Raw genomic sequence first — 125,813 nt, 5'->3', positions numbered from 1 at the left:
AGTCCTCTAATCTCCTATTGATTTCCTCGACTTGATGTCACAAGTCTTGGTTTTCATACCTAAGATCGTGATTTTTATTTTCGGGGTTATATTCATCCTGACCTATACCTCCCATTCGCCTAGCCATGGCGAAAGACTCCTAACAATTTTTTTTATGACAGCTAAAAATCCTTGAACAGTGTCAGACTATGAAATCCCACAATGAGCGCTGATATCAAATGACGCGAAGTCGACGATGAAGTCGATCCACAGTCTGAGATCCAAATGGATCTCCACGCGCATAACCTAAGAGTTGTAACAGGAGAGTCTGAATAGGACTCAAATGTTCTATGATTTGAGATAGAGGAAATTTGTTTCAACAGTTGGCGTAAACATAGAAAATATGCATGACAGACACACGTTTATAACAGATCTAAGAACATAGAAATTGGATCTATGTTGTCTGATTTATGTGAAGTTCTCTGGACCAGACAGACTAGTCACTAAGGGCAAGCCGATATTCAGTCAACCGACTTAGGAGGGATTTTCGGACCCTCAGACGATAGAGTTTGGGAAAACTCCAAACAGGTAAGTTATGCCAAATTCTGTTATCTTTCCGACAAACTCATATTTGTAATTTTTGAATTAATATATTAAAAATTATGTCTAAAATACATTATATTTTTTGTTCTAAGCTAAACGAGATGATGAACAGGATTTCAAGCATATAGAAAAAATAAGCAACTTTTTGAACAACAATCGATCAATTCACCAAAAACTTAAAACATAAAGATTCTTAATCAAGATGTTATCTTTTCAGAACATCATTCAGTTTGACAAAAATAGCAGGGATGACAGAGATATGCTTCAAATACAGAACACTATTAGAAATGTAACAGTCAGTCCAGAACAAAAATATTATTCGAGTAACAGAGATTAACAACTATTTTAGACCAACAACAAAACAGATTCAAGAAAAGTGATAAACATGAAAGTTGGAGTTCCGGGTGTTAGCTTTTCAACAAGCTATGATTCAGAATTTTTTGATCAACCGTTTATGAGAACAAAGAAAAATCCCAAACTTTATCAGGAAATGTAAATAATAGACAAACATGCAATTTTCAATCAAGCCACTAAATTTACCAGAAATTTTAGACACTTCACGATATCGATTTTGACAAAATAATAAACATGAAAGATTTAGAGCTGGACGTTAGCTTTCCAACAAGCTAAGATTCATAATTTTTTCGTTTAGCCGTTTGGGGGAAATGAAAAATTACCAAACACTGTTAGAAAGCTTGTCCACACGAATTTGACTAGACAATAATACCCGAATCTCAGAAACGAAATCTTAGACTTACTAAATATCAATGGCAGCAGGCAACTTAACAAGTCAAAAACTTTGTTTCAAACACAATCACAGAGCAATAGTTTATCTGACAAGTTTCTACAGTCCAACACCACAAGATTCCACAAACCATAAACTCACTTTCATAAAATCACATGAAATGCTAAAACAAAGGTAATAGAAATTTGTATATGATTGCAGCCAACTAAAACTCAATCTTCAGTAGAAACACCGACCCCCCTCGATGAGATTGAGCTGAAGAAACCAAAGGTACCAATTTATTCCAGATCAAATCACAAAAAACAACTAAGGCTCATGCATATGTCCACGCACAACAGCACCAAAGCACAAGGGCTTCTCCCTTATTGAACCAGCAGACATACGTCTAGCATATACTTTATCTTTTCTAGAATTTTTCCTCTTTCTCAAAACAAAAGCAAGTTTCTGGTCGATCTCCCTTCTTAGACTCTTAAACCTCAAAAAATTGTCTTCATAATGGAGGGGAGACCTCCCCAATGTTGCCGCCCACTAAGGCCAATGAAATGGCCTATTTTGAATCATAGCATTAAAACACTTCCAACAACCACTTTGACTTCTGAGTCAAACCAAGGAATTCAAATGATGTCAAAAATGGTCCTCCAAAAGTGGTGCTACATGAGTTTCTATATGGGTTTGGATCTTGTTTAAGATCCAAACAACTCTATGAACTAGACCCATATCAAAAAGCCTAAATTTTTTATTAAGGCAAAAAAAGAAAAACTACCTGGCAACCCTGTACACCCTCTAGTGCCACAAAAAGATCCTATAGGTCACTAGAACTATTCTAATTCATAGAATTTGGCACCTATAAAAAAAGTCTAATATTATTCTAGGCTAGATAAAATGGAATCAACACATCAAATAGAAATATTGATGGACAATGGTTGCTCCGAGGATCCACTTGGACCAGAAAAGTCCTTAAAGGGATTGAATCGTCTCGGGTAACGTTGCCCTGATCTCATCTTTGGAGTTGGATTTGGATCCAACTCGTCTTTAATGCTTGGATCTTCTAGGTGCTCTGCATCACATACTTTATAAGATGTCATGTGGCTCAACCATATAAGATCACTTTATATGGGCCTTCACCTTAGACAATTTATAATGTGTGATTAATTATATATGTAGGCCCACATGAAATGTCTAACAATCTTTCAGTTTGCCAAATATGTTACTATACCATACAATCATGCATTATAAAATATCCTTATGAGCTAAGAAACATTGTCTTACCGATGACATCTCCAACAATCTGGTCCATCGATCATGTTAAAATATAACGAATGCAATCTTTATTACAATCATTGTAATTAGATCCATCAATGATCACATATATCGACATAACCAACGACATAGATCAAGTATGGATGTGAATCATGAAAATTACATGTAATATGATCTGAACATGCCTATTTCCAACTAGTCTTGCCTGATTCTTTAGTGAGATCACAATATATGAGTACATAATGAAACTGAAACCAGAACCTTATACTGAAGTAATAAAATAAAACTTTATTTTATCTCAGAACAATCGAATACAAACTCCCACTAAATCAACATATCATTAAATAATATAACACCCATTTGAGCAGTATGCTCGTCTAAGACCTTGGGTGGTAAACCTTTGATAAGCGGATCTGCAATCATGGAGTTTGTGCCAATATGTTCACTAGATATCTGACCATTCTGCACTCTTTCTTTAACAACAAAGAACTTAATATCTATATGTTTTGACTTTAACATGCTCATGTTGTTGGAATATAGTATTGTCGAATTATCGTCGCAAAACAATTTTAATGGTCTTTTAATGTTATTAAAATATGCAACCTAATAACAAAATTGTATAACCATATTTCATGATTGGATGTCTCATAACAAGCAACGAACTCTGCCACCATAGTGAAAGATGCAATAAGTGTCTGCTTAACACTCCTCCAAGAGATAGCTCACCTATCCAACAGATAAACATAACGTGGATTTGCGACTTTCTTGGCATCTAGTAAAGTCAGAATCAGAATACTCTATGGGTTCTAACTGATTTGACTTCCTGTATGTGAGCATGTAATCTTTTATTCTTTGTAAGTACCTAATAACCTGTTTTGTTGCTTTCTTATGATCAAATTTTGAGTTACTCAGATATTTGCCTGACATCCCAACAATGTATGCTATATTAGGACGTATACATACTTGAGCATACATAAGACTCCCTACAGCAGATGCATAGGAAATCTTTTCTATATCCTTAACTTCAAACTGGTGTTTAGGGCATTGTGCGTGACTAAACTTGTCTCCCTTAGCAACAGAGGTATCACATGGTTTACAATCCTTCATGTCAAATCTGACAAGAATCCTTTCAATATAGCTCTTTTGCGATAATTCAAAAATACCTCGAGAATGATATCGATGTATCTGAATTTCTAATAAAAAAAAAGTGTCACTAAGATCTTTCATTTCAAATTTTTTTGTTAGAAATTTCTTGGTTTCATGTAATAAGCCTATATCATTATTGGCAAGTAATATGTTATCGACATATAAACCAAGAAAATATATTTACCCCTATTGAATTTATGGTATATACATTCATCAACCACATTTATCTCAAAACCAAATAAGAGGACAATTTGATAAAATTTATGATACCATTAACAGGAAGCCTACTTAAGTCCGTAGATGAATTTCTTTCATTTTTAAACTATTTTCTTTGCATCACCTAAGGCAAAGTATCTGGTTGCACCCTATATATTGTCTCGTCAATGTCACCATTACGGAATATTGTCTTTACATCCATCTGATTTAGCTTTAAATCAAAATGAGTCACAAGTGCTATCATTATTTTGAAAGAGTCTTTCGTAGAAACTGAAAAAAAAGTCTCTTTATAGTCATTGCCTATCTTTTGAGTAAACCCTTTTGTAACAAGATGTCCTTGTATCTTTTCACATCACCCTTCGAATCCCTCTTGGTTTTAAATATTCATTTGCAACCAATGGGTTTCACACATTATGGTAATGGAACAAGATCCTATACATCATTGCCTTTCATAGATTTAAACTCTTCATACAAGATATCTATCCACTTTTGAGAGTTAGAATTCTGTATAGCTTGTTGGAAGTTGATTGAATCATCTTTCTTTAAGCCAGTATCACCCTCATGTTCTTGGAGAAAAATAATATAATCATTTGGAATTGCCCTTCTTCTCTCTTTAGTGAATTTCCTTAATGGCACTTGTTCTTGAGTTTCTTGAGGTTATTGAGTTTGTACTCTAGAAGTAAAAACTTGATTTTGGATAGAGAGAGCTTGAACATTATCTTTTTCTGAATTTATTTGAACAATGTCAGAAATTGAAATCTGATTATTGTCAACAACAACTATAGAAGTGTAAAGCCCGTGAAAAAAAAAATCTGTGTCGGACACGTGTCAGACACCTGCCCTGCACGTGTCAGACACGTGTCATGGTCAGTCCGCCGTTTCGGACCCGGATCCGAGCTGGACTCGAGCCCGAACTCGGACCCGACTTCTCGATCGTTCGAGAAGCCTGTGACTTTAATAAGTCACAGGCGTCTCGGGCGAGGGGCAGAACCCCTCGCCCCTTCTCTCTCATCTGCTCTGCCTCCCCCCTCACGCTGCCGCCGGCGATCTGAGACGCCGATGAGTGATTATGTCCGGCCGCCTCCCCTCTCAGTCCGGCGACCTTTGAGCCGACCCTCCACCTTTGTTGCTGCCGGCGATCGAAGTCCTCGGCAACCCTTCAGCCTTCGGCGATCTTCGGTTGTCGGCGATCGACGCAGGCGACCACCTTTCCTCGATCTGGCAGGTTTCCCGACGCCGCAAGCACCAGCGATCCCCCTTGTCCTGCTCCCGTGAGGCACCCTCCCCTTCTGTAGCCGGCATCCTCAGCCGACGACGACCTGCGTTCCTCCCTGCAGTCGCCGAGCGCCGGCGATTCGCCACTCGTTTCCACTCAGCTCCTCCCCGGTCGCTGCGGTCTTCGGAGGTATGACCCTCCCCTCTTTTCTTCTGTGTGCAGGGTGGATCGACAGAGGGGCTGAGCCCCCTGTCTTCACCGCTTGCTGGCAGGGGGTCCCCCCTGCTTCCCTTTGTTTTTGGTCGACGGGGGGCTGAGCCCTTGTTGTTGGCTCTTCTTGGCAGGGGGTTCCGCCCCCTGTCACTTTTCCCTTTTTGTTGTTAGTCGACAGAGGGTTGAGCCCCCTGTCGCCTCTTGCTTGGCAGAGGGTTACCCCCCCCTTGCCTTTTTGCGGTTGGTTGACAGGGGGGCTGAGCCCCTGTCGCCTCTTGTTTTGGCAGGGGGTTAACCCCCCTGCCTTTTTGCTGTTGGTCGACAGGGGGGCTGAGCCCCCTGTCGCCTCTTGTCGGCAGGGGGTTACTCCCCCTGCCTTTTTGCAGTGGGTCAGCAAGGGGACTGAGCCCCCCTGCTCTTTTGTTGGTTCTCGGTAGGGGGAGGGGTCCCCCTGCCTTGGTGTTGCCTCTCGGCAGGGGGCTTTGCCCCCTGTCTTCTTTTGTTTGCCGGCAGGGGCGAGGGCTCCCCTGCCTTCTGTTGTTTCCCCTGCAGGGGGCGGAGCCCCCCCTGCACCATCTGTTGCTCCTCGGCAGGGGGTTCTGTACCCCTGCCTCTTGCATTGTGTCGGCAGAGGGCGAGGCCCCCCTGCCTTCTGCGTTGTGTCAGCAGGGAGCGAAGCCCCGCTGCTTTTCTGTTTTCGAGCAGAAGCTTGCCCCGTGCATCTCTGTGTTTGTTCTCTGGCAAGGGGCTTTGCCCCCTTGCCTTGTTCTTGCTGCCGGCAGGGGGCTGCGCCCCTATCTTGTGTTCTGACAGGGGGTGTTTCCCCCCTGCCTTGTTGTGGCAGGGAGCTTCTGCTCCCTCCCCTGCCTTTCTTGGTGCTGGCAGACAGGGAGCTTCTGCTCCCTGCCTCTGCTGTTGTTTCCAAGCAGGGCTAAGGCCCCTGCCTCTGGCACCCTTGTCTGCAGGATGCAGAAGCTCCTGCCTCTGCCTCCTGCAGGCAAGAGACCTTGCTGCCTTGTTGCTTGTTTATATTCGGCATATGCTAACGTTCTAAGATCTCCAGGTTGAACGGTGGATCCAGCTCGCCCTGTGTGGCTCGAGCTCTTGTTTGCCTACGCTGCATGCGTACGAGGACCCGCAACCCCTTAAGGTAGGGGATTCTTGCGTGAAAGGACAATGAACTGATAAATGCTAAAATAAGAAAGATAACTAAAAGAGGACAATATATGTATACGTATAATGTATATACGTATGTCTTTACCTTCAAGGACGCGGTTTCGCGATCCTTGTCCTTTTTACTTTCTTGCACTTTCCTTTCTGTCGCCGTCGCGCTATATGTGCGTAGGCTTTTCATTCCTGTCTTTATATTTCCTGTCTTTTAACTCAAGGACGCGGTTTCGCGATCCTTGTCCTCTTTACTTTCCCGCACTTTACTTTTCTGCTGCCCCGCGCTTTGCGCCCTGACATTTACTTGTACATGTCTGTCTTTACTCCAGGACATCCTGGTCCTCCTTTACGTTCTTACACTTTACTTCCTGCATTTACTTGTTGCCCCGCGCTTTATGCGCCATGGTCTTGCTTATGCTTTACTTCTCGTGCTTTACCTTCCTCTACTGTCGTGCTTGCTTTTACCTTGTTGCCGCACTTCGTGCATATGCCTTGCTCATTCATGTATTCTATCTCTGTCGTATGCTTTCCTTCTTGCTTACGCTTGTCGATATATCGAGGTGCAACCCCATACCTTGTGAGTCATCCTTTACACTTGCATAGTCAGTATAGGATCTCTTACCTCACGAGTTGCTTACATAGTTGTCTGCTTGTGCGTCACGATGATCGAGTTATGATCATCATACCTCGTGAGTAGCCCTAGCGTTCTACCCTCACGATGCAGCTCCGCCCAACGAGTCTTGCCCCTCGATTTGCCATTGTATTGGTTTGTGCACGAGTTTGTCCCTTGTCAGCTTGCACTCCTTGAGTGCAGCTTCGAGTGTATAGTATATATCATTTCACTTGTCTTACAGGTCACAACACACACTTATGCACTTCGGTTCTCCAAAGACATCGTCTTAGGTGCAAACCTATTTTTAAGATGTATAGCTTGTAAAGCAGAGGTAGCGGCCGGACCTCCCAAATCGATGTATTTGGGATAGATGTGTTACAACCCCAGTTCGCCTATTCGATACGACTTAGATAACCTTGTTTAGGATCCTGTGCACGAATAGGGCGGGATCCTAGCGAGGTACTTGCGGCATCGCTAGATCGGCGTTACCTCACTTCTGATGCGAGACCTAGTTTTCTTGGCTTTCTGGTTCAACCAAGATTGTAGCGCCTTCCTTTGTGAAAGCATTGTTGGATCTCTTACAAGAGATCCATGTTCCTCCTCTTGTAGTTGTACCCTTAGTCACGTACGATATGTTTGGACTACGAAGAGCAGGACGAGAGGTCTATAGTAACCTCTAAGCGTGTATCGACACATTAAGCTAATCTTGTTATGTTGATTTCGCCTAATAGGCAGATTGCTTGAGATTGTCTAAAGGACCCGAGCACGATCAGTTGGAACTGAAATGAGTTCATTGCGGGCTTCTATAAAGCAGAAGCATTGGGATTTCTTGCGAGAGATCCAAACCTCTCTCATTGTGGTTGTACTTTTGGACAGGTACGTTGTGTACTACGATGAGTAGGATGAGAGGCCTATGTCTGCCTCGAACATGCAATGGCATGTATTTGAAATCACAAGAGTGATGTTGCTACCCTCACTATAGATTGACCCCCTTTTCATCGTGGTTGTGCATTTGAATAGGTACGATGCGTACTGCGGTGACTAGGATGAGAATTGTGTGCTTGCCTCGAACGCGCAACGGCGCGTATAACTCACTTAAATAATAATCATGCGCCTTCACAGGCAAGATGCTCGATTGGGTTGAAAGACCAAAGCATGAGAATGGGACGGTGGTTAAGAAACCCTCTGTCGTGCTCATTCGAGACGGTTCATCAAGAAAGAGGATGGATGGTACAAAACTCCGATGGACAGTCATAAATAGCAATCTCGGGCAAAGATCCGACCTTCCCCAGTCATCGGAGGTTAGGGGAAATCCTTTGGGCCACTTCTGCAGAAGTACGGATGCGCATCCATTGGGCCTTTCTTTGCCTTTGGGGATTTACTCTCTTGGTCACAGACTGTCCCCTTAGGAAGCGGACTCAGTCAGTCATTCGGGGTATAATAAAATACATAGCGTAATGGACCCCCGAATCGATCTCGGTTGTTTCTACATTTTGCCTTGTGCGTACCCACAACGGTCTGCTCAGTAATGAGACAAGATATAACTTATACACATGATCGTGAGATACGCATGTTGTGACATGCATTGCTTGCTTGCTTGTTAGCTAGGTAGTTAGGTATGCTACTCGTTGAGTTAGGGACGCCTGTCGAGGCATTACTCTTGTTGGTTAAACTGCTTACTTAGTAATAACTAGCTTCTCATACTAGTTGATTGCTTATCCTGTGTAGCTTATGTATTGCTTGTGATGCAATAGCATGGGCCTAACGATGGACTGAGTCATCCAATGGTACTTGTATATGTATTACGAGTGTTGTTATTAATACTTGTCTTCTGCAATTGCTTTGCTTGACTGGTGAATGGAGTTAGTTACTCTTCACCTATTATATCTGTGGGATTGCTATAGTTGTTTGTTTAGCACCATAATCCTTCTTGCTCTTGTACGTAGTTGTTTGCCTTACTAGAGCTTTGCTTACTCCACAGCACATTTGGTTAGATCTGCTAGTCTTGCTTGTTTCGGCTTGAGCTAGCGTTTATCTTGCTCATTGCAGCCTTTGCTCTTTCTTGTCCTTTGCACCCCTACTAGTCTGTTGTGAGACTGACCTATTTCATGGGCAGGTGGTGAACAGGTTGAGACAGCTTGCGATGGCACGATGACGCGATGCATTCAAGGCAATGCCCTTTCCTGACGTTGCGCTTCTGGGGATACTTTTGATGGATGTGGTATAAGGTTTCTTTGAAAGCATCTCTTTTGATTATAACTCTGCATTTCTAAAACTGTATTACCAAAATGTGGTTCTTCTTTTCATTTCAATAAAATATATATTTGAATTGCAAATCGGTTTGTAAGAGAAAATCTGCTTTTGGTTGTAATGTGCCCAAGGTATAGGGACTTGTTGTTTTCAACCTGATCTTCCGCTGAACTTCTGTTTTAAACTCTGATAAATGATTGATTTCAAAGCTTTCAACCTTTTTCATAAAAGGTTTCAAGTCCACGATTTTGGGACGTTACAACTTTTGGTATCAGAGCAACATGGAAAGTGGTAATCCTTGATCATCCGGCATCTGCATCGCACTGTGAGTATTATTTCTCTTAGATTGTTTTATAGTTATTTTAATTAAAGAATGTGTTTTTGCTTAGATGTCGTTTAATAAACTGATCAACTCTATAGACGCATTAACCAGAGCAGTTGAGCAGCTCCAAGCGATGGTCCAGAACCTGGATCATAAGGTTGATAGGTTGGTTTGCACGAACACCAACCTAGGGCAGAGTGTCAGCCCTCATGTTTTGTCTGATCTGATGTGCCTTCAAAACCCTGTTGATTGTCACTTTTGCAGAAAGGTGGGGCATTCTGCTCAAGAATGCCACTTTAAGCAACGTCGCGATATAAAGTCTGCCGAAGATAGTGCTGACAACAAGCGTCGACCTGCTAAAAGACAGAAACTAAGTGAAGGAAATGAGCCTCAACGACCGTTAAACCCAAAATGTCTGTGATGCGATCGTGTTCACCGTGGACAAGGCATGTCCCCGAGCCTCTGGTGGTTGCTTTTACTGTGGCAGAGTGGGCCACTTTATCCGTGATTGTCGCATAAAGAAGGTCGATGACCTCCAACAAGTGGGCAGTACGCCCCAACTTCCTCAGCAATAGCAACAGAACACATAGTAAACATCGAATAAACACCTTTGATAGTCTTAGTTTAAGGCTTTTTGTGTGTTTTGTTACGTTTTTTTGTCAAGTCAAAGCTTATCAATGGAATTACGTGTGACTTTGGTGTCTTTGTGATCATAATGATTGTGATGCTTTTTAGGTGAATGACGTGTCACGCCTATAACTGATTAGTTTTGGGGTAGTTGACTTGTTACGCCTACAGATGATTAACTTTTAGGTGGTTGACTTGTACGCCTACAAATCATTAGTTTAGATCATTTAGATGTATGACACCTCACGACTACTAATGATTAGTTGTTGATGTTATATCACGCCTACGTAACTATGTTGCAAGGATTCACATTATGATTGATTGTGTGATTACATTATCTTTGTATAGCATGATTGGCGAATATCATGAGTATTGGACTAAGATGTCTTGTAGATATGTGCGTGTGTTTCACGCTGAAATGGTCGAATGCGATGTGTTTCGAGGTGAGAATTGTGAATGCATATGATGGTGCAAAGATTGGAATTGTCTTGATTGCACATGTAACTTAAATCCTGTGAATTTATTGAATTACGTAGAAGTTACGTAAGTTGAAGTTAAGTTGATTCATAATATATTATCTGCGTGTTTCTGTGTATAAAATTCATGCATTGATTGTGCATGCTTTGAGGTCCTATTTGAGGATATTATGTTTCTTGTGGCATTGATGAGTTGCGTAGTGTAAATCTTCTATGTGATGTGATTGATATGCCACGTGATAGGAATTGTTGGAAGAATTTGTGATTCTGTGTTTTGTTCTGCCATGTGAAGTGATACGATGCATATTGTTGGTATATATGCTTATGCCCATATTTGTGGTTGTTGACCCCGAGTACGGTCAATTGTTTTGATCAGTCGATTATATTGATGCATGTATCACTGTGTATGGCGCCTGTTGAGGATCTGGTCTCCAATGGATTATCTGCGAGGGAGGTGTATGACCAAGATCAGGTAACCCACTAGAGTGGTAGATTTCTGTGAGGACGTGCACTGTCCAAGACCGGGTAGCCGCGAAGACGGTGAACTCTGAGAAAGTGTATGGTCCAAGACCAAGTATACCATCTAGGGTGGTAATTCCTTGTGAGGTCGTACATTTTCCCAGACCAGGTGATTCGCCGTGGATCTTGTTGATTATTAGTGACTATCGACCATGTGAGCGGTCATTTGTGTTGATGCGTGTATTGCAGTGATTTTTCTTTGATTATGGCTTTTGTTGAGGTTTGGGTTCCCAAGGGTTTTTTGTGAGGGTTCGTATGACCAAGATCTGGTAACCCGGCTAGAGTGGTAGAATCTCTGTGAGGATATACACTGTCCAAGAGCGGGTAGCCGCGGAGACGGTGAACTGTGAGGAAGTGTACTGTCCAAAACCAGGTATACCATCTAGAGCGGTAATCCCTTGTGAGGTTGTACGTTTCCCAGATCAGGAGATCCGACGAGGAACCTGTGTGACTTTGATTTCCATGAAAGGCTATGGTGAGCTGTATTGATCTTCTGATATTGATGAGTATAGCCTGTTATGAATCTATAGATTTGGCTTTCTGTTTTAGTATGATTATATGCCCAGCTCAGATGTGAGAATTAGATCTTTATTGATTTTTAGATCTTGATCATGTTTTCGACCTTCTATTGGAAGGGCGAGCTTTTATGAGAAAGTATGACACCTTAAGTGAGTCATGATAGGAATGGATTGTGATTACTCATGACACAGAATTTGTTAGAAGTTGCGAGTGTGACACACGACGTCTTGATGATGATTGAGAGACCCCATTCAAGGAACGTAAGCTAGAGCAATGTCTCGTTTTGTCTCTTCATCCCTTATTGCATCAAGTAGAAGTTAATGATTAAACCTTTCCTATGGTCTTCTACTAGATTCTTTTTCTTTGATGGCTCGTTGTGTTTCTTCATCCTTGAAGATAGCGAATAAGCATTCTTATAGTCTTCTGTTAAACTCCTCCTTTTATGGCTCTTGTGAACTCTTGCGAAAACAAGCTATTAATGAATTCACACATACATTTTGTTCGATCAAGTTGTTGGCTTTGAACCTCTCTTTGAGACGCATTATGTGTTGTCCTGATCTCTTCAGAAGCTTATGTGTTTGGGGGTTCGTGTGCGCACGTGCATCCTAATCTACCTAGTTCCCTTAGGCTGCGGTCTAGGCAGATCACCTTCCTATGAAATTTCGAGGACGAAATTCTTTTAAGGGGGGTAGGATGTAAAGCCCGTGAAAAAAATCCGTGTTGGACACGTGTCAGACACCTGCCCTGCACGTGTCAGACATGTGTCACGATCAGTCCCCCGTTTCGGACCCGGATCTGAGCTGGACCCGAGCCTGAACTCGGACCCGGCTTCTCGATTATTCGAGAAGCCTGTGACTTTAATAAGTCATAGGCGTCTCGGGCGAGGGGCAGAACCCCTCGCCCCTTTCTCTCTCATCTGCTCTACCTCCCCCCCTCACGCTTTCCTTCTTGCTTACGCTTGTCGATATATCGAGGTGCAACCCCATACCTTGTGAGTCATCCTTTACACTTGCGTAGTCAGTATAGGATCTCTTACCTCACGAGTTGCTTACATAGTTGCCTGCTTGTGCGTCACGAAGATCGAGTTATGATAATCATACCTCTTGAGTATCCCTAGCGTTCTACCCTCACGATGCAGCTCCGCCCAACGAGTCTTGCCCCTCGATTTGCCATTGTATTGGTTTGTGCACGAGTTTGTCCCTTGTCAGCTTGCACTCCTTGAGTGCAGCTTCGAGTGTATAGTATATATCATTTCACTTGTCTTACAGGTCACGACACACACTTATGCACTTCGGTTCTCCAAAGACATCGTCTTAGGTGCAAACCTATTTTTAAGATGTATAGCTTGTAAAGCAGAGGTAGCGGCCGGATCTCCCAAATCGATGTATTTGGGATAGATGTGTTACAACCCCAGTTCGCCTATTCGATACGACTTAGATAACCTTGTTTAGGATCCTGTGCACGAATAGGGCGGGGATCCTAGCGAGGTACTTGCGGCATCGCTAGATCGGCGTTACCTCACTTCTGATGCGAGACCTAGTTTTCTTGGCTTTCTGGTTCAACCAAGATTGTAGCGCCTTCCTTTGTGAAGGCATTGTTGGATCTCTTACAAGAGATCCATGTTCCTCCTCTTGTAGTTGTACCCTTAGTCACGTACGATATGTTTGGACTACAAAGAGCAGGACGAGAGGTCTATATTAACCTCTAAGCGTGTATCGACACATTAAGCTAATCTTGTTATGTTGATTTCGCCTAATAGGCAGATTGCTTGAGATTGTCTAAAGGACCCGAGCACGATCAGTTGGAACTGAAATGAGTTCATTGCGGGCTTCTATAAAGCAGAAGCATTGGGATTTCTTGCGAGAGATCCATACCCCTCTCATCGTGGTTGTACTTTTGGACAGGTACGTTGCGTACTACGATGAGTAGGATGAGAGGCCTATGTCTGCCTCAAACATGCAATGGCATGTATTTGAAATCACAAGAGTGATGTTGCTACCCTCACTATAGATTGACCCCCCTTTCATCGTGGTTGTGCATTTGAATAGGTAAGATGCGTACTGCGGTGAATAGGATGAGAATTGTGTGCTTGCCTCGAACGCGCAATGGCGCTTATAACTCACTTAAATAATAATCATACGCCTTCACAGGCAAGATGCTCGACAAGATATAACTTAGGAAGCGGACTCAGTCAGTCATTCGGGGTATAATAAAATACATAGCTTAATGGACCCCCGAATCGATCTCGGTTGTTTCTACGTTTTGCCTTGTGCGTACCCACAACGGCCTGCTCAGTAATGAGACAAGATATAACTTATACACATGATCGTGAGATACACATGTTGTGACATGCATTGCTTGCTTGCTTGTTAGCTAGGTAGTTAGGTATGCTACTCGTTGAGTTAGGGACGCCTGTCGAGGCATTACTCTTGTTGGTTAAACTGCTTACTTAGTAATAACTAGCTTCTCATACTAGTTGATTGCTTATCCTGTGTAGCTTATGTATTGCTTGTGATGCAATAGCATGGGCCTTTCGATGGACTGAGTCATCCAATGGTACTTGTATATGTATTACGAGTGTTGTTATTAATACTTGTCTTCTGCAATTGCTTTGCTTGACTGGTGAATAGAGTTAGTTACTCTTCACCTATTATATCTGTGGGATTGCTATAGTTGTTTGTTTAGCACCATAATCCTTCTTGCTCTTGTACGTAGTTGTTTGCCTTACTAGAGCTTTGCTTACTCCACAGCACATTTGGTTAGATCTGCTAGTCTTGCTTGTTTCGGCTTGAGCTAGCGTTTATCTTGCTCATTGCAGCCTTTGCTCTTTCTTGTCCTTTGCACCCCTACTAGTCTGTTGTGAGACTGACCTATTTCATGGGCAGGTGGTGAACAGGTTGAGACAGCTTGCGATGGCACGATGACGCGATGCATTCAAGGCAATGCCCTTTCCTGACGTTGCGCTCCTGGGGATACTTTTGATGGATGTGGTATAAGGTTTCTTTGAAAGCATCTCTTTTGATTATAACTCTGTATTTCTAAAACTGTATTACCAAAATGTGGTTCTTCTTTTCATTTCAATAAAATATATATTTGAATTGCAAATCGGTTTGTAAGAGGAAATCTGCTTTTGGTTGTAATGTGCCCAAGGTCTACGGACTTGTTGTTTTGAACCTGATCTTCCGCTGAACTTCTGTTTTAAACTCTGATAAATGATTGATTTCAAAGCTTTCAACCTTTTTCATAAAAGGTTTCCAAGTCCACGATTTTGGGACGTTACAAGAAGAGTAACGCATTTTTCTTTAAAAGCAATGTCTTTTACCTTATCACCTCCCCTAAACTTGATTTTAGATAAGGAGATCTTGAACATTGCCTTATTCTGAATTTGTTTGAACAATGTTAGAAATTAAAATTTGATCATTGTCAACAACAATTGCTGGAAAAAAACAAATTTTTCTTCAAAAGCAATGTCTTTCACCTTATCACCTCCCCCAAAATCAACATCCTTAAAAAAATAAGCATTTTTTGTCAAAAAAAGAACTTATTCACAGAATCATAAAATTTATAACCCCTAGATCTTTCAAAATATCCAACAAAATAGCAGCTAACTGTTCTTGAGTCCAGTTTCTTTTTATATGACCTATATGGCCTTGCCTCAGCAGGACATCCCAAAATATGAAAATGTTTCATTCTAGGTTTTTTGCCTATTCATATTTCATATGGGGTTTTGGTTACTGCTTTAGTTGGTACTCTGTGCAGTACATAAGCTACAGTCTTTAGAGTCTCTCCCTAGAGAGATTTTGGTAAAGTAGAATGACAAATCATACTCCTTATCATATCCTTTACAATCTCATTTCATCTCTCAACAACATCATTCATGCTAGAAGTGCCTAGCATGGTGTACTGAGGGACAATACCGCATTTCTCTAAGAATTTAGCAAACGGCCCTAGACATTGTTCACATGATCCATCATATCTACCATAGTATTCACCACCACGGTCAGATCTGGCGACTTTAATCATTTTGTCAAGTTGGAATTCAACTTCAGCCTTAAATGATTTGAACATATCCAGTAATTGAGACTTTTTATGAATCAAATACAGGTACCCATAACGAGAATATTTGTCTATGAATGTAATAAAATATTGTTGATCATTCCAAGAAGCCGTAGGGAATGACCTACAAATATTCATATGAATAAGTTCTAAGACATTTGTTCTTCTGTCGCTACCTATTTTCCTTATGTTTGTTTGTTTCTCTTTTGTGCACTCACCATAAACCTGAAAGTCGGTGAAATCAAGGGAATCAAGAATTTTACTTGTCACAAGTCTTTCAATTCATTGTTTAGAAATGTGATATAAGCGCTTGTGCCATAATAAAACAAAATTCTCATTGGTTAATTTTTGTTTTATACCATGTGAACTTGAATGCAAGGTTTCATAATATGAAGCAACAGTATTAAGTAAATATGGGTTATCAATCACAGATAAAGAACAAGTTCCAATAAAATTTGAATTAAGAAAAAACTTCAAGTTCTAATAAAATTTGAATTAAGAAACAACTTAAACTGATTTTTTCTAAATAAACAAGAATAACCAAATTTGTCTAATGCAGAAATAGAAACCAAATTCTGTCTAAATGATGGTACAATGTATATTTTTTTTAAATATAAATAACAACCAGTCTTTAATAATAACCTAAAAGTCCCTATTGCCTCAACTTGAACTGATTTGCCATCGCTCATATAGATTAATCTTTCATTATCAATTGGCATTTGACAACTTAGACAACTCTGCATAGACACACTTATGTGAGTGGTATCACCAAAAATCCATCCATCAAGTGTGCTTGGGTACAAAAGTTAAATTAACCTCAAAATAAACCAAAGTAAGGTGAGTACGTTTCTTTTCACGCCAAACATGATATTTAGTACAATCCTTCTTCAAGTGATCCTCGTTATTGCAAAATAAACAACTTAACTTTGGATTCTGATATTTCTTATGTTTCTTCTACGATGGAGGGTCCACTGCAGCTTCCTTATCATTTTTTCTTTTGTTAAATTTGTCTTTAGAGTTAACTGTCAAGTAAGCACTTTCTATCTTTTCTTATTTTATTCTTTCTTCTTCTTGCACACAATATGAAATGAGCTCATTTAGAGTTCATTTATTCTTTTGGCAGTTATAACTGACCTTAAATTGAATGTATTATGCAAGAAGAGATATAAGAACTAAATGCACAAGTAACTCTCCAGACAACTCTAACCTTAGTGCCTTTAGTTTGAAGCAAGATGAGACATTTTCATAGTGCACTCCCTTATATTTCATTTACCTTTATACATCATCGAAACATGACTCGAAAGGAGAGTGTTTGTCTCAGCCTTTTCATTTTTAACAAAACGATTTTCAATTTTCTCAAGAAACTTTTTAGCATTAACCTCTTTAGACATATCGCTGTTGAAGGTTTCAAAAAATGCACGTTTCATGATCACAAGACTCATAAGATTGGATCGATTCCACTTCTCATAGTTCCTTTTATCCTTAGTGGAACTTCTATCTGCGAGAGCAGTGGGTTGATCCTCTCAAACTGCAAGGTCCAAATCCATACACCCAAGAACAATCATAAGGTTTTCTTTTCAGTTTTTAAAGTTTGAGCCATTCAAAACAGGGATTGAATTGATATTTGCATATATTGTATAAGCAGAAGAATTAACTGAATCAAGAACAAAACAAACCACATTATACTCACTATTAATATACATATTACATGCATTAACATTAATTAACATATTTAAAGTGTGGTAAATCCCATCACAAGATACCCAGCACAACATTGACATTTAGTATTTGAACAAAAACATCAATTTATAAGTGGTACTCTTATTACAGTAATCAAATATGGATAATTAATCTTTTTAAACAACAAGCATTTCTTCAAACTGACTCATTGTTCACATGAAAAACTTGATAAGCATCCCATATTCATTACGGACAATATATTTAAGTTCGACCAAATAGTAATCTTTCTTTGGGTTGATCACTATTTATATGAACCTCAAATATATAAACATCTTAATATTTCAAACAAGTCAATCTTCACAAGAGAGGTTACTTTGGTAGCATGTTGTTTTAATCAACTCATTTTAGAATATTAGACCCTTATTTTGAAAAGAATACCATAGTTCAAATTTAATATATGATTACATGCATATGAACAAAAAGAAAACAAAGCCTTAATCCAAATTAGGTCAAAAATATCTAAAATCAACCCTTTAAAGGGACCCAAAATACATACTTAATGACCTAAACCCAATATTTTTTTTTGTAATATATATTTTTTTTCATCCATAACCGTGCAAAGGGTCGGGGCCATCAGGTTAGGCCAGACCCGACCTGCGGATGAGGCTAGACCTGACATGGCATGAGTTCGGCCACAACCGACCTGGATTGGTTCCTGCAAACTGAATGGGGACCAAGCCTGATCGGCCACCCACCGGACCCTGGTCATGTAAACACCCCAAATTTTCCTCACTCATTCTCAAATAACCCTCGTGCAGTGCCAACCCTGTTAGGTCAGTTTAGGAGTCAAACCCCGAGTCAGTTTCAGAAAATCACCATTTTACCAACTTTTATTTGGAAAATTACCATTTTACCCCTAAGTCATCCCGGACCCCAGTCAGTCGGAGTCAACTAAGCTCATTGGTCAGTTCAGGACAGTTAGAATATCAGTCATCTCAAGCTCATCTGAGCTCACAATGAACATACCATTTTCATTTCTGACCATTCCTGCTAAAATGGGATCATTTCTTCAAAAATGAGCTCATTTCTCACTTAAATCCAAACCAATTGTCTCCGAGTCAGTCATTCATAGTCAGTCATATTCCCCAGAGTCTAACTTGAGCTCACCAAGAGTTCGAGTGCTCAAGTTTCAGTTCAAAACCATTTCTCAGTGTCCAAGAGCCCATTTTAGTCCATTTTAGCTCTTTCAGCTGAAATTGAGTTGAGTTCAGCCAATTGAGCAAATGTTCGAGCTTCGATTTTAGTTCATGTTAGTATTATTGACCATTTTTTTAGCTCAAAGTCAGCTCAAGTTCGTAATTCACTTCACCCCAGTGACCATTCCGTACCATTTCTCTAAAAATGGCAGTTTTTCTTGAAAATTCAGTCGGAAAGGTCAGTTGAGTCAGTGCCTGGTCAGTTTATTTGAGTTCTGAAACTCTAAAACCCAGCTCAATCCAACTCATTTCAGTTCATTTAAGCTCAAACCCTAATTTTCGGTGTCACTCTAGCTTGGCAGAGCTCGAAAATCATTTCTTCAACCATTTTTGTAAATTTTGTCAATTTTAACACTTTTTGAACTGGTACGAGTGTCAATCGGGGTCTAACATCCAAAAGTCTTCATTCAGGATTAGCATTTCGCATAGTATTTCATGTCATTTCTCATCATTTCATATCATTTCTCAGCATTTCATAACATTTCATCACATTTCATTCCATTTTCGAAGTCCAGAACTCCATTTTTATAAATTTCAATCCAGATTGAGTTTTAAAAATTTTCAGAAATCAATTTCAAACCCCGGGTTTCCAAAATTGACATTTTTACCCCCGGGAGTCTAAATTTGGAAATATTTTCTCAATAAAAATAATCTGGATTTATTTCAAATACAAATTTTTGAATTCTACAATGGATTTGCTTCGCAACGGGGTATTGAACTTCGAAATCCGAGCTCGTTTCAAAAACTGCCAAAAATAGCTCGTTTCGTTTTAAAAATATTTTCTCGAGAAAAACAATCTGGATTTCTTTCAAAATTAAATTTTCAAATTCTACACTGGATTTGCTTCGCAACGAGGTATTGAACTTCAAAATTCGAGCTCATTTCAAGAACTGCCAAAAATAGCTCATTTCGTTTTGAAAATATTTTCTCGAGAAAAACAATCTGGATTTCTTTCAAAATTAAATTTTCAAATTCTACACTGGATTTGCTTCGCAACGAGGTATTGAACTTCAAAATTCGAGCTCATTTCAAAAACTGCCAAAAATAGCTCGTTTCGTCTGAAATTTTTTTGAAAAGACTATTTTACCCCTCCAATCGTCAAAATGAGTTTCAAAAGTGGAATCTGGACCCGCTTTGAGATGGCCCATCCATTTGCATTTTCTTGTTTTAATTTATAAGAAAAAAATATATCTTTTTCTTTATTTTTTTTGTTTGTTTTATTTTATTTATTTTAATTTTTTTTTAATTATTTTATTCTTCCTAAGGTGGGACCCAAAAGGGGGTCACCCAAACCTCCAGCCCATTTCCTTTCTTTCTTCCTCCATTTTCTTTTTTTATATTTTTTTTTATTTTATTTTCTTTTCTTCTTTATTTCTTTTCTTTCTTTTTTCTTCTTTTTTCTTCTTTTTTCTTCCTTTTTCTTTCTTTTTCTTTCTTTCTTTCTTTCCTCCTTTCTTTCCTCTACCTCCATTCACGTATAGTCTTTCCAGCCCCTCCTTCTTCTCCTTTCCCTCCTTTCCTTTCCTTTTCCTTCTTCCCCTCTTCTTTCCTTTTCCTTCCCTTTCCCCTTTCTTCCTTACTCCCTTGCCATTTTCCCTACACAGCCGTATGGCTGCAGCCATTCACGTAAACAGTTTATTCCCCCCTCTCATTCTTAGCTAATTAAACCTAGAATACTTAGGTAAAGGGATTATTAAGCCCTAAGTCTAAGAAAACAAGAGGGAGAAGACACAACGGGTGCCCTATTCTCTCTCTCTCTCTCTCTCTCTCTCTCTCTCTCTCTCTCTCTCTCTCTCTCTCCACCTCTTCTACACAGCAGCCATCCTTCAGCAGCCACTCACCTTCAAAGACCTCCATTACAACCTTGCAGCATCTTCACCACTGGTGTCCACCACCTCCTCTTCATTGCAGCTACCATCACCTCCAGCCACACCAAGGTGTCGGTATAGCAACAGCACCACCTCCAGTTGGAGCCATCTCCAACACCTTCAAGCACAAGACTGCAGCCATCTGCATCAGCCGGCGCCTACTTCCAACTGCAGCCTCCACAGTTGCAGTCATCATCCACCAAAGCTCCAGCCGCCTCAAGCAAAGTTGTAGTACCTCCAAAGCTCCAGCTCCATTGAAACAACAACAAGCAAGTCCAGGCCCTTCATCAGTCCAGCCTTCTCACCCACCGATTCAAGCAAGTCCCCGGGTAAGAATCCTTCCTCTTTGATTCTTTTATAAGCCTAGCATGGATCCAGTTCAGAACTGGATTCATTTGGCTAGGAGAGCTGTTTCGTGAATGGATAACGGTGGTGTCTTGTTGCTAAGGCCATGTAAAAGAAGGGATCCATCCAACGGATGGATCGGATCCCTCCTTTTGACTGCCAACATCAAAAGAAAGAGTTCATGTCTCCCTAATGATTTCCATGTTTTATTATTATTATCATGAAGATTGCATGTTTCTTTTTTTTATTTAATTTAGTTTTATTTCTTAGTTTAATAATCGTTTTACTCATTTAGTTCAGTTTTATTATTATTTGATGATTAGTTTATAGGTTTTAGATTCATATGCTCGGTCCAGTTATTATTTCATGTTTAGTTTCCTATCAACAAATCCAAAAAAATTTATTTTTAAGTGCCTTCATTTGTCTGTAACCTCCTGCCAAAAACCCATATTAGTTTGGTCTCTTGAGTTTTACTAGATAAATCAAATCTCAAACTGAGATTTCCCATTTCCAGAACTTCTAATTTCTGCTTTAGTAGACAAGAACCTCCGGCACCACCCTCATGAGAAATCCAAATCGTCCTCCAAAAATCACAGTGGATTCATAATGGAATCTACTAGTGATCTGAAAATTTTGCGGTTTTTCTAATTAGTTTTGATCTCTATAAAAAATCGGATTTCTCAGACCCTTGGGAAAATCTCGATTTTCTTTCGTCAGGGTATAGACAGAACCTAATGCATCAAGTTCATCCAATCTGTAACCTGTCTGCAAAAATGTTCAACATAAAAGTTGTTCCTAACATAATTGCATGTCATTTCCCAAAATTTAGGAATTTTTGAATCTGTTTAATTATTTTTCCCGGATTTTCCCTTTCTGTCTAACAGATTCCAATGTCCAGAAATCTCAGAGATTTAGGTCTCTGATAACAGTATGGTCTTTTCCAAACCATAATCAGAATCCCAATGATGTCAAAAGATCAAATCTTTCTCTGTTTGTCAGGGACATTTTCCCACAAATTCAGCCTTTTTCCCATTTGTCTTCCATTTTTTTCATGTTTTCTACCGAAACCTGTCTGTTTCCCTTAAATCCTAGAGTCGCCGGATTCCGATCCGACTTGCCGGAGTGGCACAGCTCCGACCATAGGTCAAAACCAGAAAGTGTAAAAATCCAAAATCCTTTACCTACTATCCTCTGTCACCCCATAAAATTTGGGAAAATTTTATGGAAGTTTGATATCCTAAATCCCCTTTAGAATCAACATTTTAGGCAAAAATCATAAAATTTCGGGTTTTTATTTGAATTTCCATATTTAAAAATACAAGATTTTCGAGCTCCATTATGTTTCTAGGGATATTCTAGGTGTCCATGTCAAATTTGGCTTAATTCAAGTTCATTTGCTTCATGTGTTAGTTTATCTTTAAATTAAAAAGCGAAAAGCAAGCGAAAATCAAGTTAAATTCGATGTTTTATGATATTTTTGCCATTTTAGGGTTTTTATCATGTACATAAGCACGTATAATCATATTTGGGTTAATTTTAATCTCATTTGCATTTCATATTTTTCCATTTTGCAAAATTTATTTCAGAAAACCCTGGTTTCAAGGCCATAGTCTTGTTATCGGGGGTATTTTGGTCATTTTGACCTAAATTTCGAAATTTCAATTTCTAATTATTCAAAATTTCATGCATATCATCATATTTCATCATATTATGTTTGATTTATTTTATTTGATTTTCAAATTTCCAAAATTTACAAAAATTCTTTCAGAAAACCCTGATTTGAAGGTCATCAGGGGTATTTTGGTCATTGTGACCCCAATTTCGAATTTTCAAGTTTATTTTTGAAATTTATTCATTATTTATCATGTTTATATCAAAGGGGGTATGAATTTGGGTTTATATCTAAATAATATCCGATAATTTCCCATATTTTCGGATAAATTCAGAAAAAACCTACATTTTTGTGCTAACATTGTTTTCTAGTTTTGCAGGAACATTCAAGAAGAAGATTTAGCTTTTATTTTTTTTATTTCAATTCAATGTAACCTCAAATGTAATAATTTGGAATAAGAGTTACTTTTCTGCTTAGAATAGGGTTGCATTGCATATAGTTTAATTTCTGCAAATTTCAATATGTGATGTATCATTCATGCGCATTATTTCAAATTCACTATGGTTTACACAAATGGCACATGCACAAGCTCTTATGGAGTTTATAAACTCGGTGGGATTCGTATTTATGGCCATAGTCAGAATACGAAGAAAACCAAGATTTATGATCTTTATATCAGCCACATTCAGCCTACACACTTAGGCTAACTTCAAAATGCACTCATTTTTCAAAGTTTTAAAAGGATTTCCCAATTCCTCAATGAAATTCTCTTTTCAAATTCATATTCATTCATTCATTCATATCATTCAAATTGCATTATTTCCAAACTCATTTTCCAATTTTAATTTCAGAAAATTCAACTTTCTCAAGAATTTCCAAGTCTTTCTCAGGATCTGGTTTTCTCAAAATTCTAAGTTTTCAAATGACATTTAAAAGCATTTACCAAGTTCAAATCGAGATTTTCCTATGCTTTAAAATTCTCAAATTTCAAAATCCCAAGTTTTCAGAAATCCATCTTCTTAGAATTCCCATTTTCCTGAGAATCCAGTTTCCTAAGGATCCATTTTCCATTTCAAAATCCTTTTCCAATGATTTTCTGATTTTCTCAAGATTCTCAAATCCATTTTCTCAGAAAAGAGATTCCAAATCTCAAAATCGATTTTCCAAAGTTCAAGTTTTCCTGAGTATTCATTTTCCAATGAAATTCAATGATTTTCTCAAGAATTCAATTTTCAAGTACTTTTCCAATCAATTTGCAAGCATATTTCAATTTTCCAAAGCAAACATCATATTTTCTCAAACATTGCATTATTTTCAAAATTTCAAAGCACAAGCTTGATTCTCTGTGCATTCTAGGAAAAATAGAGCATAATTTAGATATTTGAGTCAAGTTAAAGCACGTAATTGATCATTGGTTCAATCACCCCTGGTAAAGGCGCCAGGAACGGTTGAACCTCGTACCGACAGGCGGATCCCATTCCACGGAATTTTCCCCCAAATTTTCAAAACGGAGGCGAGTTAATTTTCAAAACCATTTTAAAACTTTGGTCGAGTTTGACTCGCGAAATTCGTTTTCTCTCGCAAGGGAGGGAAAAAAATTTGCGATGATAACAGGTTTGGCGACCGAGATGGGACCTGTCTTCGTCTGATCAATTATGTGCTTTACTTAGTTCAATTATCAAAATTGTGTTCTATGGAATGTCAGCTTTAATTCTGGATATCATGTGAACCTAGGATCCTAGACTTGAACCCAGCTGACATGGATTGCATATAGACTAGGCATGGTTTGGTAGGACCATATTGAGGAGAATTATGCATGCTCACATAGACTTAGGTCTGAAATACAACACTCCTCAATCTAGGACTTGTATGAAAAACAATGTTTGCTTCTTCAAAAAAAAAATCAAAATTCTCTTTCTTTAGGATTTAGAGCCCTCTGTTTGCCTGCATGTGATCATATTTCAAAAACCACCCCACCTATGTCTACCCGTTGTTCACGTTGCTGGGCTCTCTTCCAGAACCATAGTTCGGGACAGAGCCTCACAACTGGGCCACTTATTTGGGCTAACGCCCCCCTGCCACGTACCAAGGGCCATAGTCCAACGTATATCGGCAGGTGCTCAAGGATGTTGGGAAAACACAAGCCTATAACCGGAGATGAATTTTTATGCCACGTACATCGAGCCTCGGTTCGAGTATATCGGCATAGCATGGTTGGACACAGATGATCTGAGCCTAGAGTCAGGATTAGGGTCCTACAGATCTTTCAAAATTGATGCATTTAGAGTTAGCTTCTTAGGGAATGTTGTATGTGCATAATTGTTTGTGTAGGATGTGATTGAATGCATTCTTCTTTTATTTCTCAATTCTCTTTTATTTTTCTTTTACAAATTTCATCTATTTTTCTTCAACAATTTTATCAAAAACCCTGGACGATTTTTCAAAACTTCATATTTTTTCTCAAAAATCCAGGCGATTTTCCTTTTCCTACCTTTCCTCTGGACTTCGAATTTCTAACCTTATTTTGATCCTGCCTGCAATTTTTCAAATGTTCAAATCTTGTGAAACTTCTCTTCTTCATATATGTCTTCCAAATTCTATTCAGAATTTTTGTCTCTTTCCAAGTCCTTAGACATCTCCTTCATCATCTCTATTTTTCCCAAAAATCCTTCAGTCTAAACTATTCCTTTATTCTGCAGAAAGTATTGGCATTTCACTACAGTTCAAACAAGATCGGGAAAGAGAACAACGCCAAGCAGTATCGAAGAGATGAGTTCTTCGAGGTCAGTCAAGAAGCAGGACAAGACAAGTGAAGATGAGATTGATCCAGTCTTGTACAGAATGTTTCAAAAAATGATAACAAAGATGCTATTAGAGCTACCTGAGTCAAGCACCAGAAAGGAACCAGCCAAGCGGAATGATCAACCTCTCCAGTCCAGTACCCAGCATAAAGGGAAAGAGAAACAAAAACCAAAACACAAAAACTGGAGCGCTGATCGAAAGTTCACCCCTCTGGATCAGAAGCTCGAGACTATTTTAGAAAATTTGCTTGCAAAAGGCATGGTCCATTTACCAAAAGTCGTTGATCCTCCGTCAATCATGGGCAGATTCAAAGAGCAATTTTGCAAGTTTCACCGTGCAATAGGACACGATACAGAAAATTGTTTTGTCCTCAAGAATATCGTTCAGGATCATGTTGATAAGAATATTTTAGGGGAAAGCAAAATAGCAGACCAGCCGGCTGTCCTAGCCAAACCCCTTCAATCCCGCTCCCAACAGAAAGCAAGCAGTCAAAAGAGGCCAAAACATGACGGTTGGGGTTGCGATCGCGAATTTACCCCTCTAGATCAGCCCCTCGAAGAGGTCCTTGAATACATGTTGAGCAAAGGAATGGTTAAACTTCCAAGAATTGCTAATCCTCCGGTCGCCCTAGGGAAATGGAAAGATCGCTTCTGCAAATTCCACCGAGCTACAGGGCATGATACTGAGCGATGCTTCGTCTTCAAAAATATCGTTCAAGACTGCGTTGACAAGAATCTCCCTATTAAAGAGGAAGACCAGTCGGTCGTTCTGACCGAGCCTTTCCTTGATCATTCATGAAGACGACAAATGCCAATGCTTTCTCATTTCCATCATTTCTGCTTTTTGCTTCTCTGAATAAATGTAGTCTCCAGTTGCTTTCTTTAAATTTGTCATCCTTCCTCCAAGACATCAATAAAATCATCAGTTTTCCTTATATTTGGAGGTCATTTTCTTCATAATGTTATTTTCTGAACTCTCATGCAATATGCCCTTTGTGATGAATGCTTTTCCCTGAAAAAAAAAAATTCTTCCTGCCTTTCTTCTCAGATAACCTCCCAAGTTCGTAGAGAAGCTCATTACCAATTATGCATTACTTTGTTATATTCCTTCAAAAATATTTTTTTTCTTCATGGTTGACGGCCTCGCCTAGGTAACAAGACATATCTCAGTTGTTTATTTCCTCTCATGGAATAACAATGCAATTGTCGCAATCCCATCAATAATCTCATCCCCTGGTAAAGGGATATCCTTTAAACTGTCAACCCAATTTCAGATCTTCATCCATTATTTTCATTCTATTCTCCAAGTCATTGCCTTCAAGAATTTTCTCTCATTCTAATCATCCTATTTGTCTTACAAAGAGTTTCGGCATCGTGAAATGGTTCAGACCAGATCCAAGAAGAAAATAATGTCACTTCAGTACCCTAACAGTAGCAGCGAGCAAGAGATGGATTCTCCGCGATCTGCTAGGAACCAAAGTCAACAAGCTAATGATGATATCGATCCTTAAATGTATGCCATGTTTCGAAAGATGTTGAATAAGATGATGGCAGAGCAAACAGGGGACAATTCCGACAAGATTCCTACCAAGAAAAAGATCAAGGGCCGAACATTGAAGAAACAACTGAAAATATCCAAGAAGTGTATCCAACATGAGGATACATCTGATGAAGCAGAATCAGGAGGTGGCACCGATGAAGAGTGTGAGGCTGAGCAAGCTTTTCAGAAGATGACACAGGGGCAGGGGTCAGACAATAAGCTAAAAGATCATTCTGCTAATAACTCTGACCAGTCACAACTCAGAGATGTGGTCAAAATGGTTAAGGATCTGCAAGCCCGCGACAAGGGCAAAAAGATTTTCACAAGCGAAGATTTCTATGATGGTTTAGATGGTGATGACAGCCTAGAAGATCTCCCCCGTAAATTTGTCAAATTTGATGGGACTGGCAATCCCAAGGCTCACCTGGCTATGTTCTTTGCGGAGTGCAATCGATTCAAGAGAGATAATCGTGCTTTGTTTAGATGTTTTCCTCACAGTCTGGAGGGCACCGCCGCCAAGTGGTACTCAGAGCATATCAATCCCATCGAATTGAAGGAATTCGATAAAGTGGTCAATCTGTTCATTAAACGATTCCTTTTAAACACCAAAGCGCCGTCAACGCTAAACCATCTCTATAATACAAAGCAAAGAGATAATGAGAAAGCCAGAAACTTCATCCGCAGATGGAGGGGCACTTGCAATAAAATGAGAAATCCCATCTTAGAGGAGCACGCACTCCAGATTATTCTAAACAATTTCTCACAACCTTTGAGAGGTCTTATCTCCACCTCACCTTCCAAATCTTTCATTGAGCTTACTGAACGGGCCGAGTGGCTCGAGATGGGAATACAGAATGGGGTCTATGATGGCATCACCCATGTCAAGAATAATCAAGATTCAAAAAAGAAGGAAAATTTCATCTTCTCTGCCAATGTCGGCCGCAGTGGCCACAAAAATAGCAAGAGCAATCATGCAGGTGAGAAAGAAAAGTCTTCAAAGAAGAATGAAAAATTGAGTCAGCAGAAAGAAAAGATAAAACGGGATGTGTAAACACCCGAAATTTTCACCCTCACCCAGTGTTTGTCCATTTCATAAGTCATTACATATCATTGCATATCATTGCATATCATTGCATGTATTCTGCATAGCATTGCATGTCATTGCATAGCATTGCATGTCATTACATCTCATTTTCGAGATCCAGCACTCCTATTTCAAAACATTCAATCCAGATTTGAATTTTAAAGCTTTATTTCAAAATCAATTTCAAAACCTGGGTTTTTATTCAATACTCTGTCATTTTCCAACCCCAGGACTTTATATTTCGAAATATTTTCTCAGAAAACAATCTGGATTCCTTTCAAATTCAAACTTTAATCGATTTTAATTCACAGATGAGACCCATTTAGATGGTGTCGCTTCTGAATGCCTCTATTAATCAAATTTCTCAAATTTTTGAAAGTTTCAGTCCGATCAGGACTCTGTCTCAGAGTCCTAATCCGGTCAGAAGTCTGGTTTTTAAGTCTGTTTTACTTCCATTCTCAATCTTTTTCGTTTGTTTTCAAAATTTAGGTCATTTCACAGAGTCCAGTTAGTTCAGGACTCTATTTTAGAGTTCGGTCAAGTTGGGAGTCTAACCCTGACTGTGTTTTTTGACTTATTTCATCATTTCTTGATAAAATCTTTTGAAAATTCTTTCATTTGGCTTTTAAAATCTAAAATCTCAGAGTCCTAAGAGTTCAGGACTCTAACCCGGAGTTCCAGTTCGCTTGAGACCCTATTTTCAAAGATCTTGAATTTCAAATACTGATTTTAACCCCTTTTCAAAGCCATTTTCAGTGTTTATTTAAAAAATGTTCAAAATTCGATGTGGGGCTACTCAGTTGGCACCATATCCAGAGGAATTCTAACTCAGTTAGGACCTTATGCCATTTCAAAAATCCTAATTTTAAGTTTACTTTTGAAAATCTTTTGAAAACTCCTTCAATTTCAAGTTTTAAAATCGCTTTTTGAAAAACTCAAGTAGGGCCCACTCGGGGTGGCGCCATATTCGAGTAAGTCAGGGCTAAACTAGGGTTAGTTGATGTCTTGGTTAGTGTTAGAGGTTTAGAAGAGTCAAAACCATTTTGAAAAACTCATTTTTGAAAGTTAGTTTTTAAAACTAGTGTTTTTAAAGGTTTTTAAAAGTGTTTTAAAAACCCAATGTGAGAGAATGCCAAGTGGCACCACATTTGGGGGATTCTTAGGTTTAGCTAGGGGTTAATTAGGAACTATTTAGGATAATTTAGACTAGGGGTAGTTAGGTAACTCCACCCCAACCCCCCCCCCCCCTTTAGAGTCCAAAATTTCCAAAATTGTCAATTTTTAAACCTAATTTTTTTATTATAAATAGAGCCATAAGGGGGGTCGATTTTCCCATCTCTCTCTTATTGGATTCTTGGAGCTTCTCTCTCCTCTCCAGCCCTTCCTCCATTGCTGCAACTCCAAGGTATGAACTTCTTCACTTTTCTTATTTTATTTAATGCTTTTTAATGCTTTAAACCTAGATTTAGGCTTGGACACCCCTCCTTATGGAAGATCAACCATGGTTTCACCTCAAGAACCAGCAAGAACAATCCAAGAAGGTGATTTAACCCTGTTTTGGATAATTTACAAAGATTTTAATCCATTAGAATTGATTTTAACATGATTCTTTGCATCATTAACCAATAAAATATATGATTTACCCTTTTTAATGGGTTAAATCTCTGTTTTAAAGGTGATATCAAATTCCAACCATTGATTCCCTGTTTTTAATTTATTTTCATGATTTATTCATGTTTGTTTTACGTTCTATAGCATAGAAATAAGTTTTATTTACTGTTTTATGGTTTATTTTATTTATTTACATTAGTTAATGCATGGTTTTTCAAGTTTCTTAAATTTCTGTGTGTTCTAGGTTTAGAACAGTAAAGATGATGTTATTTCGGATTGAAGCACTCATTGTTTATTTCTGATTTTTTTATATGTGATGCATGCATGAGTTATTGAGTTACTGTAGAAAAATCAGAGGTTTTGGATCTCGGAAACTCTGTCAAAAAAAAATCAGACATCAAATCGGGTTTTTAAAGCTTTAAAATCGTGGTTAAAATCAAGAAGGTAACTTGCTGTTATGATATTTCTCTCATCCTATATCTGATTTTAGATCTGTAAAGTGATATGGATTCACATTGAGTAGATCTGTCTGCTGTGAAATTTTCAGATTTTTGATCGCTGTTTAGTATTTTTCCCTTTTTAGAGAATCTGTTTTTAAATTTAAAACTCGTTAGGGTTTATCAAAACCCTAATCAGACTTGTGTTAGTCATAAATCCCAAACCACAGATCCGATTTTAGATCTGTAAAAAGTGAGTATTGTTATTTTTCTGTCTACTGTTCACCACTAAAATTTCAGAGATTTTTGTTTAGAATTGCTATTTATGGCTGTATTTTCAATCTGGAATAGTTGTTTTAATCCCTGTTAAGAGTGATATATTTTAGCTCAGATTGCCGGAAGGGTTTCTCCCTAACCGGAGATGATTTTTCCGATATGTAAATTGGGAAATCTCTGTTTTTTTTTCTATTTAGTCTCTGTAAAATTTCATAAATTTCCATGGAGATTTGACCCCTGGTTCAGGTCTTGGATTGAGACTGGTTGGTGAATTAGGTCAAAAATAGCATATTTTAGGGTTTAATGCAATTTTCGGATTAATTTAATGTCAAAAAATTATTTTTATAATTCCAATTCGACATTAGGGTGATAACAAGTGCAGGTACCAATTTTTATGGATTTTGGAATCCATTTGATGGCTGAATTGAGCAAATTGCAAAACCGGGTTCCTGAAAGATCCAAAAACACTGCTAAAATCACAGTTTTTGTGATATTGTAGGATTTTCGTGCACATGCATATATTTTTAGGGTTTAATCATGTTCATAATCATATTAGGATGCTTTAGGTTTAATTTTGTGCTCATTTGATTTCATTTAGTGCATAAAACCTAAATTTTTACCAAAATCTCTTTCTAAAAACCCTGATTTCAAGGCATAGTCTTGCTATCGGGGGCAATTTGGTCATTTGACCTAAATTTCGAAATCTCTAACCCTAATTTTATATTTTTAATCATGTCATAGCATATTTGGTTTGAGTTTATTCCATTCAAATTTCAAAACTTGCATTTTATCAAAATATCTTTCTAAAAACCCTAATTTCAAGGCCATAGTCTTGTTATTAGGGGTATTTTGGTCATTTTGACCCCAATTTCGAAATTTCATATTTTATCTTCCTTATTTATTCAATTTTATTTCATACTTTATCATTTTGATTTAAGGGAATCATGGCAAAAAGGCTTATATCTAGCAAAATCCCACAATTTCCTGATATTGTTGGATAAATCTAGAAAAGCCAACATATTTTCATTAACCAAGTTTTCTAATTTTGCAGGTACATTGAAGACTTTATTTTTCATGTATTTAAATTTCAATAGTGATGTAATTTGTAATTAAACTTTGGAATAAGAATTTACATTTCCTGCTTAGCTTAGGCAGCATTGCATATAGTTTATTTTTTTTATAATGTTAATGTGTGATGGATGATGATTCATGCATATTTTTACAAATTCACCATGGTCTACACGAATGGCACATGCACTAGCTTCTATGAAGTTTATAAACTTGGTGAAATTTGTATTTATGGCCATAGTCAGAATATGAATGATACTTAGATTTATGATCTTCACATTAGCCACATTCAGCCTACACTCTTAGGCTAACTTCAAAATGCACTGCATTTCTCAAAAATACAAAAAGTATTTCTCAATTCCTCAAAATCATATTCATTCATTTCACGCATTTGCCAATTCCAATTCAAATTCCAATTCAAAGAAATTCATTTTCTCAAAATATCCCAAGTCTTATAGCAAAATCGATTTTCCCAAAGACATTGAATTTCAAAGTATATTTCAAGTGTTTCTCAAGTTCAAAATTTGAAATTTCAAGTTAAATTTTCAAGTTCAAAGTTGGAATTCAGAAAAACCAAGTTTTCTCAGAATTGATTTTCATAAAATCTCAAGATTTCCCCAGAAATCGATTTTTGCTTTCCTCAGAAATATCTTTCAAGTCCTAATTCACGATTTTCCATGTGATATCATTTCCAAGATTTACATTTTTTAAATATTTCAAAGCAAACATCATGTTTTCAAATGTGCATTTTCTGAAAATTCATAGCACATGCCTGATTCTATGTGCATTTAGAAATTAGAATATGATTTAGACAATTTGAATAGAGTAGAACATAAGATTGATCCTTGGTTTAATTACCCCTGTTAAAGGTGGCAGGAACGGTAAAACCTCGTACCGACAGGCGAGTCCCATTCTACAGAATTTTCCCGCATTTTAAAACGGAGGCGAGTTATTTTCAAAAACTTTTCAAAGGTCAGTTTGATTTGCAAAAAGTTAAAATTTTTGTGATGATAACAGGATGGTTGGGGTGACGATCGTCAGTTTACTCCTCTTGAGCAACCTCTCGATGAAATCTTGAATATATGTTGACTAAAGAAATGGTAAAGCTCCCAAGAGCCACAGATCCTCCCACGATCATGGGAAGGTTCATGGACCAATTCTGCAAATTCCATCGGGCAGTAGGACACGATACTGACCACTGTTTTGTCTTCAAGAACATTATTCAAGATTGCATTGATAAGAATATCCTCGTTGAAGATAAAAAGAAGGACTAACCATCTTTCCTCGATTACTCAAAAAGCTGACAATGCTAGCATTTTCCCATTTCTCATTTTGCCTTCAAAGGATGATGTAATTCTGTCTATCTTTCCTTGATTTGTCATTTTCCTTCAATGCATCAATAAAATTATCAATTTCTCCTTCTCTGCACCATGTCCTTCTGCGAGAAGTGATATTTTTCAGAGTCTCTCCTGAATCAATAAAAAATCAGAAAGTATTCTTCAAATATCAATTACTTATCCTTTCATCTAACTTCTCACTCCCCAGTTATACTGGGGCATTATTTTGAAAATTGTCTTCAAAACGTCCTGTATGCAGGCAGGGTCAAATAAATCTCTCATTTTGCATGCATTTGCATTCATTCACATACATTTGCATTTATTTGCATTTGCATGCATTCATACGCATTCATTTGCATCCATATGTATCGAATCCATTTCCCCTTCAGGTTAAGGGATAAACCTGAGTTTCCTCTTCAGGTTAAGGGATAAACCTGAACTACCCATTCAGGATAAGGGACAAATCTTGAGACCCCGACAGTTGTCTAAGTCATCGTGAAGATGAAGATTGAAAATCTCTCATCAGAATCAGTTGGGTAAATTTTCAAAATCCAGTGTTCGTGCTGGTAAGATTTTCAAAAACCAGTGTTCGTGCTGGTAAATTTTCCAAAACCCAGTGTTTATGCTGGTAAATTTTTAAAAATCCAATGTTCGTACTGGTAAGACTTTCAAAAATTCAGTGTTCGTGCTGGTAAGATTTTCAAAATCTAGTGTTCATGCTAGTAAAATTTTCTAAATCCAGTGTTTGTGCTGGTAAATCTTCAAAATTCAGTGTTCGTGCTGGTAATTCTTCCAAAAACAGTATTCATACTGATCCCTTTTCAAAATCCAGTACTTATACTGGTTCATTTCTAAAATTCGGTATTCACACTGGTACATCTTTCAAAATCCAATTGTTATTGGTCAGACTTTCAAAATCCAATTTTTATTGGTCAAACTTTCTGAATCTGGTTTACTGGTTAATGTTTTCAAACCTAATCCATGCTAGTATAGTTTTCCTTCGGGATTCGAGTTCCGACTCGAATTTTCTTTCCTTCTAATTAGTCTAGTTTTCCTTTGGGATTCGAGTTCCGACTCGAATTTTCTTTCCTTCTGACCGGTCTAGTTTTCCTTCAGGATTCGAGTTCCGACTCGAATTTTCTTTCCTTCCAATTGATCTAGTTTTCCTTCGAAGATTCGAGTTCTGACCCGAGTTTTCTTTTCCTAAAATTGGTCTAGAAGATTAGAGTTCCGACTCGAATTTTTCTTCTAAATTCCAATTTCAAATATCAAATTTCAAATTTCAAAATTTCAAAATTTCAATTTCTAATTTCGGCCCTTGGGCCACCCAATTACCAATTTCAGACCTCCGGGTCAACCAATTTCTAAATTTCTAATTTCGACCTTCGGGTCAATCAATTTCCAAATTCCAATTTCGACCATCGGGTCAATTAATTTTCAATTTCCAAATTCCAAATTCCAAATTTCAAATTTTAAAATTTTAAAATTTCAATTTCCAATTTTGACCCTTTTGGTCACCCAATACCAATTTCAGTCATTTCCTCTTGCGAGAGACCCTTTTACAGGGAGAGTTCAAGGGAGCTCGTTCTTTTCGCATGCTATCCTTTGTTCACCTAACCCCTTTTCAGGGAGAGTTTGAAGGGACTCGTGTCTATGTGAACCGTTTGCAAAACAAAATTCCAATTTCATACAAGGAACCCTTAGTTCAGGGAGAGCTTCGACGGAAGTTCGCTTTCCTTGTGATCACAATTTCATACTAGGCCATTTCATCGTGAAGGACCCGCTTTTCAGGGAGAGTGTGATGGACTCGCTCCTTCATGACCAATTCACCGACCTCACCATTACCGCCCCCCTTTCCATAAGAGAAGCCTAATGTTAGGAAGTTTTGACGAAAGCTTAATTTCTCTTCGAAAGTTCGTTTTGCAAACACCTCCTCTTCAGGGAAGAGAGGAGTAATTCCTATTTTCAATTTTTGAATCTCCTTCTTTGGGGAAAGGAGAAGAAAATTTCTGTCATGGATGCGTTGCGTAGTGCTTCAGATGCTCGCTCTCACCAAGGATTTCAAGAAAATTTTGCCAATTTGTCATTAAATATTTGTTGATTTCAAAATCTTTATTGCACAAAAACATTACCTCAGAATACCTTCAGTATTATTTCCGAAAGGTCAAAGCTTTTGTGAAAAAGGATTCAAAATTCAAATGCTTTCTATTGGCCAACCAAAAGGATGACGAATAAATCCTCGATATGGCCAGCAAAAGGAAATTCAATGTTGTTGCAAAGCCATAAGTGATCGGTATTGATCGCAGTCAATGGCACATTTTTAAAGATCATTCTTGGAAAATAAAGCAGTCGAAATATCCTGGGTGATACAGAAAAATCCATTCAATCCCTATATCTCCTCAATCACCTGAAGCTGTAATTAAATATCTGCAAAAGGGATCTCTCAACTGTCGCCAAGATGAAGGCGAATTAGGCGAGTAGACCCCCGGGGCCAAAGAAGATTTGGATCATCTCCAAGATGAAGGAGTTTGTGACGGATCCTTCTAGGGAAAGTTCAGAGCACCGTCAAGATGAAGACGACTGCGATGAGCCTCCCGACAAACCCTAAAGGATATTTAATTTCTGCTATCATCAAGAGATTTCCAACCAAAGAGCCAATAACCGTCAATATAATCCCTGAGAGAAAAGAAGAATCGGAGCATCTCTGAGATGAAGGAGTTTGTGACGTACCCTTCCAAAAAAAAAAGAGAGAAAAGTCAGGACATCTCCAAAATGAAGGATGATGTAATAAAATCCCCAAAAACCTAAGAGAGCTCTAATTCTGCCAAAAAAGAAAAAAAAGTGGGCAGAAAGATCATCATGAGGAAAGAATCCCAGGATATCAGATTGCCAAATTTGCCAAAGAATCTTCTTTAATTTTGTGAAATTCTATTATCAATATTCTTTCACCAATTGCTCTCACAATATCAAGAATACTCTCTTTTCTGCTCATATCAAGGAAATTGATAGCTTCCTTAAAAGAAATCCAATTGCAAGCAATTTGAATTCGAATCTTGATTCTACGGAGTTAAGCCCAGTCGGAGGTAATACTTCAGGTAGAAAAGAGGAAAGATTTTCATACCAATATACATCAATTTCAAGCATTTTGAATCAACAAACAATTTTTAACATTTTGGCAATATTTTCTTACTATCTTGACATGAAGTGAAGAGCTCGATGTCCATCTTGACACATCCTGATATCACCTTTTACCTCCTTGAGAGAGTAACCTTTATCATCTTTTGCGTTGTTGAAAGATTAGCCTTTTCTGTGAAAGGATCGCCTTTGTCATCTTTCGCGTTGTTGAAAGAATCGTCTTGTTCCTTTGGATCGCCTTTTTCCATCTTTCGTGTTGTTGAAAGAATTCATCTTTTGCGTTGTCAAAAGAATCGCCTTACTCCTTTGGATCGCCTTGTCATCTTTCGCGTTGTTGAAAGAATCGCCTTGTTTCTTTGGATCGCTTTTACCATCTTTCGCGTTGTCGAAAGAATTCATCTTTTGCGTTGTCAAAAGAATCGTCTTACTCCTTTGGATCGCCTTGTCATCTTTCGCGTTGTTGAAAGAATCGCCTTGTTCCTTTGGATCGCCTTTACCATCTTTCGCGTTGTCGAAAGAATTCATCTTTTGCGTTGTCAAAAGAATCGCCTTGCTCCTTTGGATTGCCTTATCATCTTTCGCGTTGTTGAAAGAATCGCCTTGTTCCTTTGGATCGCCTTTCCCATCTTTCGCGTTGTCGAAAGAATTCAGCTTTTGCGTTGTCAAAAGAATCGCCTTGCTCCTTTGGATCGCCATGTCATCTTTCGCGTTGTTGAAAGAATCGCCTTGTTCCTTTGGATCGCCTTTATTATCTTTCGTGTTGACGAAAGAATTCATCTTTCGCGTTGTCGAAAGAATTCATCTTTTGCGTTGTCAAAAGAATCGCCTTGATCCTTTGGATCGCCATGTCATCTTTCGCGTTGTTGAAAGAATCGCCTTGTTCCTTTGGATCGCCTTTATTATCTTTCGTGTTGACAAAAGAATTCATCTTTCGCGTTGTCGAAAGAATTCATCTTTCGCGTTGTCAAAAGAATCGCCTTGCTCCTTTGGATCGCCTTGTCATCTTTCGTGTTGTTGAAAGAGTCACCTTATTCCTCTTCAAGAAAATTGTCTTATTCACCATCCAACTTACCATTTTCATCGCCCAATCAGGATAAGGGTACAAACCTGAGCCTCCTTTGATGAGGTATTTCATTTTTCACCCAATCAGGATAATGGTACAAACCTGAGCCTCCTTTGATGAGGTATTTCATTTTCCGCCCAATCAGGATAAGGGTACAAACCTGAGCCTCCTTTGATAAGATATTTCATTCCCCGGTCAGGTTAAGGGTCAAACCTGAGCTTCGTTTCTACACGAGTATTTTCTGTCCCATCCAGGTTAAGGACAAAACCTGAATCTCACTTCCTTTTGAAGTAAAATTTTCTTCTTTATTCTTCACTTCATATCTACCATTTTCATCAGGGCTAATTTCTTCATACCCAGTCAGATCCTTCTAACTGGGGCATTTTTATAGCCAAAATTTGGTGTGTTTTTCTTTGCCACTAAGCTCGTCTTTAAGCCGGCTTAGTAGCAAAGAGGGGCATCTGTAAACACCCCAAATTTTCCTCACTCATTCTCAAATAACCCTCCTCGTGCAGTGCCAACCCTGTTAGGTCAGTTTAGGAGTCAAACCCCGAGTCAGTTTCAGAAAATCACCATTTTACCAACTTTTATTAGGAAAATTACCATTTTACCCCTAGGTCATCCCGGACCCCAGTCAGTCGGAGTCAACTAAGCTCAATGGTCAGTTCAGGACAGTTAGAATATCAGTCATCTCAAGCTCATCAGAGCTCACAATGAACATACCATTTTCATTTCTGACCATTCCTGCCAAAATGAGATCATTTCTTCAAAAATGAGCTCATTTCTCACTTAAATCCAAACCAATTGTCTCCGAGTCAGTCATTCATAGTCAGTCATATTCCCCAGAGTCTAACTTGAGCTCACCAAGAGTTCGAGTGCTCAAGTTTCAGTTCAAAACCATTTCTCAGTGTCCAAGAGCCCATTTTAGTTCATTTTAGCTCTTTCAGCTGAAATTGAGTTGAGTTCAGCCAATTGAGCAAATGTTTGAGCTTCGATTTTAGTTCATGTCAGTATTATTGACCATTTTTTTAGCTCAAGTTCGTAATTCACTTCACCCCAGTGACCATTCCGTACCATTTCTCTAAAAATGACAGCTTTTCTTGAAAATTCAGTCGGAAAGGTCAGTTGAGTCAGTGCCTGGTCAGTTTATTTGAGTTCTGAAACTCTAAAACCCAGCTCAATCCAACTCATTTCAGTTCATTTAAGCTCAAACCCTAATTTTCGGTGTCACTCTAGCTTGGCAGAGCTCGAAAATCATTTCTTCAACCATTTTTGTAAATTTTGTCAATTTTAACACTTTTTGAACTGGTACGAGTGTCAATCGGGGTCTAACATCCAAAATTCTTCATTCAGAGTTAGCATTTCGCATAGTATTTCATGTCATTTCTCATCATTTTATATCATTTCTCAGCATTTCATAACATTTCATCACATTTCATTCCATTTTCGAAGTCCAGAACTCCAGTTTTATAAATTTCAATCCAGATTGAGTTTTAAAAATTTTCAAAAATCAATTTCAAACACCGGGTTTTCAAAATTGACATTTTTACCCCCGGGTGTCTAAATTTGGAAATATTTTCTCAAGAAAAATAATCTGGATTTATTTCAAATACAAATTTTTGAATTCTACACTGGATTTGCTTCGCAACGGGGTATTGAACTTCGAAATCCGAGCTCATTTCAAAAACTGCCAAAAATAGCTCGTTTCGTTTTGAAAATATTTTCTCGAGAAAAACAATATGGATTTCTTTCAAAATTAAATTTTCAAATTCTACACTGGATTTGCTTCGCAATGAGGTATTGAACTTCAAAATCCGAGCTCATTTCAAAAACTGCCAAAAATAGCTCGTTTCGTTTTGAAAATATTTTCTCGAGAAAAAGAATCTGGATTTCTTTCAAAATTAAATTTTCAAATTCTACACTGGATTTGCTTCGCAACGAGGTATTGAACTTCAAAATCCGAGCTCATTTCAAAAACTGCCAAAAATAGCTCGTTTCGTCTGAAATTTTTTTGAAAAGACTATTTTACCCCTCCAATCGTCAAAATGAGTTTCAAAAGTGGAATTTGGACCCGCTCTGAGATGGCCCATCCATTTGCATTTTCTTGTTTTAATTTATAAGAAAAAAAAATATCTTTTTCTTTATTTTTTTTGGTTTGTTTTATTTTATTTATTTTAATTTTTTTTTAATTATTTTATTCTTCCTAAGGTGGGACCCAAAATGGGGTCACCCAAACCTCCAGCCCATTTCCTTTCTTTCTTCCTCCATTTTCTTTTTTTATATTTTTTTTATTTTATTTTCTTTTCTTCTTTATTTCTTTTCTTTCTTTTTTCTTCCTTTTTCTTTCTTTTTCTTTCTTTTTCTTTCTTTCTTTCTTTCCTCTCCCTCCATTCACGTATAGTCTTTCCAGCCCCTCCTTCTTCTCCTTTCCCTCCTTTCCTTTCCTTTTCCTTCTTCCCCTCTTCTTTCCTTTTCCTTCCCTTTCCCCTTTCTTCCTTACTCCCTTGCCATTTTCCCTACACAGCCGTATGGCTGCAGCCATTCACGTAAACAGTTTATTCCCCCCTCTCATTCTTAGCTAATTAAACCTAGAATACTTAGGTAAAGGGATTATTAAGCCCTAAGTCTAAGAAAACAAGAGGGAGAAGACGCAACGGCTGCCCTATTCTCTCTCTCTCTCTCTCTCTCTCTCTCTCTCTCTCTCTCTCTCTCTCTCTCCACCTCTTCTACACAGCAGCCATCCTTCAACAGCCACTCACCTTCAAAGACCTCCATTACAACCTTGCAGCATCTTCACCACTGGTGTCCACCACCTCCTCTTCATTGCAGCTACCATCACCTCCAGCCACACCAAGGTGTCGGTATGGCAACAGCACCACCTCCAGTTGGAGCCATCTCCAACACCTTCAAGCACAAGACTGTAGCCATCTGCATCAGCCGGCGCCTACTTCCAACTGCAGCCTTCACAGTTGCAGTCATCATCCACCAAAGCTCCAGCCGCCTCAAGCAAAGTTGTAGTACCTCCAAAGCTCCAGCTCCATTGAAACAACAACAAGTAAGTCCAGGCCCTTCATCAGTCCAGCCTTCTCACCCACCGATTCAAGCAAGTCCCCGGGTAAGAATCCTTCCTCTTTGATTCTTTTATAAGCCTAGCATGGATCCAGTTCAGAACTGGATTCATTTGGCTAGGAGAGCTGTTTCGTGAATGGATAACGGTGGTGTCTTGTTGCTAAGGCCATGTAAAAGAAGGGATCCATCCAACGGATGGATCGGATCCCTCCTTTCGACTGCCAACATCAAAAGAAAGAGTTCATGTCTCCCTAATGATTTCCATGTTTTATTATTGTTATCATGAAGATTGCATGTTTCTTTTTTTTATTTAATTTAGTTTTATTTCTTAGTTTAATAATCGTTTTACTCATTTAGTTCAGTTTTATTATTATTTGATGATTAGTTTATAGGTTTCAAATTCATATGCTCGGTCCAGTTATTATTTCATGTTTAGTTTCCTATCAACAAATCCAAAAAATTTTATTTTTAAGTGCCTTCATTTGTCTGTAACCTCCTGCCAAAAACCCATATTAGTTTGGTCTCTTGAGTTTTACTAGATAAATCAAATCTCAAACTGGGATTTCCCATTTCCAGAACTTCTAATTTCTGCTTTAGCAGACAAGAACCTCCGGCACCACCCTCATGAGAAATCCAAATCGTCCTCCAAAAATCACAGTGGATTCATAATGGAATCTACTAGTGATCTGGAAATTTTGAGGTTTTTCCAATTAGTTTTGACCTCTATAAAAAATTGGATTTCTCAGACCCTTGGGAAAATCTCGATTTTCTTTCGTCAGGGTATAGACAGAACCTAATGCATCGAGTCCATCCAATCTGTAACCTGTCTGCAAAAATGTTCAACATGAAAGTTGTTCCTAACATAATTGCATGTCATTTCCCAAAATTTGGGAATTTTTGAATCTGTTTAATTATTTTTCTCGGATTTTCCCTTTCTGTCTAACAGATTCCAATGTCCAGAAATCTCAGAGATTTAGGTCTCTGATAACAGTATGGCCTTTTCCAAACCATAATCAGAATCCCAATGATGTCAAAAGATCAAATCTTCCTCTGTTTGTCAGGGACATTTTCCCACAAATTCAGCCTTTTTCCCATCTGTCTTCCATTTTTTTCATGTTTTCTACCGAAACCTGTCTGTTTCCCCTAAATCCTAGAGTCGCCGGATTCCGATCCGACTTGCCGGAGTGGCACAACTCCGACCATAGGTCAAAACCAGAAAGTGTAAAAATCCAAAATCCTTTACCTACTGTCCTCTGTCACCCCATAAAATTTGGGAAAATTTTATGGAAGTTTGATATCCTAAATCCCCTTTAGAATCAACATTTTAGGCAAAAATCACAAAATTTTGGGTTTTTATTTGAATTTCCATATTTAAAAATACAAGATTTTCGAGCTCCATTATGTTTCTAGGGATATTCTAGGTGTCCATGTCAAATTTGGCTTAATTCCAAGTTCATTTGCTTCATGTGTTAGTTTATCTTTAAATTAAAAAGCGAAAATCAAGTTAAATTCGATGTTTTATGATATTTTCGCCATTTTAGGGTTTTTATCATGTACATAAGCATGTATAATCATATTAGGGTTAATTTTAATCTCATTTGCATTTCATATTTTTCCATTTTGCAAAATTTATTTCAAAAAACCCTGGTTTCAAGGCCAGTCTTGTTATCGGGGGTATTTTGGTCATTTTGACCTAAATTTCGAAATTTCAATTTCTAATTATTCAAAATTTCATGCATATCATCATATTTCATCATATTATGTTTGATTTATTTTATTTGATTTTCAAATTTCCAAAATTTACAAAAATTCTTTCAGAAAACCCTGATTTCAAGGTCATCAGGGGTATTTTGGTCATTGTGACCCCAATTTCGAATTTTCAAGTTTATTTTTGAAATTTATTCATTATTTATCATGTTTATATCAAAGGGGGTATGAATTTGGGTTTATATCAAAATAATATCCGATAATTTCCCATATTTTCGGATAAATTCAGAAAAACCTACATTTTTGTGCTAACATTGTTTTCTAGTTTTGCAGGAACATTCAAGAAGAAGATTTAGCTTTTATTTTTTTTATTTCAATTCAATGTAACCTCAAATGTAATAATTTGGAATAAGAGATACTTTTCTGCTTAGAATAGGGTTGCATTGCATATAGTTTAATTTCTGTAAATTTCAATATGTGATGTATCATTCATGTACATTATTTCAAATTCACTATGGTTTACACAAATGGCACATGCACAAGCTCTTATGGAGTTTATAAATTCGGTGGGATTCGTATTTATGACCATAGTCAAAATACGAAGAAAATCAAGATTTATGATCTTTATATCAGCCACATTCAGCCTACAGACTTAGGCTAACTTCAAAATGCACTGCATTTTTCAAAGTTTTAAAAGGATTTCCCAATTTCTCAATGAAATTCCCTTTTCAAATTCATATTCATTCATTCATTCATATCGTTCAAATTGCATTATTTCCAAACTCATTTTCCAATTTTAATTTTAGAAAATTCAACTTTCTCAAGAATTTCCAAGTCTTTCTCAGGATCTGGTTTTCTCAAAATTCTAAGTTTTCAAATGACATTTAAAAGCATTTACCAAGTTCAAATCGAGATTTTCCTATGCTTTAAAATTCTCAAATTTCAAAATCCCAAGTTTTCAGAAATCCATCTTCTTAGAATTCCCATTTTCCTGAGAATCCAGTTTCCTGAGGATCCATTTTCCATTTCAAAATCCTTTTCCAATGATTTTCTGATTTTCTCAAGATTCTCAAATCCATTTTCTCATAAAAGAGATTCCAAATCTCAAAATCGATTTTCCAAAGTTCAAGTTTTCCTGAGTATTCATTTTCCAATGAAATTCAATGATTTTCTCGAGAATTCAATTTTCAAGTACTTTTCCAATCAATTTGCAAGCATATTTCAATTTTCCAAAGCAAACATCATATTTTCTCAAACATTGCATTATTTTCAAAATTTCAAAGCACAAGCCTGATTCTCTGTGCATTCTAGGAAAAATAGAGCATAATTTAGATATTTGAGTCAAGTTAAAGCACGTAATTGATCCTTGGTTCAATCACCTCTGGTAAAGGCGCCAGAAACGGTTGAACCTCGTACCGACAGGCGGATCCCATTCCACGGAATTTTCCCACAAATTTTCAAAACGGAGGCGAGTTAATTTTCAAAACCATTTTAAAACTTTGGTCAAGTTTGACTCGCGAAATTCGTTTTCTCTCGCAAGGGAGGGAAAAAATTTTGCGATGATAACAGGCCACTCGACGGTGACTAGGACGAACCGAAAGCCCCAGTCGTCAGTCATTGGGCGCCAATCAACGTCCGGCGAGGGTGACCACCCGGGAGGCCTGCCAACCCCAGTTGCCCAAAATCAATGGAAGGGTTGATCGACCCCTCCACTGTCCAAAGCTGAAAGGGGAAGGGTTGATCGATCCCTCCTCCATCTGAAACCTTAGTGGGAGGGTTGACCCTCCCTCCGTCCGGACGCAGCCGAACGGTGCGAGGAGGGTCGTTCAGCTCTCCTTCGCTTGCACCATGATGTCAAACAAGAAAGGAAGGAGAGGGGGGGGGGATCTGACCCCTCACTGAACCCGATGAGACACCAGAGAGGATTGTTCAGTCCTCTCCTCTTCATTATTCATGCAGGCACTTGGCGGTGTCTGCGCCAAAGCTCGAACGACGTTCGACAAGCCACCCAATGTCGTCTAGTGGCCTACACTACCAAAAGGGCGTGCCACCCCACGACTAGTCGTCGATCCCAGCAAAACCCCATCTTACACTGCTGGCTACGACAAAAATAAATTTTTTTATTAACGACCTTTAATGTCGACTGTTAAAAGGAAATAATGGCAAAATCAAATATTTCAATGATTTAACAAGAACAAGAGGCTCTGATACCAATTGTTGGATTCCTGATTAGGAAAATCATATTTCTTGATCCCTAAATTTGTTCATGCTAAATCATTGAAAGATGAGAAATAAATAAATAAAATATAATATGGAAGCATACCCGAATCCATTGTTGCACTGGTAGATCTTAATGATTTAGATCTTTCAAAACCTCTATAGGTGGCATTTTTTTATTCTTTAAACCTAATGAGAGTGGAACAATTTTCTTTCTTGATGAGAAGGCAAAAGAGAACAACCGCTATATATGGTTTTGGGGACCATAACCTAACCCTATAGTCTTCTTTCTAATTTAGCACATCATAAAATAAGAAATTGACATATGAGAGCATATGAGGTATCTACGCATTATTATAACCATACTTTATAAGATGTCATGTGGCCCAACCATATAAGATCACTTTATATGGGCCTTCACCTTAGACAGTTTATAATGGGTGATTAATTACATATGTTGGCACACATGAAATATCTAACAAAGCCGATTTTCAAAAAAATCGGTGAAAGACAGGTGTGTTTAGATTTGGACAACGTTGGATTTCACAAGTATATGTTTGGTTGTTTGATCTCAAAGCATGATCACACTAAAATACTATCCAAGCATTTTTTTTTTGAAAGCCATATTTTTTACTGAATTACTTGGAAAGCCATCATTTGGAAACATGCTAATTTCTATACCTGAAATAGAATCACATGGTTATAAAACATTAGAATAAAAAAACTAAAACTAAAGAGTTGCAAAAAAATCACATTACGCATATTACTCGTAGAGTAGTTATCTTATACACTAGTGTGTCATATATTGAAACTATGGTGACCAGAGGTATGGTGATGATTCCTTTCAATAAGAAAAAAATCTATGTGGCCCTGTTAATAGTGTCTTGTCCCAAGATTCTTGCCAAACCAGTGTTTAGAAAGGTGAAAGGTGTTATTCGGTTTCAAATAAAAACTTGGCACGATTCCACACCCTCAAGGGCTTCGTACATTCGGCTAAGTGATTGGCTTAATGCCTTCCAGTTGAAGGATGTATGAGTTTCATACTCGGAGTGTACTCTTTTGTCACAAGGCCGAAGGGATGAGGAGACTTTCCCAGTGACAGAAGAGGGTTTCCTAGAGGTTTTGCAGTAATGGATGGGTGAAGAGGGGTTGAGAATAGATGAATGAGCAAGCTATGCTAAATTGATAGGGATTGAAAATTTTGAGTTTGAATGTTTTAATCTTGAGGTCTTATAAGTTATACTTACATCTCTCTCTCTCTCCAAAAAAAAAGATCCTCAAATCTTGTCTAAGGGTACATTTGGTTGTTTGTGGGGTGTTGTGCAAATGAGATTCGCTTTTTAAATTTCATAAGAACTACAATCCCATGAAGTCTCATGAGATTAGAGTTCACACACAATTGAGAACATGAATCTCATGAAGTTTCATTTACAAATGCTTGCTTTTAGGGTGTTGTGCACAACTCAGTTTTTAAGTTTGGTTGCTTTTGGGGTGCTGTGCAAATGAGATTTACTTTCTAAATCGCATGAGAACTCGAATCTCATGATATTGAACCAAACATACCCTAAAATTTAAATCATACAAACATGACCTGATTTGTGGTAGTTGCCTAATACTTTTCTGGCCTACCATGCATGAATAGATGTTTTCTTGTTTTTTGCAAATCTAACCTTGCATATGTGTTTTATGACATTGATTTGCTAGGAAGTGACACTTGGATAATGTTTTTTCAATAAAAACAGCCTTGAGTATTTATGAAAGTCGTATATTATTGATTTTTAAACCTTATAAAAACCTACTTGTATGTCAGAATAGGACCATCCAAGAGTCTATTCTTATAAAATCATGTACGTGAACAATCATATTTAATGAAAGCATGGTAAATCCCCTTTAAAAGCTTGTGGGTTCCCTACCATTTGTATAGCCTATTGTCAGCCTACCATGCTTTTAAAGGTTTTTTCATGTTTTCCTCAAATATGATTATACAGATGTGTTCTTGATGCAAATTGAATCTTTGATTTGCAAAAAGATGTTACATTATGCTACTCCTACCAAAATTACCTTACAAAAGCAAGAACAATGAAAAATCAGAAAAAAATGAAAAAATGATCATACTGTGGGGGTAATTTGACATGGTTCCTTATAAACCCTATAATTTTTTATATTCTCTTTATGTTCAAAAACGCAAATATTCAACATTGTTAGCACATTTTTACCTTTCACAACTGAGAATTTAGGCATTTTTGTAATAAAATTGTACCGACCATCAAATATGTCCAACACTCACTTAAATCCAGAATCGTGGGTTTTTTATGTGAATTTATACCTCACGAACTGACATAAATTTATTTGTGAAATCTTGGTGGAACTGAAACCACAAAAATCACAAATATCATATTCTTTCGCATATATTTCATGAAATTGCAAAAAATATATGGGTGAAACGCTAAATTCACAAATATTATACTTTTTTGTATATACTTCCTAAAATCGCATAAATTTATGTGTAAAACTGCCACTTACCACCAAATTTGTAAATATCTTACTTATTCGCATATATGATATGATATTGCATAAATTTAAAACATTGTTCTATTTTGTGAAACCCCACTAAGTTCACAAATATCTTATTTATTCGCATATACTACATGTTCTCACATAACGTAATTTGTAAATCACCTTATATCGCAAATATCATACTTAACTATTTACAAATTAATGACACATATGCGATATTGCTTATTTATTGCGCACTATTTTCTTGAATCATATATAAACCCGTTATGGTCCCCAACCTCATTATTTTTGCACAATCTAGTTTTTTTTTTGTCCTTTGTTCCCAACCTATTTTCCTTCCTACAACTATTTTCGTCAAATATTTCTGGCAACTATTCATTGAAGGCATTTCATTATAGTTGAACCATCGATGACGTGTTTTCTAGTAAGCACATTGTGCCCTTGTGTTTAATGGCTGAATCAAACATTGTTATGTTTTGTTTAACGATTGAATGACACATTGTTTTCATTTTGTTTAATGGTTAAATTAATGAAATAGTGTTCACTTTTGTTTTTTGCAATGCTTGTTCAATATTTCTTATATTTTTGTCATAGGAAAAATTGAACTTGTTTATTGATACAACGTGGCCAATAAAAAGAAGACTGTGTCGAAGAGGACCACACTCACATCATTTGAAATTTCTTAAGCATAACAACAAAATCCAACGAAAAAGTATTAACTGGGTCATCTTGGTAATTTGAAAGCACGGCTTAGTGTGCATAAGTGGGTAGAGAGGGAGCCACATCCGTTGCCAAAAATATGGGTTTTCGATATTTTCCATAAAAAATACACCATCGATAATTACATATAGCAATGTTCAAGCAGTGAGCTATAAATTTCAACGTGGCTCGTATCTAAGGCAAAATATGCATAAAAAGTTAAGCAGTTTGTAGGCAAAATCTTGTCTCTTATCCCAGAAGCATCTAAGGAGGAGCATTGAGGCATTTCATCATTGTTGCCAACCTCAATGCCCAGATAAATGAAGCTGGAGATGTGGTCACTCGTAATGGCAGTGGTGAGAGGGTAGAGAAAGTACATAACCAAGGGGTTGAGGTTAATGTGGACCCTTCTGAGGAAGTAAATGTAAGTGAGGGTCATGTAGCTAGGTCAGATGTGAATACTGCTCAGAAGTCTGATGCTGCTCTTTATGTACAGAAGAAAGTGCATGCTCTGACGAAGAGGTCGTGGTAAGAAAGAAGGTCTAGTGCTTGTGGATAGGTAAAAATTCATTATAATTGACTAATTTCATTGATTAAATTGAGATATATATTGCTACTATACATGAATCCAATTGACTAGTTTGTCATGTATGTGTGCAAAATATAAAAATTCATTGCAAATAACTTATTTCATTGATTCAACTGATATATATATATATTGTTATTGCTATTGCTATTGCTATTGCTACTATACACAAATGCAATTGATTAGTTTGTCATGTATGTATGCAAAATATAAAAATTATTAACTAATTTTATTGATTAAATTGATATATATATATATTGTTATTACTAATATACATGAATTCAATGAAATTGACTGATTTTAGTAAATTAATTTGGATTACAGAATTCTCAGTCAATTGATTTGGAAGAGACAACATCTTGCATGCACCAGTTCTATTGGAACCGAGTACACAAATGGCTTTTAACATTGACGAAGGAAGCAAAACATTTGTTGGATCAAATGCATTTTCATAAATTATTGGAGATCACACCATGAAACATCAGTCACAACCTCTTAGAGGTGATGCAATTTTGGAATCCAGCAACCAACACATTCCAGTTTGAACATTTTGAGATGACCATCACGTTGGAGGACGTGACACGAATAACTGGACTAAAGTGCCCTGAGGAGCCAATTAGTGGGCAACGCTGAAGAAATTTTAAGTAGTTCTGTGATATTTATTTACAAGCAGATGATGATGTGTTCGAAGCTGATAAGATCAAATTTTTTTTGCTTATAAGCAAGTATGACCCCAATAAAGTGAGGAGGATGAAGGTGAAACTACGGTGTGTTGAAAAAATTGATGATAGTAGGGCATACAAGATGGTAAGAGCATTTTTGCTATACTTCTTTGGCTCGTGTTTATTTATCGACACTGATGGAAAGTTGTTCCATGCATCGTACATCAAACTTTTAAAAGACCTGAATCACGTCAATCAATATGCATGGGGAGCAACCACACTTGCACATTTGTATGCAAGTATGAGTAACACGAAGAGTGAAAGAAAAAACCTTGTTGGGATGTTGGTGTTGTTTTAGGTATTTATTCCTTCATTGTACTTAGAATGTTTTTACTTATTCTTATGCTTATATATTATGTTTTGAAACATAATGTGTATTAATCTTTGTTAATCATTGTTATACAACTTTGGATATCAAAGCACATATTCGTTGAACGACCCCAAATGCATAATGTTATTCATGAATTTTTATGTGCCACAATGTGGAGTCGGTCATGCAATAAAGAAGATCGTGATCGAAGATTGATAGGTCCTCTTATGTCACGTGTCGACTACTCTCCATTGCTTTGCAGACTGACTAGGGCAAACATAAGTATTGTTGTTAATATTTTGTTAAAAATACATGTATGTAAGCCCAACCATAAAGGAAATGTAGGTAAATTGGTGCCCTTATGAAGGCACGTTAAAGGAGGAGGAGAATGCTGATGTGGTTGTGGGGGCAAAGGACATCGTCAGGAAGGACATTTGAATACACAACATGAATAAAGTTGACCTTCAAATGGCCACCCAAGTCATTTTATAGTTTGGGTTTATTTAGCAACCAACCAGTAGTCCTCACATAGTTAACAAATTTTTAACGCATGCTAAGAAGGATTGGACAAAGGATTACTTTACGACATTACTCTTTGAACATTAAGACTGACGCGAGGGTGGCGAAGACAGTGACTTTCCATCCATGAAATATACCACCAACGATGATTTTGTAGCCACCTAACATGTTGCATGTTCTTTAATGGCAAGGAGGGTATTTCAGGAGAAGAAAAAAGTTGGGGAGAAGTATAGAAAAAGCGTAAGTGGATTGGAAGAAGAGTTGACTATTGTACTTGAAGAAATTTGCATGCTGAAGAATATGGTACATACACAAAAGGATATGATATGTACTCAAGTTTGCCTTCAGGAGAGCATAAATAAGGTAGAACTACGATTGTAGTAATCACAACATCCTCAACAGTAGAAATTTATTTTATTGTTTTTATTTTTTTCATATATATTCGAAGATCAACATTGTAACTCATTGACTTACTTATTGATTTGTATATAATGTCATTTGAATATTTATATAAATGAAATTTTACATAGAATTATTTGTTTGTCATTCATTTGTATATAATGTCATTGATTGAATGTTTAAATGATTTGAATTATGATCTAAAATAGATTGATAAGTCTTTTTAGGTTTTATATTGATTTATGAGTAATATAATGTATTTTTAATTACCATATCATGCTTGACATCAATTCAGTGTTTTATTGAAGTGAAGGCATGCATTAAACTTATTTTTGAAAACTAGAGACTTGTTTTCAATGTTTTCTTATGCTGACCATTTTTTGAAAAATGTTCGATTCTCTCAAAATTTTCAAGTATTGTACACAAATAAATATATGATGACATAATACATAGCTGAGAGATATACAAAATGGTATTACATGGCTCAAAACTGACATCGTATGAAAGAGTTATGTCTGTGACAATGGGAGGCATGACTACTGCCCTGCAATACGGACTGAACCCACCTATGTTTGTAAATACCTTGTGAAACCTATCCAAAACTCTAACTTTGGAGTTGTCATTTTGTTTAGGGTTTATTTTTGCATAGACGAACACTTGAGAGAAAAACAAGGGCCTGAGACACTGCAGACAAATTTTAAAAATTCATGAAATTCGATAAAAAATCCTGCAACTCATTGAAAACTACATATAGTGTTTTCCAAGAGGAGTATAGTCTATGAGCCCTTCTGATTTTTCTGTAAGCGTGCTGGACTAGGGCCTCTTGAGACTGATTGTTATCATGTATAGGAGTTCAGAAAAAAGAAAAATGAGTCAAAAAACTTGTTGTTATGATTTTTGACAGATTTTACAATGTTTGTCATAAATTTGCCTCTATCGCTTTCTAAAAAGGGCTGCTATATGTAATGTTTTTCTACATACATTAAGCGTTAATTTCTTTGATGATAGATCCATTACACAAAAGATCTAATTTTAGAAAAAATCAAATAAAACCCCCAAACTAAATTTTATAGATTTTTATGGACCTAGGTCTTCTGCTACGCTCTTGCATCAGTTCTACACATTTGATTTAATAGAAATAGAATCTTGGATTATTCGATCCCAACATGCAAGTAGGTTTTTATAAGGTTTACAAATTGACGGTTCAAGATTTTCATAAATATATAAAACTGAAAATTTATATTTTTCTACCTAAAAACATTGATTCATGTGTCATTTCCTTGCAAATCAACCATGTCTAACACATCTGCAAGGTCAGATTTGCAAAAATCAACTCAAAAACACTCATTTGTCATGGTAGGCAGTATATATATATATATATATATATATATATATATATATATATATATATATATATATATATATATATATATATATTAGGTGGTAGCTGCCTGCTACTTTTTACTGACTTACTGGGCTTTTGAATGTTTTTTTTCCATGTTTTTCTTAAATTTGACTATACATATGTGTTCTATATGCTCGTTTTTATAGGTGTGGACTCTTAGATCATCCAGTCCTAGTAAGGGTTCAGATCTATCATAAAACACTTAAAATCTGTGGGGGCAAAACGGGGTACAACAAGAAATGGGGCTTAATAAGTTCAGTTTTCACACACACACACACACACACATATATATATATATATATATATATTGGAGCATCGTTGAACAGTAAAAGTGTCGAACAATGCTCAGACTTGTTTGGGCTACTGATTGCATATGCGATCAGCGGCACAGATGTTTTTGCGCTCAAAACATCTTTAGTGAGGGCTTTTGTGAAAAAAACCCTGCAAGGCATTTAACGGCGGTTGCAACGGTCGCTAAAGGTATTTTGAGCGCAAAAATGTGTTTGTTAATAAAATTAACGAGTCATTGTGTCTTGACACATATATCATTACGACATAGAATGTGGATCTAATGTTGTCAGAATTAGTATCAGCCCTAAATCAATTTTCAAAATGATTAAAGGAAATGGCTGATTCTGGTTTTGAATTAGATTGAATTGACTAGGCCAAATTTCAATCATCAGATAGCACACACCACAAAAATATTAAAATGATGTTAAAATTGTTTTGGTATAATTTTTAAATATTTAAAATAAACCGAATTAGCTTGGTTTCATAACTATTTCTGACCAATACGATACAAAACCAATATTTACAACATTTGTGAGTCATAAATATTTACAGAAACCAGTGGGGTGGTTGTGAGGGTGATAAGATGAAGGTGTCCTATCCAACTCCACTAGCACACCAAGTGTGTCTATAGCTTTAAGAGGTGAGCCACGTCAGCAGGGCGGCCATGGGGCCCACTCGGATTTTTTCTCGCTTCCACGTCATAAAAAACTAAAATAATCTTTTAGTTATTTTTGTGAGTTAGTGAAAATTTAACCAAACCAGTTAGTTGTTCCAACTTCCAACCCTAGTTGAAGGTTGGAGCAGCATAGGATGTAGGTATGTTAATGAAGTGGGTTTTATTTGATATCCGACTAAATTTGATTCCCTCTGGTAAGCCAAAACCATACCTGATGATATGATTTTGATTTTTTTGCTGCCGAATCCTATAAATATTTGAATTTAGTAGATACACATAAAAAATCAGTTTTGGTATGAGCTTTTCACCATTAGAATCCATTTAGCAATTAGTGAATATGGCATTGGCTATCCTGGTCATAAAAAGAAAAAGAAAATGGTATTGGCTATATCCGATCCGAACCTAAACCATTTACAAGTCTAATAGGATGTGAACCTTTCATATTTGGGTTGGATGTGACGAATAACAAATACCAGATTCGACTAATCAAATGTTGGCTAAACAGATTCAGGTTAGGATGATGAAGAGCTTTGTATTAAAATCCATTTATTTACATGTAATCAGATTCATACATCTGTCAGATTCCATAGCAAAAAAATCAAAACCACATATGCATCCTATTATAATTGGTAGTCGGATTTGATCAGATATCGGATAAAATCCGATCCATTGGCATTCCTGCCCGGCTTATGGCGGCACGCATTATTTAGCACCAAAGCTTCTAGTAGTCGTCTGAAAAAAATCCCGTTTTAAAAAAAAGTTCCCTCTCTTTTCCTTTAATATCGTTTGTCCTTCTTTCGCCGGAAAAGGATTCCCGGCGTTTCCATTCCCCCTCCCCATCGGATTGCTCTTCCCCCCCAAAATCCTCAACCTTGCGTTCTTCTTCATCCATTAACTCTCTCCTTTTCTCCTTCACTTCCAATAAATCGAAACACCAGCTAGGGTTAGGGTTTGGACTTTTTTATTTGCTCAGCTTCGCGGATTTTTTTGCCGTCGAAGCCCTGGGTAGGGTTAGGTATTCAACTTTCGGGTCTGTCTTTGGCTTTGGGGAAGCTTCGTCTTTGAAACCCTAACCAGGGTTAGGGTTTCAACTTCGCGCTTCTCATTCCTTTCGTGGCAGTTATGTAAGGTTGAGGTTACGGGGTTACTTCTCCTCCAGAATTATCGAAGATGCAGGCGATGGATCCCGGCGGGAAGATACATCGGCTGGAGCTGGAGAACTTCAAATCTTACAAGGGGCACCAGACGATCGGCCCCTTCTACGACTTCACGGCGGTCATCGGCCCGAACGGTTCCGGGAAGTCGAACCTCATGGACGCCATCAGCTTTGTGCTTGGGGTGCGCTCGTCGAACCTGCGGGGTGCGCAGCTCCGGGATCTTATCTATGCGGCTGACGACCAGGAGAAGGACAGGCCGGGGAGGAGGGCGTACGTGCAGTTGGTCTACGTGACGGGTGCTGGCGAGCAGGTGGAGTTCACGCGGACGATATCTGGCGCAAGCGGGAGCAGTTACAGGATCAACGGGGAACAAGTGAACTGGGGGGAGTATAATGATAAGCTGAAATCGATCGGGATACTCGTCAAGGCTCGGAATTTCCTGGTTTTCCAGGTATTTCCTCCTTTGTATATCGTCACCTTCCTTTATTATCATCTCCATTTCCGCTATCGTTGCCTATTCATCATCAAATTTGGTGAATGGGTTATTGGGTGGCAAATTATTTGTATTTCTGTATGAATTGATGAGCATATGTGGTAAACTTGCTATGTAAACGGTATTTGCACTGCCGTGGACTGAAGATTGAGAAGGAAACAATGCTGATTATCGATTTTTAAAAGCTAGTTTGTGCCCAAGATAAATTGTTGGGTGATGAAGTCGTTTGTATTTTCTCTATGTATTGATAAGTGACATAGCAAAATCCACCTTGAGAGTTGGTCTGATGCTTTGCTGAATACATTGCTTAAATTGATTAGTCCACTTTTCACTGTTTACTTTGGGATCTGGCTTAAGATTCAAGGTCCAGCATAGCAAGCATAGTAGCAAGTGCATTGTTACATTTAAAAACATCACGAATAAAATATCATTTTGGGCCATTTGAAAAATTCTATAAAACTATGATATTGTGAATATGTTTTTCACTTGTTGGAAGCATATTTCATTACAATTTTGAGTGCTTAATTAATTTTCTTGATTTTTTTTTTCAATGAAGGCATGACAAAAAACGGAAGCAGATCAGGTCATGCTGAACATGAGCGTTTTTGCTCATGCCGACATCGTGGCCATCAGATTTGCATTTTAAAAAACTCAAAAGTCAACAAAACCACGTGACATTCATCCAAAATGCAAACAGATGGCCACGATGTCGGCATGAGCAAAAACACTCATGTTCAGCATGACCTGATCTGCTTCCCTAAATTTTTTTTTTTTGAAAAACTTCCAAGAAAACCATGGTAAATGCCATTTTAGCTCATTTCTGTGCTGGCAAACCGATAATTAAATGAGCATTCTGAAAAAACTTGTCAAAATGTGGTGGCCTGGAAAGAAAAACTGCTTGACAGTTATAAAGAGAGTGAAAATCAAATGTAGACTGCATAATATTTCCTTGATATGTTCTCCCGAACTCTTGTAATTCTTCAATTCAATCTTTTGTATTTATCATCTTATGACTGCCATAATCCTTCTTAATCTGAAGCCCAGTTTGTGCCCAACATGCCACCAAGGCGGAAATAACCAGATAACAGGCACCACAAGATCCAACCCACTTTCCTTTGAGGGAAGTTCACGATCTGTAGAAGAAAAATTTCTATGCCGCAATCATTTGCTGCTTAGGATCAAATGATTACTGAATCCCATGGAGGAGATATAGAAATGCCTGTGTGAAAATATGTATTGATTGCCTTAGACTGCTTGAATATTCTTACTCAATGTATAAAATAGCAGGATAAGGCAAATGAAGTGCATAAGACAAAGGGTTTTCCGTAACAGATAAAATGGGAAACTGAATGTGGTTGTGGTACTTTTCAGGTATTCTATCTGTTTCTTTATTAGGCTTTATGCTATTTCCATTGTCCTTGTGGATGCAATGAAAACAATTTTGGCCTACTACACGTGCTGGACTGGCAGAAAGCTTATTTATAATAGAATCCTTTCTACCATATTGGGTTACGTCAGTTTCTGTTATTAAAATTTCAGAATGATATTATAAATTTATGACTATCCTGGTGTAAGATTCATGAGATTTAGTTACGGCTCATAGCATGCTTACTGGTGTAATTTCCCCAATGATTCATCTAATGGAATACCACTAGAGATTTTCTTGGTGGTTAGATACATGGCTTGTTTCTTTCCCTCCCCTAATCTTAGCCTTTATGTAATATAATTTAGCAATTGCATTTGTTAATCCATTTTCTAGGGACAAAGTGATTGGATTCAGTCATGCACCTTAAAGCAAATAATATTGGAAAAATGAATTTACAGAGACAGACCAGCACATGTGCAAATTTTTATGGGGTTTAATTTGGGATTTGGTAGAATACACAATGAATCACAAGTGGAAAATTAAGCTTTCAGAGACCGAGACATGCAATTTTTTCAAGAGGTTAGCCTGTGATTTAGTAGAATGGGAATACATTCGGAATGTTTTTCATTTTCTCATCCTTTGGCTAAACTAGGGCGTGATTTCAGTGCTAGCTGTCCATGATGTTTGGAAGTGCATAGTGACTGCATACTATAATCTAAACCCTCTGTCGTGTAATGATTTATGCCTATGTTTTGCATGCTATGGGTTGCTTATAGATTATGGTCTGTCACATGACCGTCATATATATGGTATGAAGGAAAGAACCATTTATTCATCAATGGCAAAACAAAGAGAGCTGTAGTGAACATGCTCACAAATTTGGGGTTTAATTTTCCAGGCCTGTTGCTTTTTCTACGAAGTCTACTTTCTATGACATCAACTTTCATTTCATTATCCAAGATATGTTTTCCCAGATATTGTTAGTTATTAATTTTGCTTGCTCCAGGGAGATGTTGAATCAATCGCTTCGAAAAATCCCAAAGAACTTATTGCACTAATTGAACAAATATCTGGGGCTGATGAATGCAAGCGAGAATATGATGAACTTGAAGAAAAGAAGGCTATGGCCGAAGAGAAATCGGCATCAGCTTATCAGAACAAAAGGACCATTGTGCTGGAGCGGAAGCAGAAGAAAGAACAAAAAGAAGAAGCTGAGAAGCATCTTCGTTTACAGGATGAGTTGGTATGCGTGATTAACATTTCTTTCATAGTTTGTAATTGGTTTTTTCTTGTTATTTTTAACCAGATACTTTTTAAAAGTGTTTATATTTGGTCTTTTGAATTATTTGTACTTTTTAAAGTAATGTGGTGCAATGAACTGGAGGAGTTTGTGTCATTTGCTTTCTGGGTAGTGATTGTTGCAAATGTTGTCATTCCTGTAATTTTTTTTTTGCAATCACTCCAGAACTGAAGTAGTATAAGTATGAAGTGTGAATATAATCATATAACTAACTTAAAATTTTAAAAACAAATAAAATTCCTCTCCCTCCCTTCCTTCTCTCCACAGAGAGGCATATGTTCCCAAAATGTGATTCAAAATCTCGGACAAAGGACAATGACCAAAGATATTCTTAATCATATATATATATATATATGCTGCCCTTATGGGTAAGGAATCCCATAGTGGAAAACTCCATTTTATTTTATTTTTTTCCACATCTGGCCCTCCAGATGTGATCTACGTGTTTGATTTTATAGAAGCCAACCCTTGGAATGTATGTCAGACATACATTTTCTGGGAAAAATGAACAGCTTACCATGTACCTGTTTATGGAGTTGAAAGGTTATGCCATGGATTCTACAACTTTTTTCTGTCCCGACTCACAGAGGAGCTCGTTCCTCACATGAGGCAATCATATATCATTTTGCTAAATTTATATGAAATATGTTATTTCATTTAATTCACAAACAAAAATCTTGTTTCATTGAATAGGCTTTCAGTTCCATGGATCCAAGATGCATGGTTTGCCTACATATGTACATTGCCAGTTCACTAAGTTATTACATAGTTATTTGCCATCCACATTATCCTAAATAGTTAAATTTGGAATATGTGTTTCGTCTTGTTGCTGGCCTTATATTTCCTTACCTTTAACAAATCTTTGTTTTATTTATCCAAAGAAAATTAAACAGAAAAGAAAGACATGGACCTTCCTATTTTGTTGATACTCGTATCTCTAATTGCTTTCATTAGGTTTTACTAACCAAGGACATGGTAAATGTCTCTGAATGCTGATATTATATGTCATACATTCTTGTTATACAGATTTTGCTTAGCTAGAGGAATTCATTAATAGATTTCTGCATGTAACACTTCGCATATTTAATTGACACTGGATTTGTCATTCATTAATAATGTTTCTAATCTTATTTTGTGATGCAGAAATCTCTGAAAAGGGAACACTTTTTATGGCAAGTATTCAATATTGATAAAGATATTGAGAAGACAAACAAGGAACTTGAAAAAGAAAATAGAGCCCTTGAAGAAAAGTTGAAAGTACAGGAGGAATGTGAACTTGACATTAGTGAGAAGAACAAAGAAAATTCTGGATACCTGAAAGAGATGGCACTAGTTGAAAAGAGAATTGCAAAGAAAAAAGGCGAACTTGATAAAAAGGTTAGTAAATTTTCCCTTGAACATGATCATCTGATGCTTAGAATGCCATTATTTCTCTAAACCTACAGCATCAGTGTGTGTTTGTCTGTGCAATTACTCTAGATTAATGTTATGAATATCAGTCTGACGTACTAGATGCATTTTTGATATAGCTAACGCCATAACTTGTTAAAGGGACTCTAAGTAGGCATCCTTCAAATTCTCTCCAGGATGAACATTGGAAAGTGGCCGATATATTAGCTATATGGGTTCCCAGGGGATATACTTATCATTAGGGTACTTGTCAAGTATAGTAAGTTTTTGCCGTTGAGTTGGAATGGAATTTGGGGGGGGGGGGGGTTCCTAAATGCATTCCTGTTATCAAGATTGTGGCCTTCCAGTAACAAAATCCATTAAACTAGTGGGACTGGAGTTCCTAATGTTAGATTAACCATGTGCAGATGGAGACAAGAATAGTTGTCCATTTGATGTATTGTTTGATGATATGGGTCCGGTGGATTTCTTAGATGGTAATATTTGTAATATTTTCTTTTGTTGCCACTTTTCTTAAATGTTTTCCTTTTCACAGGTTCTATCTATGTCTAACTATATTCAACCTTTATAGTGTGTGTTTCTATACTCTATATACGATTCATAGGAGAAATTACTGTGTATATCTGTACATATTTAATGCTCTTTCTTGAATCTTTTGGTGCTTATAACCTCTTCCTAACCTATGTCACACGGACTCGGCTCCAAGGTCGCCGCACCCGCGTCGACACGCACCGACACGGGTGCGGCTCGGACTCGGTCAACCCGACCCTGGGTGTGGTCAACGCACACAGGGTCATTTTGGTCCATTTTTTGGAAAATTTTTTTTTTTGAATTTTTTTTTAAAATTTTCTGGGCTACAGCTGTAAGGAAAAAAACCCATCACAACTAAAAAACCTGTACACTTTCAAGTTTTAAGTACAGAATGGGCACAACTCAAGTTTTTGTGGTTTTTTCCTGTATGAAGAAAGTGAATTATTACAGTGTATGAAGAAAGTGCCCAAAAGTGAATTATTCCTGTATGAAGAAAGTGTACAGAATGCCTTCACAACTCATCACCTGTCCCCTAATGGGCACAACTTTGACCGAGTCTTATATATATATATACATATATTTTTTTTTATTTTTTTTATTTTTTTTAATATATATATAGCCGAGTCCCCGTGTCCAAAATTTTTGAAATTGCGCCGCACCCGTGTCGCACCCGCACCCGCACCCGCACCCATGTGACATAGTTCCTAACTATAACAAGGTTCTTGTTTTATTACTGCTTCAATATTTGAAACTGAACTTCTATATATTATTTAAAATTTCCCTGCCAGTCTAGTCTGTTGCACTCCCTCTCTCTCCCTTAATCTTTTTGTTGTCAGTCTGGAGATAACTCGATGGGATTTGGACCCAAGACCAAGCATGATGATGAACAACTTCACCACTCGACTGTTTCCTTTGATCTCCTATTGAGTACAAGATAGAGGTTAAAGAAGTCAATATGCTTATTAGCTAGTGTGTTTGAGGTGACATGTAGTGTGTCAACTGCTGCCCTGATGATAAATATTTTCATAGCCATTCAACTGAAGGCTTATTGGGCATATTAGACTGAAGGGCTATCCTAACAGGGTGTTTGGACCAGAGTTGCCAGTCGAGGAAGCGATTCGGGAAGCGGGAGCGGGAAGCGAGACACTTCTAAATTTTTAGAAACTGGGAAGCATGGTATGACTTAGAAGCAAACCAAGAATCGTCTCGGAAGTGAGAGAGGAAGCGAACCAAAAGTGATCTTGGAAGCGAACAAGGATTTGAAGGGAAAACAAAGAGGGAAGCGACCTAGGATTTAAGTGAGAAGCGAAAGGGAAGCGAGTAGGAATCGAAAGGGAAGTGAAAATGTATATTTTTCTAATTTATCAAAATATAATATTTATATTATCATTGACAATAAAACATGACTAGATAACATTAAAGTTGATCTATTAATCTCAAAACCGAATCATGTATGCAAGACAACCATCTAACAAATGCATCCTGTTGCAATCATTTAATAAATAATACATAAAAAATATATAATTCATATTGCAGCAAGTCATTATATTTAGTTCATATAAATAAGATCAGTCACGATATTTACTCATACCATGATCATCACAAGAAACAAGATCCAAAAACAGGGAAAAAAAGAAAAATATATAGTGATCAAGATGCATTCAATACCCAAATAACACTTCTCAAACAAAATCCATCCAAAAACAAACACTAAAAAGAGACAAAGGGGGATCTTCGGCTAGAGAGAGGGAGGCGATGCTAGAAAAGGGGCTAACCGTTTGGCCGCTTTTTAGGGAAAGAGAGAGGGAGTGTTGACCCCCTTTCTAGCAATCGAAAACCCGAGAGAGAGAGAGAGAGAGAGAGAGAGAGAGAGAGAGAGAGAGAGAGAGAGAGAGAGAGAGAGAGAGAGAGCATCAACTTTCTCTTTTATAATGCGCAAAAGTCTATTATACCCTTTAAAAAGGGTATTTCGTTATTATGTTTTTTTTTGAGTAAAAAACATGCTGATTAAGGGCTAAAATGTCCTTTTAATAGGAAACAAACTTCTATTTAGGGGACACAGTTCTCTTTTAAAATAATGCTTCCCCTGACGTTTCAGAAACATTGTATTTTGTGCTTCCAAAATGTGTTTTGGGGAAGCACGCTTCCCCACCTTTGCAGGTGCTTCCGGTAACCTTGGTTTGGACACGCCTACTTATCCTGATAAACAAGATAAGCGGGTAAAATGCATCTTGGTCCGTAATGGAATATCCCACATTATCTTGTTTATCTGGATAAGTGGGTATATCCAACTGTCACCTAATTGTTTTAGAATAATTCTCTTTAAAATGAAATGTTTCCTAATAGCCTAATATATTGTGGATATCCACTAGTATGCAGTGATTTAGAAATCTTCTATGGAAGGTGTCCTTCCTGTCTCATAGCTTTGCTTCATTATCTTCTTTTTTGGAAAAAGCAAAAAAAAATTGCTAAGAGATTAAACGTGTGTGAACTGTGAAGGGATGTCACAAACAGTTATAAGAAGTGAAGCTTTTGGCCAATCCTTGAAGGGCCGATCCAAGTAATGGTTTTGAATCATTATTGATATGTCGATGACCAGTAATGTTAATAGTTCTCCTGAATCTGAGTGCACAGCATGGTATGCATGTTTGTGTTTATTCCTTGCTGAGGTTTTTTTATTTTTAGTTTTTTAATAACCTTGGCTGATCTTATTTCAGGTGATTCTGAATTTACCTTGTATTTCACATTTCAAAATTTGTTTTATTTTGTCTTAAGGTAACAATTAGAAGCAATTTGATTTCTTAATGAAAAATTGAAAATTGTCTCTATTTTTTGGCATATCGACCAGAAATTACATTTCTCCCTTCTTTTGGAAATCACTTATGTTGTACCAACTCTAACTGCAGTACTGGACTATTCCACATTCTTGCAAACACACATGCCACACAAACTTCCTGTGCCCGATTTGAAACTCGTGTTTGTAACAGTGGATGTTTTCTGTTTTGTTCTGTAGGTGTATGTGATTGTTTTAAAAGCTTTGGTTATGTGTTTGGCTATGGTTGAAAACATTTCATATGGATATAGTTATTAGAAAATTTGACATGTAAACACGTTTCCTTAAACCTGGGCGCTAAGATCAATTTAAATACTTTTTGTTCATTTGCATTGGTTCATCATGGTGATCATGAACTGGTGTTGCAGAAACCAGAGCTTTTGAAACTGAAGGAGGGGATCTCTCGCATTAATTCAAAAATTAAAAGCAGCAAGAAAGAACTAGAGAAGAAGAAAGGAGAAAAGAAAATGCATGCTAAGGAAGTAGAAAGACTTCAAAAAGAATTGAATGATGTAATTACAGCCATAAATAACTTAAATTTGGAAGGTCAAGGAGGGGAAAAACTTCTACTGGCTGATGCTCAGATTAAGGAGTACCATAGGATGTAAGTATTTGGTGATTATTTGCTTTACTGAAATTTGTTACTCTGATATGATTTTATATTTGAATTTGAGCTATAGGATCATCACATGAGTATTTTACTTTCATGCTATGCTGTGTTCTTTAATTTTGATTTTTAAGGTGCTAAATTACTAGCCATTTTGGAATTTGGATTATGGAGTTTGGATCTAGTAACTTTGTCACCAAATTATAGAGGAATTGCCGTAGTGGGATGGCATTATTCTCCCTTTTCTAATTTATTTTTTACCTCCTCTTATTGGTGCATAAATTGCCTGCTGTGGATTCTTATGGATGCTGAGTCCATCTCGATGCATTCACCTGCTTAAAGGCATCTAATGCTTTTGAGAACCTACAAGTATAATAGCGAGAAGTTCTATCAAGGCTCTATCATGCACTATCTAGTATGAGAGCTATGTAACATGGGTACATAAGGAAAGGTAGAGTAGCCACGTCAATATGAGTCGACATGGGTATGGGACATGTGTTGGGTTGGGGTAGACTCAATTCACACTAGGGATGTCAATGGTTCGGGTTTGGGTTGGATATCCGACCAACCTGAATCCATTTACTCGGGTTTGGTAAAATATTATAGATTCGAGTTTTTAATCGGGTTGGACTTGGTATTAAATTGATGAATCTTATTGGATTCAGTTTCATACATCAACCCGAACATATGCTTATTGGCAAGGTTGTAAGTGTTGTATCGTTACCCGTATCGGTTGGGCCCAAAGTAACACCATATCGTATCATAACGTTGGAGCGTTGATTTTTTTAACATTCAAATTAAGATATGAAAACTTGAAACTTTATTTCGGGATCTCTTCACCTTTATAATAGCCTCTGATTCCCAGAGCTTGGATTACAAGTGAGGAAAAAGAAAAGAGAATGATAAAGGGATAAGAAGATGAGGGCTTGTGATGTCGACCGGATCTTCGTGTCTTCTTGGGCTTCCTTGAATTTCCTTTTTCCTTTTATCTATCCTTCATTTTTTCTCTTCCTTGAATTTACGTAACTTCTCTCTTTTGTAGAGTTGTTTTCTTAAGTTTAGCTTCTCATGATGGAAGTTATTCCATCATGGATATTGTTTTTGCTGAATGGATGCCATCTGTACTTGTAACCACTCCCATGCTCCTTGCCTTCCTACTTTATGGGTACCATGGGTAGATGTTTGGGAGTTAGGGTGATACGTGATTGATTTAGTACAACCAACACAAGTTACCATCTAAGTCACAGGGACTCGACAAAGCAGGTGCCGCACCCACGTCGACGCGACGCTGGTGCGCGTGCGGCACCCGGTGCGGTCAACACAACCCTGGGTGCGGTCAACACAACCAGGGTCATTTTCGTCCAATTTTTTAACGTAAATTTTTTTGTTGCCCGATCAAAAGGGGCTGCGAAAGAGGATTAGGGCAAATTTTTTTGCCCTAATCCTCTCCTCTCCTCTCCCGCGCAGCTCCGCTCTCTCGCTCGCCTCCTCTCCTCCCGACGTCTCGCAGGGGATACCGACGCCACCTCCTCCTCTCCCTCGTCGCATGTACCCTCTCGCTCTCTTGTTGGGTCGGCAGGGGAGGGGCCGAGCTCCCCTGCTCCCTTCGTCTCCTCTCCAACTCCCTCTACTCTCCGCCGACCTTGACGCTGCCGCCAACCGTTCCGCCACCGACCGTTCCAGGTATGCCGCCGACTCCCTCTGCTCTCCTCCTCTCCTCTCTGTCTTCCCTCTCTCTCTCTTAGAACGTCGGGGTCTTTGTGCGCACAGCTTGTGCTTTTTCGGGTCTTTGTGTTTGCTTTCCCTTTGTCGCAACGGAATCGTGTCCCTACTCGGTGCTAACGGCTCAACTGCAACTGCAAGGTTCCTTGTGCATCTTGCCAAAGGGCTTGGACATGCGGTTTGGCAGGCCACACTGCAACGTTCTGTCGTTGTTGGTTCCCTTGCCGCTATGTGGGCTTTCGGATGTTCGGTATGTGTTGGCTCAGGTGGGGAGTTGAAATAGCTCTCCTTCCTGCACTCATATTTTCAATGTCGGAATTCTGCCAGTAGTTATATGCTTGTCTAAAAGATTAAGCCATGCATGTGTAAGTATGAACTAATTCAGACTGTGAAACTGCGAATGGCTCATTAAAACATTTTTTTAACCGATAATTGATAAAACTTTATATATATATATATATATATATATATATATATATATTGCCGCACCCCCGCACCCATGTGACATAGGTTACCATCATTTACTTTAACCAGCACATGTTACCTTCTTTTACCGTAACTAGCACATATTACTCTCTTTTAAAGTAACCAGTATAGGTTATCCTCTTTTACTGTAACCAACACATGTTACTTTCATTTACCGTAACCAGCATAGATTACCCTCTTTTATCGTAACCAGTATGGATGGTTAAAGAGGTTTACCATAACCTGCTTATTTATCTTATCATATGTAAATGAGTGTAAATTTGATAATTTTGACACACTTGCACATGGATTTAAATTATTATATATATATATATATATATATGTTTTTGTGCAAACAATCGTATCTGAAATTTTTAATAAAGATCTTTCAAAAAATTAAAAAACTCGAGAAAACACAAAAAATTAGCACAAATTCTCAAAAATTCTATCACATGAAACAAGGATGAATTATACAAAATACAACCATAAAATTACATATGAAGCATTTATGTCTCCATGAGCTGCTATGAATGACATACAAATCTCATAAGAAAAATGTAAATTGTGAAATAATAAACAACACTAAGCTAACAAGTCATAAGATCCATAACAGTGCATGTTTACATAAACAAAAACAAAATCCCCAAGTGTTTCTCAATACTTAAAAATCTTACATACCAATTTTTTTTTAAGTTCATACAAAAATGAAGACTTCTTATTCTTCTTGCATGAAATCAAGCCCTAAATCACTCTCAAGTTCTTTAGGTGTAAACACAAACTCACCTTAAGGAGTTTTCTTATATATTAAAAAAAAAACGAATTGAGTGCAACACAAAATGTGTATCATACAATACATCCGATACAGGTACGATACACACTCGTATTTCGATATGGGTGTGTGTCATATCGATTAGGTCCAAAGTAACGATAAGTATCAATACGGTATGACACAACACTGCTTATTGGCACTTTTTATATGTCAATCCAAATGGATGTCGGTATCGAGTCTATTGACAGGCAAACCAATGTATTTAAAACTCAGTTCACGAAGTATAAAGCGTGCCCATTTCATTAAATGCAATAAAAGAAAGCTTCAAATTCATTGTGTACAGCATGTTTCACTATGTAACTCCAATAAATGCAGAAAACCAATTTTCAAAAAACTTGCACTACATGTCTTTACCATAGAAATGTTGTGTGCACAGGTAAACACAAAGACATTAAGTTTGGCTTTCACAAGGAAATCCGAATTCGGGTCAACTGGATTCAGATTTGATTTTGAATATTTTACATCTGTATTTGAATCTGAATCCAAATTCGATTGGTCGGATTTGGTATAGGCTATATCCAAACCGCCGGCCTGTTTACATCCCTAATTCACACTCGATACTAAAATGAAAGTTCTATCACGCAACACTATCAAGGATAAGAACTATGTAACATGGGTACTTAAGGAAAGGTAGAGTACCCATGTCTGCATGTGTGGACATGGGTCAGGTTGGGTTGGACTCAATTCACACCCAGTATTATCTTTATGGTTCAGCAACAATGACCAGATTTCCCTTTACTCATAAATAATTCTCAGTACAACCCATGATACAAACAAAATTACAATACTACCATTGACATGAGCTCTTATTCCCAACAGGTTGGAGGTTGAGAGTTGAGACTAATAAGACTTAAAGATGGTGTGAGGTAACATAGAAGATTGTGGGGTGACTAATGTTTGAAGTCATAAAGAGGACCCTCAAAATCGACTCGTATCTCTTGCTACATGTGCATGCACATACATACAAATATCCACTTGCTAATGGTTTTCAGGCATGATGCCATGTAAGGTGGCACCTTTGCTTGTTTCGCGAGATCTAGCCACTGAAAGCCTTTTGGATGCATTTGGTAGAGTTCAACTATAGGGTAAGAAGTCTAGATTCTAGTTCTACAATTCATGAAGATAATATCAAGTGGAAATAATGGGGAATAATCATGTTGGATTCAACCTTAGTGCATGAAAACATTAAATATAATGTTCCAATCATGTTGCTGGATATTGACATATTGCTGGCTTTAAGTTCCATGGCGGTGAAAATATAGTTGGCTGAGAAGTCTGTTTGAAAAACTAAAACTAGAAATGGGATGTTGGGAGCTGTAAAGCACAAAATGATGTGGCAATATGGGATGTGAATTGGAAGCATGTTAGATGGATGATTGAGAATGGAACAAAAGCGACTAAAGAAGAATGGGATTTGAATATATTTACAAAGAAGTGCAGACTTACTGATTTTATATAAAAAAATTCCAGTAGTTCTCAATGAAGTACATGAGCACAAACAATCAATGATCAAAGTTTTATGTGTATGAAACATTAATAAATTATGTATACTGCAATCTTCTTGTCATTCTTGGAGATCTGTAGGGCATTCTAAAAGTTTTCAGAATGTTCTCTCTTACTTTTGATAAGACAAATCGAACGAAAGAGAATAAGTCATTATCAGTTAGAAACTTAGAACCATGTTCTGTTGATGATGATATTGCCCCTTTCAATAGCCATTTTGAGCACCTTAACAACAATGGAACCATTAGAATGTATTTTTTCAGTACTTTTTAATTCTTATATTAACTGTTTGTGTTCTTTGAATAACTGCTGGTATGCAAAATCAGTCCTTGATCACTGTGCTACTGTATTAGTTATTTCTTCTCCTTCATTTTTCATTGACATGTTCAAGTTTTATTGTGTCAGTAAGGAGGAGGCTGGGCTCAAAACTGCAAAGCTGAGGGATGAGAAGGAAGTTTATGATACACAACAACAAGCTGATGTGGAAGCTCTGAAAAACTTGGAAGAAAATCTTGATCAATTAAGAAACCGCGAGAAGGAGCTGACTTCTCAAGAGAATCAAATGAAATCAAGACTAAGGCAGATTAATGATGCACTCACAGAGAATAAAAAAGAGCTAACGAAATCAAGAAATGAGTTGAATGATATGCAAGATAGGCACAGAAAGTCTAGGTAGGTAGATTGAGTTACCTTAATTTTCACTTCTATATTTTTTATAGATGAAATGGTTATGGAAATTCAATCTTGGTACAGTGCTTGAATCTGTTGATGCGTTTTCAAAGAACTGCAGAATTTATAGTCTGTTTTTGTTTGTGGAGACACTTGATGTCACATTCTTGTGCTCCAGTAATTGGTGTAAGAGATTAAAGTTGTTGGTATACTTGACTTGGATACTTTGGGCTTATTTCTTCTATGTAATGATTCTGGTGGTGATTTTATTTTATAGGGTTGCATGCTATTTCATATTTGTTTTCCTTTTTTTATAATCCTAACAGGGCAAAATATGACAACCTGAAAGCTAAAGTTAATGAAATTGAAGCTCAATTACGAGAATACAAGGCTGATAGACATGAAACTGAAAGGGATAAAAGATCATCTGAAGCAGTTGAGAGTCTCAAACGACTGTTTCCAGGCGTGCATGGGCGCATGACTGATCTTTGTAAGCCAACTCAGAAGAAGTACAATCTTGCAGTCACTGTTGCAATGGGTAAATTCATGGATGCTGTTGTTGTTGATGATGAGCAAACAGGAAAGGAATGTATCAAGGTAAGTACCTACCCAATTGAAAATGTTGTTAATTTCTAGGATGCTATGGAATGAGTACTATGATTGATGTCTTCTCTTTTTGAAACACCATAAATACAAAAACCTTAACAAATTCTGGGTGACATTTGCCCGAATGACTAGAAGTGCATGCCATTGCTATGCAGCCTTTTCACATAAGCATGAAGGAGTTAGAATTACTGGTTTGAAATATTCCTAACTATAACATACATCATGTAATTTCTCTCTGATATCCTAGAATATTAAAATTAGGTTAGCATTTATTCATCTTCTTCATTCTGCTGGTTGCTTGTGTCAAGCAAGGAAGAAAGATGAAGAACAAACAAGAACGAAGCTTCGTTCAATAGTTAGAAAACAAAGTAGTAATACAACACATAGTGGTAGGCCCCCCTTACCTGAGACTATTTTTGACCAAAATGGCCTCTTACATTGACCATTGCACTTTTGAATGCTAAAATACAAAAAACTGCTCCAATGCTTACATAGTAATGCATAAATGGGATTACCCCCAATAATGGTACATCATATTTGATTCCTTAACACTCTTTCTCAAACTTGAGATGATGTAAACACAATCATTTCAAGTTTGAAGAGGAATGTCTGAAATGCCTTAAAAGAAGAAACTCTTCATGAAGCAATCTGTAATCTGGTTAGCCATTCCAATTTAGGATGTAAGATAACCCCCTCCAAGTATGCTCTGCGAGTGAAATGACAATCTATATATACTTTGTTCTCTTATAAAATTATGAGTTTTTAGCTATATGAATAGCACTTTGATTGTCATAATGCAGTGGGGTCCATCCATCTATCCTAACTCTCATATCCTCTAATAACCGTCTCAACCACACAATCCCAGTATTGACCTGTGCCATGGCCATATACTTGTCCTCAACTGTAGACAATGCAATTTGCTGTTTCTTCTTATTTTTTCATGGTATTAGGGAGTCACCCACAAAATCCTTTGGTAGAATGTCTATCCTGTGACACCCTTCCATAATTTGCATCATAGTAGGCTCTCAACTCCAATGTAGAAGAATCAAAGAAAAACAAGGCATAATTCATGGTATCTCTGACATATCTGATAATCTTCAGTACTGTTGCCAAATGTGTGGAACTAGGAGCACTCATAAACTGGCTCACAACATGTACTGCAAAGGTAATGTCAAGTTTAGAAATAATCAAATAAATCAAACTCCCTATCAACTGCATATACACTGTAGGGTCATTGAGAGGCTCTCCATCTTTATGCCTTACTTTGCAATTTGCTTATATAGGAGTGTCTACTCGCTTCTTGTCATCAGCCAATCCTTTTAGAAATGTACTATCTACCATAAGAATTGGAGGACATACTTTCAAAAACTTATCGATGCTTGGCAAAAAGGATAAGAACATGTACTTAAATCAATCTTTTTGATCGGTCTTAATATATCCTAGCGATCCTTAATTAGTATTCATCAGATGATCTAAATCGGCGAAAACCATATTTAAAAACTATTCGAATGAACCATATAATGCAACCTTAGTGTGTTCTCATTCATGTCATGTTTGTTTGTAACCTCGACACCTTCCTCGCGACAGATGTTATTCATGATTTCTCTTAGAGTTATCTTTAGGTTATTGAGCATGTGTTTGTGAATAACACTTGAAATCCAATTGGAATGCACTTTCTCTACTATAAGGTTGCTCAATAATCCACCACATCTATACTCGCTATCATACATTTTTACTTGAAAGAAATATATTTTACGTACTTTTGTGCAATGTATCTTTCAGGTGCAATCAACTGTCATATGAGCATTATTTCTCTTGCATACAATAATCATTATTATTGTAGTTCTTTAAGAATTTTTTTTATAGTTATTCCTGATTACATGATCATCCAAAAACTCGCAGCAGTACTGAAGATCATTAAACATTTTGCCCAAATCAATTTTTCTATCATTTGAGTGTATTGATAACCATTGTAATTGTTCATAATCATTAAGTCGGTCATTACGCAATTGCTCATACAAATCAAATGTATTTGCTTCAATGATTTTCAATTAATCTTTATTGTATAAGAATCCATTGAACGAGAACCAAGGGTTCACATTCTCCAATGCCATTGGTGCATCACTTTTACCAACCCTTATTTGCCCAATGTCATCATTGTCTTCGTCGTTTCCTATCAAGATAGTCATCATCAATATCATCTAATTATACATTGTCAACATGATCGTTGCTATCTATAATTGACTATTTGATTGCACCAGATATATCAAAATTCATTATATCTGTCGCTTTATTTGCTTCCATGCATGCATCATTCATGCTCTTTAGTATACTTAAGTCCTCATTCATAGCTTGCTGCAACTCAGGTTGTGGAACAACCTCAGCATAGCATTTAGGTTCATGATGTGAATAAATCAAAGTTAGAAAAGCTTGGTGAGTGATAGAAAAAGAATCATAGGATACAAAAGGACAGATACTTCTACATACCCGAAGAGGAGGTAAATCCATTGCTTGTATATCTAGATTGGTCTGAGGAACATTGGTACTTAGGTAGATCTCTTTTTTCTTCATCATACTGGACTAGGAAAGATTGAGTAGGTATCCTTAAGGTTCTCCTACCGTAGGTTATCACTTATCGTTCTATTCTCTTTCTTTTAGAACTATTTGGGAATGGAACAAACAAGGAAAAGGTACGTCCAATATCCTCAACTTGCTTTGTGGTCTTATACCAAGTCATATACTCAACAACTTTCATATCTCTAGATATCCAAACTCTTTTACCCAAGGAATCATAACACTGATAATCGTTGTCCTTTAAGATACCCTAAGAAGCAACATTTGACTGTCTTATGAGACTACTTATCTCTATACTGAGGTAGGATTATAACAAAGCAAGTACTTCCAAACACCTTCAAATACTCATTATCTGGTTCATTTTCAAATATTTTCTTAAATGGAGTCACTTTTCCAAGAACACTTGAAGACATTCAATTTATCAACTACACCACAACTCCTGTGGCCTCTGCCCATAATTCCTTAGGCATTCCACTATTGAATTGCAATGCCCTGGTGGTCTCAACTCAAGTATATGCATTTTCTCTTTTAGTAACACCATTTTGCTATGGACTAAAGGACATGTCTCTAATGCAATATTCCCTTTTCACGCATGAATTCCCGTAGGTTATGCTCAATATACTCTTCTCCTGAATCTGAACAAAGGGTCTTCAACATAGCCGCAAATTGAGTCTCATAAAAGCATAAAATCTTTTAAAGATATCAAGCATTTCACTTCTGCTTTTCATAAAATAAATCTATTTATATTTCATATGGTCATCAATAAAGTTTACAAAATATGAGGATCCTCCTCTGGACACAAGAGAATGTCCCTATACATTAAAATGAACAAAATCAAACAAATTAGTAGACTCAACTTCCCTATATCCAAAAGGGAGAGCATGACCTTTAGCTAACCTACAACTCTGGCAACATCTAACCTCACCAGGCACTTCATATTTACATTTTCTAAGATCACCTGAGGATATAATATATTGCAACCTATAATTAGACACATGACCCAATTGATAGTGTCATAAACTAAGTACTCTAAAACTGCAACACCCAAATTGGTCCCAAAAGCACTTTGTGGTTTCTTGTCTAGATGATTAAGTAAAGGTGACCTGCCTATACTTAATCCCAATCCTCCTCCTTGATGGCCAATCCTGTATAAAACAACAGTCAGGAGTATAGACAACATCACAATTATGCTTAGTAGTACAACCAACTCAGAATTAGATTCATGTCAGGAGATGAGACTAGGTAAACTTTAGGAGTATTCAATTTTCCATTAGGACTAGAAGCAAAGAAGATAGGCCCAACTTTTGAAACATTCATAAAGGATCCATTTTGAGTACGAAAGACACTGCAACTTCGCTTATAGTTGATTAATGTAGATTCATCAGCTGTCATATGGCATGAAACCCCAGAGTTTAATCAACCAACATGAACCAACACTAGGAATACATGCAAAAGCACTACCAAAGATACCAAAAGAGGTGGCCAGGGCATAGATGGAAGACTCAGCAATAAGATGCTGCATCTGCTCAAGCTTCAAGTGCACAGACATTTGTAAATCAGAAGTGGAAGTGGTCACTGCGGTGGATGTGCTTGCCTCCTCTTCCCAGTGCTTTTCTCACCATTCATGTGTAAGAAAATAATACATATATGTATATACTTGAATATATATATATATATATATATATATATATATATGCATACTCTTCTTAATACAAGAGTATGCATATGTATATAAATACATATTTAAAGTATATACGAATATTCTTGTGATTTTTATTTTCTTATTTCTGTAATTTCTCATTTTATTTATTTTTCTTTTTTAGTTTTTGTTCTCTTTCTGTATATAGTCAGTAGCTGACTGTATACAGTGTACAACAGTCAGCCACTGACTGTGTACACAGTCTGTCAAATAAGAGCCGTTGTGCTGATTCCCAACAGCTCTTTCAAACTGTAATGCATTATAAATAAGGGCAATGAGCCCATTGTATGTACATATGAATGAAAGGGTTTTATCCCCTCATTGCAATAACAAGTGCATTTGAAGCACTTGTTCTTTCTTGTGGTGTGAAGCTTTTTAATTCTATTTTGTATTGGCATATGTTTTGAATATCAAGTTATTTGGAAACTTGATTGTGTGTGGGACTTTTCACATGGTATCAGAGCTTGGTGTATGATCAACAGTGCATTGGTGGGTTGCCTCGAAAAGCATGCTTATTCTTCTTCGTGGTGGTGATTAGTTTTTCTCTTCTAATTCACTATGGGTGAATTTTTCCCACACAATACAAGCAACTCCAACTTTATTCCGCCATTCAAACTTAAAGGAAGCAACTATAACATTTGGGCAAGATACTTTGAGACATTTATCAAAGGTCAAGGTTTGTGGGGATTCGTAAGAGGTACTATTCTTGAACCTACTCCCAAAATTAAATTAGGTGAAAATGGGATTGAGACTAGTCTTGATGAAAGAAATAAAGTCATGGAAGAATATTACAAGAAATTGGATGAATGTGAAATGAAAAACGCAAAAATTCTTTCATGGATGCTAAGTGGAGTTGAGAGAAAAATTGCCTCAAACCTATTAAGCTACAAAAAGGCAAATGAAGCATGGGAATTGTTAAAATATACATGTAATCAATATATTTATATATATATAAATATATATATATATATATATATATATATATATAAATATATTCACCCATACCCGATAAGGGGTATTTTTGTAAAATCGCCCAATAGGGGCAGTATAGTCTTTTTCCTTTTTTCCTTTTTTCCTTTTTCTTTTCTTTTTCCTTTTTCTCCTTTTTCTTTATTTTTTCTTTTTCTTTTTTGTGCATTAAATGCACCTTCATTGGGGGCCCCAACAAGGAGTCGTTGGGCCCCCAACGGTCACAAATGTGACCGTTGGGAGCCCAACGACACCTTGTTGGGTCTCCCAATGGTGCCTTTTCTCTCCTTTCTCTAAACCCTCTCTCACTCCTCTCTTGCCTATAAATAAGTGGGGTCTCCCCCTTTGTAAAGTGTGGCTTCTTCAAGCCCTTTAGTGCATTTATAAGATTTTATGCTTTCTAGCCATTATTGGCTTTTGTGTATGTCCTCTTTTGGACTTGTTCTTTGATTTCTATGTGTGAATGTCCATTGTAGGACATACATTTCTTTTCCGCATATTTCCTTACATGGTATCAAAGCCTTGATTGTGCTCTTGATTCATATTGCTAGTTGTCTTGTTCTATCTCTCTTTGCTTGTCCTCCATTGTTGATTATATAATGGAAGGAGAACAAAAGATTGATCTCTCCTTCAAGCTCAATGGTACTAACTACATGATGTGGGCCGCCGCCATGGAGAACAACCTCAAAGGTAAAAAGCTTTGGGGATACGTTATGGGCACCATTAGGGAACCTCAACTTCAACTTACAAAAATAGATGGTGATCAAGAAAAAGCCCTAGAAGGAAATGCTCGCATGAAGGCTATTGAAGATCACCAATCCAAGGTTGAAGATTGGGAAAGTAAGCATGCAAAAATTCTTGCATGGTTTATGAACAACGTGGAGCTAAAGATTTGCGCCAACATTGCTAAATTCCGCCTAGCAAATGAAGCATGGTTCTTTATGAAAGGTGTGTATACCCAAAAAGACCTTGCTCGTCAATTCTTTATCCAAGAAAAAATTCGTACCATTAAGCAAGGTGAAATGAGTGTAAGAGATTACTATAGCACTCTTGGCCCTTTGTGGGATGAGTTATCTCTTCTTGAACCTAAATGGGTATCAAGTGAAGATGTGGAAATGCGAAGAGAACAAATGGAGAAAGAACATTTTTTCCAATTTTTACATGGGGTTAGGCCCGAATATGAACAAGTGAGGTCCTCCCTCCTTCATAGATCCAAACCTCTTCCTTTGGAAGATGCAATAGCCGAAATATGCCAAGAGGAAACACGTCTTGGTATGATTAAAGGAGGAGATGAAGTTCTTGCCGTGACTAAACCCGGCAATCATATGAAAACCTACAAGCCTCCACACTTTGGGAGGCAAAATAACTATAATGGCAATTATAGGAAAGCCATTTGCCATCATTGCCAAGAACCGGGTCATATAAGACCTAATTGTCCAAAGATAAATGAACCTCCAAAAGGTAAAGTTGCTATTATTGAAGAAATCCCGCAAAAGAAGGAGGAGCCAATGAAAGGGAAAGAGTCTTTCTCCCTTGCTCAACTATCCGAAGCACTTCAAATCCTACTGAAGTCACCATCAACTTCGGGAGCCGCCATTGCCTCTTCTTCTCCTCCAGGTACGCCTTCGTGGATTCTTGACTCTGGAGCATCTTTTCATATGACCCCTATTGAAAATGGACTATCCAATGTATGTAGCAACTCCAAAAATTCCTATGTTTCCACCGCCGATGGTACCTCTTTACAAGTTAAAAGTTTTGGAACCTTAGATTTTTCAAAAGATTTTTTTGTGCCAAATGTAAGAGTAGTACCTCAACTTAATTTAAATCTTTTATCTGTCTCTCAAATATGTGATCATGGATGTGAAATCTCCTTCTCAACCCAAGATTGCTCTATACAGGATCTCCAGTCCGAGAAGCGGATTGGGCAAGGCCATAGGAGGGGAGATCTCTACTACATGACCAATTTGAAACTTCCTACTAACTCATTTTGTAATCATGTCCAAGATAAAAATATAGAAACTTGGCATCAAAGACTTGGACATCCAAGCTTCTCAAAAATGTACTCCTTTCCTTTTGGAAAGAAATTTTGTAATGAGAAACATTTTGTTTGTAAGAGTTGTATTTTTTGGAAAAATGAAATCCACCCCCTTTCCAAAGAGAACATTTGTGTCAAAAAGACCCTTTGAACTAGTTCATTCGGATGTTTGGGGTCCTTCTCCGGTCATATCAAAAGGACGATACTCGTATTATGTTACTTTCATTGATGATTTCACTCGATATGTATGGATATATTTTCTCAATCTAAAATCCGAAGTCTTTAACTTTTTTAAAAAGTTTCATATGATTGTCAAAAATCAATTCTCAACTAATATCTCCATTCTTCGATCCGATTCCGGTGGAGAATATCTATCAAATGAATTTCAAGAATATTTGGAAACCAATGGAATTTGTCATCAAGGGTCATGTCCTAGGACTCCCCAACAAAACGGTCTAGCCGAAAGAAAGCATAGACATATCTTGGAAACCTCTAGGACTCTTCTCATTTCCAAAGAAATTCCAAAATGCTATTGTGCCGAAGCCGCCTTAACCTCTACTTATTTGATAAATAGGATGATATCCTCATCTCTACAAAATATATCTCCATATGAAAAACTTTTTGAAAGAACACCCGATTTTAATAGATTAAGAATTTTTGGGTGTAAGTGTTTTGTCCTTACACATAAAAGAGATAAGTTATCTCCCAAAGCTATCGAATGTGTGTTCTTAGGATACGGAGAAAATCAAAAGGGTTTTAGGTGCTTCGATCCCAAAAGCAACAAACTATATGTATCCAAAGATGTTACCTTTTTAGAAAATGAGAACGGTTTTGAGAAAAATAAAGATATTGATGAAAGCGAATATGCTTTCTTATTTGATCTTCTCTCTCAAGAAGATGTGACTCCCCATGTTGAGGATGTTTCTAATGATTTAGAGGATACTCCTCTTAGTAATGTTGAAAATGGAAGTAATGATGTTGAAAATAGGTTAATTCAAACCTATGCTAGGCGTGGTCAAGAAACTCCCATTAGTGCATTAGAAAAATATTCTCAAAGTTCCAACATAGAAGAAACCTTTTTAAGGAGATCTAGCCGGATCTCCAATCCACCAAATAGGTTTGTTTCCTATGAGTCCCTAACACCTAAATATAGGGCATGCCTAATTGCATTACACTCTTATCATGAACCATCACACTATAATGAAGCCAAAAATATTCCTCAATGGGTTGAAGCCATGAAACTAGAACTTAGTGCCCTTGAAAAGGCTAAAACTTGGGAAATATCTTCATTACCCACTGGAAAGAAGTCTATTGGATGTAGATGGGTCTTCAAAATTAAAACTAAAAGTGATGGGTCATTAGAACGTTATAAAGCTAGGTTGGTAGCCAAAGGGTATGCTAAAGAGTACGGAATAGATTATGAGGAAACCTTCGCTCCCGTAGCTAGAATGACTAGTGTTAGGACTCTTATTGCAGTTGCATCCGTTAAAAAATGGCCTATCTATCAATTGGATGTTAAGAACGCATTTCTTAATGGCGAATTAAGTGAAGAGGTCTATATGGATCCTCCACCGGGAGTATCTATTGGTGAAAACAAAATTCTTAAACTAAAAAAGGCACTATATGGGTTAAAACAAGCTCCGAAAGCTTGGCATGACAGATTTAGCAGTGTAATGACTAGTTTGAATTTTCGTTCATGTTATACTGACACTGCGTTGTTTGTGAAAAGTGCAGGATCTTCAGTAGTGATTCTACTACTATATGTTGATGATATGATCATCACTGGAAGTGATGAACAAGGAATCCATGATATTAAGAAAGTTTTAAAAGAAAATTTTGATATGTCTGACCTTGGTTTCTTAAGATATTTTTTAGGTATTGAAGTTGCCTACTCTCCCCGAGGGTATATTCTCTCTCAGATGAAACTTGCTGCTGACATTTGTTCCAAATCTGGCATTTCCGATGATAAGAAGGCAGACACCCCTGAGGTCATCAATGCAAAGTTAAGGTTGGAAGATGGAACACTTCTCGAGAATCCTACTCCCTACCGGCAACTTGTTGGGGCCCTGACCTACTTATCCATCTCTCGGCCAGACATAGCTCATGCAGTTCACTCAGTCAGTCAGTTTCAACATGCACCTACATCTGTACACATGAGTGCAGTCTTAAGAATAGTCAGATACATTAAAAACACCATAACTAAGGGAGTTTTTCTTTCCTCTTCATCATCTCTTGATTTAATTGCTTATACTGATGCTGATTGGGGAGGAAACCCTAATGATAGAGTCTCAACTACCGGTTTTTGTGTTTTCCTAGGTGACTCTATGATCTCTTGGAGATGCAAGAAGCAGCAAAAGGTGTCATTATCCTCAACTGAAGCGGAATATCGTGCAATGACCACTACAACCATGGAGCTTGTATGGCTTAGAAGTCTCCTCAATGATATGGGCGTAATCATCTCCACTCCTTCGAAGATGTGTTGTGATAACAAAAGTGCCATTTACATTGCAAGCAATCACACCTTCAATGAGCGGACTAAACACATAGAGATGGACTGCCACTATGTTCGAGATGAATACTTAAAAGGAACCATAGCACTGCCCTACGTCACATCCGAGTACCAGTTGGCGGACTTCTTCACTAAAGCTCTTGCTACTCCTCGTTTCATGTTTCTTCTCAACAAGCTTTCGGTTGTATCCCCGTAAAGCTTGAGGGGGGGTGTTAAAATATACATGTAATCAATATATTTATATATATATATATATAAATATATATATATATATATATATATAAATATATTCACCCATACCCGATAAGGGGTATTTCTGTAAAATCGCCCAATAGGGGCAGTATAGTCTTTTTCTTTTTTTCCTTTTTCTTTTCTTTTTCCTTTTTCTCTTTTTTCTTTATTTTTTCTTTTTCTTTTTTGTGCATTAAATGCACCTTCATTGGGGGCCCCAACAAGGAGTCGTTGGGCCCCCAACGGTCACAAATGTGACCGTTGGGAGCCCAACGACACCTTGTTGGGTCTCCCAATGGTGCCTTTTCTCTCCTTTCTCTAAACCCTCTCTCACTCCTCTCTTGCCTATAAATAAGTGGGGTCTCCCCCTTTGTAAAGTGTGGCTTCTTCAAGCCCTTTAGTGCATTTATAAGATTTTATGCTTTCTAGCCATTATTGGCTTTTGTGTATGTCCTCTTTTGGACTTGTTCTTTGATTTCTATGTGTGAATGTCCATTGTAGGACATACATTTCTTTTCCGCATATTTCCTTACATGGTATCAGAGCCTTGGTTGTGCTCTTGATTCATATTGCTAGTTGTCTTGTTCTATCTCTCTTTGCTTGTCCTCCATTGTTGATTATATGGAATATCTTAGAGGTATGTTTACCGAAAAAGATATGGCCCACAAGTTTTATCTTCAAGAAAAAGTTAGAAATATCAAACACGGAGATAAAAATATAAGAGATTACTTTATGGAGTTATCTTCCATATGGACCCAACTTGCCCAATTTGAACCCAAATGAGAAGGTAAGTGTATAGAAATGCAAAGAGTTCAAGTTGAAGAAGATAGACTCTTCGCTTTTCTCTATGGTTTGAGACCCGAATTTGAACAAACAAGGGCCTCCTTGCTATCATCTTCGTCTGCTTCTCTTATTCATGAGATTCTCACTAAACTTAGTGGAGAAGAAACTAGACTAAATATGAGTAAAAATGTTAGTGTGCGTGCTACTTCTAGCAATGGACAAGAAGAAGATTACGCACTTGCCGCATCAAAACTAGGACATCATATAAAGTCATATAAACCTCCTCATTTTAGCAAGAATATAGGAGAATCCAAAATCATTTGCCATAACTGTAATGAACCTGGTCATATTAGGCCTCAATGTCCTAGATACAAATATAGGCTTCAAGAAAAACGTGTTGCCGCTGCACCATCAAAACAAGATGAGGATACTCTAAATCTCAAAGACCTCACCAAATCATTATCTCAACTAACGGAAGCATTGCAACCATTACTCAAAGGATCTACTTCAGGAGCGGCCATTGCATTCTCTTCTACTCCTGGTATGTGCTCTTGGCTTCTTGATTTAGGAGCTTATTTTCATATGACCTCACATAAGTCTATATTATCCGAATGTCAATCTAATTCGAATGCATCTTTTGTTTCCACTGCCGATGGCACTGCTATGGAAATAGAGGGTGTTGGAACTTTTAAAAATGATTTGTCAAAACATAACAAATTTTACATTGAAAAAATAAGGCTTATACCAAAACTTCATCTTAACCTACTTTCAGTTTCTCAAATCTCAGATCATGGATATGATGTCATTTTCTCATCAAGTAAATGTTGGGTGCAGGATCGCCAGTTCGAGAAATTGATTGGGGAAGGTTCTAGGCAAGGAGATCTCTATTATATGGATTTCCTTTGTATTCCAAAAGAATCATTTTGTAACACTGCTCAAACAAAAGATATACGGACTTGGCATCATAGACTTGAGCATCCAAATATAAGGAAATTAAATTTTGTACCGGTTACCAAGAATCTTTGTAAAAATAATTTTGAATGTAAAGAATGTTTACTCGGTAAAATGAGAGCCTTGCCTTATGGTCAAAGAACTTTTTATTCTTCAATGCCTTTTGAATTAGTTCATTCGAATATGTGGGGTCCTGCTCCTGTTGCTTTTAAAGGAGGATTCTCCTACTACGTTGTGTTTATCGATGACTTCACTAGATATTGTTGGATTTACTTTGTTAAGTTTAAATCAGATGTATTTGCAACCTTCAAAACATTTCATAACATGATTAAAAATCAATTTGAAAGTAAGATCAAAATTCTCAGAACTGATTTTGGAGGAGAATATTTGTCAAATGAGTTTAAACAATTTTTAGAAAACGAAAGAAATTTACATCAAAAATCATGTCCTAGAACCCCACAACAAAACAAAATTTTAGAAAGAAAACACAAACATATTATGGAAACTACAAGAACCCTTCTTATTGCTAGAAATGTTCCTAAAAATCTTTGGGTTGAAGCTGCATTAACCACAATATATCTCATAAACAAGATGTCTTCAAAAACTTTGTCAAATGAGATTCCTTTTGAAAAATTATTCAAATATCAACCTGACTATCAAGGAGGGGGAAAAAGAAAAAAGAAGGAAAAAGGAAGATGCGGAGGAAGTGGAAGTGGAAGAATAAGAGAAGCCATAGGGGTGAAAGGAGGAGGAAGGAGAAAAAGAAAAAGGAAAAAAAATAAGGAAAAAAAGAAGAAGAAAAGGAGAGAACAAAGAAAGAAAGCTTTTGGGGCGGAAGGAAGAAGAAAAGGAAAGGAGACAAAAAAACATGACAACTATGTCCCTGCGGCCTAGACGGGGACAACCTAGGCTTCCTAGGTTGAAAAACAGGACCCTACCGCCTAGACCCATAAGCCTAGGCAGTGGCCCTATGCCTAGCCCGCCTAGGCGAAGCCTAGGCGCTACATTTGACAACTAAGTCCATAACCCGGATTTGAGAACTATTAGCGTGCTTGCATGCTTGCTTGGGTGACTTTGACACCATGAATGCAATCAGTATTGTCTCTGGTCTGCATTATTCTTCAGCACTTACATGTGCTTCATATCTTGTTTTTGCTTCAGCCAAATTAGGACAAGACTTGTATGGAACTATATTCCTGGATGACCATTTGCATATTTATGCCTTTTGTGTTTTGGAGTCCAAAATTATAGTTTCTTATAGTGTCTTTTTTTCACATGATGTTGACTTGTTATTTTCATTATCCCTTTATTTAGTGGACTACAGCCATATAAATACACACACACATCCTTTTTTAGTTTTTATTTTCTTGACAATTATTGGTTTTCCTTGTATTTCAGTATTTAAAGGAACAACGGCTTCCACCTCAGACATTCATACCTGTACAGTCAATCCGGGTAAAGCCAGTACATGAGAAGTTGCGCACACTGGGGGGAACTGCAAAACTAATTTTTGATGTGATTCAATATCCTTTAATTGGTTGTTTCATAAAAAATCCTTTAATTGGTATTTGTATTTCTCTGGAAATTATGAGTACTGCTATGAGATAGCAGTTTGACTACTACTACATGTCTCACTTTTTTGCATTTATTTTTTGATTTTAGTTGAGATGCACTATGGTATAATTGGCTACAGTCATAACATGTTTTTGACAATAGCTTCTGTCAACTACATTACTGAGTGCACTCTGTTTCCATTTTGCTTGATGCATTAAATTGTTTTGCAAGATATTGTATGATCTTAACAGTTATACATTTGATCCCTTCTTGGAGAAGGCTGTCCTTTATGCTGTTGGGAATACCTTAGTTTGTGATGGTCTTGAGGAGGCCAGGGTCCTCAGTTGGAGTGGAGAACGATACAAAGGCAAGCTCTTATTCTCAAATTCTTCTATATTAAATTGATACTTTCTGGTTTGGTCCTGACTCGTAAAACCTCAGTGGTAACTGTCGATGGTATTCTTCTTACAAAGTCTGGTACAATGACTGGAGGAATTAGTGGAGGAATGGAAGCACGGTCACTCAAATGGGATGAGCATACAATTAAAGGTCGGATTATTTTGAGATTATTCTTTCTTCTGGAATCTGGATCCTTTCATGCTTGATTATTCTCAAGTTCCTTCACTTTGATATAATTTTCCTATTCTACAGGACTTAAGAAGAATAAAGATGACCATGAATTGGAAATGGAAAAGCTTGGTTCAATTAGAGATATGAAAATTAGAGAGGCCGACGCATCTGAAAAAATCACTGGCCTTGAAAAAAAAATTGATTATTCCAATCTCGAAAAGGTTTGCAGAACATACCTTCTTAAAATAATTAGAATATTAATAGTTTTTGGATTCCCAGGGGCCTTATAAAGTCATTTAAATTTGTCCTCTGTTGGGAGCAGTGATGCCTTTTCTTTAACTGTTTGTGACTTTATTCATTTTTATGTTATATAAAGTTTGATTTCAATTATCTCTAGCATCTAGCTTGGTGGTAAAAAACACAACTTTTTGATGCAACACATCATTCGGTTCTTTTAATCATCTACCTCTCTGGAATAAAAATAACAGCAGTTTCAGGGAATATGCAAAAACAGTGTTGCTGTCTTTATAAGCATTGCCAGGCCTAGTGGATATGTTTGGTAAACATGATGTTGCTTCATACTCATTCCTATTCCCCCTGAACAATACCTTGGTCCACCCCAAGCCATCTTGCACAGGTCTATAACTTTCCTGCTTACGATTGCTGCATGAATTGTACATTTTGTAGTGGGGATAGATTTGTGTTTGTAGCAATGTGCATGGGCATGTGTGTGAACACGTCCCTGTGATACTGGTCTGTTGATGGTTATTCCTTCAGCAGCTGTTGCCTATCTAAAGCTAGGGCTAGTTTATTATCTTGCAATTAATATACACTAATTGATAATGCACATTTTTGGACTTATTCCCGGCTGTACCTTCCATAACCTGTTGTCTCTCAACGAAACACAGTATTAGCTGCATAAATGTTTGGCCTCCACTATTCATTTCAGAAAGATGTGTTGAGAGAAGGCCTGTTTGCCCTAAATGCATAGTAACAAATATACGGTATAACAGAAACACCCTAAGAATGAACTATGTAACTAATGAACAAATGACTAAAATGACTTAATGAACAGCCAAATACCCTACATATATGTATTTGCAAGAATACCCTTGCTTTGACTAACTGCTATATGCGCCTATATACACATACTTTCAAACCTCCTTTAAACTCAACACTTATTTAGAGAAAGTGTGTAGAATTTAACTAACAAAAACTTCAATTTAAGAAATGAATGTGACTTTGCAAAGAAATCTGCTATTTGATTTTGAGAAGATAATGTCAATGCATAATCCAGTATTTCCCTCATTTACATAATAACGTGCATGTTTGCTGCCAAATGCACTGAACTAGGTGCATTCATATAAATGACTTACTATATCTATTGTACGCTAAGTCACAGGGATTCGGCCAACCAGGTGCCGCACCTGCACACCCAGGGTCATTTATGTAAAAAAGAAAAGAAAAACACGTCGAGGGAGGCTCACCCGAAGAAGAAGAAGAAGAAGAAGAAGAGGAGGAGGAGGAGGAGGAGGAGAGAGGGAGCTCACCTGAAAGGGTGCTAGAGGGCGCATCGTTGGCACAGGAAGGACCGGCGTCGGGTGGCTGGAAAGCCAAGGCTCGCCGGACGTGGGGCTTGCTGGCGTCAGGTGGCTGGAAAACGAACGGGAGAGAGGTAGCCTGCAGCGGGGAGAGAAGGCGAGCGAGGAGAGTGAGTGAGCAGCGTGGGGGTAGGATTTCTCATTCGAGAAACCCTACCCTGCACGGGTATGTTTTATCGAGTTTGGATCCGGGTTGGATCCAAATCCGACCCGGGTCTGATTTATTAAATTTTTTTACCGCACCCCCGCACCCATGTTTTTTTAAAGCGTCGCATCCCCACACCCGCACCCATGTGACATAGATTGTATGTGTTGTGAACAAGAAAGGGTGAGATAACAGTCTCCTTTCATGCCTCCTGAGCTTTATGACCACTTTAGTTGGGTGTTGACTTTCTGTGTTACTGCTAGGCATCTTTTGTGGACATGCTTTTGTTGGGAACATATACCCTCTTTTTGAGTATGCATGTCTACCTACACTAGACATTGAGACAAACTTATCTGAGTCACGGGTAATTTTGTTTAAAGTTTTAACTAGGATTGCAAACGGTTCGGATTCAGGATGGGGCTTTTGCAAAATTTGGCTGTTCCGAATCTGACTCCACAGTGTATTTTCTGATCTGAAATCCGAACCTTTTGGATCCCTAGTTTTAACCTACATGAAGTTGTAGTGCTGAACTTTTCAAATCTAGTTCGTGGAGCCTGTTTGAGTCTATAAGAGCGTTCTGTTTGCCACAAGAGACTCATGTCCCACACAACTTCTGACACACTGTGACACTTTTTTAATATATTTTAATAAAATTTTAAAGTTTTTAAATTCTATTATTATTATTATTATTATTCAAATTACATTCTTCTATATTGAAAAAGAAAAAATGTGTCCTCCTTTTTATGAAAATCACTTATTTGCATCCCAAATTTGCTTCTTACCCATATCCATATCAGTGTGACATACCCTTTTGTAGTTTCGAAAGCCAATTTTGACTATTTGTCATTCCTAATGATCATTTCATAAAAACTTATTCATTCAAATCCATTAAGGAGAGCATTCTTCATGTTTGACTGGTACATTTCTATTGTCTAATTTCAATAGCTGGCAGTAATGATTCTATTGTACAATATGGCTGATGGTCCAAAAGTATCTGCAATATCTATACCATATTCTCGGGTCTGGACCAATAAACTGGGCCCAGATCTGGCCTAAGCATGACGCCTGCCTGGTGGCCTGTCAGGCTTCTGATTTGGTGGCCACAGTTACTATTGGTTCTACTGTTTCAGGTAATCATTATCTAGCCAAGTAGCCATCTTTATTTGTTGGTTAATGCCATCTATATGCTTAATATAATGTGTGGATAATACCAGACCTATTTTTGCTGCTAATCTTGATAATCATGAATCACCATTTTAGTACATAAACAGTTTGAGATTGTGCCCACATGCTTAACTGCATCTTATCTTGATTTTATTGCAAAACTCCCTGTAAGTGAAATCCCTCTCTCTCCGCCCTCTGTTTGTCAGTAAAGATCTAATTCTATATTGTGTTTTCTTGGCTCCATCTTTCCAGTTAGGATTGTGCATTTTTGTTTGCTAGCTTAACTGGTGGATTCCCCTGCAGAAAACTATTGAAGAGAAAATTTCTAAGCTAAACCAGGAAAGAATGAATGTGAAAGAAGAAATCATTCGCCTCGAACCTGAGCGGCAAAAGGTTATTCAGTTATGCACTAATGTTTTGCAACTTGCACTAGCTATATTTGGCATCTGGCATCTCTCATTTCTTGTTTTGATGTGACAGTTCGAAACTTACATCTCAAACAGAGCTAGAGACATTGTGAGGCTTGAGACAAGGATCAATGAAATTGTTGATAGGATTTATCGAGATTTCAGTAAGTCTGTTGGGGTCAATAATATTCGTGAATATGAGGAAAACCAACTCAAGATTGCGCAGAGAAATTCAGAGCGAAGACTTAGCTTGAACAACCAGTTGTCGAAGCTGAAGTACCAGTATGTGGTTCATTGTGACTAGAATCTATCAACCTCTTTTTTATCTTGATGACCTTTGACTAAAATACCCACAATGTGCATATCGTCTGGTTCATTTCAGTGGGTATTTCAACATTAGTGACCTGATAGACATTTCTGCTATGTGATATTGCCTCAAAGAATTATGCCATTGCTGAGAGTAGTGATGTCGTCCAAGAAAAGGGGGGAATGCACCTGTTTGAAACATTTTCCAACTCACTATAGAATTTCTTTCTTCCTTTCTTATTCCTTGTATAAGCAGTTGTTATTCAGAGGAATATATACATGTAGTCCATCAGTGATATCATTTAGTGTATCAGGGTTGTCTTTAGTTCCATACTCTGTGTGAGTGTGCATGTGCCTATGTTATGCATCTGCGTGCATGTATATATGTATGACTACTCTTTTCTTCGATTGCTTATCAATTTATGGATCCTACAGTTTTTCCAAGTATTTTTTAGTTTTATATTTTGTGCCCTGCATTATGACATACCTCTAAATGAGATATTTTATTTACGAGTTATTTGACTAGCGATCTGATGTCTATTGTAGACTGGAATATGAAAGAAAGCGTGATATGGATACACCAGTTTCAAAGTTTTCTTCTTCTCTTAGTTCATTAGAAGAAGAACTGAAACAATTGCAGAAGAAAGATTCTGAAATCAGACAGGTGATGGGGGAAGCTGAAAGATACATGGAAGAGATGAAGACTGAAGCTGATGGTATTTAACCTTCTATTTTTCATTGCTTCACAACAAACTGCTTTGAAAATCTATGCCAGCTTGCCCATTCTGACTTGTATCACTCATTTTGTTATTTTTGTAATACTGCTAGAATGGTGCTCCTAATGTAGGGTTTATATCAAAGATGGTAGGTAATAGCCTCAAAAGAAGAATGATTACCTGATGGGAGACATAGGTAAGTCAAGTATCAAAGTTAACAGAACGAAGAATCCTACTCTTCTAGTTCATTAGAGTAAAGTGCATTACATTCCTTATGACAAGGTAGATACCCCTAATCTAAATAAAACAAACAATGGCATTGTAGTTTAGTAGGTTTCTTATGCCATTTATGCATTTTTTTCGTAAATAAAAGTATTTTTGCACTAAACTATTGCTGCATCAGTTCAATAAATGTGATGTACTTAGACAAACTGAATGGTGGCTATACTATAAAATGCAGCTATGGAGTGATAGGATTGAAAATATGAAAAACCAATTTCTAAACTTAAGGACTTGCTCCCACTGTATATCGAAAAGAAGTCTATGACCAAAGTTGGAGAGAAGAGGGTGTGCGTCGGAAAGATGCTGGGGTTGGTCAACAGATGGGATCACAATGGCCCTGACCTTTGACGGCAGTCAATCTTTGGAAGAAAAAAAGGTTACGGGGTTGGATTGAGTCAAGATCAACTCAAGCTGGACCACAAGCCACAACGTACCAGGTAAGTGCCGGTTGCCTGTACCCATGTCGAGCAGTGTAGACACGGATACAGGGCCCTGGGCACATACACATACCCGTGTGACATAGTTTCTTAGGATTAGTCAACTTCAATCTTTGATCTAGTTCTAATGTTCTTAGACCACAGGAAAAGGCCCGATTTTATGGCACAACATTAAACATGCTTCATAATTTTTCCTCCTCCCTAACTCACATAGGTCTACCTTGTCAGACTACGAAATATCGCTGGTGTGACCTTTGAAGGCAATTATGATTTACTCTGGAACCTTCCCTTGACCATGATGTCATGATCTCAGTGGCACCTTCAGCCTAGAAAAGTCTTCTATAACCATGGGAGCATCATGAATGATTACGTACATTGTTCACACCAATTTCTTTCACAAACCCTTGAGATAACAATACGTTCTTTGAATGCATTGACTAACATCTTATGTTTGCTGTCTAAGATCTCATTCGGTGTACTTTCACTTCTGTGATTTTGAGAACTAAAAGCTAATTTGTTATTATTTAAATACTAATTCATTTTATTTTTTGACTTGCTCTTCCATCCATTTCATAGAGTGGAAATCAAAGGTTGAAGAGTGTGAGAATGGCCTCTCTGAGTTGAAGAAGAAAGGAAATACTGTCCTAGGCGACATTAGCAAGTTGAAGCGTCAGATTGGGTCCAAGGTTTGATGCTGCTCTATGGAAGTTTTTATGCCTATAAATTTGACCTTGTTTTCAAAAAAGGGAACCCTTAAAAAAAAGCAAAATCATATTTTCTATTTAATGCTCTGCTTGCTCTGAATGGTTTAGCAAAAATTGGACCTGTTTTTTTTGTGAAGTATATGCAATACACAGCTTTATGCTGCATATTTGTTTATTTTATTGTTTCTTTTTTTTCTAAGGAAAGTATGTCACTTTTCATTTATTTAAGAATGTACGGTGTCACAGGAGACACTGATTGAACAGCTTAAATCACGGGAAAAGGATATATTGGAGAACTGTGAACTGCAACAGATTGCACTTCCAACAATTGGTGATCCAATGGAGATAGGATCTTCTTTACAGACACTAAACTTTGACTATAGTGAATTAAGCAAATCAGGTCTCCGGGATATTAAAAGTTCTGACAGGGATAAGAAGGAAGCAGAATTCAAGCAAAAAATGGATTCCTTGACATCTGAAATTGAAAGAACAGCACCCAACTTAAAGGCTCTAGACCAATATGAGGCTCTACAAGACAGGGAGAAAGAGGCAGTAGAAGAATTTGAAGCCGCTAGGAGAGAAGAAAAAGAAATAACCGATAAATACAACTTGGTAAAGAGGAGAAGGTATGCACTATTTTTTTGTGTAAAAACTAACTTCTGTAATTATAAGAAACTATGCAGTACGTGTGTGTGTGGGTTGATAAAAATTTGTTTCTTGGTTCATCAGTCTTGGTGTGGACAGTGCTCCTTGCATCACATTTTCCCTTGCTGTCGCTCTCTGAGTTACCAAATTGTTCATATTTTATAGAACTTGTGTTATTGTAGTATTCTGGTATGAATTCAGCTTTAAAGTATGAAATGGTCTTCCCATTTTCAGAAAAAGTCTGGAATAGTCTTCAGACTATGTAATGTGGTACTTCTACTGGGCTGCCGTACCTGTGTGTATATGGTACGGCATAGCTATTGGTGTTGGGGTACAGATCAACTGGGATTCACATTAGATCAAACCCGTTTTATCCAGACACACAAAATCAATTGGATTGCCCTTTCAGTCAAAAGCGCTATGTGAAAAACTTCTGTTTCTTTGCTCCCTCTATCTCTATTAGGTATGAATCAGCTTACTTCTGTATGAATTGATATTATTAAATTCCAATACATCCAATATATGTATATATAGCTGTACCCTATATCCATCCTTTTAAAAAATTTCATTTCTTACCCTCATACCCATGTCATAGTCCCTACCGCACTTGTATTTATTTGAGATATTTTTTGAAAACAAAATAAGAATTTGCCATCTATTTTGATTCAGGTATGAGCTATTTATGGAGGCTTTCAACCATATTGCTGAGAATATAGACAAAATATACAAGGCGCTTACTACGAATAGCACACCAAACATGGGTGGGACTGCGTATCTAAGCTTAGAAAATGAGGATGACCCATTCCTACATGGTATCAAATACACAGCCATGCCTCCTTCGAAACGCTTCCGTGATATGGAGCAATTATCTGGTGGAGAGAAAACGGTGGCAGCTTTGGCTTTGCTTTTTGCAATCCACAGGTACAAGTCTATATCTCAATTGGTATGTCTCGGTCCTGATTTCCTAATGTAAACCAAGTTGCCTTTGACGTTGTTAATTCCATCTGTTTTCATGTTTAAAAGCAACTTTTAGACAGACGAGGAGATTGCTATCCAAACAATCACCAACACACACACACACACACAACTTATGCACATGGGCTGTTGTACATTTATACACTGAAAAAATATGCATGAATGTTGCTTGAAAATCCAATAGTGGGCACCCAAGGTATGATTGTGCTGTACATAGACCTGTTTACTGAATGTAGGCAGTATCAGTTGGTACCAGTGTGACAAAAGTTTTAAATGGGAATATAAAGCCAACATTTTTATTGTGAGAGATTGAATTTTTACCTTATGTTTTTATTGGCGAAATACCACCAGTAAAATTAATTAAAAATCGAATTTATTTTTTACAAATAAAAAAGTTGGAAAAATAATTTCTGCCAATATTTATGTTATTGTCTGGGAAATATGTGAGCTTTTTTTTTTTCTGAAAGAAATGCTGATATGTCGCACTGGTTACCATCAAGGGTGATTTAGCAGTTTTAGCAACAAGCATGTTACTTTTCCAGCTTGTATCTTATAATCTAAAAAAACTTTTCTAGTGAGGCATGCACCTATATAATTTGCAAAATATATGTTTTTCCAACTATGCTGATGATGATAATGCCATGACCATTCCAAGTAGTCTTTCTTCTGTTTCCGATTCCTTGATCCAGTATTCTTTTGACTGCCTATAGTTATCGTCCTACGCCCTTCTTCATACTGGATGAAGTTGATGCTGCACTGGATAATGTCAATGTTGCGAAGGTTGCTCGTTTTATCTGTTCAAAATCTTGCACAAGGGATGTTGCTCAGGAGAAGGATGGCAAGAGGTTCCAGTGCATTGTGATATCCCTTAAAGACAGTTTTTATGAGAAGGCCCAAGCACTCATCGGAGTTTGCAGGGACTGTGAGAAAAGGTGCATAATCTCTCTCTCTCTCTCTCTCTCTCTTTGTGAGATGTTAATTTGTGTTTGTATTCTATTGCAGCTGCTCAAGGACCCTGGCATTTGATCTCACACGGTACAGGGAATCATGAAATGTTTGTACATTAAAATTGTAAAACATAAGAGTTCTCTTTTGTAGGTGATAAATGGTTTTATAGTCTCATAGAAGCTTTGCAAAGTAGGCTAACCTGCAGTGTTTAAACTGACTGTATATAAACCATGAATACCAATGTTATATTGTATTCTTAGACCATCTAACCGATATCGGCCCATTACTAACATATCTGAGTTCAGTTAAGTGAATCAAGATGCTTTTCTGGATTCTTGAGGAGGGTCAACATGTTATTGGTCTGGGAACCTTTCAATAGGCGGTTATGAGCTTAGCCCAACTTCAATCTAAGGTCAATCTTCTTTAATATGATGATCTATGGATGGTGTTATACCCTGCAGCAAGGCAACCATTTTATAAAATGCAATCAACGTGGACACGACCGACTGATTCGTGCAGCTATATGCAGGCTGTCTTTTGAGACAGTCAAGTGGAGTTTGGACCTTACATTGCACAACCTACAACTTCGGTGTTCCACCTGTTCTGGTAAACACAAGCTGCTGCCTTCTCAGACTCCAGCGGAGGTGTGATCCACCAGTTTGGTGCATGTTGCTGCTGTCTTCACTGAATGCCGTTTTTTTGGCTTAGCCAAGGGAAGACAAACCCAGATCTATGGATGGTAAAACCCTTAAGGTTCTGCCTTGCCCAATGGGGAGTACACCCCGGCTTTGACCTTGCGTAAGGGATGATCTCATGGGTTTTGAACTGGTGATGTCCTGTCAACTTGATGACATTCACAAGTCATCCCTACGGGATGAGCAGAGCACTTGTGAGTAGCTTGACTGCGTATTATTATGCATTGCCATTTACATATTTCGAGACTGATATTCGACTCCCAGTAATCATCATTTTGGAGTGGCCCATAGAACCACTGGTGAAGAGGCTTGAGTTCCTAACTCTTTCTTAAGAGCTAGGAAAAAATGTCAATAATACACATGGTTTATCATGTGTCCTAAGATACTGATGTCTCAAGAGTGCATCTGAAAAAATGTTGAGCCCAAGTCTAATTTCAAAAGGCAGACCAGCCTAGTCAATGGAAGTAGACCCATGTTTTCTGTAACCTGAGCTTGTCTCCCCTACTACCTTCATCCACATGATTTTATATGGACGCAACCTCTTTCAAACGAAAAAGGTGACATCCATCCAGAGTTTCAACAGCAAGCACTAGTGACTAGAGCCGTCGAGAGAAACACGATAAGAAATACACGTATCATTAAAGCATTCCATTAATCAGAAAAGAACATAATTTATTATTGTAATCCTCCAGAGCAACAGAAATAAGATTACATTTCATTAAATCCATTTGAAAAAATAAATTCAAGCTTAAAGATAAAGCCTGGAAAAAGAAATAAAAGTTCACCTCAAAAAAAAAAATAGAAATGAAAACAAAAACGGTCATGAAATTAAAGCAGGATTTCCACTAAGACATGCTCCTGCTTCTACTGTCCATTGGCAGCAGCCTCGGCCGAGGGTTTTCCTGATGGATTGAGATCATCCCAAGCTTCAATCCAGGTGACCATGGCGTCTGCTAGATTCAAGAAGTAGGGATCAACTGTCCCAAGCTTCTCCTTGACCTGTTTTGAGAGTTCAATGTAGCATTTCTGGACACTGGTGCATTCCTTTGGTAGGGAGGCAGATTGGAAGAAGGGAATGATCTCCTCTTGCCAGAAGATGCCCTTGTACTCTTTCTTCAAGTTAACAAAGGGGTTGCTGGCTTTGCTATGCCAGATATAGGGCAATCCAGTCTTCACTCCGAGCCCCAGATGGTCACAGATAACCTGAAGGACTAACGCGACATTAACAGCTTTTTCTAAAGAAACAGAAAACTAATTTGGATCTGCTGGGAAACCTACCAATGCAAATATTTTCAGCCAATCTGAGAGAGAGAGAGAGAGAGAGAGAGAGAGAGAGGAATGGATGGTTTGCCCAAGCCCTAAATTGCCCAATCCAATGATCAGGTGTAATAAGGATTTTTGAAAACATGAAAAATCAATAGCTCATAGTGCACCAAAATTTTACCACTTGAAAAAACATGTTCTTATTTCCAAAAAATACAATCCAAGGCATGATTCCTACCAGATAAACCATGCTTAACACATAAATAGGGTTAGATTGCATGAAAGAGGTGTGCTTGACCTTGGGGCACACGAGGGTACACCAAAACTTGGGGCACACCATCCGATTTCTCTCTCTCTCTCTCTCTCTATATATATATATATATATATATATATATATATGGAAACTAGAATATGTAAACTAGTAAAATATGTAAACTGGTATGAAGCGAGATTTTTATAGGTTTTTTTGTAAATCTAACCCTGAAGATGCATTCGCCATGGTCCATTTGCTTGGAATTGACTATTGGATCATCGTAATCGGATAAAAAAATGTGATTTTTTATGTTTGCATATTTATGAAAATTCCGAGGCATTGATTTTTAGGCCTTAAAAGATTCTTTTTATACACCGTAATCAGATGATCCAAGAGTCTGTTTCTATAAAACCATGCATGTAGATCGCATAAACTTTAGAAAAAAATAAAGCAAACCTATGAAAATCTTGGTTCATACAGGTTTACATATTTTAGTTATCATATATATATATATATATATATATATATATATATATATATATATACACACACACACACACCTGCTTCTAAATGCTTGTGGTAGAACTGAGGGCATCATAATTTCTGAAGTAAATGAAAACTATTCGAAAAGAGCTACTGGTGTCAAGTACAAATATTGATTATTAAACCATTAGTGAAAAGAAACAACCTTTGTGCACCAGCCTGCCCACATGTCATCGTAGCGGCCAATTGGCTGACCATCACCCATTAAGCCAAAGTACATGGCTGGACCGATTAACTCACGGTTGAACGCCAGATTCATACCACACATTGGGAACAAAGTGCCCTTGGGGATCGTCAATACAGCATTCACGTACCTGTTAAGTACAAAAGAAGGTCAGTAACATTTCAAGTATATCTACCAAAACATGAAACTACAAAAGTTTGCTCCAAAAACAGAATCAGGATTTGTTTTGTAAACTAGAATAGATTTGGAGATGCTAGAGTAGAACCCAATATATCCAACATGATCCAATATAGGTAAATGGGCAAACGTTAAACCAATCTCAGAGAAGCAATTTAGGTAAGTGGATCTGCTTACTTGAACAAGGAACCAAGGGTGCTTATATAAAACATATTAATTGTCCATCAAAACAAAACTTATTACCTGGTGTTTCTTTCAAGCGGCTTGACCAGTTGGGTTGGTGCATCATAGTCTGGAATATTGAGCCAGAGGCCATGGGAGACGGCTGTAGGAACTCCTTCACGTAGACTAAAAGGGTATCCACGAACAAAATCAGCACCATCACTGTATGGATCATACAGAGTGTTGAAGAAAAAGGGGGAGGACGGGCTGAGGAGGTTCTTTATGTGCTGCTCCAAGGCATTGATCTCTTTACCAGATGGATCTTTGGCTACCTAATTCAAAGGGACATCTCATAGTTAAGATCCTTCAAATAAATAATCAATAATTTATCGATCAGTTTAAACAAAAAAGAGGGGGTACACATATTGGCAGGAGTCATGCTATCGTCTTATGGTATAGACCACTCAATTCTAGTCATTTAACTATTGAAAAATTAGTTAAGCTACCAACTTTGCCAACTTATTATGATTCAGTAATGGACTTGGACAACAATGCAATGCCAACTGGACTAAGGGCTGCAAAACAAGCCAAGCGGCCTGTAGATTGGCAAGGTAAGTAGCTAAGGTTGGGCTCATAAAATGAGCTTGTCAAGAATCATATGAGCCCTTTTTGAACTTGATGAGCATAACAAGTTGAGTACTACAGAGGGGCTGCTCGCCTCTGATACATTTTAATGGTTTTTGGTGATAGTGAGGACAGAAACAAGGTACCACAGCTGTGCAACATCTGGCCGTGCTGTAGACAGAAACAGGTGGTAGCATGCCTACTTCTGTGGATGCTCTTAGTATCAATAACTGGGTTGATTTTAGATCCAGTTTCACCAAAAAAAATCGATCCATTTACCAGCAGTATCCCAGCATCAGAATGGCCTGTCCATCTAATCCAATGCTGAAGGGTAGTGAAGCATCTTTTTAAAAACTAAATATATTAAAAAAATGTTATTTATCATGAATGAAACTAGCTCAGGTTTGGCTCATTCTTGTGGCAAGATGCGCCCGAGCCTGAGTTCAAGCTGGCTTCAAGCATAAACAAACCAACCCTGAAGGGTGAAGCGATACTCATCCTGCCACATCCCAAATCAATCAATGGCATGACAAACTTCTTTAATAATACTAAAAGATAAATAGTTATTCCAGAACCATGTAATTATAGTACATGATAAGAAATTTGAAAATACAAGCAAGATTGCAGTAGAGTTGGGTCAGATAAATGATGATCAGAGATAAGAAACAGCATTTGGAATGTGTTCCTGGGTACATCAACTTGACACACAGGGCACTCAGATTAATATAATGTAGATTCAAATACCAAAAGCTCAAGAACAAGGGGCAATTGGTTCTTATCCGTGTGTCAATCTAGTTGACTCTTGAGACGGTCTGTTTGACCAGTCTAGTGTTTATTCACATATTGATCCATGATCAGTTGCCAAAGTTCATGTCCATGATTATCATACACAAACAACAAAGGCCAAACCCCAGTATCATGGAAAATCTTGGCTTATGAATGGATTAAGTCTGTATGGATCCAGTCCTCGGTTGGACTGGTTAATATTCAAGCACGAAGCAAAAGACTTGCAGTAAATAAATGATGAATAAACAACCAAGCAATTCAATCAGCAATTGTTTAACAGTTTACAAAAGTGAAGGAATTGATTCCACTAAGGTTTATAAACTCCAACGATATCAAATTTTGAATCACAAGGGCAGAAAACTCAACAATCTTTTATCTTTAAAAATCTACAAAGATTTTACTAATTGAAATAAATAAGAGCATCAGTATTCCCAAAACCAGTATAAAAACTTGCATATATAACAGCAGATAAAAAGGATCCAGCTATAACCCAAGTCCAATTATTGAAATAAATTGTGGAGGTCTCAAACTAAAAATTCCACAGCATTGCCTACTCACTTATAAAGGATGCCTGTATATCTCCTCTCACCAAACACTGGAGCATTCATCAACTACACATCCCAATGTACTATCAAGAAAATGCACCCAACAAGCTAGCACCCAGTGAATCAACAGATGGGAACACCCCAAAGTTTTCTGAGAAACATATATCCATGAAAGATGGTAGTACAAAAATAATCGCAGATCAAGTCAGAAGATTCCAAAACCAAGTATATGAAAGGTCCAAAATCTATTGACAACAAATGATTTATGATATATAAAAAATCATAAGATCTGGATTCTATGAACCGTTTTCAGTATGTAATATAAAGCAAAGTTAAAACCATCAAACAAAATCATACCACAACCAGTTACACATTTTAATGCAAAGAATAAAATGGAGAAGTAAAAATAAGGCTCACGAAATCCTGGAATTGAAAATATACAAATTATTAACCAGTTGACTTAGACCTTTATATCCCAAGAATATGCTATGTTTGAGGTCAACTGTCCTTAGAGGTGCTTGAGATGTGACCCGGGAAAATAGGATCTGAGCTACTCATTAAAAAACAGTTAAAAAAAAAGAGAAAGACAGAAATTCAGGTAAAAAGGAAAAATCCAGGACCTAAACTTCCCCCTTGTTTAAACAGTAGAGGAGAAGAAAAGGGGGAAATAAAACTTAACAGAAGAAACGGAAATACAGGATCTAACCTCCTTCCACATTCAAGGCACAAATGAAGAATGGGGAATAACTGAATAAGAGATTCAAACAATAAACGGAAAACTAAGGTCTCGTGCACTAAACCACATTAAAAAGTCAGCAAGCAACACAAAAAAATGCTGCTCAATGCGCATAGCATGAAAGAAGCCAAACATAGCAAAAACTGCAAGAAACCGTCGGTTGGTGACTGGATCTGGTCAATATGCTAGAGAGTCGAAATTGGCTACAATTCAGGAACTAACTTCCCCAAGCTAGAAGCTTTTCAAAACAGAAGGAAAGACAATAAATAACTGAGACAATAATTCTTGCAGATCATCACTCCCTCCACTTCTTCACTCTAAAAAAAAGGGGATTTATGCTCAAAAAATGAAAAAGAGAAATTTCAAAATCCATAATATCGATCCCAAGCATATTTTAGATTGACCTGAAATTTAAAATCCCCATTAGTAAGAAAGCATAAAAACGTAAAAAAAAAAAACCGGACGATCACAGATCTATTGATCAAGAAAAGACAACTTTGTTGAACTTGATAAAACAAACTTCAGAAACCCACGTCAAAGAACGGAAAAATCACACAAGTTCATGAACGAAGACTTGCATGCGTAGCCACATGACCCTCAACTATTAAGAAAATCCAACATGCAGCCAAAAAAATCAGAACTCCACATAAATCGGGTAACTCATACCCCTCAAGAAAAACAATAGCTCAACCACTAAACTCAAACGAAAGATAACATCTATCTAAAACGGAGAAAATCAAGAAAAATAAGATCTACGCCAAAAGAATCCATAAAAGTAAAACTGTTCCACCAAAGAAGCCATTTTCTTCCGTCCTACTGAAAACCCATCTCAAAAATACTAAAACCTACCACTTAGGAAACAAAATCCCACCTACCCACAAAAGAAAAATCCCTAAAAGTACAAAAAAAGAAGAAGAAAGAAAGCAACAGGAAGAAGAACAAGAATACGAAAACCAACTCCACCCACCAAATCAAAGAGAGAGAGAGAGAGAGGTTCTCACGAAGCAGTCGTCGTCGATGGTGAAGATGTACTTCTTCTTGGAGACCATGTAGCCGAAGCAGCGGCAAGCGGAGTCCTTGAAGGATATGCAGGACGCCTTTGGCCCCAGCATCTTGTTGATGTCGTTGCGGTTGTAGAGCTCGTAGTTGAATCCTTCAGGCACCTTTATCACCTTCGACGGGTCCCCGTCCTGCACGATGATGAGGTGGTACGGCTGGAAGAACGGCCTCCACATCTCCAGGAAGTCGAGGTTCCGGATCGTCGGGATGACGATATCGAGCTCGTCGGCGAGCAAGGGAATCGCCGCCGGCATCTCCTTCTTCCCGTTCTCTCCTCCCTCTGACATGTTGTCTCCGCTCTGTGCTCTCTTTCTTTCCCTCTCTCTGTGCTCTCTCTCTTTATATAGTCTCTTCCTCTCCTTTGTTGAGACAGAAAAGTGCACCCCCAACAAAGTCGCAGGAAGGGGGCTATAGAATTGGAAGATGCGGGAGATCCGGTCCGTGACTGTGGGTGGCAGGCAGAGAGAGAAGAACGAGGGAAACGAGGAGTTTTTAAAACCGCCTTTTTGAGGGAGAGAAAGAGAGAGAGGGAGGAGTTCCCTGACATATTTCACAAGGACACAGTCAAAAGACACGGGATGTGTCATGTTTGCGTATTTTTTCATTAAGGCTGGCAAATAAAAAGACTGGACAGGTAGTTAAATTGAAGCATCCTGTTACATAATTTCAGGAAAAATTATTGAAGCATGTAGCTGTGACTTTAGTGCATTTATCATGAGTCTCCTCCAGGCATTTGTTACCCTTCCAAAAGCCTCTTTCCTGTGAAAGAGTCGCTATGAAGGAAAAGTGCTTTGCCAGAAAAGTATGAACCCATTTTGACAGAAAAACTGTTTTTTTATTTATTTATTGTGTGTCCAACCGGATATTTCTCGTAGACATATTCCTTCTGCCTTTTATAAGAAAGAGGTCCTTTTTCTACAAAAGAGAAGCCAGGATCAAGCATGCCTCTCCACCTGGCTGCCCTTGACAGTAGGGATGTTAGTGGACTGGGGCGGGGCGGAGGACAAGGTCTCAACCTCTGCCCCGTCTCAAAATTCTGCCCTTCAACTCTGCTTTCATCCTTGCATGGGTTTTGATTTTAACCTCTATCCTTGCCTTTATCCCCTTTTCATGTTCTCCATCTCCAGTCTAAACGGGGTGAGGGGGGCGAGACCCCATTTTCCTTCAGTTCATTGTCATCCCTAAAAAGTATTTTAGCATTTTATTAATGGAGAACGGGGACGGGGACCGAGCAGAGTGGGTGAAAGCATAAGTTCATCCCTACTTCCATCTCGCACAAGTTTTGATATTAACCTCCATTCCTGCCACCATCCCTGATCTAAACAGGGCGGGTGAGCCCCATTTCCCCCGGTCCATTGCCATCTTTAATTAACACACTGTCAACCAAGATCAGAGGGCATCAGGTGCACACTTTAAAGACCCTGTTTAGGCGGGAGGTGGGCCCCAATCTCATTGTAAAGTGAAAAAGATGCATATGGTACTTAATTTGATCGTTGAATCTCAGTTAGATTAATTCTACATAACTATGGGTGTAACTGTGTCAGGTACGCCCGACCTGACCAGATGTCCCAAACCATTTATACTTGACCCAAACCGATATTGGTGGATCTATGAGTTTGGGTCGGGTTCAAAATTTAAACTCGTAGTGAAAATGAGTTGGGTCTTGGGTATTGTAAATGAAAATCAGAACTCAAATGAATCTGACCTGATTATGTAATCAAACTCAAATGGTTTTTTATATTTTAAAACCGAACAGACCTGATGTTATCATCGCAAAATTTTACTTTTACAAGTCAAACTGACATTTTGAAAAAGTTTTTGAAAATAACTCGCCTCTGTTTTAAAATGCAAAAAAAAAAATCGAAGAATAAGACTCACATGTCGGTACGAGGTTCAACCGTTTCTGGCACCATAACTAGGAGTAATCAAATCAAGGATTAATCATGTGTTTTGCTTTACTCAACTGTTTAAATCGATGTTCTATTTCTAAATGCACAAAGAGTCAGGCATGTGCTATGACTTAAAAATTTTCGACTGAAAACATGACAAAGGACAATGTCTCAACCTTTGCCCCGTCTCAAAATTCTACCCTTCATCTCTGCCTTCATCCTTACATGGGTTTTGATTTTAACCTCTATCCTTGCCTTTATCCCCTTTTTATGTTCTCCATCTCCAGTCTAAACGAGGTGAGGGGAGCGCGACCCCATTTTCCTTCAGTCCATTGTCATTCCTAAAAAGTATTTTAGCATTTTATTAATGGAGAACGGGGACGGGGACCGGGCAAAGTGGGTGAAAACATAAGTTCATCCCTGCTTCCATCTTGCACAAGTTTTGATATTAACCTCCATTCCCGCCTCCATTCCTGATCTAAATAGGGCGGGGTGATGCCCCATTTCCCCCGGTCCACTGTCAACCAAGACCGGAGGGCATCAGGTGCACACTTTAAAGTGTGCCATGTGATGGCACCTGATCCCACCTGATCTTGGAGAGCCTCCTTCGTGGCCTAAAGACCTTGTTTAGGCGGGAGGTGGGCCCCAATCTCATTGTAAAGTGAAAGGATGCATATGGTACTTAATTTGATCGGTGAATCTCTGTAAGGTTAATTCTACATAACTATGGGTGTAACTGTGTCAAGTATGCCCGACCTGACCCGATGTCCCGAACCAGTTATACTTAACCCAAATCGATATTGGTGGATCCATGAGTTTGGGTCGGGTTCAAAATTTAAACCCGTAGTGAAAATGACTTGGGTCTTGGGTATCGTAAATGAAAATCCGAACTCAAATGAATCTGACCCGATTATGTAACCAAACCCAAATGGTTTTTTATATTTTAAAACTAAACATACCTGATGTTATCATCGCAAAATTTTACTTTTGCAAGTCAAACTGTCATTTTGAAAATAACTCACCTCTGTTTTAAAATGCAGGAAAATTCTGAAGAATGAGACTCGCCTGTCGGTATGATGTTCAACCGCTCTTGGTGCCATAACTAGGGGTAATCAAACCAAGGATCAATCATGTGCTTTGCTTTTCTCTACTGTCTAAATCGATGCTTTATTCCTAAATGCACAAAGAGTCAGGCATGTGCTATGACTTAAATTTTTTTGACAAAAAACATGATGTATGCTTAAAATATTTGAAATACTTAAAAAAAGAGGACACTTTGAAAATCGTAAATTGCATTGGAAAAAGTATTTTGAAGAAAAAAAAACTTGGAAAATCGAGAATTGAACTTAGAAAAACTTTGGAAGTTTCTTAAAAAACAAAGAGGTTTTGAGAAAATCGATTTTGAGGAAACCCTGAACAATTCTGAGAAAACCGATTTTTCTGAGGTTTAAACTCTTGAATTAATCAAAAGGATGGGCGTGTAGCCCTGTGAAATTTTTTCATGATGTAGTTTAAACCTAAATGATGCATGAATGCAATTTGAGAAAATATTTTTTAAGGAATTTTGAGGCAAATAATTGATAAAAAGAATTTTTGTGCCTTATAGAATTTAGATGAAATAAATTCGCCACATATCCCTAACTATGGCCACAAATATGTATTGAATATACTCCATTTGATTCTAAAAGAGGCAAATACTTAGAAAAATTTTGAAAATACAATAATTTTTGAAAATAGCCTAAGAGTATAGGTCATTTGTGGCTTAAAAGAATATGATAAATCTGGATATTGTTCGTATTATGACTATTGCCACAAATACGAACTCAATCGAGTTTATTAACATTTTAGAAGCGGGTGCACATGCCATTCGTGTAGACCATGGTAAATTTGAATATGCATGAATCATCATCCATCACAGGATTAATATTATTGAAAATAAACTATATGCAATACAACCTTAATCTAAGCAAGAGTAAATTCTTATACCAAATTTATAATTTGATTTACACCAATAATTGAATTGAAATAAAGAAAAAAGAAAAAGAAAAAGAAAATAAAGAAAAATATAATCTTGAGTGTCCCTGCAAAACTAGCAAATTTGTTAGTAGAAATATGTCAGTTTTTCAGGATTTATCTAATAATATCTGAAATTGAGGGATTTATCCGGATATAAGCCTTTTTCTATGCTTTCCTGAAATAGACATAATAAAGGATAATGCATAATTGAATAAATAATAAAAATAAAAAAACTTTAAAATTCAAAATTTTGAGAAAAACGGTAAAAATACCGTTAAAAATTGACCTTTATTGCAAAACAGGGTTAGAATCAGGGTTTCTCAAAAAATATTTTTGTAAAATGCTTAATTCGGGGACCAAACGAATTCATAATAACGCAAAATCGGGTGGAGGGGACCCTAATATGATTATAAACATGATCAAACCCTAAAAATATCATTTTTTTTTATGAAAAAATTGAAATATTAGAAAAATAAATAAATTTTGCCCGTATTTCAGTTGAGTCAGGACTCCACAAGCATCCTATTTTTATGACATAACTAAATAATACATCAATTGAATTCTAAAATTAAGAAAAATTGACATGGACACTTTTACTAACCCTAAAATTTAAATATAATTGAAAAATATAATTTTTGGGATTATTTTGATATAAAAATTAAATAAAAAGCTTAAAATATGCGATTTACCCACGGTCACATACCTGTCGCAGTGTCAAACCTGAATCAAATATCAAACAACAATGAAAGTTTATGATTTTTTACAGAGAAAAACTAGACAAATTAACAAAAATAACTCTTTTTACATGGGATTTCATTAATCTCGTTCCTTTTCTGCTTTCTCATTTTCATGACACCCACTTTTCAACTAAATTGAACCAAAATATATAATTGAAAAAAATAAATTAAAATCAAGCAAAAAGTTAACCTCACCAGGAGCTTTGAGGGGTTTGTGATTGCATCTCTGATACATCTGAATCTGGAAAATCCTTGTGAGCAAGATTCACAATACAATCTGACTCCGCAATAGCATCACTTGAACACAAATCAAGAAGCTAAAATCAATGATCAATAATCAATCCAGTCCAAGTTAAAACTAAATTATGAGAAGTCTAGAGAGAGGGATAGAGAGAGAGAAAGAGGAAGAAGAAGAAGAAGAGTGAAAACCAGATTATGAGAGAGAGAAGGATGTCAATCCTTCAGACCGGGTCCTATTGCCTAGTAGGTGTTATGGTTAACAGAATTTTAATATTGTACTTTCTTTTCTTTGCTTCTTTGGATTTCTCTAGGTTTTTCTTATTGAACTTGGGCTGAGAAGTGATCTGAAAAGGCACTAAGGGTGAGCCTTTTTTTAAGACTTTCAGCAGATGGACCTTTTCTGAATGTGTGATTCGACTCACATCAGTTCCTGGTCGGTTCTTCTTAAGAGAGAGTACATAGAGGTTATCATTTTTTGTGATTGCATCTCGATGATAGGATATTGGGGGAGGAACCTTGGTGTAATTGTTGTCAGGTGGATCCAAGCGAATCACATTTATTTGATGATTTTTCTGTGAAATTTCTTGACTCTTACATGAAATTTGTCTTTCTTATACCCTCCTTCCTCCTTGATAGTACACTTGAGGAGCCATAGGCATGTGAGGGCTTGGTGAATGCAAATCACTGTGTTGGTAGGTGGTTTTCGCTCACAATGACATTTTCTAAAAGCAATTCTCCTTTGGTTCACAAGCTTGGACAACTTCTTTTGTGTTGTGATCTCGAAAGGGATATTTAAAGATGCCCATGTCATTGTTGCCCTGATTCTTTTGTCCTTCATTAATAAGCAGTTCATCACTTTAGATGTTATCTTGTATGATGTACCTGAGAACCATGCATTTTTTGGCATCATGGCCCATCGCCCTATGATATCAATACTATTTGAATGACTCTTTATTCTTTATTTGTAAAGATTATGACACCTCAAGAAACTTCACTAAACCATGTTGGAGCAGAAGGTCTTGGACCTGCGATTGAGCTTCTTTGAACTTTGTGAACCTTCAGTTTTTGGTTTATTTTGGGTTTTCTCTATACACATTTCCATTTGTGTTTGACTTGTTGGGAATACCTCTCTCGTTGCCTGTCTTTTGGCCCTGGTTGTCTTGCTTTTGGTGGCCCTGTCTTGAGGCTCAGACCACATTGAACTGACCTTTGGATGAACCTAATTTCTTATAGGCATTGTTGTCCTTATTGTGCTTCAGGAACTCGTCATACACTCATCTTTTGATATCAGCCTAAAAGGCAGTGGCCTTTTTGATGAGTTTGGCATAGATTTCAACTTTAGCTATGTTGATTAAGCTCCACAAAAGTTGAGAGAAGTTGTCCATAATGATGACAAAGGCATATAAGTTTGAGATTGTCTCATTCATTTTATTGACCATGTATCGTCATCTATTAATTAACTCATGAGCACTCTCATCTTTTTTTTTTGTTTTAAGTCATATAATTGACTTATGATCGTGAGAGCTTCAAGATTAAAACAAAAATGATCCATAAAAAAGTTTATGATTTATTTTAACTCCCTTACTTGTTGCAGGTTTAAGGTAGTAAACTATTCAAGTGCATTTCCCTCCAAACTCCTAGAAAATCAGTTGTTTAGTCGTCTGTCATTGGTGCGGTGTTTAGTAGTAGTACTCATAAATAGGGCCATGTGAGTTCTTGGGTTCCCTTTCTCATAAAACTTTAGAAACTTTGGAAGAGTATCTTCATCATCATTATCCCATCCTTCAAGTAGAAAGTCCTCTAGGGAGTACTCCCGTTGATCTATATCTATATACCTCATTTTGATACTGAGGTTTCAAACCATATCTTTCAATGACTTTATTTTTCTATCTGATTATGATATTGTGGTTTAGATTGAACATGTCAACAGGTTTGTGAACTTTTCTTTCCCAGTCAAACACCCAGATTCACCCCACTAGTTATAACCTCTCTCATATTCCTATTCTTGAGCTCATTTGTCATTTTTTTTTGCCACTACTGCTTGAGCTTGCTCATACTCTTCTCTCATCTAATTTTTTTATCATGTTCTATGTTTCTTCCACATGTCGCCTTATTTATGCCGATAAGTTTATCTCTTTGGATAGAGTTTTGACATGTGGGATCCTAGGGAGCCGTTTCCTTGTAGACTCATTTGTGCCCAAACTATCTGTCTCATATTCTTTTGGGAGGATCCTTGCGGGAATGGTGAGAATGTCGATGTGAGTTAGATTCTACGATTGTTGAAACTTTTCTTCTTCTCTGACCGTTTTCAGGCTCATCATAGACATTGATATGGGTACTTTCTTCAAGATCCTCATCAAAGATATAGGGAAGCATCTCATAGGTGGGATGTTCTAGATGTTTCTCCTCAAGAATAGATTGGGACTTGGTTTTTCATATATGAATTCAGGTATTCATGATACCCCAAATAATGGTTTAAACAGAGACCCAAACAAACAAAAATGAGATTTTAAAAAATAATGTGTACCCTAGTTCTTCTTAAAAATCATTCTACGAATCTATGAGGTTGCTTCAAGTTCTACTGATTAGGGTTCTCTCGCGGGTCTACCACCAGTATAGCCAAGCTAACAACTTAAATGTAATGATATATGGATTATCTGACTTTAGGAAACTATTATCGATATACCTAAGCTAACAACTTAAATGTACTAGTTGGGGGATCCAAAGATCCAAATGATGAGATAAGAGATTTTTGAAAATCTAAGAAAAAATAGACTCTAATCCTAAAATAATATAGGATAAAAATACGAAGAACATACAATAAATCAAACAAGGTCTCAATCAAAATCCTAACTTGTTGGAGGTGATATTTTCTTAATTTTTAAGTGACATGATTTTTCTCCAGCAAGTGTTTCTAAGGATGTGATAAAAATCTAAACCTAAAATGTATGCATGCACCTAATACAAAAAAGACCTCTATTCAGAATAAAAGGAACTAAAACCCCAAAACAGAATAAAATATACCAGAAAAGCAAATCAGACTGTTGTAGAGAGGTAATAATAGTGATATTTCCATCATTTTATAGTAGATGACAAAAACAGGTATTCGACAATGTCTACAATCAGCAAAGCTGGTGGACGACAAAGCTATGAAAGGCAAGCTTATGGACGAGAATCCTTAAAACAACTGGGATTACAGATGACAAACCCTATAGATTGGGTGTCTTCATATGACAATCCTTGTAAATTGGGGGTTTACAGATGGCAAACCCTACAAATTAAGGGTTTACAAATGGCAAACCATGCATATTAGGGGTCAAAGCACAAACAATAAGCTTGATGGATGGCAATCATTGTAGACGACAATGTGCAAACAACAAGCTTGACGGATGACAATCATTGCAGACGACAATGGTCTACAAACATAGAGGGTCTGCAGACGACAAAGAGTTGCAGACTCTACTGATGATAGTGCCTACTAACAACAAAGACTGAATGACAAAGGTGTTTGTAGTCTGACCCCAAAACACTCAATTCACAGACGTGTTGAACTCATCAGTACCCAAAATCTCTAAGCAATGCACTTCTAACTATGAAAAATAAAAAAATATGATGCACCACCATGATCGCCAAAAACTTTAACAAAAATTTTGCAATAAAATAAATGTGCACTCATCTGGATTTTGAAAAACCTTTTTTCAAGAATCATTAAAATATGTGAGAGACTCGTTTCAAGCCTCAATCATCCTTCTTCACGAGAAGGTAAAGCAAAAGCAAGTTTGACCTCCACAACTCGAAGTCCACTATTGAAAAAATAAAGAATCGAAGTCCAAATTCTCTCGAAATAAAATATGCAATTCAATTCAATAGAGTATTAAGTACTTATGCAACAACTAATAAAAAATAAATATAAAACAAAAATAAAAGGAACAAACAACCAAACAAATTTTAAAAATTATCTTTTTTGGACTCGGGATTTGTTTATCTTTTAGGCTCCAATCGGTGGGCTATAAGCCTCCTCTTGGGGTATGTATGATGATTTAGGAGTGACTCTTTCTTGGTTCGGCAACACCTCTGCATATGTACGATAGTTGAGTCCATGGTTTCAGTAGCAACTTCGAAAGAGTGACAAAGTGAAGTAAATGCTAGGGTAAGCATTTTCTCTGTAGAATTTTTAAATGATCCAGGCTATAGGAGTCTAACTCTTATTTATAAGAATCAAGAACAGGATGCAGATCAAAGGTTTTTTTTAGATGCTAAATCCAATCCAAATAGATTCATACTTATCCCAAAAAAAGTCATGTATGAAAAATGCACCTAAAGAGTTTAGGTAGGATTGAGATACACCTCTTTAAGGCTTATCCTTGGATTCAATCAATAATAAGGCAAAAGGGATTGTCGTCATTACAATGGACGAAAGTGTTTTGTTGTTCCCAGGATCAGATATCACAGTGTAATGTTGTCTCGAGTACTGTAGTCCTATAGATCGTAGTACAACAAAGTGCTTTGTTGTCTCAACAGAAATAGGTGCACCGGATGGCAAAGTCGTCCACTAACGAGGAAGATGGGTTGCTCACAAGTTGGAACCGTTGCTAGTGGTAGTAGTAGTTGGGCGTTGCCTGAGCCGCGGCGTTGGCGCTGCACGGTCCACGAGTTCTTTGCTCGTGGTCCGATCCGGCGTGACGTGTCAGCTTCACGGCCGCTGGTTCAAGTTGAGCCTTTTTGCAATTGTTTTGCTTTTTGTGAAAAGGTTAAATTCATCACCCACTTCTTTTTTTTCTAAGTGCGGCAACGCGCGGGGAGGGGAACTTGTATGCTTTTGTGGCTTCCCCGCGACTCTCATTGGCAGTTGAGTTTGAGATACCTACCATCAGCAGACGGTTTCTGCTTGCCGGAATGGCCGCTTCTGCTGCTGCTGCCGGAAGAACCACCAAGAACGGAAGAGGCAAACGAGAGCAGGAACAGGTTCTCCTCAAGGACTGTGTCAAGAGACTGAAGAACGGAGGAGGCTCGGGAACGGCGAGCGTTCAACCGGGAAGAGTTAGGGTACTCAAGGAAGGAAAGGATGCGGCTGGGGGTGGGGGCAACGGCCCCGTCGTCTACTGGATGTTCAGAGATCAACGGTCAAGGGATAACTGGGCCTTGATCCATGCGGTTCAGCAGGCCAACGCAAGGCATACCTCCGTGGCCGTGGCATTCAACCTGTTCGATAGTTTCCTGGGCGCCAAAGCCCGGCATTTAGGTTTCATGCTCAGGGGTCTCCGAGAGCTCGACCGGAACCTCAAGGACCTGGACATCCCATTCTTCCTCTTCCAGGTGAGGGGATGGGCACTCGAAACCCAGGGGGCCACAGAATGTCACTCAAGGCTGATCGTTTGTTTTTCAGGGGGAAGCAGTTGAGACCATCCCGGATTTTGTGAGCAGGTGCGATGCCTCCCTTCTGGTTACCGACTTCTCTCCTTTGCGCGATGTTCGGAGATGGAAAGACGAGATCTGCGGTAGAGTGGGAGACCGCACCGCCGTGCACGAGGTGGACGCCCACAACGTGGTGCCGGTGTGGGTGTCATCCGAGAAACTGGAGTACGGTGCCAGGACTATCAGAACCAAGATCCACAAGCGTCTCCCCGAGTACCTCATCGAATTCCCTGTACTGAACCCCCAAACTTGCAGATGGGCACATGAATTTCCTGCTGAAATAGACTGGGACAACCTTATTGCGGATGTCCTTAGGTAGGATTGTATCCCTTCCCACCTTAAAAAAAAGGTTCATTTCATGATTTTATGTTGCGAACACGCCTTGATGTTGATTTGGGCTCAGGAGAGGTGCGGAGGTTCCTGAGGTCCAATGGTGTGAGCCAGGAGAACATGCGGCACTGCAAGTGCTGATGGGCAGCAAAAACGGATTCCTGACTACTAGATTGAAGAACTATCTGACGGACCGGAACAATCCTTTGAAACCGAAAGGGCTTTCGGGACTCTCCCCTTACTTGCATTTTGGACAGGTTTCTGCGCAGCGTTGCGCGTTAGAGGCCAGCAAGATCCGGAAGATGCATCCACAGGTTTGAAGGACGACTTCGTCTTCACTGATGTTCCTTTTCGTTCCGTGCAGGAGTTTTGTGCTACTGATTGCTTCCACGGTCTTGCTAGTCTATGAACATTTTCATTAATTTGCAGTTGTCCCACATTGGTTCCTGCTGCATTGTTGCAGCTATTCTGATCCCAAATGTCTCGTGATCGCAATTTGTTGCTTTGGTTGGATAGTTTCAGTGTGAAAAGAATGCTGCATTCAGTAAATTTTATCAAATTCCCATTGATTTGCACAAAAGTGTTGTGCCCCAACACCCCAAGAACATCTGTTAGATATATTTAGGAAGCAAACACATGAAAATCATTCTACAAGAGGACCTAGAGCTCACACTAAATTTTCCTATGAGGGCTCCTCACATCTGGTTCTGGTCATTATGGTTTTAGTTTGTCCTTATATTTCATGCACTTCTCTTTGAGATGTAGTGTGTAACAATGTCCTTCATGTCCATAGAAACCTTGCTTTCTATTGTTCTTACATATAACAATATGCAGCCACTTTGCTTGTGCTTTCAAACAGCTAATTTGACATGCTTGAACTTTAATTTATGCCCATGTTTTTATATTTATGTTTTCTTCACCTCTTGTTTCTAGTCCTTGGTTTGATTCTTTCATGTTCAATACAAGTGATTGTTGTTTTCTATCCGAGTACCTCGTACAGTCAGTTGATGCATTCCTAGAAGAGATGGTTGTCCGGAGGGAACTAGCAGATAACTTTTGCTTCTATCAGCCGTGCTACGACTCGTTACATGGTGCATGGGAATGGGCTCAGAAGACCTTAAAGGAGCATGCTGCTGACAAAAGGGAGCATGTTTACACGTGAGTAAAATTTTCTGTTTGAAGGTTGCTTAAGCTACACCTTTCTTGTTTCAGTTTGTACCATCGTATTTAATTGCTAAAAGGGAATGGAACTTGCAGGATGGAGCAACTAGAAAAGGCTAAAACAGCGGACCCAGTAAGCTAATCATTCTTTGGATGGTTACAAAGGATGAGAGATGCACAGTGCATACAGTTTTATTCTCACTTTCAAAACTTAAACATTGGTTTTCTTCAAGAGAAGTTTTCCTGTTTGGGTTTTGGGGGGTTGTGAAACTTGTTAATTCTTTTTATATCCATTTCTATGTTACAAAAGTTCGTTATTGATTTTGCTCTGCACAAATATAGCACTCCTTAAGCAATTTCTTTTGTTTTTTCCAAGCATCTGGTTGATCTTCATTTATCTTTCATTTATTTCTTCCTTTAATTTGTGTTCTATAGCTCTGGAATGCGGCACAGTTGGAGATGGTGCACCACGGAAAGATGCATGGTTTTATGCGGTAAGTAAATTTTCTATGGCTTCTTTGCTAAAGATGGTGCATCGTTCTGATATTTTGGTCCCATGTCATATAACTTTGCAACTCTAATTACATTGTCCAGGATGTGCTACAAATTTTGTCAGATTTGGTTAATCATGCCTAACATTCAAAAAACACTAAACTTCTCTGCACTGGAATGACAATTTCCTCACATGGTCCTGCGACTGCTATGGATCTCTGATTATGTTCCAAAACCATGTGCGTGTCTGTGTTTTCGCAAATATAAAGCAGGCATTTCCTTTAATAATACCACCTAACAAGCTATTTCCATCACTTGTCAATGAGTGTTCTTTTGTTCACTTTCTTACACATTCCTAACAACTTGCTGCTTTACAATTTGTCTCATTCATGATGTTACTGCTGCTAAGAATGTTCAGTTAGATGCCTTTGACATTTGGATTAGGCTTGTGTTCATTGAGAAATGTGTGGTGCATGGCCTAGGGTTAAGGCCAAGACAACTCAAAAATTGAACCTTCATTTTATTTATCATGGTGTCTCCAAGTGCTTCATGGGTAGTTTACCTAGCATGTTATAAGAGATTACTTACACTAGATAGACTCCAAAATTATAGGGTGGCTCATCTGAACAGATGCCCTTTGTGTTGTAGGTATGAAGAGAACCATAACCATTTGTTTTTATCTTGTCCGGTATCCCAAAAGATTTGGAAGTCTATTTGCAGGAATTTTGGATGTAAACATCAAACTCAATTCCTCCAACATTATGGCCTTGAAAGGAGTCATGCTCATCATAGATTGATGGTTTACATTGTTGAGTATGCTAAGGTTCCACTTGAGTTTATCGTGTGGACAAAATGTAAGAAAGAGGAAGCAGAACTTGTTTTGATTCTTAATCTTGGTGGGATGGATTGCTAAAGACGGAAAATAACAAAGAAAGAACTGTAGAGTATTGTGATTAGATGAACTTTCAATGATCAGATTGCTGCATTGGGGATTATTGGTCTGACTCTAAATACTTTCCTAAGTGGTATATGGGCACATGGTGTAGATATATTCCAATAGAAACTATATTGCGGAAAGGTTTCCAAAATCTCTTCAGCCCTGAGGATGTTCTTCTCTAATACTGCTAGTTTTTGGATGTCTTCCATCTCTTCCTTTTCTCCCTTGGTCTTTTCTCTTTCTGTGGTTGTTTCTATTGCTTTGCTTTCTCCAAATAGTTTTTATCTCCTCAGTCTTTTTTTCTTTCCCTAGTCATTCTTTTTACTATAAATTTGAATTGTTCAATGCATAGAAACTGCAATTGATATCGTGTGGAATTTATCTATGATTGGTTAAAATGTATAATCATATGAAAATTCTCAAGAGTTTAGGAGCTCCTTGAAGAAAAAGGCAGCAATGTACTGTGAAAGGCTTAGAAGAAAAACTTGAGAAAAGATGTTGCTACTTTCAGTCTTAGCAATCTTGGCAAATTTCATGTGGCCATAATTCTCAAGCTGCATATGTTTGTTCTTAAATTTGACCAAAATTCATTTACATGATTCCGTTTCATATGGATTGCTTTCAGTTTCTTTTTTTTCTTTTCTCATAGTCTTTCTTACATATTTTGGAGTTACTAATGAGAAAACCTTACTTTCCAATTTTAAAGTGTACATACTCTTTTTGGTTGCTTAATCAAACTACTTGTACAATTTCCAGAATGTACTGGGCAAAGAAGATCCTTGAATGGACATCCGGACCAGAAGAAGCCCTTTCAATAGCAATACATCTAAATGACAAGGTAAATAGAATACTTCTGTAATGATAGTTGAACATTGTTCCTTCTGTCAGGGCATGCTAAGACTTGAACGTATCTTGTTTAAGCTCATAAGAGTTATGATATATATTTGTTTATAGACATGTTATGGTGATATAATACACGATGTTCAATTGCAGTATGAAATAGATGGAAGAGATCCAAATGGCTATGTTGGTTGCATGTGGTCAATCTGTGGCATTCATGACCAGGTACTTCTTTCTCTCCTTATCTCCATTAGAAATAAAATTGTCGCTTCAAGGTATCCTTAAAATGTTATGTTTCCCGAGTCCTCACTATGTAACATAATTCTAGATGTTCTCAGTCAATCACCAGTCTTCCTAAGTTTCCTCCTAAGAGAATTATCTGAACACTAAAAAACATCAAACTAGGCGTGACTCAGCTGCATGGTCAAGAAAAATGAGATCTAGTCAACATGCCATTATGCCAAGCTGCTAGCAAGCAGCTCAAAGATGGTCCTCTTACTGTCCCATGTAAGCTGGAGAAATAGTCTTGAGTACAAGCGTGCATTTTGGACATGTTATGCAAATATACTGACCTTGAGTAACTCCGAGCTCAGTTTGATTAGTTAATTCTCTCTGATACACACGGCTCTTGTAGATTACCAACAAAAGACAGATTGAAGTTGTGCATTCTCTTTTTTCTGTTTTTATATGTATGATTGTCGTTGAAGCTTTGATTTTCAACTTAAACTTTCAAGCTCAGCTGTAACTATGGCAGCTGTTCTTGAACATGCTCCAACGAGCATGAGTTGAGCTTAAGCATGCATTGTAGCCATCCTGCCAGTCTGAGCAACCAAACACTCAGATTGGTGTAGCTCATGTACACCTGTAACAGAACCAGACTGATTAGAAAAAATGTTGCAACCTAAGATGCAATAAAAGAACGTTAACACATATACTTCATACAAGGGCAGGCAAGTAGGAAAACAGCCCAGGATTTGTAGTACAGGGTAGCCAAAACAACTAACCAGGTGCAGAAAGAATAGCTCTATAAGCTTCTCTGAGCTATAATCCAAGTTAAACAAATGATCTATCAAATGGAAGGAACTTTGTTGGTAATCGTTCAATCACGGCAAAGTTGTTTAGTTGTGAAATGTAACATTATTAGGTTGCCAATGGTGTTCTTTAATTATATGTGCCTTATTAACTTCTTGTCCTTGATTTACTGCTACCATGGCCATGCTTGTGACCTGAATGAACATTTACGTCCAGACTTCTTTTTTTTTTCTTCCTTTTGTTTTTGATAGCCAAACTGGGGAAGAACCCAATTGGGATTTGAGCCTGGGTGTGGATTGTGACTCTACCCAGTCGAGCAGTCTTATGCTAGCCCCTGCATCTGCACCATTTATCTTGGCGCATGCTGCAATGGCTGCCATTGTTAAGTCATTTTTATTCATCGCTCTTCTTTTTTTCTAATTCTTCTTGATCGTTCTGCCATCTTCCTCGTGTGCACTTGTCATATTTCCTCATCTATTCAACATTTTGTTGATGATTTGAATGTGCCATAACAGGGATGGCGAGAACGACAAGTTTTTGGGAAAATACGGTACATGAACTATGCTGGCTGCAAAAGAAAGTTCGATGTTGATGGTTACATCTCCTATGTAAAGAGACTTGTTGGAGAAATCAGACAAAAGAAGCAACCATAAGTTTCAAACTTCCAATAGGCCGATAAACATGAACAGAGTCCAACTCTTCTGATTTCCAAGTCTTCAGCCACCATCCTGGCTTGTCTGGTCAGGCTTGATATGGTTAATCTTGGTATCGACTTGTACAGTCCAATCCGCTGACCGCTGCTAAGATGTCCCGCTATTTCCTTTTCCGCCATGACTACATGTCTAGATGCAATGCACCCGTGTGACATGTTTTAGGCTGTGTTTGGGAACAATATTTGATTGATTTTTCCAGTGATATTTAAAGTTTGGCAATGAAGCCATAGTAAGCAATTTTTTTGTTCTTTTGGCTCAATAGGCGATTGATATTTCCAATGATAATCTGGACGTTGATCCCTCTTCATATCACTGCAAGTAAACAATGTCATCTGTTTACATATATAGTTTGTTGCTAGCATGGCAGTAACATACGCCGTCATTAGTGTGCATGTGCATGTGCATGTGCATGTGTGTGTGTTGTAACATCTTATATTTATCTTTTTCTTTTCGTGTGTGGATCCAGTATCATTCGTCAGATGCCTCTCAACATGCTAGATCCATCTATAACGATTGGATTTTATTGCTGAGATAAGGGTATGTTCTATGTGCATGTATATTGCATATTTGTGCAGTAATTCAGTTTGGGATTAACCTTGAGTTTTGAATGGTCTATGCACCGACACCTTCATATAAAAAAGTGCTGTAATACTTTGAATTGTTCATTCTTTTGGCAACAGAACACATTCTAGTATCATGGTTACCATGCTTGCCTGTTTGCGTTTCCTCGAGCAGCCTTTAGTAAGAAACTTCTTGCGAAGTTATACTATTAGTGGAAACCTTCATTTGTGCGGTTGGTTGGCTTCTATTTGTCTATTCGTGCCTATACTGATGCTTGAGCATAATACTTTGGGCATCAATATACAAGCAAGTTGCAGATATGGGTTCCAGTGCTCTTCCAACCGCTTTCCCATTTTTCTTGTGTATTTTTGCATGCATTTCATGGGCATTCAATAATGAATTAACAAGCGAACAATTCTTGCGCAACAAATTATTTTGGTTGTTAATGCATAAGGGTTGTTCATTTGTTTGCCTTTAACAAAGATAAGTTGCAGATCTTTTTATGATAATTTGCTCTTTGTTTTACTATTAAATTTTCTTTTTTAAACTGTGAACCTTTTTATTGTATTGTTGCTTTCTTTAGGTACAGTCCTTGTGAAATTATTGAACCATGAGAAAGAGATATAAAAGATAAACTCACTTTAAGGTGAAATCATGGTTTTTAAGGGTGTTTTGTAAGGTGTTTAGACACCTCAGTTTTGACCAATCATAATCCTATGGATTTTGTTCAAGTGCTTGTTTTTTCAAAACAAAACAACGATGTTTATTGTCCAAAACTATTGAATCCATTTTAAATATATTTTTGGTTTATAAAATGATGTTTTCAAGCTTTCATCCAAAAGAAGAATTGAAGAGGACATAATGGGCTTTTCAACATATACCAAATATTACTTGGAAACTAACATTGAAATCCAAAGTTATGGCCAAAACAAGAGTTTTTACCCAATTTGGATCTAGTTTTGAAACTAGGTGTCATTTGGACCAAAAAACTAACATTTTGGGCCCAGTTCACATTTGAAAGGCGTTTTGGACTTAAAAACTTATCAAAACCCTAAAAAATCGCTCTTAGACCTTCCAAAACCCTAACTTAGCGCCTTCGACCTGCCAAGTCCACCTCACTTAGCCCCTAAGCTAATTCTTTGGTTAATCAAATTGTGCCATGTATCTTTGGCCAATCAGATCTTGGCTCCTGCATGGCACTTGGATTTGATTCTTTTGACCCAAAACTCTCCTATATCTAACTTTATGATCTAGTCTTACACCCATAAATAAGAGTCCAGCCCCTCAAGTCCAACATATATGATCTAAGTCCTTCAGCACCAGGCTTTGCAAAATTTACTCCAACCTAATGCATCAATACTCATAGTACCCATAAGTCTAGATATAGATCCTAGTCTCACCCTTTCTAGAGCCTCTACCTAGCTAAAGCTTTGCTCGTCTCATGCTTGCTATCATCATCATAGAAAGGGCTACCTAAGCCCAAGGCAAAACTGGATTCCAGCATTTATATTGTTCTTTTTTGCTTATTTTATTCATTTAAGTGTGAATTTGTCTAACGGATTGCATACTTGTGTCTTTTGGATATTTTTGAGTTTTGGTGTTGTCTCCGCACCATTAAGCTCACCTTTTTTATAATATTTACATACGAGGTACATTGATTTGAATGCTAAAGCTAAGATCAAGGGGCCCGACATTCCTGGCAAGGTTGATCCCTTCTCACCGAAAAAAGAAAGAAGCTCGACTTACAAGTGGGAATCCCATATCTTCTACAACAAAATCTGAATCCAGTTCAACCAAAACTTTGTCAAAAAACTGTTGGAACCAAGTGTTTGGCAATTTTTTTGCAAATAAGATGTATGCCTTTAACGCCCCACAGCATCTAGTGCCTTGAGGCTTGAGCTTCTTTGTTGGGTGGTGAGGCTTACACCTCCCTAGTCCCTACCAAAGAGGCTTGCCAATAGTCATGAGGTGTGGGCCTTTATCTGAGGTGCACGCCTTCTTTTGTTTTTATATCATGGTAGGACAGCGGGATCAGGTGCAATCACATTGCACACTTTAATGTGCCACTTCACGTGTTCTGCCCTCCATCTTCTGTTGGGCCCCACAGCTGACAGGCTGTACCCCAGAGGTGGAGGGCGATCAGGTGCAGCCGCACAGTCATTGAGTCACTAGGCAACTTCGTACTTGTTTTTATCATAGTTAAAACCACATTGAGTCACTAGACACAATCATAAAGTTTCCACATGGATGTAATATATAGACTTGATTTATCTTGTAGAATCTGTATTATGTAAATTTTTCATGCCACTCAACATGGCTATGTAACAAGAGAGTGTAAGTTCTTGGGATGTTGGGGCATGTAAACTTTCTATATGCTGCTTTTGTTTGTGTGGAAAATGTGAAAAATAAGATGTTTAAGTTGTCTGTATTTATTTGGAGTATGTGAAAACCAGAGGTAATTTGAATGTGAGTGTTTATTTGAATCAATTGAATGATGGGGAAGGTAAGGTTGGGTGGTAAAACTGAATGCCTATTTTGGATATGGGTAACTTTACCTTGACCCCTACCATTTCCAGGGTAAGTTCTTCTTTTCATCCTTTTTGACTGGAACTTGGATGATGATCATATATTTTTAACCTGGATCCACCTCAACCTTGGTAAGGGTTGACTACAGTTTAGGCTACCTATGGGCCAAGTTTTTGAACTCAGCCTGGCTGTTTTTCAGCAATGAAACTGCACACAACTGTGTAACTTGAATCACCCTGAATGAGAATATCCGATTATATACTTGTGCAAGTTGTTGAAAAATTTAAATTTAATCCATACTTCAAGACAATTTTGGTTCGTAAGGAGTACTGGTATCAATCCTTTTTGGAGTCCTTGCTGATTCATCACCACGCTGGTGAACTTTTCTGTTTTTTTGTTCTTTATTTTGCTCATTTTCTTGTTTTAGGATGCCCTGTCCTTTTATTGCCTTCTCTTGTTCTTTTCACTGATGATGCTCTGACTCCTATTTTGGTTTTTCCTGTTCTTTTTACTGATGATGGCTTGGATGCTATTTTTTAACTGCCAGAGAATATATTTTTGCAAAATAGATTTGTACATATCCACCAGTGGATCTGCAATTTGTTTACCATTTTGGTGACATTTATATAATTTTGACATTGTCCATGCCTCGATGTTAGGTGTATAATATGAGTATTTAGATGATCATCCTGGTGGAGATGAGGTGTTACTTTTAGCGGACTGGTATTCCATATCCTCTCTTCATGATTTTTGTTCAAAATTAGCTACAAGAGTTGGAATATGCAGGAGTCAGGTCATTAAGGGAACCACTGAATTGGTTAATTGCGATTAACATTAACCACCACTCAAGTGACTCAATCATTGTTGGCAATTTCAATCTGTGCTGTCTAAGAATGCTTGGTGAGAACCAACAGGATATGATTGGATTTGGCCTGGCAACAGGGTGGCTCAATGCCCAAGCAATGGAGCTGGGTCGAATTACTCGGAGTATCAAGTTGGTTTGAGCTAATGGTTTCGGATAAATTGGCAATTGTCCATTAACAATGAAACTCATTTTCCAACCAGACATGGGTCCATGTCAAATCGTGCCGCTTGAATTGAATCTTAAGTTGGTTTGAACTTATGATCTCAAATAAGACTAGGCTCTGCACATTAGCCACACAGACTATACTCACCAACCTGGTGTGAGTTTGTTCGTCTTGACTCACCCTTGGTGCCTTCAGATTGTGATTATATAATGCCAAGATGTGTTCTTAACCAGAGGTTTGAATGCATGAGATACTGTAAATTGCAGGTAAAGATTTATGTGACACTGAATGCTGCCGAAACTCTGTTTCTGGCTAATTCCTTCAGCTTCGTAAACAATTATAAGCAATCACTTTACTGGGTTCTTCCAATAGCCATTGCTGGTGTTAATGTGTTCGCGGCCTTGGTGTACTGAAGAAGAAATAGAACCTGGAAATTTTTATCATTATCCATCTACTGGATCTCAAATTTTGTGGCTAATAATTCAGAATTTCTTTTTTGGATTGAAACAAAACTTGAAGTTGGTAGAACTGTTTCACAATACATGCATCAAATCCAAACATTACTTGAATCAGAGAACATAATATGCGTGTGTACATGCATAAACGCGTACATACACACTCACATGTATGCGTACATTTGCTAATTTGATTTGGTAGAATCAGAGAAGAAGCTGTTTATAGCAGGCATAACCTCAGGCGGCCTCGTCCGGAGAAATTTACGCAGGCCGTGCTCGGCATACCTCTCACCTTCCTCATAGTTCTCAAGAACTGCAGTGGCTCGGTGTTCCTTGTTGATTCTGCAAAGAACATATGATAATGGTGATAAAGAGTGCTGAGATTTTTGTTATGCTAGTGACAGTAGGTGGATGTACATGGTTCGGAATATGAGAACTAAAGATAGAGACATTTCTAGCCCTTTTTTTGCAAATCCAACCATGTGGATGTGCTTGGAATGGTGAATTTATTAGGAATGAACCATTGGATCTTGTATTTTCGGTGAAAAATGCAATTTTTGAATGCTTGAATATTTATGAAGATTATGAGCCATTAATTTTAAATCCTTAAAACGATCTCGTTTATGCATTAAAATAGGATGATTCAAGAGCGGGTTCTTATAAAACCAAGCATGTAGATCACATACATATAGTTAGATTCAAGAGCAAAAACAAAAAATCCATGAAAATCACTGGTCACACTAATATTTTCGGTTATCATATTCTAGTGACTATATATAGGAAAAGTGGTAGCTGCCTACCACTAGCAAACGAGTGTTTTCAAGTTGTTTCTAACAAATGATCAATTTGTTAGAAAACGATACTTGGATCATGTTTTTTCGACAAAAAACATAACTTTTTAAGCCTTCAATAATGAAAATCTTAGACAATGACATGCATGTCATAACCGGATGATCTAAGAGAAAATCGTAATAAAACTATGCATGTAAAATACATATGTACGGTCAGATTTAAGAAAAATATGAAAACCCCCTTCAAAAGCTCGATAAGCCAGTGGTAGGCTAGAAAATTGGTAGGCAGCTACCACCCAAATATTTTGAAAATTTTGTAATCAGGTTTGGAATGAAAAAGTTTTTCCATGGGTATTTGGTTTTGAGTGACGGCAGACGGTAGTCTATTTATAAGATGTATTGTGGTCGAAAAAGCATAGATCCAAACTTTTTGAGGAAGTCTGACTTAAGCCTCCAAGGATCCACCACATGACAATGTTTCCTTCAGCCAAATTGCATACGAGGACAAGCAATATGATGATCAATACCAACTTACTCCAAGTATTGTGAAACTACCTGATATTAGTCTCCCTAGTCCGATTGAAAGATTTTTATTTTTCAGCCAATAAGATTTTCAACATGTTTTGGAAAAATACCAACTTCATATTTTTGCTGCATTAAGAAAAATCCATGAATATTTTGAATAATCATCCACAAAAAGAAAAATAACACTCCAAACCATTTGCGGGTCACTGGAGGTGGTCCCGGCCCAGACATCGAAATATATTAACTCAAGCGGGCCAAACAGATTATTTAAAGATTTTTTTATACGGGAAGTCTATGGTTCTTCCCTCTCTGGCAAGCATCACAAATCTCGTGTGAAATAAAATGTTCATAGGGCAGTCCAAACAATACAAAAATGATGGATGGCTAAGACGTTGATGCCACCCTCTCGAGCCGAGCCTGGACAGTGTCGTTCAGACACGGATCCGGGCTCCAACAGAGTCATTTTAACAGCCCATGCATGCTCAACTCGAACTCGACTCGTGTGCACCCTTATTATTGCATGCAGGGAGTTAACCATGATTTCTCACACTACAACAACAACTACAACAACAACAACTACGCTGTCATCCCAAAACAATTGGGGTTGGCGATATGAACCAACAAAGAAAATCATTCTGGGTCTTCCACATGAATCCTTCTCCTCCAATCATTTCTATCCAATGCCATGATTTCTCACACTGTATATATAATAAAGAGAGAGAGAGAGAAAGAGAGACCTGACGTCGGGGTTCATGAAGACATTACGTGTAAGCGAAAACACGCAGATACTGACGACGAAGGTCATGGCACCCACCAGTGGGTACACCTGCAGAAACCCAAACATCCCATTTTAGATGACCAACCTCAATCATCTCATGTGTATATATAGTTAAGGACCAAGGGGGTTGGTTGATTGATGATGAACCCCATATGGCCAAATGGTGAAAATTGCACCAGCTTAACCATTGGAGCCTTGGGCTCAACCCACACATTGGCCTATTTTTGAAGGCTTCTGGGTCTTAGCCAAGTGACCTTGGGCTGATTTTCCACCCAGAGAGAGAGAGAGAGAGAGAGTCCATACCTCTGGCCTGATCCAACGCATGGTGGTTGATTTCCTTGAGCTAATATTGTAAGCTGCTTTTAGGTTGGAGCACTGGTGTATATGCATATGTATTTATATGTGTAGATAGGATTAGGATATCCTTTTTTCTACCCAGGTGACTTGCTATAAAAGTTTATTTTAATTGCGTCAATCCTGTGGGCTAAGCAGTCAACTGAAGAGAAACCGTGACCCCTCTTCCCATGGTTTTCAAAATTAAACTCTCTCTTTGTATATATTGATATTGGCACGGTAATAAATAGGGGTCCCAACAGATCGCCTTTTACCTGAACCAAACTCTATAGGGTCCGAGAGTATGATGATAAACCAGGAGACTTTAATTTGAACCCGAAGGTCCAATTAATACATGAACCCGGGTATAGTTTGTGAAATTTTATGCCAGACTCATACCCAAATATAGTTCGGATGTGGGACTGGTTCATTTTGTTATTATCATATCAGGGTATGAGCTTTTTTTTTATAGTGAATCCGATTAAACCTGAGTCCGAACCCGATATCATACCCAAAAAATCGAGTCAAAGTCTGATTTCACCTAGGTCTGAATCAAACCCGACCCGTTGACACCTTTAGTAATAAGGCTGTAAAATGACGAGAGACAGCAAAAATATGGGGCCTACTTTGTTTGCCCATTGGGCGATATTTTGACTGGGTTAAGTTTGCATTAAGACCTACCATTCTAATTTATCGGCCTCAGCAAACACAAACGGCTGTAAAAACTATGTTACAACTCACAAGGATCCGGACGGGAATTGACACGACACGAGTATCAAAACAATTTTTTGAAAACCATAACACAAAAATACCATTTTATTTATGTAGTTGATAAAGTAATATTTCTTGATATTTTTCATATAAAAAATTTATTTATTAAATTTAATATTATATTATTAAAATAGTATTGACGTGTCCCGTGGTTGGTTTATGCGTTGGATCATATCCCATAAATATGGTAAGACACGAGACCTTTAATTGCATGTCCGAAAGACAGCGACATCAACATGGCATGTGATAAAGGCCAAGTACCGGGTATATATAATAAAGAGAGAGAGAGAGAGAGAGAGAGAGAGAGAGGTGTCAATGGGTTGGGTTGGGTTGGGTTCAGAACCAAGTGGGAGCAGACTTGAACCAGATTTTTGGGTATGATATGGGGTCTGGATCCGGGTCTAATTGGATCCACTATAAGAAAAATCATACTCGGACCCGATAAGAATTACATGGACCAAACCCGGACTATATCAGGTAAAACCATATTTGTTATCATTTTTATATTGAAAAGTTGTGGGTCTTAATTGGAACTAGAGTCGGGTCCAGGTTTAGTATAAAAATTCACAAACTATACCTAAGTTCATGTACTAATTGGACCTGTTCGAATCCGGTTCTTAATCGGGTCTTTTTATTTATCACCATACCGGGACTGTATAGGGTTTGACCACTTGACACCCCTAGGAGAGAGAGAAAAAAACTGTCCTATATACAAATGCACATTGAATATCCTATGCAAGTTTTACTTGGTTAGGTTGACAGCACGTCCTATTGAGGGCAACCCTTTTTTAAAATTTTTTTAATTAATTTTTTTATATCTTATAGGCATAGTTTATTAAATATTAAATATTATATTTCAAATAACGTAATTGTGATGTATAAGTATGTTTTTCAAAAACTTCAAGGAAAAGGGAAATGGGAAATGGGAAATGGGAAATGGGAAATGAAAACAGAAAACAAGTTTTTTCAGGTGCATGTGAAACGGGAATCGATTTGGGAAACAAACCAGAAAATGATTGGAAAACGTTTAAGAAAAAATAATATAATAAATTAATGAAACAAAAAATAAAAATATGTATCCCATGAACGAATGGGTTCCCAAACATGAAAAACACATTTTCCCAAAAATTTGTTTTTTGGTGTTTTCCAAATATTTCAGAAACAATGTGTTTTCCCCACTTTCAAAACTGTTTTCCAAGAAACGCGTTTCCCCACTCTCTTATAGTGTTTTCGGTAACCCTGGTCTGCAATCTACATTGAATTGAAAAACCAAGTTTATTGGTGAAGAAAAAAGAAGTAACCCCAAAATGGTGACTCAGAACAAGTAAACCGTGAAGGCATCTAGTCATGTAGATAAAGCTTGACATTATGATAGGCTTGCCCTCACATATTTGTATTTTTTGAAGTTACAAGAATAAATGGTATCCAATATGGCATTGGCTGACTCCTATCTATAGTTGTATAGCTGTAACGGATAAGGACGGAACAGAATTTAGTGCAAGTGGATCATGTTCGTGAAAGGTACTCATATTATTCCAAGTAATGAGCTTCACGTGGAAGTTGACCCAATTTTGTGAGCTTCACCTCTCTCCGTGTCACAATGAATCAATCCTCACCATAAGTGTTTCGTGTTTGTGGCCCACCCCTTGCTAGGTGGGTCTGCCTAACGCGTTTTAATTGGAATACATTTTCTTTTCTTTTCTTTTCTTTTATAACTCGAAGAAACGGCCCACAGAATCAGAGACCTAGTTGCGCTGGCTTAGTTTGCTGAAACAGTCATTTGTTTCGGCAGTGTAAGACTCCGTCAGTGCACCCTTCATCCCTCGAAGTAAGACATACTTAAGTATATTTGTTTCTTAGGGGTGTCAACCGGCCTGGTTTACCCGAATCAAACCCTATAGGATTAGGGTTTCGTTATAAATAAGAAGACCCAAAGGTCTGATTAATACATGGACGCGGGTATAGTTTGTGAAATTTTATACAAGACCAGGACCTGACCAATTTTTTTTTATAAAAATGCTAAAAAAAAAAATTGGTTTTATCGGGTTTGGTTCATGTAGTTCTTATCGGGTCTGGGTATTATTTTTTTATAGTAGACTTGATTAGACCTGAGTCCAGACCTGATACCCTACTCAAAAATCTGATTCAAAGTCTGGTTCTACCTAGATCAGAACCAAACCCGACCCATTGACACCCCCCTACTGTTTCATGTCACAATTCACAAAGCCCAAGCTAACACGAAACTATCATACTTATAAAGTTTCATAGCGCATGTACCATATAAAACCATAGTCGATGTGACCCCTCTCCACGAGTCTGGATTGGGTGCAATATCATTGCATAAATATTTGTGCATTAAGCACCTGATCGCCCTCCATCAGGTCTTAGATTCCACACCTGAGGCCCTGTCCTCAAGATGGAGGGCGATCAAGTGCTTAATGCACAAATCATATTGCACATGATCTTTTAACCCTCTCCACTGTAAAGAGATGTCCAAACCGAAGAAAATGGTTTAGTCTTATTGTCAAAAAAAGAAAAAAATAATATGTTTCATGTCTTTGTGCCATAGGGTATAGATTTCGATGGGTTGGATGTGAATCAAGTCAAAGCTCTACCAAACACTGGATCTGTTTATGACTTCAATTTGTGATCAAACTAGAAACTGATGGGTACAGTTTTTTTTTTTTACTCAATTTTGATGCTCCTGTTAAGGAGAAGGATTCATGTGGAAGACCCAGAATGATTTTTTTTGTTGGTTCATATCACCGACCCCAATTGTTTTTGGATGAAGGCGTAGTTGTTTGATGCTCCTGTTAAACATAATTAACTTACTAAGAATCTGCCTTTAAATTCTATTTTTTAGGAGAAAATATGTTTTTTTTTTAATTATGAAAATGTGTTTATGTCATCGATTTTTAGTTAACCCAAAGAACCTTCTCACATGTTGAAATCCAATCGACCCGAATGTCGATTCCCACTTGTTGGACCGACCCACCATAACCGACTCCTGTTCCATTCTGGCTGAGTTCCCTTGTCATAATTGAACTGACCAGCTTGTTGGACCGACCCACCATTACCAACCGGGTCCGAGAAAGCTCATATCCAATCAAAGACGTGTGGGGCCCAGAACAGGATCGACCATCAGGGAGCAACAGAAAGTGGATCCTGAGACTTAGGGGACCACTAGGCATTGATTAAAGGATGATACAAGACCCACTCTTGCTAAGACATATTGCTACTTTAGTGCTGCCTGCTGAATTCTAGCTAGAGGTGTTGACGGGTCGGGTTTGGTTCGGATCAAGGTGAGACCAAACCCATATCTGATTTGAAATGATGTTATTAGATTCGGGCCTAGGTCCAATTGGACTCACTACAAGAGAAACCATACCCAGATCATACCCGGTTATTTTTATTTGTGTTGTTGAAAAATTGCGAATCTTAGACAGGACTCAGGTCAGGCTCGGGTCTGGTGTGAAATTTCACAAACTATACCTGGATTCATATATTAATTGGATCCTTTGAGTTGGACCCGGTTTCTAATCGAACCTCCTTGTTTATCACCAAACCCTGACCCTATCGGGTTTGGTACAGGTTGGGTCTTGGTCAAACCTGACCCATTGACACCTCAACTTCTAGCACCAAGAATGGTTTGGATCCTGGTTAGGCTCCACATCGGGCCAAATGCAGGTCTGGGACTCCAGGTAAGTGGGCTAGAACATGGCCATTGTCATGCTGGAGACAGATCTGGGTCCAAGTTGGATTAGGGTGGATCCAAACATTGTCGGCAGCCAAATTGAATAGCTAACATAGGGAATAATATCCGTTTAGCTAAGCGTCTAGTAAACCAAAAATGAATCTCAGTATAGGTCCGAAGGATTCAAGTGCACCTTTTCTGTGCAAATGGGCAACATCACCATGATCAATCAACTTGTCCTTAATTAAATGGTGATACGGTACCGGAGACTCAACAGCAGTTTATCACTTATATCTAGTGGTGGGCAATGGGTTGAGTGGCCCAATGGGCCAAGCCAACCCGATACACCATGAACCAGGTTTGGGTTATGGTTTTTGGCCCTAACTGATTGGCTAACGGGCCAAAACCTGACCCATTGTATCATGGGTTGAGCCCGAGTCCGCCCATGGGTACCCGACTGACCCGACATGTTTGAATTACCTAATTAATTGCATTAGTAGTATATAAACTAAAGGCAGGGATGTAAACCGGTCTAACTCGGGTCAGATCTAAGCATAACCGAGTCCAACCTAATGGGATCTATCACAATCAGATCCAGAGTCAGATTTGGAGTTGAATGAGCATCAACTATAATTGAATCTGAATCCAACTGCCCTAAAATCTGACATATACATGTATCAAATTCATTTGGTGATCATTACAATCAAAATCGCGAGGGATAAGGTATATAAGGAGGTTTATGACAAGTTGGATACCAAAGAGGGCGAAAAAGATATTTATAAGCTTGCAAAGATGAGCGATAGGAAATCAAGGGATCTGGGTATGGTTAGATGTATCAAAGATGAAATACAAAGGGTTTTAGTCAAAGACGAGGAGATTAAGGAAAGATGAAAAGATTATTTTCATAAGCTATTTAATGAAAGTCATGCTCAGGATCTTGGAGACTTCTCCATTTATTTTCATGAGATGAATCATGACTTTATGCGCAAGATTCAAAAGAAAAAAATTACAGAGGCTTTGAAGAGAATGAAATCAAGAATGACAGTTGGCCCAGATGGTATACCTATCGAGGCTTGGAAATGCTTGGGTGAGAAAGGTTTAGAATGATTGACAAATCTTTTTAACAAGATTTGACAGACAAATAAGATGCCTAATGAGTGGAGGAAGAGTACTTTGGTGCCTCTATATAAGAATAAGGGTGATATACAAGATTGCACAAACTATCGTGGTATAAAACTCATGAGTCATACTATGAAACTTTGGAAGGGGGTGATTGAGTATAGGTTGAGGAAGGTTGTCATGATATCGGAGAATCAATTTGGTTTTATGCCTGGAAGATCAACTATGAAAGCTATACATTTTCATAGACAACTTATTGAGAGATATAGAGAGAGGAACAAAGATTTGCATATGGTTTTTATTGATTTGAAGAAGACATATGATAGAGCACCTAGGGATGTTCTCTGGTGGACAATGATGAAGAAATGCGTTTCTCTCAAGTACATTAGTATAATTAAAGATATGTACGAAGGAGTAGTAACCAATGTCTGCACTTGTGGAGGGGTGACAACTAATTTTCCTATAACGGTTGGGTTACATCAAAGATCTGCATTAAGCCCTTTCCTATTTGCTATAGTGATGGATGAGCTTATGAGATCAATTCAAGAAA

At 37.7% G+C, this 125,813-nt stretch overlaps 4 protein-coding genes across 6 annotated transcripts; 2 read left to right on the top strand and 2 right to left on the bottom strand.

The window, feature by feature from the left end:
• Positions 1-52,892: 52,892 nt before the first annotated feature.
• Positions 52,893-90,145, top strand: LOC149838334 (structural maintenance of chromosomes protein 1-like). Of its 2 annotated transcripts, none has more exons than XM_090006524.1 (18): positions 52,893-53,765; positions 56,180-56,416; positions 57,617-57,850; positions 61,616-61,851; positions 66,779-67,045; positions 67,369-67,639; positions 80,798-80,924; positions 81,213-81,320; positions 81,395-81,502; positions 81,605-81,744; positions 84,737-84,826; positions 84,914-85,122; positions 85,693-85,862; positions 87,158-87,267; positions 87,532-87,911; positions 88,600-88,851; positions 89,721-89,837; positions 89,908-90,145. In XM_090006524.1, the coding sequence occupies exons 1-18, from the start codon at positions 53,328-53,330 to the stop codon at positions 89,954-89,956; spliced, it is 3,543 nt and encodes a 1,180-aa protein (XP_089862650.1). In that variant the 5' UTR covers positions 52,893-53,327; the 3' UTR covers positions 89,957-90,145. The 2 variants fall into 2 exon arrangements, with proteins under 2 accessions (XP_089862650.1, XP_089862649.1); XM_090006523.1 differs by having other exon boundaries at positions 89,616-89,837.
• Positions 90,146-91,204: 1,059 nt separating this feature from the next.
• Positions 91,205-97,146, bottom strand: LOC149838333 (putative UDP-arabinopyranose mutase 1). The gene is made up of 4 exons (XM_090007667.1): positions 96,823-97,146; positions 93,212-93,462; positions 92,753-92,921; positions 91,205-91,751 (listed from the first exon to the last, which is right to left on the bottom strand). The coding sequence occupies exons 1-4, from the start codon at positions 97,132-97,134 to the stop codon at positions 91,413-91,415; spliced, it is 1,071 nt and encodes a 356-aa protein (XP_089863793.1). The 5' UTR covers positions 97,135-97,146; the 3' UTR covers positions 91,205-91,412.
• Positions 97,147-106,549: 9,403 nt separating this feature from the next.
• On the top strand, positions 106,550-112,991 carry PHR1 (photolyase 1). Of its 2 annotated transcripts, XM_090006522.1 has the most exons (9): positions 106,550-107,078; positions 107,149-107,492; positions 107,581-107,821; positions 108,508-108,665; positions 108,765-108,801; positions 109,104-109,162; positions 110,854-110,935; positions 111,091-111,162; positions 112,485-112,991. In XM_090006522.1, the coding sequence occupies exons 1-9, from the start codon at positions 106,659-106,661 to the stop codon at positions 112,620-112,622; spliced, it is 1,551 nt and encodes a 516-aa protein (XP_089862648.1). In that variant the 5' UTR covers positions 106,550-106,658; the 3' UTR covers positions 112,623-112,991. The 2 variants fall into 2 exon arrangements, 1 of the variants encoding a protein (XP_089862648.1); XR_016431954.1 differs by lacking the exon at positions 108,765-108,801.
• Positions 112,992-117,258: 4,267 nt separating this feature from the next.
• On the bottom strand, positions 117,259-119,709 carry LOC149838331 (uncharacterized). Its single transcript, XM_090007666.1, has 3 exons — positions 119,650-119,709; positions 119,306-119,394; positions 117,259-117,594 (listed from the first exon to the last, which is right to left on the bottom strand). The coding sequence occupies exons 1-3, from the start codon at positions 119,668-119,670 to the stop codon at positions 117,438-117,440; spliced, it is 267 nt and encodes an 88-aa protein (XP_089863792.1). The 5' UTR covers positions 119,671-119,709; the 3' UTR covers positions 117,259-117,437.
• Between the last annotated feature and the right edge of the window lie 6,104 nt (positions 119,710-125,813).

This window comes from Nuphar pumila, chromosome 5, assembly GCF_984573655.1.
Source record: "Nuphar pumila chromosome 5, dmNupPumi1.hap1.1, whole genome shotgun sequence".
NCBI lineage: Eukaryota > Viridiplantae > Streptophyta > Magnoliopsida > Nymphaeales > Nymphaeaceae > Nuphar > Nuphar pumila.
The sequence above is the reverse complement of the archived record's forward strand: the minus strand, read 5'-3'. Positions and strand labels throughout refer to the sequence as shown.

Excerpts from the sequence above, each read along its gene's own strand:
- LOC149838334 (XM_090006523.1), top strand. The coding sequence starts at position 53,328 with ATGCAGGCGATGGATCCCGGCGGGAAGATACATCGGCTGGAGCTGGAG. Across the intron at positions 81,745-84,736 it reads ATTATTCCAATCTCGAAAAG|AAAACTATTGAAGAGAAAAT; the intron begins GTTTGCAGAACA and ends ATTCCCCTGCAG. Across the intron at positions 89,838-89,907 it reads TGCAGGGACTGTGAGAAAAG|CTGCTCAAGGACCCTGGCAT; the intron begins GTGCATAATCTC and ends ATTCTATTGCAG.
- LOC149838333 (XM_090007667.1), bottom strand. The coding sequence starts at position 97,134 with ATGCCGGCGGCGATTCCCTTGCTCGCCGACGAGCTCGATATCGTCATC. Across the intron at positions 92,922-93,211 it reads CCGCTTGAAAGAAACACCAG|GTACGTGAATGCTGTATTGA; the intron begins GTAATAAGTTTT and ends TGTACTTAACAG. Across the intron at positions 91,752-92,752 it reads GGGCAGGCTGGTGCACAAAG|GTTATCTGTGACCATCTGGG; the intron begins GTTGTTTCTTTT and ends TTAGTCCTTCAG.
- PHR1 (XM_090006522.1), top strand. The coding sequence starts at position 106,659 with ATGGCCGCTTCTGCTGCTGCTGCCGGAAGAACCACCAAGAACGGAAGA. Across the intron at positions 107,493-107,580 it reads CTTATTGCGGATGTCCTTAG|GAGAGGTGCGGAGGTTCCTG; the intron begins GTAGGATTGTAT and ends ATTTGGGCTCAG. Across the intron at positions 110,936-111,090 it reads CAATACATCTAAATGACAAG|TATGAAATAGATGGAAGAGA; the intron begins GTAAATAGAATA and ends GTTCAATTGCAG.
- LOC149838331 (XM_090007666.1), bottom strand. The coding sequence starts at position 119,670 with ATGCGTTGGATCAGGCCAGAG. Across the intron at positions 119,395-119,649 it reads TGCGTTGGATCAGGCCAGAG|GTGTACCCACTGGTGGGTGC; the intron begins GTATGGACTCTC and ends GGGTTTCTGCAG. Across the intron at positions 117,595-119,305 it reads TTCATGAACCCCGACGTCAG|AATCAACAAGGAACACCGAG; the intron begins GTCTCTCTTTCT and ends TGTTCTTTGCAG.